General features: G+C 46.4%; 2 protein-coding genes and 1 pseudogene across 2 annotated transcripts; 2 read left to right on the forward strand and 1 right to left on the reverse strand.

Moving 5' to 3' along the window:
- The first annotated feature begins 14,231 nt into the window (after positions 1 to 14,231).
- oxtr (oxytocin receptor) lies at positions 14,232 to 68,422 on the forward strand. The gene is made up of 2 exons (XM_041191632.1): positions 14,232 to 15,141; positions 67,999 to 68,422. The coding sequence occupies exons 1-2, from the start codon at positions 14,232 to 14,234 to the stop codon at positions 68,256 to 68,258; spliced, it is 1,170 nt and encodes a 389-aa protein (XP_041047566.1). The 3' UTR covers positions 68,259 to 68,422.
- LOC121280002 lies at positions 68,367 to 70,983 on the forward strand (annotated as a pseudogene).
- Positions 70,984 to 87,948: 16,965 nt separating this feature from the next.
- Positions 87,949 to 101,678, reverse strand: cav3 (caveolin 3). The gene is made up of 2 exons (XM_041192061.1): positions 101,383 to 101,678; positions 87,949 to 88,480 (listed from the first exon to the last, which is right to left on the reverse strand). The coding sequence occupies exons 1-2, from the start codon at positions 101,494 to 101,496 to the stop codon at positions 88,139 to 88,141; spliced, it is 456 nt and encodes a 151-aa protein (XP_041047995.1). The 5' UTR covers positions 101,497 to 101,678; the 3' UTR covers positions 87,949 to 88,138.
- Between the last annotated feature and the right edge of the window lie 42,501 nt (positions 101,679 to 144,179).

The raw sequence follows: 144,179 nt of genomic DNA on the forward strand, positions 1-144,179 counted from the left end.
GTTGTAGACTGCATAGTATTTCTTTAAATACTAGCCATTGCCTGTCGACTTTCAAATCTATTAGTGTATTTTCCCAATCCACTGTAGCCAACTTGCACCTCATACCTTCATAATTTCCTTTCTTTAAGACCCTAGTTTCAGAATGAACCAAATCACATTCAAACTTAAAGCGAAATTGTATCATATAATGGTCACTATTTCCCAAAGGCTCCTTTACCACAAGGTTATTAATTAGGCCTTTCACATTACACAAAATTAAATCTAAAATAGTCTAATCCCTAGTTGGATCCTAACGTACTGCTCCAGAAACCCATCTCATACACACTCCAGGAATTCCTTCTCCACTGCATTGGTGCTGATTTGGTTAACCCAATCTACATGTGAATTGAAGTCACCCATTATTACTGTATTACCCACATTATATGCATCTCTAATTTCATGATTTCTATCATGCCCAGCATTACCACTACAGTTTGGTGGCCTATAAACAACTCCCACCAATGTCTGCTGCCTCTTGCTCTTTCTGAGCTCCACCCAAACTGATTCTACATCTTGACCTTTCAATCTAAGATCCTCTTTTACCAAAGTTCTGATCTCATCCCTTATTAAGAGGGCTACCCCACCTCATTTTCCTTTTTGTCTATCCCTCCTAAATGCCGAATATCCTTGGATATTCAATTCCCAATCTTGGTCACCCTGTAGCCATGCCACCATAATGGCAATTAAATCATACCCATTTACCTCAACTTGTACATTCAAATCATCAACCATTTTGCGAATGCTATGTGCATTCAGATAGAGTGCCTTTAACTCTGATGTTTTCACTTTATTCTCTATTCTGATCCTATTTGATGCTTGCCTATACTTTGTCTATCTTCTATTTCTGCTTTCAACGTTTCTACTTCCTTTTACCAGTTTTGCTTCCCTTGATTTTGAGCCCACTCTCAGGTTCCCATCCGCCTGTCGATCTAGTTTAAACCCTTCCCAATAGCACTAGCAAATCTCCCTGCAAGGATATTAGTCCCAGTTCTGCTAAGATGCAGCCTGTCCATCTTGTACAGGTCCCACCAACCCCAGAACCAGCCCTAGTGCCTCAGAAATCTATGCGGACCCCCCAACCCCTACACCAGTTTAATCTCTCAATTCTCCTTATTCTAAGCTCACCAACACATGGGACTGGAAGTAATCCTAAAATTACTGCTTTAAAGGTCTTGTTTTTAAATCTTCTTGCTGTCTCCCTGAAATGTGCTTTCAGGACCTCATCCCCCTTCCTACCTAAGACATTGATATTGACATGGACCACGACCTCTGGCTGTTCATCCTCCCCTAGAAGAATGTGCTGCAGGCATTCAGTGACCCTGGCACCAGGGAGGCAACACACCATCCTGGAGTCACATCTCTGATTAAACCCTCTGACATTCTAAAAACATTCTAATTAATTACTAAGATCTGCAATACGGTCAGACAAAAATACGAAGTCTTTTCGGTTTTTTTGGATGTGGACATCCGAGTCACTGAGAACTTTGTCTGTCCCCCCTGCCTTCCTTCAACACCCCCCCCAAATCCCAGATGACCTAGGGATCATCTGTGTGATAATGGTGGGCTCACCATCCTCCACCAACATATGACAGAAAGCTGCTGTGTTAGACCCAGGAGGTCTGGTACTTGCTGTGGTAGGCCCAGAAGATCAATACTTGCTGTGGTATGTCCACGAGGTCTGATATTTGCTGTGGTAGGCCCAGAGGTCAATACTTGGTGTGGTATGTCCAGGAGGTCTGATATTTGCTGTGGTAGGCCCAGCAGGGTGGCGGAGGGTGGGGGGGGTGGGGGGGGAGGGGGGAGAGAGAGAGGTGGGAGGTGTGATGCTTCCCGTGATAGGCCCATGAGGTCTGCATGAGGTCTAATACTTGTTACGGTTGGCCCAGGGGGTCTGATATTTGCTGTGGTAGGCCCAGGGGGTCTGATATTTGCTGTGGTAGGCCCAGGGGTTGGGGGGGTGGGGTCTGATTCTTATGGTGGGACCCAGGGATGTGCCACAACAGAAGAAAAAAATGCATATGCTGAGATGCTTGAAGATAACTCTTTTTAAATAGTTGTGTGTTACTTCCTGGCCTTGTGTACATCTTTATTCTGAGTGCTTACGTGGGCTCCTTCATCTTCCAAGGCCCACCTCCTGCACTGAATGCTGAACACAGAGCTGAGCAGAAGGCCCCTATGTGCAGTATTCTAATTGGGTTATGACGGGACACATTCCTGTGATCACATGGTTCCCTCATTGTCAAGAGAATACCAGAGCTGAAAATTTAGCTTGAGAGATAGCCAAATAGGGGGCAACATCAACCTGATATTCCTTAAGACACTATGGTCAATTAACTGTACCTTCCACATCTTATCTGGCTGACTCAGTACACGTTAGAGGTAAAACCTGAATATGAGTTCTGTTTTATTGCAATTCCATTTACACAGGTTGTTAAGCCAAGCGAGTTAATCTAAGTGTTCTAACCATTAAATAGCTGAGTGAAAGTTAGTCCATTAGGCAACGAGGCAGAACTTGTCAATTGCAGACAGCTGGCAAATAAATGGCCTACACATTCCACCTGGTCACAGTGGCAAAAGAGGAATAACATCCAGAAGAATTGCTGGACATAAAAGAAGACATCAGTTGAACAGGATCCACAAGGATCTTACAAGGCACCCATGTGGGCATTAAGGGTCCTTATCTCAATCCCACGATTAGAAAAGGTTTGCACTGAACTGACTGTTCAGGTACTATCTGACTGAAACAATGTCATGTACTTCAGTGGCCATGTTGCCCTTAATGTACAGAGAACTGAGGTACCTGCATTGTTTGAAGGAGGAGACACACTGGGTGGATGGTTTTCAGTTGAAGATGTATTATAGTTCTTGACCCCACTGAGGAAGCCCATAGCAGCAAAAGACCATCTGAATCTGGTTCCCTCATCATCTGTCTGCTGCCTGAGTCACATCAGCTACGACTCTAACTTCAACAAGAGTATTTTTGCTATTCAATCATGGGATGTGGGTGTCACTGGCAAGGCCAGGTTTGTAGCTTATCCATAATTGCCCTTGATAAAATGGTAGTGAGCCACCTTCTTGACAACTGGTTTACTAGGCCACTAGGGTTGCCAACTGTGATTAAATGTATCCCTGGAGATTTCATCACATGACTTGCCCCCACCCTCCAGCCATTAGTCGGCCAACACCTTCTCAAGGGCAACAAGTGATGGGCAATAAAATGCTGGCCCGGCCAGCAAAGCCCACATCCTGTGAATGAATAAAAAAGACATCCATCCTTGTGATGTACTCTCTTCCTATGCCAACTGGAAAGCAAAAAGAATCATTAACCAATCGGATGATGCTCAGCCGCCAGTCAATTGGCCTTTTTTCCCCATTTTCAATAATTTTATACCTGGTAAAGGGAAATGTTCAAAGAAAATGCCAAAAAAAAAATGTTTTAGTGTCCCAGTGATTTTTCTCCAAGGTTGCACACAGCTACGTCCTGGAGATTGATCTTCAATTCCTGGAGACTCCAGGCCAATCCTGGAGGGTTGGCAACCCTGTTAGGCCATTTAAGAGTTAACCACATTGCTGTTGGTCTGGAGTCATATACAAGCTAGACCATGCTGGTAAGGAAGGCTGATTTCCATCCTTAAAATGCTTTAATCAACCTGATGGGATTTTAAATAACCTGGTAATTACATAGTCAGCATTACTGATACTTAGTTATTTATTCCAGATTTATTTAATTAATTAAGTTTAAATTCCCCAACTGCAAAGGAGGGATTTGATCTCATGTCTCTGGATCCTTAGTCCAATTCTCTGGACCGCTTGTCCAGTAACATAATCACTATGCTGCCATTCACAGTGTATGCACCTTCGATACAAGGACAAAGTGCATGCAAAAGGGCAATAATGATGTAAAATGTTTCAAAAGCTACCCCAAGAGGGTGGAGGAGCACCCAGTTTAGTTGTACCATGTTTGCTTTTGGACACCCTCACAAGAAATGGTTCCAAATGTTAACAGTCCAGCTTAAAGGATTGCATTGGCCCAGCTGGTGACCTCTTTTCATTCAATTAGGACCTGTACTTTCACTGCAAGATGACACTCAGCCTGAATGAGGTCTACCCTCCATCGATGCACATTCAACAGCAGGGGCCTGTGATCTTCAGCATCAGGGTTCCCATGTGTCACTGCTGTAGAATTGCAAACTTTTCTGTTACCAACGCAACTTCCCCTTTCAAAGCAGGCAGCAGCCCTTGGAGAAATGCTGAGCTCCTATCTGCTCCCCAGACAAGTAAGCTATCTGAGCCAGCTTTTCCTGTGTCTACAGCCCAGTTGAAGCCGCAGGACATTTCTATAGTGCCTTTTATGACCTCAGGATGTCCCAAAGCACTTCACAGACAATGAAGTATTTTGGATTTGTTGTAATAGAGTCATAGAGTCATAGAGTTATACAGCACAGAAACAGATCCTTCAGCCTATCATGTTCATGCCAGCCATCAAGCACCTACCTATTCTAATCCCATTTTCCAGCACTTGGCCCCTAACCCTGTATGCTATAGCATTTCAAGTGCTCATCTAAATACTTCTTAAATGTTGTTAGTGTTTCTGCCTCTACCACCCCCTCACGCAGTGTGTTCCAGATTCCAACCACACTCTGGGTGAGAAAGTTTCTCCTCAAATCCCCTCTAAATGTCCTGCCCCTTACCTTAAATCTATGCCCCCTGGTTATTGACACCTCCACTAAGAGGAAAAGTTTCTTCCTATCTACCCTATCTATGCCCCGCATAATTTTGTATACCTCTATCAGGTCACCCCTCAGTCTTCTCTGCTCTAAGGAAAACAACCCTAGCCTATCCAGTCTCTCTTCAGAGTTGAAACACTCCAGCCCAGGCAACATCCTGGTGAATCTCCTCTGCACCCTCTCCACTGCAATCACATCCTTCCTATAGTGTGGGGACCAGAACTGCACACGGTACTCCAGCTGTGGCCTAACTTATATTGCATACAGCTCCAACATAACCTCCTTGCTCTTATATTCTATGCCTCGGCAAATAAAGGCAAGTATCCCATATACCTTCTTAACCATCTGATCTACCTGTGCTGCTGCCTTCAGGGATCTATGGACATGTACACCAAGGTCCCTCTGATCCTCTGTACTTCCTAGGGTCCTACCATTCATTGTGTATTCCCTCGCTGTGTTAGTCCTCCCAAAATGTATCACCTCACATTCCTCCGGGTTAAATTCCATTTGCCACTGCTCTGCCCATCTTACTAGCCCATTTACATCATCCTGTAATCGAAGGCTTTCCGCCTCACTAGTTACAACACAACCAACGTTCGTGTCATCTGCGAACTTACTGACCTTACCTCCTATATTCATGTCTGAATCATGAATATACACTACAAACAGCAAGGGTCGCAGCATTGATCCCTGCGGTATACCAATCATCACAGGCTTCCAATCGCAGAAATAACCATCACCCTCTGCCTCCTGCCACTAAGCCAATTTTGGATCCAATTTGCCAATTGCCCTGGATCCTTTGGACTGTTACCTTCTTGACCATTCTCCCATGCGAGACCTTGGCAAAAGCCTTACTGAAGTCCATGTGGACTACACCAACTGTACTACCATCATCTGCACAACCAGTCACCTCCTTGAAAAGCTCAATCAAATTTGTTAGACATGATCTCCCCTAATGTAGGAAACATATCAGCCAATTTGCAAAAGCAAGGTTCCACAGCCAGGTTCTACTAACAGCAATGTGATAATGACCAAATCATTTCTTTTCAGTGATGTTGGTTGAGGGATAAATACTGGCTAGCGCACAGAGAAAACTCTCCTGTTTGACTTTGAAACAGTGCCACAGGATCTTTTATGCTCAGTTGAACCAGTAGCGTTTCAATTTAACTTCTCACCTGAAAGTGCAGCACTCCCTCTGCACTGCACTAAAGTGCCAGGCTAGATTTTGTGCTCAAGTCTCTGGGGTAGAAATTGAATGCACAATCTACTGACTTAGAGCACTACCAACTGAGCCACAGCTGACACCTGAGCTATGGTTACAGGCTGGCCAGCACAATCCCATTTTTGGAATGCAATATCAGGGCTTAGCGTTTCGCTCTATTGTGCAATGATTACAGAAAGGCCGGTTCCAATACAAACCTCTTCACACCTCAATGTCAAAAATAATCCAACACTGTACTACAGCCAAATTGCAAATTACCAATTATAAACCTTTCCAGTTTAATCAACCGAATGATGCATAAATATTTATTTTGTGTTCAGCCCATCGCTGATGGTATAATATCAATGAAGTAGCATTACTCTTGGCGTAACTACCTGTTATCAGAAGGACAGGAAGGATCCCATTTCTGCTCAGCTTGTTTTTCTTATATTTATAAGAAAAATGCACGTTGTTTTGTGGTGATAATTTTCCTTTTGGGTGAGGGGTGTTAGTGCCGGAGAATGGAATACTTCGCGATTCAAGAGTCTGTACAATTAAGGAATCATCTTCTCTTTCCCCACATTAAGGGCCAAGTGAAGTCCCTTTTGATCAGTCCCATCAATGCACCTTAATCTAACCCCAGAAGAGTGAACACCTACTGCACTCAGCCACTCAAATGCAGCTTCAATGGTGAAGATTGCTTTGGCCAATAGGGCGATTTTAAAAAATTAATTTTTGAAACATGGGCATCACCGGTAAATTCAACATTTATTGCTTATCTACAACAACAACTTGCATTTATATAGCACCTTTATTGGAGTAAAACCTCAAGGAGTTCAAGTGGAACATAGTCAGACAAATATTTGACATTGAACCACATAAGGAGATATTAAAGCCTGTGACCAAAAGCTCAGTCAAAGTGGTAAGTTTTAAGGAGCATCTTAAAGGGAGGATGTAGAGGCTGAGATGGTAAGAGGGATTAATTCCACAGCTTAGGGCCGAGATAGCTTAAAGCTCCTTGGGGTTTTTAAAATTTTTAAACATCTTGCTACCTACCAATGGTAGGAAAAAGGAAACTGGGGATGCACAAAAGGCCAGATTTGGAGAAGTGAAGTGTTCTCTGGGAGGCAGGGGATTGGTTTGAAGGTACAGCGATAGGGAGGAATGAAGTCATGGAGGGATTTGAAAACAAATATGAGAATCTTAAATTCAAGGTATTGCTGGTCCTGGAGCCAATTTAGGTCAGCAAGCACAGAGGTGAATGAATGGCACCATCCTTCATTTCCTGTAAGGAGGTTGTGCTGGACCTTTAATTTTTTGATATAACTGAGTGCCTTGCTAGGCTACTCCAGGACACAGCTAAGAGCCAACCTTGTTGGTGTGGGACTAGCATCACATATGGGCCACACCGGCTAAGGGAGACAGGTTACTTTCCCAGTTAGATTTTGCAGCAATCCCACAGCATCACGGTCACTTTTAGTGAGACCAGATTTTGCAGAACAGACCTTTATCCTATAGGTGTGAGCTGGATTTGAAATTCAGTTCCCAGAGATATGTAGCACTATTTGTGACTTCACAGTAGTGAAGTGTAGCCTCTGTTGTAATATGGGAAACACAGCAAGATCCCAGAAACAGGCAATTATCTGTAATAATCTGTTTCAGTGATGCTGGTTGAGAGTCAGGACACCTCCCCTGCTCTTCTTTGAAATAGTGCTATGAGATCTTTTACATCAACCTGAGAGGAAAGGCAGTACCCTCATCCAATGTACAGCATGTCCAAGGGTACGGAACTCATTCAGCACTGTGCTCAAGTAACAGCCTGCCATGGGATTTGAACCCACACCTTCTGACTCAGAGGTCAGAGCTACTGCTGAGCCCCAGCTGGCACCTGGGCATCAATGCAATCCAATGTGATAAAATGCACAAGAGAATTCATGATATTTGCTTTGAAGTGGCTGAACTAATAACCTTGCTATCTGGCAATTGGCCATTGAATTTGCCTACATAACAGTGACTGCACCAAAAACAAAAATACCTGGAAAAACTCAGCAGGTCTGACAGCATCTGTGGAGGGGAATATAGCTGTCAGACCTGCTGAGTTTTTCCACGTATTTTTGTTTTTGTTCCGGATTTCCAGCATCCGCTGGTTTTTGCTTTTATCTTAGTGACTGCACCTCACTGGCTCTGCACCTGCTGCAAGTATTAGCATTGCTGAAAAATCCTGGGGCAAAGTGAGGGAAGGGAAGCCACAGGGAGGAATGTGAAGTGTGTCATCAGTCCATTCACGGTCCATTCTCCCTGATGTTTGCACAAAGGGAAGAGGTGTTTCTGGGAAGCAGATGGGTGGAGGGAAAAGGTCATGAAAATTGGGCCCCTGAATCCTGTGATTTGGAAGCTCACAGAGTCTGAATTCAGTACTTAGTTTGGAGCGATTTCTTTCTAGAATATTCTTTGTACTATAGTGCAATGCCCTTACAAAAGTCATCCTCTTTTCCAGGTTTCCATGCTTCTATATGTAAATAAATGGGCAATTATAGATCTCAGAAAAGCAATTACTCCTTTTGCCCGGGCCTAACTCTGCATTTGTCCCTAAGCCTCGCTAATATTTGTGGATTAGAATACTTGCCATAAGATATGATAAAATGTCATGTTGGCAACACCTCAAGATGTAAAAAGAGACCAAAGGAGCTCTGAATCTAGTTATCAAGTGAAGAGATGGATTGGGTTCATTCAAAAGGCTATGTTACATGAAAAGCAGGAAATGTGTTAAAAGTTAGGCAACTAGCATGAAGAAGTCTACAAATTGCCCCATTTTGTTGCAAAAGTAAAGCAACGTTCCAGAGTTTTAAAAAATTCCTTTATGGGATTTGGGCATCGCTGGCTAGGCCAGCATTTATTGTCCATCCCTAATTGCCTTTGAGAAGGTGATGGTGAACTGCCTTCTTGAATCACTGCAATCCCTGTGGTGTAGATGCTGTTAGGGAGGGAGTTGCAGGATTTTTTGACCCAGTGACAGTGAAGGAACAGCGATATATTTCCAAGTCAGGATGATGAGTGACTTGGAGGGAACTTCCAGGTGGTGGTGTTCCCATGTGTCTGCTGCCCTTGTCCTTCTAGATGGTAGAGGTCGTGTGTTTGGATGGTGCTGTCTAAGGAGCTTTGGTGAGTTTCTGCATTGCATCTTGTAGATGGTACACACTGCTGCTATTGTGCGTCAGTGGTGGAAGGAGTGAATATTTGTGGACAGGGTGCCAATCAAGCAGGCTGCTTTGTCCTGGATGGTGTCAAACTTCTTGAGTATTGTTTGAGTGTTGTTGGAGCTGACTTATGCCTTGTAGATGTTGGACAGACTTTGGGGAGTCAGGAGGTGAGTTACTTGTCGCACGATTCCTAGTCTCTGACCTGCTCTTGTAGCCATAGTATTTATATGGCTGGTCCAGTCCAGATTCTGGTCAATGGTAACCTCCAGGATGTTGATAGTGGGGAATTCAGTGATGGTAATGCCATTGAACATCAAGGGGCGATGGTTAGATTCTCTCTTGTTGGAGATGGTCATTGCCTGGCACTTGTATGGTGCAAATGGTACTTGACACTTGTCAGCCCAAGCCTGGATATTGTCCAGGTCTTGCTGCATTTAGGCTTGGACTGCTTCAGTATCTGAGGAGTTGTGAATGGTGTGGAACATTGTGCAATCATCAGCGAACATCCCCACTTATGACCTTACGATGGAGGGAAGGTTCACGGTAGATGTGTCACTAGTTGGTATGAACTTCTTCACCTGGATCAGTCCAGCTTTGCCAAAAATCCAAGCCATTTATTATTTTCAATAACTTTTTTTTTGGACTGGAAAACAGTTAGTAGTAAAAGGGAGGTTATGTACAGAGGAAACGTCTTCTGTGCCCAGGCGAAGGTATAGTACAGCTAAATACAGGATGAAGCTTCCTCTACATTTCCCCATCAAGAATGACTAGGCCAAGATGCAGAACAGCTAAGGTATAGGGTAAAGTTTCCCCATTGCATGAGATGAAATTTTGTGAAGACACAGGAAGACTACAAGAGAATGACATTTCAAATCCTGTGCTGGCTGAACTTTGAAAGCACACTTTCCTACTTTCAGCTGCACCTGTGCCAAACACCATTGAGTCATCAAGTTGTGCTTTCACCTATGAATGTTGTATGCTCCTCTCCTCTGGTCTGTTGTGATATTTGTTGAAATATAATCATTGCTTCTCTTTTGCCAGCACAAAAGCTGAGGTTAATAATGCTCTCCCTCCTGTGAAGCTATTCAGAAAACATGCCCAGTATGATACCCATAGAATAAAGCAAGGTCATTTGCAGTCCTCCTTATTTCCTACCTTGATTCACTTCCTCAAATTGAACAGTGTCTTTGCGTATCTCTCTAGATGTGGATGTCACTGCCTGGTTGCTACTCTCCACTATTGGTCCCTGTGTTTATGCATGAGTTGGCCCAGAATTGTAAATTTCTCACATTTTTATTTCATTGTTTTTGAGATTTTTTAGGCATTACTAGTAAAGCAGCATCACTCGCTATGCTTTGAGAAAGTGATGGTGGCCCTTCTACTTGAACCACTTCAACCCATGTGGCAATGGTGCTCCCTCAATAGTGTGAGATGGAAAATTCCCAGATATAGACCATGATGAAATGGCAGTGAAAGTCCAAAGCGTGGTGGTGTGTGCAACTTGGAGGGGAAGTTTGGAGGTGATGGTTCCCATGATACGATTGCTCTATCCTTCTTGATGGTAGAGGTTGCAGGTGTGGGAGGTGCTGTCATAGTAATCTTGGTGAATTGCTGCAGTACATCCTGCGATTGCACAGTTCAAACATCAAGCACCACTCCAGAGACTTGATCATAACGTCTAGGCTCGCATTTCAGTGCAGTTAATGAGGGAGTTACTGAGATAGTATTGGATTGTTGGAAGTGCCTTCTTTCAGATGAGACCCCATCTACCCCCTCAGGTGGGATATAAAAGATCCCATAACACAATTTGCCGAAGAGCAGGGGAGTTTTCCCTAGTGTCCTGGCCAATATCTAACCTAATCAGCCAACACCACTAAAACAGATTATCTGGTGTTATGTCTCACTGCTGTTTGTGGGACCTTGCTGTGTGCTAATTGGCTGCTGTGTTTCCTACATTACAAGGAGTGATTATATTTGAAAATTACATCATGCCTGTGAAACATGTCGGGACTTCCCAAGATCAAGAGAATTGTCAACTTGCTACCACAGGTAATGGTTGAAGTGAATAGTATGGATGCATTTAATGGGAAACTAGACAAGCATATGAGGGAGAAGGGAATAGAGGGTTAGAATTAGATGAGAATGAGAGGAGCCTCAAGTGCAGCATAAACACTGACATGGACTGCTTGGACCAAATGGCCTGTTTCTGTGTCAAATATCCTATGTAATCCTAAGGAATGAAAGGCATTATAGGAATGCAGGTTTCATCTTTTCTTACAGTAACCTGCAGGGCCTTGTCTCTGACTCGGGCTTGCTGTGATTTTCTACTTTTATCCAATGAATGCACAAATGTGCACCCTCTAAAGGCAAACTGGCTCACTGCACCCAATTTATACTGGCCAAGGAATGGCTAACAACAACAACTTCCATTTAGACAGCACCTTGCATAAATGTCCCAAGGTATTCAAGGAATTAATTATCAAACAAAATTCAAGCCAAAGAAGGTGATATTAAGACAGGTGACCAAAAACTAAGAAGAGTCTTAAAGGAGAAGAGAGAGATAGAGAGGTTTCGGGCCCAAATTGCTGAAAGCACAATCACTGAGGCTGCGATGAAGGAAGTGGGGAATACACAAGGGGTTCATACATGTGCACAAAAAATAACCCCTTTGGGTGAGTAATAGCCGTGGAACCAACCTGATCTGGGAAAGGGAAAGAAAAATGTTTTGAAAACCAAATTAAGAATTTTTTAAAAACTTTTACCACAAATTCCAGCAAACACAGGAGTGACAGAAGGAGTATTTTTTATTCCCTTTTTAGAAGGTGTTCAGTTTTGCTCAGTTCTAAAGACACCGGTTTTCTGTTAATGCTGCAAAGAGCAGAGACAGGAAATCAGCACAAACACACATACCTTGTCATTATACAGAATGAACAGACAAACTGTCAGTCCATAAGTGCTTCTGGAGAGGGAGAAATATTAAAGGCTGGTCACTTGGATGCAGAATGAGAGATTAGATGTTGGAATTTGACCGATTGTTTTGGGGAACAAGTGGGAATTAGTTAATTGGTTCATTGCTTCTTCCTCCCTTTGTTTCATTTAGTTCCAAACTTCTTTCTACCCTCCATCACCTCTAGTTTCTCATTCATTCTCCTTCTTCTTCTCTCTCATGTCCTTGTTTTCCTCTTGGATTCCCCATCACATTCCTTAAGGTTTTCCCTATACATCTCCTTCACTCCCTCTATCCCATCTGCTTCTTCATCTCTCCCTGCTGTCCCTCTTTCTTTTAACCTTTTCCCTCCATACTATTTCCTCTCCTTCTCTCCTGCCCTCCTTCCATCATCTCACTCACCCCCCCCCCCCCCCCACCCATCTCTCTCATCCCTTGGTCCCTCCTGTCTCTTGCTCTCTCAGCCCCGTCTCTCTCTTCTGTCTTTCTCTCTTGTGCCCTCTCTCTCTCCTGTTCCTCTCTCCTTTCCCTTTCTCTCCTGTCCCTCTCTCTCCTGTCCATCACTCTCTCTTGTACCTCTCTCTCCTGCCCATCTCTCTCTTTTCCCTCTCTCTCATTTCCCTCCCTTTTGTCCCCTTCTCTCCTGTCCCTCTCTCTTGTCCCTCTCTCTCCTGTCAATCTCTCTCTTGTCAATCTTTCTCATGTCCCTCTATCTCTTGTCCCTCTCTCTCTTCTGTCCCTTTCTCTTGTCCCTCTCTCTCTCCTGTCCATCTCTCTCTCTCTTGTCCCTCTCTTTCCTGTCCCTCTCTCCCTTTGCTCCTCACTCCCTCCTATTTCCCCTCTTGTCCCTTACTCCCCCCTCTTCCTCGCTCCTGTTCTCTGGTGGAAAAAGTGAAGCGATGAAACGTCAACATGCAGGGCGAGACTCCCTGTAGCTAGTAGCTCCCCCTATGGTGGAGAGGCCGCCCAGCCTTGTCCCCTCCCCAAAAGCTGCTATAAGTATTCAGGAAGCAGGAGCTCATCAGGTCAGCCCGTTGAAGCTGTTGCTTTTGATGCAGTTATCAACAAGCGAGAACAACCCCATAACAAAAACAAACCCCGTCCACGAAAAGAAAAATAAACTGACATACATCTGCTGTAAAGATGAGGGCAATTCCTGATGGCAGACTTTCTGCAAATCGCAAACTCCCAAATTATTGAGTGTGAGGAGACAGTTTCAAGACTTTGCGTTGTTCAAACGCCAAGGTCACTGCAAACAGGTAACTCTTAAAAACGTGTCCAGTTTTTTTTTAAGAAATCTATAATTATCTCCGGGATATGATAAGTGATTAGTTATTATTGTAAAATCTAAAGTTCCTGACTACCCGCAAGAATGTTTTCTAGACAATAATTGTAGTGAGCACAGTTCTTGTCTGAAATCTACACCACTACCGTTAGATTGTGTTAAACTTAAATTTCAAATCCATAACATGACATTAAATTAATACAGACAGAACGATTCGCTCCGCGTCCCTTGTATTTAGGGGTATGAGTTAAGTTTCGAAATTTGCTATGAATGGTACAGGGCTGAGTTATTGATTGTGTCCTTGTTTTATTTATAGGATGTTGGAAGTAATTCCATAGTAAGTCACAAATGGAATTTAAAAGAGCGGCGAGGTGCAGGGGGTTTTGGGAGCAGAGAGCCAGGGTGAATGAGGTTAATTCTTGCAAATTAGATGGGTCTTTGTGCGCTGTCTGATTCTAGGATTGACCTGGTGTGTTGTTGTGTCTTCCTTTTCAGCCTCTCAGGACACGTGTTGGCTGAAATTGACCAGCCCTTCGATGAAATCGACACATCCCGAAGTGTACAGACTGAGAGTCTCCGCAAAACCTGGCGTGTCCTTGTGACGAGATGACAGGAGGGACCGGTGAATGAGGACAGTTCACCCATTTGGAGAACGTTAATGCCCAGCCGCACAAAACTGGGCAGGCACCGAGAGAGAGAGAGAGGAGAATTAAGGGGAGAAAAATAAAACGAACCGAACCGTGCGGGTAGGAAAAGAGTAAATTATGAAATAAAGTTAATGCAGATATTGAAGGGGTGGAGGTGGAGATAAAGTCAAGAGTGAGAGGCACAAATGGGGCTGGGTCGGCACTGTGAACCCTGGTTGCAAAATCTCTCATCCAACGGCTCGGACGTTGGGTTGGACAATGCTAGCTTGTTGTGCAATGGGTCAGCCCAGCCTCTGATGAGGAACGAGCTTGTGGCTAAGTTGGAGGTGGCCGTGCTGACCATCATCCTGATCCTGGCGCTGACCGGCAACATCGGGGTCCTGCTGGCCATCCACTCCAACCGGCACAAGTCCTCCAGGATGTACTACTTCGTCAAGCACCTGAGCATCGCCGACCTGGTCGTGGCTGTCTTCCAGGTCCTCCCGCAGCTCATCTGGGAAATCACCTTCAGGTTCTACGCGCCGGATTTCCTCTGCAGGGCGGTCAAGTACCTGCAGGTGGTCGGCATGTTTGCCTCCACCTACCTGCTCATCGTCATGTCCATCGACCGCTGCATGACTATCTGCCAGCCCCTCAAGTCCCTCCACCAGCGTTCCAACCGAGCCTATGTATTCTTCTCCTGGATGATCAGCCTCCTGTTCAGCATGCCCCAGGTCTTCATCTTCTCCCTCAAGCAAGTGGGCCCCGGGGCTTACGACTGCTGGGGGGACTTTGTCCGGCCTTGGGGGGCGAGGGCATATGTCACCTGGATCACCCTGTCGGTCTACGTGGTCCCGGTCGTCATCCTGATCGTCTGCTACTCGCTGATCAGCTTCAAGATCTGGCAGAACGTGAAACTCAAGACCCAGAGGGAGGCGGCCCCCTCCAGGCTGGCGGTCATGCTGGCCAGGGTCAGCAGCGTCAAGATCATCTCCCGGGCCAAAATCAGGACCGTCAAAATGACCTTTGTGATCGTCCTGGCTTACATCGTGTGCTGGACGCCGTTTTTCATCGTGCAGATGTGGAAGGTATGGGATGACCAGGCTCCCGAGGAAAGTAAGTTCCCCTTTTAATCAAAGGCTTCGTTTGACATTTACACCTCAGCGCTTAATGCCCTAACAATTCTGCCAACTAGGTGAGGCAGAGGCAAACCAGGGCAGTTACTCCATTTCAACTCTTTGCTACATTCATTAAATACGCCAATCACATTTATAAGTCTGACATGCTCTCAAAAGAACATCCGCCAATAACTTGAGAATAACTTACATTTATATAGCGCCTCAGGACTTAATGAGAAGTCCCAAAGAGCTTCACAGCAGCATTTAGAAAACAAAATGTGACACCAATCTATGTAGAGGGATATTTGGTCAGATGACCACCAAAAGCTTGGTCAAAGAGAGTGTCCTTAAAGAAGAAAGTGAGGTGGGGAGACAGAGGGTGTAGGGCGGGAATCCCAGAGCTTGGAGTTTGGGGAACCTATGGTGGAGCAATTATGATCGGGACGACAGCAGGTATCTTGGAGGGTTGTGAGGCTGGAGGAAATTACAGAGAGAGGCAGGGACGAGGCCGTGGAGGGATTTGAAAATAAGGATGAGAATTTTAAAATCAAGACTTTGCTTGACCAGGAGCCAATGTAGGTCAGCGGGCGCAGGGGTGATAGGGGAACACGACTTGATGTGAGTTAAGGCCCGGGCAGCAGAGTTTTGGATGACCTCAAGGTTATGCGGAACAAAAACAGAATTACCTGGAAAAACTCAGCAGGTCTGGCAGCATCGGCGGAGAAGAAAAGAGTTGACGTTTCGAGTCCTCATGACCCTTCGACAGAACTTGAGTTCGAGTCCAGGAAAGAGCTGAAATATAAGCTGGTTTAAGGTGTGTGTGTGGGGGGCGGAGAGATAGAGAGACAGAGAGGTGGAGGGGGTTGGTGTGGTTGTAGCGACAAACAAGCAGTGATAGAAGCAGAATATCAAAAGATGTCAACAACAATAGTACAATAGAACACATAGGTGTTAAAGATAAAGTTGGTGATATTATCTAAACGAATGTGCTAATTAAGAATGGATGGTAGGGCACTCAAGGTATAGCTCTAGTGGGTTTTTTTTTTTTTATTTTATATAATGGAAATAGGTGGGAAAAGGAAAATCTTTATAATTTATTGGGAAAAAAAAAAAAGAGAAGGGGGAAACAGAAAGGGGGTGAGGATGGGGGAGGGGACTCACGACCTAAAGTTGTTGAATTCAATATTCAGTCCGGAAGGCTGTAAAGTCCCTAGTCGGAAGATGAGGTGTTGTTCCTCCAGTTTGCGTTGGGCTTCACTGGAACAATGCAGCAAGCCAAGGACAGACATGTGGGCAAGAGAGCAGGGTGGAGTGTTAAAATGGCAAGCGACAGGGAGGTTTGGGTCATTCTTGCGGACAGACCGCAGGTGTTCTGCAAAGCGGTCGCCCAGTTTACGTTTGGTCTCTCCAATGTAGAGGAGACCACATTGGGAGCAACGAATGCAGTAGACTAAGTTGGGGGAAATGCAAGTGAAATGCTGCTTCACTTGAAAGGAGTGTTTGGGTCCTTGGACGGTGAGGAGAGAGGAAGTGAAGGGGCAGGTGTTGCATCTTTTGCGTGGGCAAGGGGTTGTGCCATAGGAGGGGGGTTGAGGAGTAGGGGGTGATGGAGGAGTGGACCAGGGTGTCCCGGAGGGAGCGATCCCTACGGAATGCCGATAAGGGGGGTGAAGGGAAGATGTGTTTGGTAGTGGCATCATGCTGGAGTTGGCGGAAATGGCGGAGGATGATCCTTTGAATGCGGAGGCTGGTGGGGTGATAAGTGAGGACAAGGGGGGACCCTATCATGTTTCTGGGAGGGAGGAGAAGGAGTGAGGGCGGATGCGCGGGAGATGGGCCGGACACGGTTGAGGGCCCTGTCAACGACTGTGGGTGGAAAACCTCGGTTAAGGAAGAAGGAGGACATGTCAGAGGAACTGTTTTTGAATGTAGCATCATCGGAACAGATGCGACGGAGGCGAAGGAACTGAGAGAATGGGATGGAGTCCTTACAGGAAGTGGGGTGTGAGGAGCTGTAGTCGAGATAGCTGTGGGTGTCGGTGGGTTTGTAATGGATATTGGTGGACAGTCTATCACCAGAGATTGAGACAGAGAGGTCAAGGAAGGGAAGGGAAGTGTCAGAGATGGACCACGTGAAAATGATGGAGGGGTGGAGATTGGAAGCAAAATTAATAAATTTTTCCAAGTCCTGACGAGAGCATGAAGCAGCACCGAAATAATCATCGATGTACCGGAGAAAGAGTTGTGGAAGGGGGCCGGAGTAGGACTGCAACAAGGAATGTTCCACATACCCCATAAAGAGACAGGCATAGCTGGGGCCCATGCGGGTACCCATAGCCACACCTTTTATTTGGAGGAAGTGAGAGGAGTTGAAGGAGAAATTGTTCAGCGTGAGAACAAGTTCAGCCAGACGGAGGAGAGTAGTGGTGGATGGGGATTGTTCGGGCCTCTGTTCGAGGAAGAAGCTAAGGGCCCTCAGACCATCCTGGTGGGGGATGGAGGTGTAGAGGGATTGGACGTCCATGGTGAAGAGGAAGCGGTAGGGGCCAGGGAACTGGAAATTGTTGATGTGACGTAAGGTGTCAGAGGAATCACGGATGTAGGTGGGAAGGGACTGGACAAGGGGAGAGAGAAGGGAGTCAAGATAACGAGAAATGAGTTCTGTGGGGCAGGAGCAAGCTGAGACGATCGGTCTACCGGGGCAGTTCTGTTTGTGGATTTTGGGTAGGAGATAGAAGCGGGCCGTCCGAGGTTGGGCAACTATCAGGTTGGAAGCTGTGGGAGGGAGATCCCCAGAGGAGATGAGGTCAGTGACAGTCCTGGAAACAATGGCTTGATGTTCAGTGGTGGGGTCATGGTCCAGGGAGAGGTAGGAGGAAGTGTCTGCGAGTTGACGCTCAGCCTCCGCGTGGTAGAGGTCAGTGCGCCAGACAACAACAGCACCACCCTTGTCAGCGGGTTTGATGACAATGTCAGGGTTGGACCTGAGAGAATGGAGTGCAGTAAGTTCAGAGAGAGACAGGTTAGAATGGGTGAGAGGAGCAGAGAAATTGAGACGACTAATGTCGCGCCGACAGTTCTCAATGAAAAGATCGAGAGAAGGTAAGAATCCAGAGGGAGGGGTCCAGGTGGAGGGAGAATATTGAAGATGGGTAAAAGGATCCGTTGAACTGGGAGAGGACTCCTGCCCAAAGAAGTGAGCCCGGAGACGAAGACGGCGGAAGAAGAGTTCAGTATCATGCCGAGCCCGAAATTCATTGAGGTGAGGGCGTAAGGGTATGAAACTAAGTCCTTTGCTGAGCACTGAACGTTCAGCATCGGAGAGGGGAAGGTCAGGGGGTATAGTGAATACACGGCTGGGGTTGGGATTGGAAGATGGGGTGGGGACGGAGGGACAGGCAGGGGTGGAGGGTCCTAGATGGGTGTTGGTGTCGATGAGTTGTTGGAGCTTGCGTTCCTTAGCACTTGAGAGAAAGAGAAAAAGTTTCTTGTTGAGGCGTCGGATGAGCCGAAGGATAAAATGAAACTGGGGGCACGCGCAGCTTTGAAAAAGGGTACGGCGGTGCTGCTGGAGGGAGAGGTCGAGTGTGTTCATATGGCGGCGCATGGCACTGAGAGTGGATTTCAGAATGTGACGGGAACAGCAGTCCGAGAAACGTTTTATGTCCCGGAGATACCTGTAATCCTGGGTGGGTTCGAAACATGAGGGGTGGAATTTCAGTTGAAATCCATGTGGGGTAAGTCGGAGACGGAGACAGTCACTGAGAAAGGAGATATGGCTGTGAAAGCGGGTTTTAGTAAACACCTTGTCAAACACTAGGAGAGAAATGGAAAGCAATGAAGGTGAACAAGGCAACAGAGAAATCCGGAAATCTTGTCGCAGAGAGGAACAGAACTTCTTCAAGGAGGTAGGCATTTCTTGAAGAGCAGTGGCAGTCAATTAAACACAGAGATAAAAACAAAAAAACTGCGGATGCTGGAAATCCAAAACAAAAACAGAATTACCTGGAAAAACTCAGCAGGTCTGGCAGCATCGGCGGAGAAGAAAAGAGTTGACGTTTCGAGTCCTCATGACCCTTCGACAGAACTTGAGTTCGAGTCCAGGAAAGAGCTGAAATATAAGCTGGTTTAAGGTGTGTGTGTGGGGGGCGGAGAGATAGAGAGACAGAGAGGTGGAGGGGGTTGGTGTGGTTGTAGCGACAAACAAGCAGTGATAGAAGCAGAATATCAAAAGATGTCAACAACAATAGTACAATAGAACACATAGGTGTTAAAGATAAAGTTGGTGATATTATCTAAACGAATGTGCTAATTAAGAATGGATGGTAGGGCACTCAAGGTATAGCTCTAGTGGGTTTTTTTTTTTTTTTATTTTATATAATGGAAATAGGTGGGAAAAGGAAAATCTTTATAATTTATTGGGAAAAAAAAAAAAAAGAGAAGGGGGAAACAGAAAGGGGGTGAGGATGGGGGAGGGGACTCACGACCTAAAGTTGTTGAATTCAATATTCAGTCCGGAAGGCTGTAAAGTCCCTAGTCGGAAGATGAGGTGTTGTTCCTCCAGTTTGCGTTGGGCTTCACTGGAACAATGCAGCAAGCCAAGGACAGACATGTGGGCAAGAGAGCAGGGTGGAGTGTTAAAATGGCAAGCGACAGGGAGGTTTGGGTCATTCTTGCGGACAGACCGCAGGTGTTCTGCAAAGCGGTCGCCCAGTTTACGTTTGGTCTCTCCAATGTAGAGGAGACCACATTGGGAGCAACGAATGCAGTAGACTAAGTTGGGGGAAATGCAAGTGAAATGCTGCTTCACTTGAAAGGAGTGTTTGGGTCCTTGGACGGTGAGGAGAGAGGAAGTGAAGGGGCAGGTGTTGCATCTTTTGCGTGGGCAAGGGGTTGTGCCATAGGAGGGGGTTGAGGAGTAGGGGGTGATGGAGGAGTGGACCAGGGTGTCCCGGAGGGAGCGATCCCTACGGAATGCCGATAAGGGGGGTGAAGGGAAGATGTGTTTGGTAGTGGCATCATGCTGGAGTTGGCGGAAATGGCGGAGGATGATCCTTTGAATGCGGAGGCTGGTGGGGTGATAAGTGAGGACAAGGGGGACCCTATCATGTTTCTGGGAGGGAGGAGAAGGAGTGAGGGCGGATGCGCGGGAGATGGGCCGGACACGGTTGAGGGCCCTGTCAACGACTGTGGGTGGAAAACCTCGGTTAAGGAAGAAGGAGGACATGTCAGAGGAACTGTTTTTGAATGTAGCATCATCGGAACAGATGCGACGGAGGCGAAGGAACTGAGAGAATGGGATGGAGTCCTTACAGGAAGTGGGGTGTGAGGAGCTGTAGTCGAGATAGCTGTGGGTGTCGGTGGGTTTGTAATGGATATTGGTGGACAGTCTATCACCAGAGATTGAGACAGAGAGGTCAAGGAAGGGAAGGGAAGTGTCAGAGATGGACCACGTGAAAATGATGGAGGGGTGGAGATTGGAAGCAAAATTAATAAATTTTTCCAAGTCCTGACGAGAGCATGAAGCAGCACCGAAATAATCATCGATGTACCGGAGAAAGAGTTGTGGAAGGGGGCCGGAGTAGGACTGCAACAAGGAATGTTCCACATACCCCATAAAGAGACAGGCATAGCTGGGGCCCATGCGGGTACCCATAGCCACACCTTTTATTTGGAGGAAGTGAGAGGAGTTGAAGGAGAAATTGTTCAGCGTGAGAACAAGTTCAGCCAGACGGAGGAGAGTAGTGGTGGATGGGGATTGTTCGGGCCTCTGTTCGAGGAAGAAGCTAAGGGCCCTCAGACCATCCTGGTGGGGGATGGAGGTGTAGAGGGATTGGACGTCCATGGTGAAGAGGAAGCGGTAGGGGCCAGGGAACTGGAAATTGTTGATGTGACGTAAGGTGTCAGAGGAATCACGGATGTAGGTGGGAAGGGACTGGACAAGGGGAGAGAGAAGGGAGTCAAGATAACGAGAAATGAGTTCTGTGGGGCAGGAGCAAGCTGAGACGATCGGTCTACCGGGGCAGTTCTGTTTGTGGATTTTGGGTAGGAGATAGAAGCGGGCCGTCCGAGGTTGGGCAACTATCAGGTTGGAAGCTGTGGGAGGGAGATCCCCAGAGGAGATGAGGTCAGTGACAGTCCTGGAAACAATGGCTTGATGTTCAGTGGTGGGGTCATGGTCCAGGGAGAGGTAGGAGGAAGTGTCTGCGAGTTGTCGGCGCGACATTAGTCGTCTCAATTTCTCTGCTCCTCTCACCCATTCTAACCTGTCTCTCTCTGAACTTACTGCACTCCATTCTCTCAGGTCCAACCCTGACATTGTCATCAAACCCGCTGACAAGGGTGGTGCTGTTGTTGTCTGGCGCACTGACCTCTACCACGCGGAGGCTGAGCGTCAACTCGCAGACACTTCCTCCTACCTCTCCCTGGACCATGACCCCACCACTGAACATCAAGCCATTGTTTCCAGGACTGTCACTGACCTCATCTCCTCTGGGGATCTCCCTCCCACAGCTTCCAACCTGATAGTTGCCCAACCTCGGACGGCCCGCTTCTATCTCCTACCCAAAATCCACAAACAGAACTGCCCCGGTAGACCGATCGTCTCAGCTTGCTCCTGCCCCACAGAACTCATTTCTCGTTATCTTGACTCCCTTCTCTCTCCCCTTGTCCAGTCCCTTCCCACCTACATCCGTGATTCCTCTGACACCTTACGTCACATCAACAATTTCCAGTTCCCTGGCCCCTACCGCTTCCTCTTCACCATGGACGTCCAATCCCTCTACACCTCCATCCCCCACCAGGATGGTCTGAGGGCCCTTAGCTTCTTCCTCGAACAGAGGCCCGAACAATCCCCATCCACCACTACTCTCCTCCGTCTGGCTGAACTTGTTCTCACGCTGAACAATTTCTCCTTCAACTCCTCTCACTTCCTCCAAATAAAAGGTGTGGCTATGGGTACCCGCATGGGCCCCAGCTATGCCTGTCTCTTTATGGGGTATGTGGAACATTCCTTGTTGCAGTCCTACTCCGGCCCCCTTCCACAACTCTTTCTCCGGTACATCGATGATTATTTCGGTGCTGCTTCATGCTCTCGTCAGGACTTGGAAAAATTTATTAATTTTGCTTCCAATCTCCACCCCTCCATCATTTTCACGTGGTCCATCTCTGACACTTCCCTTCCCTTCCTTGACCTCTCTGTCTCAATCTCTGGTGATAGACTGTCCACCAATATCCATTACAAACCCACCGACACCCACAGCTATCTCGACTACAGCTCCTCACACCCCACTTCCTGTAAGGACTCCATCCCATTCTCTCAGTTCCTTCGCCTCCGTCGCATCTGTTCCGATGATGCTACATTCAAAAACAGTTCCTCTGACATGTCCTCCTTCTTCCTTAACCGAGGTTTTCCACCCACAGTCGTTGACAGGGCCCTCAACCGTGTCCGGCCCATCTCCCGCGCATCCGCCCTCACTCCTTCTCCTCCCTCCCAGAAACATGATAGGGTCCCCCTTGTCCTCACTTATCACCCCACCAGCCTCCGCATTCAAAGGATCATCCTCCGCCATTTCCGCCAACTCCAGCATGATGCCACTACCAAACACATCTTCCCTTCACCCCCCTTATCGGCATTCCGTAGGGATCGCTCCCTCCGGGACACCCTGGTCCACTCCTCCATCACCCCCTACTCCTCAACCCCCTCCTATGGCACAACCCCTTGCCCACGCAAAAGATGCAACACCTGCCCCTTCACTTCCTCTCTCCTCACCGTCCAAGGACCCAAACACTCCTTTCAAGTGAAGCAGCATTTCACTTGCATTTCCCCCAACTTAGTCTACTGCATTCGTTGCTCCCAATGTGGTCTCCTCTACATTGGAGAGACCAAACGTAAACTGGGCGACCGCTTTGCAGAACACCTGCGGTCTGTCCGCAAGAATGACCCAAACCTCCCTGTCGCTTGCCATTTTAACACTCCACCCTGCTCTCTTGCCCACATGTCTGTCCTTGGCTTGCTGCATTGTTCCAGTGAAGCCCAACGCAAACTGGAGGAACAACACCTCATCTTCCGACTAGGGACTTTACAGCCTTCCGGACTGAATATTGAATTCAACAACTTTAGGTCGTGAGTCCCCTCCCCCATCCTCACCCCCTTTCTGTTTCCCCCTTCTCTTTTTTTTTTTCCCAATAAATTATAAAGATTTTCCTTTTCCCACCTATTTCCATTATATAAAATAAAAAAAAAAAAACCCACTAGAGCTATACCTTGAGTGCCCTACCATCCATTCTTAATTAGCACATTCGTTTAGATAATATCACCAACTTTATCTTTAACACCTATGTGTTCTATTGTACTATTGTTGTTGACATCTTTTGATATTCTGCTTCTATCACTGCTTGTTTGTCGCTACAACCACACCAACCCCCTCCACCTCTCTGTCTCTCTATCTCTCCGCCCCCCACACACACACCTTAAACCAGCTTATATTTCAGCTCTTTCCTGGACTCGAACTCAAGTTCTGTCGAAGGGTCATGAGGACTCGAAACGTCAACTCTTTTCTTCTCCGCCGATGCTGCCAGACCTGCTGAGTTTTTCCAGGTAATTCTGTTTTTGTTTTGGATTTCCAGCATCCGCAGTTTTTTTGTTTTTATCAAGGTTATGCGGGGTGGAATGTGAGAGCAGCCAGGCAGTCAACATTTATAGGCAATAAAGGCATGACTGACGGTTTCAGCAGGTGAGCTGAGACAGAGGCAAAGTTGAGGTGGATTCAGGCGGCCTTATTATGGAGCAAATGTGGGGCTGAAAGGTCATCTCGAGGTCAGATGCATCACCAAGATGGCGAACGGACTAGTTTAATCTCAGACTGTGGCCAGGTAGAGGGCTGGCATCGGTAACTAGGGTTTGGAGCAAAAACAATGGCTTCAGCCTTCCGAATATTTAACTGGAGGAATTTTCTGCTCATCCATCACTGGATGTCAGATAAGCAGTCTGAGAATTTAACACGGTGGAGGAATGGAGAGAGGTGTGGTGAGGTAGTGGTGAGGTAGATGGTGTCATCAGCATACACTTGAAAACTAATGCTGTGCTTTCAGTGATGTTGCTGAAGGGCATGTAGATGAGGAATAGGAGGAAGATAAGGATAGATTCTTGAGGGACACCAGAGGAATCAGTGCTTGAGCAAGAAGATAAGGCATTGCAAGTGTTACTCTGGCTATGTGAACACTTAAAGGGATGTACCAATAGTTATATGAGTTATAGTAAATTAATGATTTTATATTTGTTATAATAGTCTTATGTTGGAGATATCACCTATTAAAACTGTAGTTTTATTAGATTGACAGGTTTATATCAATTGTATTGCTAGCCTTATATTAGTTATTCTAGCACGTGTGTATTAGCTCTAATGATAGTTATCATAGATTCCACCAATAGCCTGATTGTAATTAAATCGGACTGGATTTAATGACGGTGATGGGGGTCTCAGCCTTCGGCTGAAGAATGGGCAGGATACTCGGCTCGCCTCTTTTCAGGAAAGCTCATTGAGTTAAGTGTCACTCAGGCATTTGACAGGACAGTGGCAGGGCTTTCCCTGGGGATCTAGGACCCCAGGGCAGAGTTCCTGCCCACTGAGAGCTGCCGGCCAATCAAAGGCCAGCAGCCCTTACGTACTCAGTAACACCACCAGGGAGGAGGTGGCTACTGCTGGTACTACACCCACCTGCGGCCTCAGATTGAGGAGGAATCTAGGCACAGCTGAGTGATGGCAGCAGTGGTGTCACAGGATGGGGGGGCGTCATTGGGCAGGAGGGGCTATGGAGGTCAGCAGGAAGGGCAGGGACGGGGCTTTCAGCAGCCCCCCCACCCCACATTCTTGATGCCAGATCCCTTGATCAGGCACTGTGCGCCTTTGAATGAAGGACCCCCACTCTCCTGGGAGCCTGCAAGCAAACATGCCAGGGTTTGTTTGTTGTTTGTTGGCTCCCCACCCGCACTAGGTCAATTCCAGAGGTGCTGAGGTGAGGCCCTTAAGTGAGCATTAATTACCTCAAGGTCCTCAATTGACAGTGGGGTGAGAAGAATGTTCATGGGCCATCCCACTCCATACTTATCAGGGTGGAGGCGGGAATGTAGTGGGGTCCCCAGTTGCCATCCTCCCACCTGATTAACTGCCCCCACCAACAAAACTTGCCTTGGTGGGAGGGCAAGAAAGAAATCAATAGGTTTCTGGAAATGAATGACATCAAGGCATATTGGGATAGTGGGGAAAAATGGCAAAGAGGTAGATGATCAGTCATGATCTGTTTGAATGGCAGAGCAGGCTCGATGGGCTGAGTGGCTTACTCCTGCTCCTATGTTCCTGTGCTTCTATTACTGGAGCGGTGGTAGGATGGGGCAGGGGCAGATGCTCAGGTAGAAAAGATAGTATTGTTCCAAAGCAATCAGAAATTGTGCTTAAGGCAGTACAGGTAAAGGAAAAAACAAAAAGATGTAAAATTATTAAACCAGGAGGGAGAAATAAAAAATATGAATAAAATATTAGAAATGGTCATGTGGTAGAACAGATCTTGACTATAAAAGAGTTATGTTGAAGCTTTTTGTCTTGTTTCTAGCGAGCGTAAATGAGCCACATTGTGATTTTAAATTGACTGTTCATGTAATTTTAGCACACTCAGCATTATTCAGAGAGTGCTGTCCAATCATTTATTCATACACAGGGACCTGTCCTTTGCAGGCAAAAAGAATATGTCTGGGCATCGCGTCTTTTTTGAATTAAACAAAAGCTCGGGGGACAATAGTTCCCTGGTGTATTCTCCACAGTAATGCCTCTATCAATCAGAGTTAACTTGCCAACCAATCAGCACTCTTTTCTCACGCAGTATAAATTGTTGCTCCCTTTGAAATTTGACTGCACTGATGAGTGCAAGATGAAAACTTCTGACATCTCTCTTTTTTCAGCAAAATATTAGAACAGAAGGACAGGTTAGGGTGTATTTCCAAATGTGAATTCTTTACAAAAACACACAGGGTATAAGGAACAAAAATGAAAGAATTAAAGTGGCAAATTCAATTTAGAGGATATGACAAAGTAGCCATTACTGAGACTTGGCTGCAGGACAGTCAGGACAGGGAACTAAATAGATCAGGTCTAGAGCAAAAATACATAAAATGGTAAAGGGAGAGCAGTAGTTTTAGTGATTAAGGACAAAATCACTTCAGTGATAAGTGAGGATATAATGAGAAGTAAGCAAGCAGTGGAGACTTTTTGGTTGGAATTAAGAAGTAAAAAAAAAATTAAGACTGCAGTGCGATTTGTGTATAGACCCCATGGTGACAGCTGTGAAGTGATAGACTGTATAGATACAAGAATTAGACAGGCATGTAGCAAAGGCATAATAATATTAATGCATGATTTTTATCTTTCATATAGATTGGGAAAAGCAGACTAGCACTTTTCAGAAAGGTAATGAATTTCTTGAGTGTGTCTGGGATAAGTTCTGCAGCAAAATGCCCTAGAGCCAACAAGGAGGCATGCTATGTTTGATTTAGTAAAGAGTAATTACTAATGAGCCATAATTTGGTTAACATCCTAACCATGTATGAACATTTATCCAATAGCAATCACAATATGATCAAGTTCAATGTAGTGTTCTGAAAGAGAGAATCGCAAACAACTACAAAGATTCTAGATTTCAATGGGATTCAACTGAGCAAATCTCTTAATGGGTAAAATACAGAAGACCAATGGGAGGTGTTCAAAAAGAATTAAAGGTGATATATTGTGGGGAGATGGTGGCATAATGGTAATGTCACTGGACTAGTAATCTAGAAACTGAGGCTAATGCTCTGGGGACATGCATTCAAATCCCACCGGGTAAACATGCCAGGGTTTATTTGAAGTGCTCCCCACATGGTGAGCCCCCTGTCCACCACTGAGTTAATTCCAGAGGTGCTGAAGTGAGGCCCTTAAGTGGGCATTAATTACCTCAAGGGTCTCAGTTGACAGGGGGGGTGAGAAGACTACCAAGGGCCATCCCACTCCAGACTTAATCAGGGTGGAGGTGGGAATGTGGTGGGGTCCCCAGCTGCCACCCTCCCACCCTGATTAACTGTCCCTATCTGGTGGGATTTGAACTCAATTAATAAATCTGAAAGCCTCAGTATTGGTGACCATGAAACTATCATTTGTTGTTAAAAACCTATCTGGTTCACTCATGACCCCTTAGGGGAGGAAATCTGCCATCCTTACCCAGTCTGGCCTACATGTACAGCAATTGCCCTTGGCAATGGCCACAAATCTGGCCTTCCAGCAATCCTCACATCCCATTAAAGAATAAATAACAAAAAACAGCTCTAAGAGTGATGAGCTTTACGTGTCAGATAACCAGCCATGGACAACTAAAAAGGCAACATAAAACTTAAAGCAAAAAGGATAAAAAGATCCTGGTGAATGAGAAGAATACAAAGAACAGCAAATGGTGACAAAACAAATAGGGAGAGCCACAAAAAGGGAGTATGAAAAGAAACATGCACAGAGTATCAGAATCAGTTCAATTTTTTTTTGCAGTTTCTTGAGTAAAGAGGTTGTCCAGGAGCAATGTGGGCCCTTAGATACCGATAATGATTGCAATAGTGGACATGTTGAATGATTGCTTTGGATCAGTATTTACAGTAGAGGAAGAGGTCAGCATGCTGGACAACCCAAGGAAACTAATACTGAATCAGGGACAGGGGCTCAGCAAGATTACGATAAGCAAAATGACAGTAATGAAGAAAATAATGGAACTAAAGAGTGCCAAATCCCAAAAAGCAAAGGTGACTAAAGTAGTGGATGATATAATGCCAATGGACTTCCAGAACGCAATTGGTTAAAGCCCCTCAAAAAGATAGTGTTGGCTAGAGCAGAAACTCATGGATTTGAAAACAAATTATTGACCTAGTTAGGAAATTAGCTGAGCAACAGAAAATAATCAAAATAGCTAATGAAATGCCCATGGTTCTAGTTAGGGGACTGGAATAAAAGGGTAAAAGTGATACTTCAGCTGTTCTCAGCCCTGGTAGACCACACCAGGAGAGGTCAGCAGAGAGAAGGAATAATAGACACGTTCTCTAATTGGCAGAATATGACTAGTACTGTCCCGGAAGGACTAGTATTGGGAACTCAACTATTCATCAACATTATCAATAACTTAGATGATAGGATGGTAAGCCACACATCCAAATTAGCTGATGGCACAAAGATAGGTAGCAATGTAAGCAGTGTAAGTAGAAGCATAAAATTATTAATAAATTATTAATAGCTTAAGTGACAAAACTGTGACAACTGGATTTCGATGTAGGCAAATGTGAGGTCATCAGCTTTGAACCTAAAAGGATGGAACAGGGTACATTATAAATGGGGAAAATCTAGATATTGTGAGCTAGAGATATCCCTGGTTAGACCACACCAGGAACAACTTTGGACACCACAATTTAGGAAGGAATAATATTGAAGTGAGTGCAACACAGATTTAGCAGAATGATATCTTGGCTCCAAGGGTTAAGTTATGAGGAGAGTTTACACAAAGTAGGGTTGTGTTCCCTGGAATTAGAAGGTGAAGGAATGAACCCTTAAAAGAATGCATTATAAACTGGTGCTAGTTATCGCAATGGTCTTATATCACTTATATTACAATAATGGGGCAGGATTTTGTCCTTGGTGGGGGTGCTCGGTAGGGGTGGGCAGGGGCAGTCAGGAAGCCACCCACTGCCCGCAATCAGCTCCACCCCACGATTTCACACAACCAGGCCAATTAAGTCCAGGCCTGCGTGGATTGCGAACAGCAGCGCTGAGTGCTGCCTGTGCGGGTGGTGGGGTGGGGGCGGGGGGGGGGGGGGGGGGGGGGGGGGGGGTGGGGGGGGAGTGTGGAGGGAGAGCCGGACCTTGCGCGCAGTTCATGCATGCATGAGAAAGAACGCTTCAGTCTCCCTGAGGCATGGAGCTGCCTCAAGAGCGATTGAAGCGCTCTGAAAAAACAATAATGAAAAGTATAAAAATTTAATAAAACATGACCCCTCATGTGACTCTTGTCATATGAGCTGGGATATGTTTTTAATTCAAACATAAAGTTTTTATTTAATATTTATTTGCTTTAGGAAACCTCATCCCGCTCGTGGATTAGTTTTCCTAAAAAATGTAAAGGCCGCTTGGCCTTTTTGCTTGCTCGCCAACTTTAAGGTTGGACGGGCAGCGTAAATTTAAATTTAATTAGATTATAAATGGCCTTGAATACAATGATTTAAAGTCTGCACTGAAGGATTATCTGAAGAGGTTTGCAGATGAAGGAAAGGTGGTTACAAGTGAAGATATACAGCACTTTTTTGAAGAGCTTCAGTCAAAGAAGCGGCGGCGCATGCCTGACGTCATCATGTGCCATTTTGCACTCGGGCGTGTCGGGCGCATGCCCGAGTGTAAAATTCTGCCCATGGTGTCATATTTGTCGTACTAAATATTTCTGTTGTTTATAGGAAGATTAGACAATGTGACAATATAGTAACAATTGTACTAACAATGCCATATTGAAACTCTTCTATTAGTAATTCTGACAGATATATATTGGCTTCACTGAGAGTTGCACTAGATATATTACACCAATAGCCTAGTCTTAGTTAAATTATTGCAAATTGGCATAGGGACAAACAGATTAGGGAGGTGAAAATGTGGCTGAAGGAATGGTGTGGGAGAAAGGGTTCCATTTGGCACCAATTTTGGGATGAGGGGAAATGTGCCATTGGGGTGGGTTTAGCCTGAGCCAGGCTGGGACCAGGGTCCTGTTGGAAAGGGTAAATAGGGTAATCACAAGGACTTCAAACTAGTTAATGGGAGGTGGGGGGTGGGAGCTCAGATGGAAAAATGATACAAATAATAGTTTCAAAGCAATTGAAAGGGAAGAGAGTAGAGGAAGAGTCAGAAATGGTGCTTAAGGCATGACTGGTAAAGGGGAAACTAAAAGATGTAAAATAATTAATCCAGGAGAGAGAAATAATTTTTAAGAAATAATAAATGGATTATTTAACAGATAAGAGATAGCATAAAAAGGAAAAAAAAACCCTTGGACCTAAAAGGATAGGACAGGGTACTTTCTAAATGGTGAAAAGCTATCAACAGTGGAGGTCCAAAGAGACTTGGGGGCCCCAGTACAAAGATCATTAAAATGTCATGAGCAGGTACAGAAGATAATTATGATGGCTTATATTTAGACAGGCTTATCCAACCCATGGCCGGTGGGCTGCATTGTGGCCCCAAAGCCTCTGGACTTGAACTAACTTGCTGGACTTATATTTGAAAAATGCTGTAAAGCTGCTCAGCCAATCACAGGCTGGTTCCTCCCGGCATTTGCTGCTGTTAGGTTCACTAGTGATGGTGGGGGGGGGTGGGGGAGAGAGAGAGAGAGAGAGGTGTGAGGGGGGAGAGAGTGTGTGTGAGGGGGAAGAGAGAGAGTGTGAGGGGGAGAGTGAGGGAGAGGGAGAGTGAGGGATAGAGTGTGTGTGGTCGGGGAGAGTGTGTGTGAGGGGGAAGAGAGAGAGTGTGAGGGGGAGAGTGAGGGAGAGGGAGAGTGAGGGAGAGAGTGTGTGTGGGGGGAGAGTGTGTGTGGGGGGAAAGTGTGTGGGGAGGGGAGAGTGTATGGTGGGGGAGAGTGTGTGGTGGGGTGGAGTGTGTGGTGGGGGGGAGTGTGTGGTGGGGGGGAGTGTGTGTGGGGGGAGAGTGTGTGGGAGGGGAGAGTGTGGGAGGGGAGAGTGTGTGAAGGGGGAGAGTGTGTTGTGGGGGAGTGTGCGTGGCGGGGGAGTGTGTGTATGTAAGTCTGCCTCACTCCCAGACTCAGGGTTCTCATTTACCCTCACCCTCACACACCAACATGCACTCTCACCCACTCTCACATTAAGCACACACTCTCACCCTGTCACACACTTATACTCATCTTTATTTATTACTCATTGATTTTTTGCTCAGCTAGTTGTCCCTTTTCATACCTCAAAGTTTTTTTTTGAAATTCATGTTTAATGTTGCACCAAATTTTATCTTCCTGAAATTTGCTCATCAGCCCCTTGAGTGAGAAAAATTTTGAAATGTGGCCCCACATGAAAAAGCTGGACAAACCTGATCTAGAGGATTGGACAACAAGGGGGTAAAAGTCATGCTTCAGATTGGCTAGACCACATCTGGAGTACTGTAAGGTAACTCTAGGCATCACAACTTATGAAGGATACATTGACCTTGGAGGGAGTGCAGTGTAGATTTAGCAGAATGATATCTGGACTTCAATGGTTAGATTATGAGGAGAGTTGCACAAAGTGGTATTGTATGCCCTGGTACTTGGAAGGCTAAGGAGGGATTTGGTTGAAATTTTCCAGATATTAAGGGGAATAGATAGGACAGATAGAGAGGAACTACTTCCTCTGGTTGGGAAATCTAGGACTAGGGGCCATGGTCTAAAAATTAGAACCAGACATTTCAGGAGCGAAATTAGGAAATACTTCTACACAGAAAGTGTGGTAGAACTTTGGAACTCTCTTCCACAAATGGAAGTTGATGTAAAAGCATTGTCGGGTTTAAATCTGAAATTGGTAGATTTTTGTTTACCAAAGGTATTAAGGAACACGGGGCATAGGTTGGGTATATGGAGTTAGGTCACAGACCAGCCATGATCTCACTGAATGGTGAAACATGTTAATGGGGCTAAATGTTCTATTCTGATTCCTATGTCGCTATATTACTATGTTCTAGTTCATCACCGGTTTCCCTTTGATATGAAAGATGGCCATTTCTTGTGTACATAGTTATCTGTTGTGCGTTTTAACATGGCTGTGGAACCCAATTGCAGACCTGCATGGCTTCCCATGCTATGGGAAAGGATGAATTGTCTGATTTTGTTAGAATGCCCGGTCTTTCCAGCTTGTGTTTTGTCCTTAGGTGCCTCTATTCCTTGCTGTTCAAAGGAAGCAATGCCACTACTTGAGATCTTTCCCTAAATAGTCCATTCTTGTACATTCTTCTCCCAATCCATGGACATGCCAGATTTCCTGAGGTTTGTCTTCAAAGAATCCTTGAACTTTAATATCTGTCTGCACCACAGGCAGTGTCCAAGTTGTAGCTTGTGCATATATAAACATCTTAGGGATTTGGCTGTCGGTCATACGTACTACATGGGTGGAATTTAATCCACCCTATAACAGCGGGAAACGTGATGGCCAAGCCTGTTTAATCAATGGAGAGGCCGTGCCTCAGTCTCCCAATGGAGGGATAACCTTCTGCGATTAACTTGGAGGCACAGAGGGGCTGATGCAATAAACTCACCTGCTCGCAGTGGGATGCCAGTTAGGCTCATTAATGAGCCAGTTGACACCAATTATCCCTGAACCCACCAGAATCTGGAGGTGGCTCAGGGATTAAATGGGAGTTGCATGGCTTTTCCAGCGGCATACTGGGTGGTGGAATGGGGGGAGTCTCTTATTGTTAGACTCAGTGCCCAATCGAGGGACCTGGCATCAGGACCATCCCTCTGCCCTTGCCACTGAGCCCCCCATGCCCCTGTCACCCATGGTACCATCCCTGCGACCCGCATTCTATCCTCACTCACCTGAGTGCACAGATCCAATGATGATCCCTAATGAATTTCCCAGAGCATTACAGGCGGCAGCCATCACTCCCAATGGCACTGCCAGCAATGGAGACCTGCTGACCTCTGATTCACCAACAGTTCTCAGTGGATGGGATTTCTACCACCAGATTCTTGATAGGGACTTAATTTGGTCAGGCCTTCTGCACATAAATGACCTGGGTTTGCCTGTTCTTAATCAGTGGGTGGGACCCACATCCAGAATACTAAATCCAGCCCTGTGTCCTCTCCATCTGAGCTGAGCTCTGGCAATGAGCACTTCAATTCCAGACATTTCTGCTCTTTGAAGAACCTCAGTGTTGGGCACTTTTTCCTCCCATTTGATGCCCATGATGTTCTGAAAGTATCTCACGTGGAACCTGTCCAACTGGTTAATATATCTGGAGTAGGTAGTCCATGTCTCGCAGGCGCATATGATTTGTACACAGCAGGTTTTGTTGTAAGTTTGGCACCTCGTTTCCTCCACAGTCTCTTACATAGACGGGCAAACGCTGAGCTTGCTCCGGCAATTGTATGTGCCAACTCGCTGTCAATGCAGACATTTCTGGAGATTGTGTTTCCAAGGTATGTAACTTTAAAAAGATTACACTTGATTGAATGCGGGAAAAACTAAAACAAATAAACTATGAAAAGTGTGATAGAATTCTCTGCAATTGCCTGGATGAGTGCAGCTCCAATAACACTCAAGGAGCTCAACACATTTCAGGATAAAACAATCCACTTGATTGACACCCCATCCACCACCTTAAATATTCACTCCCACCACCACCGATGCAGCAGTCTGCAAGTTGCACTGCAGCATCTCACCAAGGCTCCTTTGGCAGCACCTTCCGAACATTCAGCCTCTAACACCTAGATGAACAAGGGCAGCAGGCACATGGGAACAACATCACCTGCACCTTCCCCTCCAATTCACACATCACCTTGACTTGGAAATATATTGCCGTTCCTTCACTGTCGCTGAGTCACAGTCCTGGAACTCCCTTCCTAACAGCACTATGATGTACCTACGGCACATCTCAGGAATGCATAAGACAAGACATTTCAGTAGAAAGCAAGTAGAACGCCAATAAAGATATAATGCAGAAAATGCAGGATAAATACATACTAAAAAAAAGCTTAGATAAATCAAATGTGACACAAAATGGGTTAACAAACAAATTAAGAGTGAGATAAAGAGTACAAAGAGGGCTATAGAAATCCTGCTGGTAGGAAGGTGAAGGGACTCATTGGGATGAATATAAGAAAATGCAATGAAAAGTCAAAAGGAATATTAGGGGTAAAGAAAAATTTAGAAGAAGGTATAGTAGTTGAGGCTAAATGCAAAAATTGTTTCAGTACCATAACCGTGAGAGGTAATTTGGAGAAATGTTAAAAACCATATGCAAAACATTTGTGCCAGGGTAGGCTTCTGATCATGCTGACTGACTCTGGAAACAAATTTCTAATATCTCCAAAGCAAGACTATTTTGAATGAAGCTAATAAGGTAACAATTGTTCCTGGCTTTGTAAGCAAGAGTAAGGCACCACTAATGTAACATTATCACAGATGGTACACTCCAGATAAAAGATACTCAAAGATAAAACAAACTGAAAAATAATTTTGTTAAAAACAATAAACATTGCAAATGACTATGAATTAGTCAATATTCTATGTGACTAGGCCATCAGCTCTTCATAAGGGAAGATATGAGCAACATGCTCTCTCCAAACAAAGATAGTCCAAGTGCAATCAATAACTTTACCATAAATGAGATGGAGGTCTAGACAGACTAATTGGACTTTAAGCAAATAAATCTCTAATCTCCAGTGGTAGATGATATTTATCCCAGAATGTTACGAGAGTCAAAGGAGTATATTGGAGAGGTGTTGGTAATCATTGTGAGGGAGCCGTTGGACATTGGTTGATGCCATTTGATCAGGAACAGGCCACTGTGGCGCACATTTTCTAAAAGGGTGAAACAGGCTTTATGTATTGTTTGTAGAAGTTAAATCCGAGCCAAGAGAAGTGCTAAGTGGAGTACCTCAGCACTATTGCAGTTTCTAATTTACGTGCAGATGTGGGCTCAGAATCTCAATGCAAAGTGATCACTTTTGCAGCTGATACTAAACTAGAGGGTCAGTGGAATCCAAAGAGGCAGCTCAGAATGTATGTAAGTGGGCAGATTGATGGCAGATGAGATTTAAAACAGACAAGTGCAAAGCATTCCACAAAGAAAGGGAAAAACAATGAAATGTAGTCTCCATGAATGGTATTGAAAAAAAAAACTAAAGGTGAAATCCGAGAGACCTTGTAATCTTAGTTGACCTGATGCTAAATATATTCAATTAATGCTGAGCAGTAATTAATAAAGCCAATAGAATATTGAGCTACAAAGACAAAACTGTAAAGTGTACAGTGATTGTGTTCAGAGCGCACTATGAATATTGAGTTTAGTTCTGGTTGCCAAGTAACATTGATGTACTGTGTAGATGAAGCATAGTGAAGAATCGCAAGGTTGTTCCCAGTATCAGGGTTATGAGGAAAAACTGGAGAAACTTGGACTTTTCTAACTGGAGATTACCTACAAGATGTTTGTAAGATTGTTAAAGGTATAGAAAAAGTTAAGCTGAATTACTAGGTTAGATTGTACTGTGGGGGTGAAACAAGGGGTGAACGCGTGAAACAGGTTGAAATTATAGGAAGGCACTTTTAGAACTGACACTAAGGTGATCTGAGCAACAGGGGAAATCAGGAGATTTCCTCAGTCAATAGTTCCATAGTGTTTGATTGTTGCGAAATCTTCAAACTGCTTCCCTGCTCCTTTATTTTCTGTGTTTGTATTAGAAAATCAAAAAAACTACTCAAAGCAAAATTCGATAGCAGCTAAAGACAGGCCCAGAGAGCAGAATGCATGGTTATGTCACATCCAATGCAGGCAGTGCACTAATGTCATGCTGCTTGCTGATTTACATCATGGCTGCGTGTATTGTTGAGTGGCTTTACCCATCAGCAAGAGGCTCAAGCTTGTGTGAGGCTAGACCACTTAAAACTAGTCTGCATGTCTTAAAGCTTGGATTACTTAAAGAGGAGGTGAATTCCAGCATGTCCCCAGAGCATTAGCCTATACCTCTGAATTATTAGTCCAGTGGCAGTACCACTGTGCCACTATCTCCCCATAACTGCACCAGTACCCTTACACAAGGCTTCATTCACTACTCTGCTTCACTCTCCTGCAAACAATCTTTATCAACCATGACTCATACCTCACATTCCTTGCTTCACCTCGCCTTATGGTCTTAGCACTGCTGCAAGCCTTACACTCACATCTTGCACACACAGCCAGCTATTCAACCATGACAGCCATTTTGCCTAAACATATGGTGTTGCCACACTGCCCTGCCCCTTGACAAGGTACCACACGACAAGAGGCAGCAGCAGCTAACTAGCAGGGGAGAGGCACTGCTACATGTCCTTAGCCTCCTTGGGGGGGAGCAGTATACGTCGCCACAGGAGCAGCCAGGACTGAGGCTATGGCCAGTGGCAGGACAGAAAACGGATGATGACATAACTAACCCTCCTTCTCACATTCCACTTCTCCGTCATCCCACACCCTCTTCTGATTTACAAGCTGCAGATGGTGTGCACATGCCCCTCTTGTTTTCTGCCCCCCGCCCCACACTTCACCACAACTCAGCCCCTTTGCCTTTCTCCTTTCTTATACCTAAGAACTGCCACCTGGCCAGGCATTGGTGGAAGATCAGGAAGACAGTGATGAAGAAGAATCGCTGTCACCCACTCTCATGCTAAAGCCACCAACTCAGATGCTGGCACTTGGTAACTTAGAGATGGGATCTGTAGGCAGTGAGGCAAGAGGGGTCTGTAACCAAGGACAGGAGAACAAGGGTAGTGAAAGTGCCAGTTCTTCAGAGGACGAGATTGCACATGAGTTCTGCTGCAGAGGGGGACTTAGATGAGGATTTTGATGGGCCAGCCTGCAGAAAACAATTGAAATCATGCATTCCCAGCTTGCTGCCACATAAGTTCAGATTGCTGCCATCAGAGCTGTGGCTATCAGTGTATAACAGGACTTGCTGTTATCCTCTCTCAGGAATACAGCATTCCCTATCCCGCCACTGCCGCTCTCTTTGTGTCTTGGCCTTTCAGCCAGGCATCCTAGATTGACATCACCCATGCTAAGATGGTGCAGTCCAAAGTTGGCCTTCTAGTGCCAGAATAACTCAAGGTCACCCATGAAAACCACCTGCAGTCTCTCTCAGCGATATTCAGCATCATTCAACCACCATGCTGCAGCTACTGGGGTAGCACTGCAAAGGAGCAGTAGGACGGACAAAGGCACATGGAAGATAGGCACAGGGGGACACATACTGGTTGATATTTGTGTGGAATTTTGGATGATTAGATTTATAAAGTTGTATTGGAATGGTTGTTTCCTGGTGCTTTCTGTTTTTGCATTGTCATGGTCAGTAACACTCGCAGGTAGGAGAGAGATGGGGGAGAGGAAGTGAAGGGTGAGAGAAGCAGAGGGAGAGGCAGATGGGAAGGAAAGAGAGAAGAGAAGGAGAGGGAGCCAGTGAGAAAGGGGGAATGAAATTAAATAAATAGAGGGGGGTTTGAGAGAGCGGGTTAGGAGGGGAAGGAGAGCAAGAGAGAGAGACAGAGAGGGGAAAGGGAGAGCGTGGGAGGGAGAAGGAATGAGTGGTTGAGAGAGAGGGAGTGAGAATGAAATGAAACATTAAAGAATGGAGGACAGTGAAACAAACACTGCCAGCCAAAATAGGCAATAGAAATATTCAACATTCAATTGCAAATCTTTCTACAATAAAAGGACCAGAAAGAAATACATTTTAGAAACTTGTAAAGGAAAATGCAACAAAGCAGTTAACAGTACTTAAAATATGTGTTTGAACACAATAAAAGGTATAGGTACTTCTATATAAATATGAAAAAGTAAAAATCTGAAATTAAGTTGGTATACCTGCGGATAAAATTTATTAGGTAAGTAGGTAACTAGCTGTAATCCACAAAGGACTAGAGGCATCTCTCTCCCTTAGAGAGTGAGAGGGAGAGAGAGAGAGACACAAGTGGTTGTATAGCTTGAGAGACACCACTCCGCATCATGAATGGGGCAAGGTGAGGAGGGAGGCTTTATGAACTACCACAGCCGGTGCAGAGATTGAACCCATGTTGTTGGCAAGACACACTAACCATCCAGCCAACTGAGCTAACCGACCTCCAAAATTAATGAAGAAAATAGTTTATCAAAATAATTGTTGCTGTTGTAGAGATAAAGAAATGAAATGAAGTCCAATTAATGTTAGCTTGAAGTGGTAATTAATTTTGTGGTATGCTCCCTTTTCAGTAGTGTGTTCTAGTGACTGTCTTCAGGGAAATTGTTTACAAGAACAATTTCAGTAAAGCTGATGGGGAATATCTGGAATATGCAGTTTTCGAAAACTCTGTCACATCAGTTTTGTTACATTAGGGTGGGACTCATGTTGCACTGAGAGGCTTTGTCCACTGCAGGGTAGACCCTGTAACTTCGATAAAAAAACAGCAAAGAATGACTAAAACATTAATATTAAAGAAAGCTAGCCAGAAATATAAAAACAGATAGTAAGAGTTTCTATAGATATTTTAAAAAGATAAGAGTTAACAAAGTGAGCATTTGTCCTATAGAAAGTGAGTCTGGGTGATTAAGAATAGAAAATAAGGAGATAGCAGCTGAATCGAACAGGTATTTTGCATCGGTCTTCACTATAGAGGGTACAAGTAACATCCCAGAAGTAGCTGTAACTCAGGAAATGGAAGGGAGGGAGAAACTCAAGAAAATTACGATCACCAGGAAAGTGGTACTGAGCAAATTGTTGGAGCTGCGGGCTGACAAGTCCCTGGGTCTTGATGGACTTCATCCTAGGGTCTTAAAAGAAGTGACTAGTGATATAGTCAGTGCATTGGTTTTTATTTCCCAAAATTCCCTAGTGCATGAATCAAAAAAGTTAGTACAGCAAATAATTAGGAAAGCTAATAGAATGATATTATTTATTGCAAGGGAAACTGAATACAAAAGCAGGGAGGTTATGCATCAGTTACATAAGGCAGTACTCCACATCTGGAGTACTGTGTACTGAATTGCTCTCCTTATTTAAGGATGTAAATGCATTGGGAAAATAGGAAGGCAAAGACAGAGAATGAGAAAATATTGGTAAATAAAATCAAGGAAAACAGCAAGATTTTTTATAAACACATAAAGAGCAAGAAGATAACTGAAGAAAGAGTAGGACTTATTAAAGACCATAAGTGTAACCAGCGTCTGAATGTGCAGGACATTAGTTTGGGTCTTATTGAATACTTTTGCACCTATTTTCATAAAAGAAAGAGAAAATACAAAGATCGCAATCAGGGAGGAGGGGTGTGAAATATTAATGAGATGAACAGAGAAGGAGCATTAAGGGGTTTAACATCTTTGAAAATGCCCCAGGCTATCATGCTTTTATAATGATATAGAGGCACTCATAAAGGATTGGGTAAACGCATTGTGAGTTCATTTATTTAGACTAAGCACACGAGAACATATACACGAATAGAAAGCTTGAAGGTATCAGCAGCAGAGCTGTGTGTGCTGTGTCCTGGTCACAGGCCAAAGCGAAACTAAGACTGGATCACATGACACATGTCCCTTCTAGTGATGTCATGCTACTATCCCTTAAAGGCATATTACAAAATCGACCTTTATTTTAAAGATACTTTCCCCCTTCCAAAGAAGCACAACTACTTACGATATATGTTCATATTTAGTTACCATTACATAAGTGTATAGGACTGGTGATCTATGAGCCTCTAAAGCATTGAGGTAATCTGCTGGCATGCCCAGATATTATTATGGTAACCTTGTCTGGAGGTGTCTTTAATTGCTCACATTGATCTGTGGGATTGATATCCTTGGATATTCCTAGTTGCATTTGGTATCTTGTCCTTGATGCAAGAGGACTGTATGATGGTGAGGAGCAGGAATGGATCTGATTTGCCCTCAGTTATGCCTCGCCTTTGCACCTTTGCTTGTAATTACTTCATTGGACCTTGGCCAGGATTTTACAGTCGGTGTACGGGGGCAGGCCCAACACACCGGCGCGTAAAACACAATGATGCCGGTCGTGCATCCCGACATCACCGCGCACCATCGCGCTATTTCGGAAGCCGGGCGCTATGAGTACGGAGGTGCGCCCGCCATTAATTAACGGGCCAACTGGGGCCCTTAAAGCTGCAATTGATTTCCAAATTGTGCAGCCCGTGTGGTTTTCAAGGCAGGCGGTAAGCCACATTTTCAAAAACCTCATCCACGGGCAGGGATAAGAGGGGTGAGTGGGCTCGCTAATGCGTGATACTAGAGCATTAGATTATTACTTACTGCTACTCGCTTGTGTGAACAGGACAACTTCATTTCGCTTCAGAGCTGCTTTAACAGAAATAACAGGCTTCAGTTCAGGACTCCGGAAGACTCATAACACCTGAGGCCTTCCAGGTGTCAGACAGCCTTCCCTTACCCTGGAAATGGGGATTGTGGTCTCCGCTGGAGGCACCTCCTCCTCTGAGGAAGAGAGGGCCAGAAGGGGGAGGAGGCCAGGTGTCCCTATTCAGCCTCCAGGGGATCCACCCGTGGGAGGACAGGTGCAGGCACAAGGGGTGCAGGGCCAACAGGGAGTTCAAGACAGAAAGGGCTGCAGAAGATGCCAGGGTTTACTGCCAGGCAGTGATGCAGCTACCTCAATATGTCTGAGGTGCAGTGCCGAAGGAGGCTCCATCTCTCAAGGGAGACAGTGACCTCCATTTGTCAGACGATCGGCCCTGAGTGGGTGGACATCCCATGCCAGTGGTGCTGAAGGTCATGGTGGCCCTCAACTTCCATGCGTCCAGCTCTTTCCAGGGGTCGATGGGTGATCTTTGTGGAGTCTCCCAGTCAGCTGTCCACAGTTGTGTTAAGCTGGTGACAGAAGCTCTGTTCGTGTGTGTATTGACTTCCATTCACTACCGCACAGACGAGGCCAGCCAGGCGGAGTGAACCAGAGGCTTTGCAGCGATTACTGGGTACCCCCACATCCAGGGTGCAATCGACTGCACACATGTGGCCATCAAGGCACCAGTGGCTGAGCTGGGAGCCTTCGTCAACAGGAAGGGCTTCCACTCCATGAACGTGCAGATAGTGTTTGTTCACAGGATGCAGATTCTGCAAGTCTGTGCAAGGTACCCAGGCAGCTCCCATGATGCTTACATCCTGAGACACTCCCAGGTACCGAGGCTCTTCAGTGCTCCAGCCCAGCTGGGTGGATGGCTGCTGGGCAACAAGGGCTATCCCCTCAAATGGTGGCTCATGACGCCTCTCTGCCATCCAAGAATAGAGGCCAAGCAGCGGTACAATAGGAGCCACGCCTCCACAAGGACTGTGGTAGAGAACCATCGGTTTTCTCAAGATGCGCTTCTGATGCCTGGGCCATTCAGGGGGCACACTCCTGTACCCCCCAGATCGTGTGGCGCTGATTGTGTTTGCATGCTGCGCTCTCCACAATCTGGCACTGGAAAGGGGGGAACGCAGTGGAGGAAGAAGATATAGATGCAGTTGCTCTGGCAGCAGATGATGAGTCCACTAGTGAGTCCGAGGATGAGCACAGTCAGGAGAACACTGAGAGGATAGACGCTGACCCGGGCAACCTCCAGGGAGGCAGGGACACCCGGAAAGCTTTGATCCAAAGCTCCTTCAGCTAGCCCACCAAAGATGAAGCACTACCACATGCCAGGGCTGCAGGCTCCATACTCGATACCTGACAGGAACATTTGCCTGGTGAACAACATGCGCTATGTGCCATTTCAATAAAGTTCAATGAAAAATGAGTCACTCATAACATCATGGGTTACCCTGCACCTACAGGACTAATGAAGCATCCAGAGGCTTGTTCAACACAAACACATTTCCTGTGTGGTGCCTGGCATACATAAAACCAATTAAATGGAAAGGTGTTCTCCATCACACTGACTTAAAAAGAACTTAAAAGTGGGGCCAAAAAGAACACCAGTGATAAGCCCGTGTTGTGCCTAAGGTGATTTATGTTTGTGTTTACGGGTGCTTCGTCTAGGTGCTCCCCCCTCGCTGGCACAGACATTGGAGACAGCCTGCTCATTCTGCTGACTTGTTAGCCTTGATGACCTTGGCTGGCATTCTCTGGCCCATGGAGCCTGTGCTGGCCCCACCTGGGAGGGAGCAGCCAGTGCCATGGCTGGCATCTCCCCAGTTGCAGCAGCCTCATCAGATGCCACGGTCATTGGCAAAGTGGCGGAGGAACTACTGCCCTCATCTGGAGTGCCCTGAGGGGAGCCCGCAGAGACAACAGGCAGCTCGTGCACTAATGTCAGGTCGCTTTGGACCTCCCTGCTCACCATTGATGGACGGGCACCTAGCTGGGATACTAGGTGCCCAATCCGTCTCCCACACTGACAGTGACCACCTGAGGTCAATGCCGCTGTGAGGGCTTGCAGGTCCGAGCGCATCCCCAAGAATCCCTGCTTGTTCTCCTGGAGGAGCCTCTCCTTGAGAGTCGCCACTCTTTCCATGGAGGGGGCAATGCGCTCAGCCATGAGGATCATTGCATTGTTCATGCTCCACATGGACTCTTCCACAATGGAGACCATGCATTCCCTCATGTATCTCCGCCAGACCCTCCCGCACACCCTGCTGGACTTCCAGCATCTGCTGCCTCAGGGACAACTCCAGAGGCACATTATCAGCCACCAACTGAGCATGTTCCTGGGCCCCAGCATTCCTCAAACTGCCAGCACCCTGGGCACTCTCTGTCTGTGCCTGCACCTCAAGTGAGTGTGAAGTGTCCTCGCCGCTGTGCACCAAGATACTAGCTGACGATCTAATTCCCACCGAGGAGCTGATATCTGTGCTGGTGCCTGCCTGGCTGAGAGGGTGTGACACTGGTGCATTTAGATCTTCCATGCACTCAGGAGTGAGCGGCGTTCCTGCAGGCTCCTGACACCGAGGGTGTTCTGGTGAGCCTGAAAGGAAGTACAAGGACATGTCATTAGTTGAAGTCATTACACTGTTACTGTGCACGGCTGGCACCCGGATCAGGGTGCCCTCGTCTTTCCATTATCAATGGGGATTCCATGTTGGAGGCTCACATCAGTATACAGACTACAGTGGAATGGTTGCTATGACAGACATTGTGACCTCTGTGTACTGCACTCTTACCTCCCTGTGGCACCCCAACCTCACCGCGGCCGGTTGACCTAGGTGCATGACGCCTCTCCAGCTCCATTGCCTCCTGTTCGTATCTGGACAGGATTAGAAGGTGGGCTGGTCCACCACCCATCTGCAGCCTCTGCATTGTTATGGGATGTCTTCTCCTGAAAGGAGAGAGAAGCATTGATTAGTCCACCCTGTACCTGCATTTTCATTGCAGTCTGGCCAACCCCACCTGAGGAATACCTTGCAGGGCTCAGCTGATTTGTGACTCTGGGGTCGCAAAACACTCATTCCAAACAGCCAGGGCTCACCCCCTTGCCCAGATGCTGCCTCATTGACATTTGCCACTCATACTCGGTAAGAACCCTGAGGTCCAGGGAAGGGCGGGGCGAATTCCTAACTGCTGTGCTAAGTAACCCATGCCAACAGTACTCACCCTTCCCGATCACAGGAGATCATTAAACTGTTTTCAGCACTGCACCCAAGTGCGCCTCACCACATCATGGGAGCTCACCTGTGATGCTACCTCCTCCCAGGCATGTTTGGTGAAGTGGAGGGGGGGGGCCTCCTCCTCCTGTCCCTTGGGACAAGGATATCCCAGCGTGTTGCTGTCTCCTCCGGGAGGGCAGCAAGCCAGTTGTCTGGAAACCTGGGGCTTGACTCCCGCCTGCCATGTTCTCCAATGACGTTCTGCATCCGTGCTGCTCTGCAAAGTCAATGGCTGCCTTAGCACGGCTGCCTGCGCCGTTTTTGAATAGGCCGCTGGGTCGCTATAGGACCTGGCGGAGATTGAGCTCCTGCCCCCGCCCGCCCCTTCCCATTGATCTCGGAGATGCGCATTACGCTGGGTGGGCCTTAATTGGCCTGCCCACATAAAATGGCGGTGTGCACCCGATCGCGGGCGGTGGTCGGTTCCCGATCGCCTGGTCCTGCCGAGCCCACCCTATGTGGAAAAAACTCAGGCTCTTGGTTCCAAACAAATCCTTGTCACCTTGGCAGGATCCCACTTCTGTGGGATCCTGGATGTGAACTTGTCCTAACTGTAAATTTGGCAATTCTGTACCCGCATTTTTATTCTGCATGTTGGCCATCTTCACTTGCAGTTTTAAAAGTCGCTCTCTAGTTTCCGAGAGAGCAAAATGGGTAAGTGTAGGTAAATTGGTACGGATTGGTCTGCCAAACATGAGCTCTGTGGTGATGGAACAGCTGCCCTTAAAGGTGTTGTAACATTGTGATGTGTAGATCTTGCTTGGTCTGTCTTCATTTGATAATTAGGGAGTTCACCGTGCAAATCATTTGTTCAGCGGTCACGGCATGTTGGCAGACCTACAGCCGCTGGGCCTTTAGTCTCCATGATGTAGAACATCCACAACACCCAGGAGGATGAATTGTACTTTCACTCCAGGACTGTAGATCTTGCACATGGAATAAGTGAACCGTTGTACGCTGAAAGTTTCACAACAGGAGGTTTAGCCATGGCCTCCCATGTCTGTGGACAGATGTCTTTTAGAAACTACAGAGGTAGTATGTTGGCACTTGCCCCTGTGTGAATCTTGGCCAATTATAAGTAGTTGCCAACTTTCTAAGGGCAGATAATACAAATCTTGGTAAACGCTTTGGATGATGTGATGGCACTAAGTTTTCCACGAGGTTGACAGTCTGAAACGTGTTCACCATTCTTCACTTCATTGTGCACATCATGGTCAGGTTTTAGTTTGTCATTCACCTCATGTATATGTTTCTGACAGGATACTTAATGGTTGTTCTTATTGCTTGAAGGTACCCATTGTGCACGGTCTGTTTGGATCAGTGCAGGGCTCTTTCTAGCTGCATCGGCCTTTGCCGTAGTGCACTGCCAGTGCCAATGGTCCTTTCTGCCACATGCTTTGTGGAGTTGATGGAAAGCTGGGCATTTCCTTAGTACATGCAGAAGGCCACATCTTTCACATGTCTCACTAGGTGAGGGTGTTCTAGTTAGTGCATCAACAATTGGGGTTGTACTAAGGACCTGTAAGCTTTGTAAATCTGCAGGGATTTGTTTCTATTTACATCCATCCTTGAAAAGTTCTTCAATGCTATACATTTTGGGCTTCGCTGACAGACCTTTCTGGAACCCATGGGAAATGCTGAAAAAAGAGACTTGACTAAACTTTTCTTGGTATTTTTGTGAGTGTCCTGATGAATGCAGGGTGAAAAGTTTAGACATGTCTCTTTTTTCAGTAATATTCAAGTTCTGTGCTGCCTTGGGAGTGGATGTGATCACCAACTCAACAATTCTGACTGCTAGCTCTGCATCTGAAACCACAGTACACACCCTTTTCTCTGCATCTGCTGACAAAGTGGACTATGGATTCTGTAGGCTGGTGTTGAAATGACACGAACTCTAGTCGATGAGTACGAAAGTTTAACCTAACTCTACATATGTCTTTCAATGGAGCGCATGTCTTTTGGGAGTCCGTTTGCTCTTCTGCTTGTGTAGGCCTTCATTTCCAATTGCTAGGCAAATTTTTATGGCTTGCTAGTCTGGTTCAGACACCCCTGAATCAAGAAGCCAAAGCTCCGTACGCTATTTTAAGATTTTGAATTCGGATAGTAGGTCGGATGCACCCCCACTCGAACTTGAGAATTTTGTGGACATTTTGACAATATCTCTTCGACCGTTCTCCTTGTTTTATTCAATTTATTGTTCAGCAACTCCTGAAGCCAACTGTTATATCCGCAGCCTTCTCTGCCCTGATTTTTATGATGGCTTTGTTTTTTCCATTTGACTCTCCCTCGCTCGTTATCGATTCAGCCCACACCTTGGTCACTCACCTTTCCAGACTGAGCTAAGCCAGTGCTGGTCCTCTCGACTCGCTATCCCACTCACAGAACTGACAGGCTACGCTCTGCAATCTCACCACAAAGGTCTGTCTGCTTAGCAGCTTTTAACTTGAGCACTGTGTCTTCAATGCTTTTTTGTGCAGCCAGCACACTGTGATTTCAAAACGTTGCAGACTCGTTGGGGTCTGACCGCAACACTGAGAGTTGTCTCATGCCATGTAGTGTGATCTAAGGTTGCTCACCATGTTCACAGGTAGTGTTTAATCTTGCTGCCACATTTTTTCACCACCACTGAACACATTGTTGTGCTTTTACAATGATATAAAGGCACCAATCACTCGTAAGGGATTGTGTAAACATGTTGTGGGTTCAATTATTTAGACTAAGGACATAAGAACACATATATATGAATAGAAAGCTTTAAGTGTGCACTGTGATCTGCTCACAGACCAAAGTGAAACTGAGACTGGATCACATGACACAATTCCCTTCTAGTCATGGTGTGCTGATATCCCTTAAAGGCATATTACAACACAGGCCTGAGCGAAATGTACCCTATGTTGTTAAGTGAAGCAAGAGAAGAAACAACAGGGGTTCTGACCATTATTTTCCAATTGTTTCTAGCTACAGATGTGGTGCCGGAGGACAGCTAACGTTGAACCATTGTTTAAAAAGGAAGGAAGGGATAACCTGAGTAATAACAGACCAGACAGCCTAAGGGTATGAAAATTATTGGAAAGAATTCTGAGGTACTGGATAAATCTGAATTTAGAAAGACATGTATTAACCAAAGGGAGCACAGATTTGTTAAGGGAAGATCGTGTCTGACTATCATGATTGAATTTTTTGAGGAGGTAACAAGGCAGGCAAATTAGGTTGGTGCATTTGATACAGTCTTAGCAAGGTCCCATTATGCAGACTGGCCACAAAAGTAGAAGCTCATGGGACACTATGCAAAGTGGCAATTTGGATCCAAAATTGACTTAGAGGCAGGAAGCAAAGGGTAAAGGTCGATGGGTGTTTCTGTGACTCAATGGCTGTTTTGGGGTTCCACAAGGTTCAGTATCTGGTCCCTTTTTGTACTATATATCAATGATTTGGACATGAATGTAAGAAGAATGATTAAGACTTTAGTAGATGATACACAAATTGGCTGTGTGGTTGAATGGTAAGGAAGAAAGCTATAGACTTCAGGTAGATTTGGGCCATATAAATGCGGTGGTAGAGAGGGCTTTAAACTAAATAGTGGGGTCAAGGGACCAAATATGGGAAGATGTGATCAATTAAAGAGAGAAGACAAGGCAAGAGGGCAAGGTAGCAATAAGAAAAGTGATAATCAAAGTGTGGCAGGAAGGGACGGAGCATATAAACTTAAGAGTGCATCAGTAGATAAGGCCAGAGATTGCAAAAATGGTAAAAAGATCGAGTTACGGGCTCTGTCTTTGAATGCACGTAGCATTCATAATAAAACAGATAAATTGATAACTCAAATGGAAATAAGTATGTATGATCTGATAGTTGTTACAGAGACATGGCTGCCGGATGACAAAAGTTGAATGATCAAGAGTACATGACAGGAAGCTGGGAAAAGGAGCTGGTGTAACTCTGTTAATTACAGATGATATTAGTACAGTAGAGAGAGATGATCTTAGTTTTGAATATCAAGATGTCAAGTCAATTTGGGTAGAGATAAAAAATAGTAAAGATAAGAAGTCACTTTTAGGAGTAGTTTATAGGCCTCCTAACAGTAACCACATGGTAGGACAGAGTATAAGGGAAGAAATGATGGGGGCTTGTGAGAAAGATATGATAGTAATCATGGGTGATTATAATCTACACATAAATTAGGTGAATCAGATTGGCAAAGGTTGCCTGGGAGATGAGTTCATGGAGTGTTTTCAGGACAATTTCTTAGAGCAGTATGAGCTAGAGCTAACCAGAGAGCAGGCTATTCTAAATCTGATAATGTGCAAATGAGATAAGATTAATTAATTACCTCATAGTAAAGGTGCCCCTAGGTAGCATTGATCATAACATGATTGAAATTTGCATTCAGTTCGAGGGAGAGAAGAGTAGGCCTAAGACTAATGTTTTGAACTTAGAGAAGGGCAATTATGAGGGTATGAAGACAGAGCTGTCTGAAGTGAACTGGGAAACTAGGTTAAGGGTTAAGTAAGTAGAGATGCATTGGCAGACATTGAAGGAGATATTACACAACACTTAGTAAAGATACATTCCAGTGAGAAAGAAAGACTCCAAGGGAAGAACATACCATCCGTGGCCAACAAAGGAAGTTAAAGGTAGTATCAAATTAAAAGAAAGAGCGCACAATTCCGGAAAGATTAGTGGCAGGTTAGAAGATTGGACAGAATATAAAACACAGCACAGAAAGGCTAAAAAAAAGCTAGAAAAAGAGTACAAGGGAAAGCTAGCTAGAAATATAAAAGCAGATAGTAAGATTTTCTACAGGAATGTGAAAAGGGAATAAGTAAGTAAAGTGAGCGTTAGTCCTCTACCGATTGAGCCTGGGGAATTAATGGGAAATAAGGAAATGTCTGATGAATTGAACAGATACTTTGTATCTGTCTTCACTGTAGAGGATACCAATAACATCCCAGAAATAAGTGTGCATCAAGAGGCAAAAGGGAGAGACGAAGTTAAAACAATTACAATCACCAGGGAAAGAGTACTGAGAAAATTATTAGAACCAAAAGCTGACAAGTCCCCAGGTCCTGATGGACTTCATCCTAGAGTCTTAAAAGAAGTGGCTGCTGAGATAGTAGATACATTGGTTTTAATTTTCCAAAATTCCCTCGATTCTGGAAAGGTCCCATCAGTTTGGAAAATAGTGAATGTAACTCTTCTATTCAAGCTAGGAAGGAGACAGAAAATAGGAAACTACTGGCCAGTTTGCTTAACATCTGTCCTAGGGAAAATGCCGGAATTTATTATTTGAGGAGGTTATAGCTGGGCACTTAGAAAATCCCAGTTCAATCAGACAGAGTCAACGTGGTTTTTTGAAAGGGGAATCATTTTAACTAATTTATTAGAATTCTTTGAGGAAGTAACAAGCAAAGTGGATAACGGGGAGCCTGTGGGTGTTGTGCACTTAGATTTCCAGATGGCATTTGACAAGGTGCCACATCAAAGGTTACTACACAAAAGAAGAGCTCATGGTGTAGGGGATGACATATTAGCATGAATAAAGGATTGGTTAGCTAACAGGAAACAGGGAGTAGGCATAAATGGGTCATTTTTGGGTTGGCAGGATGTGACAAGTGGAGTGCCACAGGGATCAGTGCTGGGGCCTCAACTTTTTACAATTTATATCAATGACTTGGATGGCAGGACCAGACGTATGTTTGCTAAATTTGCTGAAGACACAAAGATAGATAGGAAAGTAAGTTGTGAAGAGGACATAAAAGTCTGCAAAGGGATATAAATAAGTGAGTGGGCAAAAATTTGGCAGATGGAGAAATGTGGGAAAGAATGAACTTGTCCACTTTGGCAGGATGAATAAAAAAGCAGCATATTACTTAATGGAGTGAGATTACAGAACTCTGAGGTACAGAAGGGTCTAGTTGTCCTGGTATATAAATCACAAAAAGTTAGGATCAGATACAGCAAGTGATTAGGAAGTGATTTATTGCAAGGGGAATGGAATATAAAAGTAGGGATGTTTCACTACAGTTGTATAGGGCATTAGTGAGATCACATCTAGGCTACTTCAGTTCAGAAGGAGAGTCATATTGGACCCAAAATGTTAATTCTTTCTCACTCCACAAATGCTGCCAGATCTGCTGAGTATTTCCAGCATTTCTTGTTATTCTCGGGTACTGTGTACAGTTTTGGTCTCCTTATTTAAGAAAGGACATAATTGCATTAGAAGCAGTTTTGAGGAGGTTCACTTAACTGATTCCTGGGATGAGGTTGTTATCCTATGAGGAAAGGTATAGCTTGGGCCTATACCCATTGGAGTTTAGAAGAATGAGAGGTGATCTTATTGAAACATATAAGATCCTGAGGGGACTTGACAAGGCGGATGCTGAAAAAATGTTTCCGCTTGAGGGAGAAATTAGAACTAGGGGGCACAGTTTAAAAATAAAAGATTTCCCGTTTAAGAAGAAGAGAGGAAGAAATTTTTTCTCTGAGTTTTCGTGAGCTGTTGGAACTATCTTCCCCTCCCCAGAGCATGATGGAGGCTGGGTCATTGAATATTTTTAAGGCTGAATCAGATAGATTCTTGATTGACAGGGGAGTCAAAGGATATAGAGGGGTAGGAAGGAAAGTGGAGTTGAGGCCATAATCAGATCAGTCATTATCTTATTGAATGGTGGAGCAGGCTCGAGGGGCTGAATGGCCAACTCCTGCTCCTAATTCATATGTTCGTATATCAATGGATTGGTCAGGTGGGTGGAACAGTGATAAATAGAATTCAATCTGGAGAAATGTGAGGTAAAAAATTTGAGGAAGGCAAACATGACAAGGGAATAACAATCAATAGTAGGATTCTGAAAAGCATAGAGGAACAGAGGGACCTTGGAGCAAACGTATGTTCACAGATCCCTGAAGGTGGCTGGACAGGCAGGTATAAAGTGGTCAAGAAGGTACTTGCCTTTAATGGCTGAGGCATAGAATATAAGAGCTGGGAGGTTATGTTAGAACTGTATAAAACACCAGTCGGGCCATAGCTAGGGCATGCATACAGTTCTGGAAACATCACTATAGGAAAATTGTGATTGCATGAGAGAGGGTACAGAGGAGATTTGTGAGGATGTTGCCTGAATTAGAGAACTTTAGCTATGAGGAAAGATTGGATGGGCTGGGGTTGTTTTCGTTGTAACAGAGGAGGTTGAGGGAAGACCGAATTGAAATGTATAAAATTATGAGGAGTTTAGATAGAGTGGACAGGAAGGTCCTATTCTGCTTGATTGAATGGTCCATAGCGAGGGGGCATAGGTTTAGGGCAAGGGGCAGGAAGTTTAGATGGTATTTATGGGAAAATGGTTTTACCCAGAGGGTGGCGAGACTCTGAAATTCTCTGCCTGAAAGAATGGAAAAGGCTGAAACATTTTTAAAAAGTACTTGGATAGGTACTGGAAGTGCTTACAAGGCTATGGACTGAGGTCTGGAAAGTGGGATTAGGCTGGATGGCTGCTTGTCAGCCAGCACGGACATAACAGGCTACATCCCCTTCTTCCGTGCTGTAAATTCCTGATTTTATGATCCTCAGTTTTAGTTCTAGATTAATTCAATGGGTGAGATAATGACATCAGCACATCCGTAATACGGAACTGTTCAGCTTCATATTTTACTGTCCTGAAAAGCTGCTTCAACATAGCTGGGTAGATGCCAGTGGTGTAGCTGTACTGGAACAGCTTGGCTAAGGGCACAGCAAGTACTGGAGCACAAATCTTCAGTACTATTGCTAGAATATTGTCAGGGCCCATAGCCTTTGCAGTATCCAGTGCTTTCAACCATTTCTTGATATCACATGGAGTGAATCGAATTGGCTGAAGACTGGCTGGGGACCTCCGGAGGAGGCCGAGATGGATCATCCACTTAGCACATCTGGCTGAAGATTGTGGCAAATACTTCAGCCTTGTCTTTTGCACTGATGTGCTGGGCTCCTTCGTCATTGAGGATGGGGATATTTGTGTAGCCTCCTCCTTCAGTGAGTTGTTTAATTGTCCACCACCAATCACAACTGGATGTGGCAGGACTGCAGAGCTTAGATCTGATCCATTGATTGTGGGATCGCTTAGCTCTGTCTATCACTTGCCTATGCTCTTTGACACGTAATTAGTCCTGTGTTAAAGTTGACACCTCATTTTTAGGTATGCCTGGTGCTGCTCCTGGCATGCCCTCCTGCACTCATCATTGAACCAGGGCTGATCCCCTGGCATGATGGTAATGGTAGAGTGGGGGATATGCTGGGCCATGAGGTTACAGATTGTGTTCAGGTACAACTCTGCTGCTGCTGATGGCCCACAGTGCCTCATCAATGCGCAGTCTTAAATTGCTAGATGTGTTCGAAATCTATCCTATTTAGCACAGTAGTAGTGCCACACAACATGATGGAGGCAGGACTTCGTCTCCATAAAGACTGTGTGGTGGTCACTCCTACTGATACTGTCATGGACAGATGCGTCTGCGGCATGCAGGCTGGTGAGGATGAGGACAAGTATGTTTTTCCCTCTTGTTTGGTCCCTCACCACCTGGCGCAGACCCAGCCTAGCAGCTATATCATTTAGGACTCAGCCAGCTCCGTCAGTAATGGTGCTACCGAGCCAGTCTTGGTGATGGACATTGAAGTCCCCACCCAGAGTACACTCTGCACCTTTGCCAACCTCAGTGCTTCCTCTAAGTGTTGTTTAACATGGAGGAGCACTGATTCATCAGCTGAGGGAGGGCAGTACACGGTAATCAGCAGGTTTCCTTGCCCATGTTTGACCTGATGCCATGAGACTTCATCGTGTCCAGACTCGATGTTGAGGACTCCCAGAGCAACTCCCTCCCGACTGTATACCACTGTGCTGCCAGCTCTGCCAGTGGGACAGGACATACCCAGGGATGGTGATGGTGGTGTCTGGGACATTATCTGTAAGGTATGATTCCATGGGGATGACAATGCCAGGGTGTTGCTTGACTAGTCTGTGAGACAGCTGTCCTAATTTCTAGCCCCCAGGTGTTGGTAAGGAGGGATTTGCAGGCCTGAGTTTGCCATTATAGTTTCCAGTGCCTAGGTCGATGCCAGGTGGTCCGTCTGGTTTCATTCCTTTTTTATGACTTTGTGGCGGTTTGTTACAACTAAGTGGCTTGCTAGACCATTTAAGAGTCAACCACATTGCTGTCAGTCTGGAATCACATGTAGGCTAGACCAGGTAAGGATGGCAGATTTCCTTCCCTTCCCTAGGGGACATTAGTGAACCAGATGGGTTTTTTACAACAATCGACAATGGTCATCATTAGATTTTTAACTCCAGATTTTTATTGAATTCAAATTCCACCATCTACCATGATGGGATTCCAACCCCAATTCCCGTGTATTACCCTGGATCTCTGGATTATTAGTCCAGGGACAACACCACAACCCCACAACAGCATCTTCCAAACCCATGACCAATACCATCTAGAAGGACAAGGGCAGCAGATAGATGGGAACACCACTTCCTGGAAGTTCACCTCCAAGGCACTCACCGTCCTGACTTGGAAACATATCACTGTTCCTTCCTGTTGCTGGGTCAAAATCCTAGAACTCCCTCCCTACCAGCACTGTGGGTGTACCTACACCACATGGACTGCAGTGGTTCAAGAAGGCAGCTCACCATCAACTTTCAAGGGCAACTAGGGATGGGTAATAAATGCTGGCCCAGCCAGCGAAGCCCACATCCCATGAATGAATGAAATAAAGAGTACAGAGGAGATTCACAAGAATGATTCCAAGGATAAAGAACTGTAGCTATGAGGATAGATTGGAGAGATTCAAGATCCTGAGGGGTATGGACAGGGTAAATAGTGAGAAGCTGTTCCAAATCAAGAGAGCATCATGAACTAGAGAGCACAGATTCAAAATTAATAGCAAAAGGAGTAAATGTGATGTGAGGAAAAGTTTTTTCACCCAGAAGGCGATTGGAGTCTGGAATGAACTTCCTGAGAGGGTGGTGGAGGCAGGTTTGATCGAGGTATTTAAAAGGGAATTGGATGGCTATCTGAAAAGAAAGAATGTGCAAGGGTATGGGGATAAGGCAAGGGACTAGGCAGAATGGTCTTTCAGAGTGCCAGCACAGACTCGATGGGCTGAATAGCCTCCTGCACTATAAAGATACTGTAAATTGCTTCTTTTCTTAATAACATTTTTTTTAAATTCAGTTTACTGTTATGCTAAATATTATCCTTCCAAAACTTGCTCATCAGCCCCTTGAAAAAAATGCAAGTGTGGCCCACCCACCCTGAGTGAAAAGGTCGGAGAAACCTGATTTATGATTTAAAACGAATGATGGGGAGACAGTATGGGTGACAGGGATTTCCACAAGTTGATACCAGCTGACCACTCAGGGAATGGTATTGTTTCACTGTTTAGATGCAGGAAATTGTACCATCAGCTGTAGTGCCAATAATACGGGCATTATGCAGCCAAATTTGCAGCCACTGAGTTTAAATACTGTTATGGATAGGGTGGGAGGCAAAGCAAATAGGCTGTAGCATTTTCCCCAAACCCTCTGTTTGTGAGATCAGTTTTTAAAGTGACTCACAGCAACTCTTTTTAGGGTTAAAATAGAAGTATAGTTTATTCACACATTCAAACCTGGGGAATGGTCACAAATTCATGCACCCACACAAGCACACAATAAGAAGATAGGAAAGACGAGTTTTTACAACAAAGGGTAACTGAAAAGAAAAACAGATATGGATATCAGTTCACATGATTGCCAGAGTCCAGAAAGTCCAGTGAGGGCTCCTTCACTGAGGAGCTACAGTTCAGGTGGGTTCAGCTGGCTGAAGCAGGATTTGCAGAATTCCTTTAAAGTTGATGGTGACGCAGCAAGATGAGGTTGGTATACAGAGACTTGGTCTGATCGGCAGGCAATGACAGGAACCTTCCAGAGAAACATGATCCAAGGATGCTCAGACTTGATGCAGGTTGTTGGTCAGCCTGGAGTCCTGCTTTGATGTTTGCAGGCTGGAGTTTAAACAGCAGACTGAGTTCCAAGTCTAGAAACGTGATATTTAAACTTTCCAAAGGACAAAAGCTTAGGTCCTGTGATGTTGCCCATTAATGAGCCAGTTGTAGGCTAACAAGTAGTTTTTGTGCCTCTGGTCAAAATCCATTGTTCACCTTAGGAACTAGATGGTGGCTTTCAGTGCCTCTGCAGATATAACAAGTTTCGATGGCTCTCCCTTTATTATAAAATGAAGGTGGGAAGACTGGTTGTCTGCTGGACCCTGGTTTTATTACTTATAATGTGACCTCGCAATGAGAGGTGTGAGATTGCAGAAGGATGATGGATGAGCTTTTGTCCTGTAACTGCTGTTGGAAATTTCCAGAAACTGTAGCCAAGTTGGGAATCATGTGACCTGTAGCAACCACCTTTTGTTCAGCAAGGTCCACTTTTTAAATAAGCAAGAAGGTAAGGTTTGACTGAAACAGTTTATGATGTCTTTCTTGTCTTAAAGCATGACAATGCGCAAATGAATAAAAGTTGCAGCCTTGAAAAAGCACAACCTCTGTTTAATGTTAAAGATTGAGTTTCACAGACTTCAGGGAATTCACTGTCAGCTGGGGGTGAGAGACAACATGGCACATGAACTGCATTGCAGTCACTGCTTGAAGGGTAATGCTCAAACCAGTATTTTTACAATCAGCGTACTCTGACCCACCTCTCTGCTAATCTGTTTAGTGCTCATCATTGTAGGTCTGTCATCGTGGGTTTACTTCGGGATTCATTAGCTTCTTACTCCAGAAGGAAGCAATGGTCTTTTGTTCAAAACATTTATTTACGTGTTAACTATTTACAAAGATTAAATAAGACCAACACATAGGATTCTTTCTGAAACGATTTACGCTCAACTCCTCTTAATGACATTGCTGTGACATAGCTCCTTACGCACATGCTCAGTAGCTATTATTACTATTAACCCTTTACACAATAGTAAGGAATTGTTATTTTGAGGGTTAGAGCCCACTTTCATGCTAAGCATCCAGTGACCCCAACAATTAGATGCATGGTAAAGTCTCCCTCCTGTACTACCCCCAACAAGCAATCGCAGGGCAAGTGCATTGTGAATTAGATGCAGAATACAGCTCACTCTATGCTGACCCAGCAAATGCTTGGGAGAGAAAGAGAATGAAACGTAATGAAAGGAAAGGCGAGGGGGTGAGAAAGAGGAGAAGGAGAGGAGGGAAAGAGAGGGAGAGAGTGTGAATGAGAGAGAGCAAGTGAAAATCAAATTAAGTAAAGGGATATGGGAGGGAGAGAGAAGGGGAGGGAGGGGAGCTTGAGGAAGAGAGAGATTGGCCAGAATTTTCCAGCCCCTAGCACCAGCGGGATCTTCTGGCCCTGCCGATGTGAACAGAGATTTCAATCGCTCACTGGCCCCGTTGTCGTGGTGTGGGGAGGGTAGAGGCTGGAAAATTACAGCCATCTCCTTGCAAAGAGAGAGCATGAGAAGTGAAGGGGAGAAAGTGGGAGGGAAAAGGAATGAGGAATTGAAGGAAAAGGAGCGACAATGATATGAAATGAAAAATAACCCGAGGACACCGATTTAAGGTGATTGGCAAAAGAACCAGAGGTGACATGTGGAAGAACTTCTTTTACACAATAAGTGGTTAGGATAGGGAATGCACTGCCTCAGAGTATGGTGGAAGCAGATTCGCCCGTGGCTTTGAAAAGGGAATTAGCTAATAATCTGAAGAGAAAGATTTGCAGGGCTATAGGGAAAAGGCAGGGGACTGGGACTAGCTGAGTTGATCTCGCAAAGAGCTAGCATTGCCTTGATGGGCCAAATGACCTCCTTCCATGCAACAACCATTCCATGATTCTATGATATGGGACAGAGGATAATGAAACAAACACTGCCAACCAAAATAGGCAATAAAAATATTCGATGTGTTCAGCAAATCTTTCTACAATAAAAGGACCAAAAGGAAATAGGCTTAAAAACATATAAAAGAAAATGCCACAAAACAGTTAACACTTATAATACGTGTTTGAACACAATAATAGGCAAGTGCATTTGTATGTAAATATAAAAAAGTAGAAAATCTGAAATTAAAGTTGTATGTTTGTGGATAAAAATAAATTACAAAAAGAAAATTGTGTATCAAAATAATTGCTTATCTTCCAAAGATAAAGAAAATGAAGTCCCATTCATGTTTATGTGAAGCAGTAATTAATTCTGTGGTATGGTCTCCCTTCAGTAGAGTGTGTCTTCAGGGAAATGGTTTGCAAGAACAATTTCAGTAAAGCTGATGGGGAATATCTGGAATATCCAGAACATACAGCTTTCGAAAACCCTTCCAAACCAGTTTTGGTTACATCAGGATGGGGCTCAGGAGAGGCTTTCTCCACCGCAGGGTTGACTCCTGTGACACCAAGTCTCACAGCATCGGGCTCACCCTCAGCTTTATATCCAGGTTGATTCAATGGGTGGTGCAATGGCATCGTCACATCCGTCATACTGTAACATATTGCAACCGTGCGACCTTCTGTTTACTGTCCTGAAAAACTGCTTCAACATTCACCAGAAGCCATCGCCTGTCTAATTATTTGAGCTGCTTTATGATTTGTAGGAAATCAAATTTTAGGTACTAAATTCCATTTCTTTTAAATATTAATTTTCTCAATTTAGCCATTTGGTAGCTTTAAGATTTAAAACATGTAATAAGTATACATGGGGATACTGTACAATATTGGCCTAGTGCCCAGTGTGGGTGACAGAGATTTCCACAGGCTGCCAGCAGTTGGCTGCTCAGGGACTGACATCATTCCGCTGGGTAGATACATATGAATATAAAAATTAGGAGGAGGAATGTACCATTTGCCCCTTAAGTCTGCTTCGCCATTTGATAAGATCACGGCTGATCTGACTGTGGCCTCTACTTTCCTGTCTACCCCTATACCCTTTGATTCCCCTTTCAATCAAGAATCTATCTAACTCAGTCTTGAAAATAGTCAATGTCCCTGCCTCCACTGGGAAAGAAAATTAATTTATAATTTATTCTGTGTACTGTTCATATGGATAGGAACCTTTAATACATTGGTATCACCTTGAAATTCTACTGAGTTAATGACTGAGGGAATGCTGCACTGTCAGAGGTGCCATTTTTCCGAAGTAGACATTAAACCAAGACTCGGACTGAAATCTCAGGTGAATGTGAAAGATCCCATCCAGCTGTTTCAAAAAAAAAGCAGGGGACCTCTGCCTCATGTCCAATATTTATCTGACAACTAACCTTATTAAAGCTGATTATCTAGTCATTGCCCCTTTGTGGGAACTTGTGTGTAAATCGGCTGTTGTGTTTCCTACATTACAACTGTAGCAACACTTCAAAAGTATTTCATTGGCTGTAAGTAGCATCGGGACATCTTGAGGTCATAAAACGTGCTATTGAAATGCAGATGTTTATTCCCCTTGTAGAAATGCTTATATGCCCCTGACCTTGCAGCCACATTTTTAAACATTGCACCATGCCCTGCTGACGCACCCACTCATCCAACAGGAACAACCAGCAGTGAGCTGCTCTCCAATTCTCTGTGCAAATTGGAAGATGAGCAGAGTCCCATAATCCAAGCTCTGCTCTCCTGCTCCATGGCACCGACAAGCTGGAGATGCAGTGCCGACTACTAGCAAACCTATTCATATAAGATTGGGCGAGGTAATGGTAGTGCAGTGGTTGAGTTGCTGGGCTGATAATCCAGAGGGTATGAGTTCAATGCTCACTATGCCTGTATGTAATCTTGGTTTCAGTTTTTAAATAAAAAAGATGCTACCAGTACAAAAGTGACCACAAAACTGTTAAGATGGTCATAGAAACCCAACTGGTTCACAAATGCCCTTTAGGGAAGATTACAAGTCCATACAAACAGAGGTGACTCTTAAATAAAAGCAAAATACTGCGGATGCTGGAAATCTGAAACAAAAACAAAAATTGCTAGAAAAACTCAGCAGGTCTGACAGCATCTGTGGAAAGGAAAACAGAATTAACTGATCGAGTCCGCATAACTCTTCATCAGAACGGGTGACTCTTAACTGCCTTCTGAATTGACGTGACCAGGCCACTCAAACCAGCCTGCACCACCTACTCAGGGCTGAGCAATAAATGTTCACCTTACCAGTGAGGACCGCATCCCGAGAATGAACAATAAAAGGTAATGTGTTAGCGGCTTGCCTCACCCCCGTGTGGAAGGGGCTCATATTTTCTTTAAGACTCATATAGAATTAGAAATGTGAAAATAGTGCCTGTTCAATGTGCTTTTGCTTGAAAAAGTTTTGTGTGAGATTGGCAATGAATGAGTTAACACCTTCACGTGAAGCTCCTTGTCTGCTCTTTAAGGAAAGCATTCATACATTTCCAAAAAGAGGTGACGATGGGAATCCTTTTTGCTAGTACTGCGCAATATGTGATTTCAAGTATGATTTTAATTGTTAACACAAGTACACAATTAACAGCAGGACTTATGGACTAATTGCTGTTAACTTTACAAATTGTGAATTCAGTGCTAAAGAGTCAGTCTGGGTGTTACGATCAGGTGCCTGAGGTGAGGCTACAATCCATGACTTATCGAATCCAGCGCTTCTCACTAAGTCAAACTGGCACATTAAATCCCAGCAGCCGAGTGGCGTAGTGGTATTGTCACTGGTCTGGTAAGACCCTGTCCAGAGATCCAGGGTAATGCTCTGGGTGGAATTTGAATTCAATAAAAATCTGGAATTAAAAGTCTAATGATAGCCATAATTGTCATAAAAAAGAAACCCATCTGATTCACTAATGTCATTTAAGGAAGGAAATCTGCTGTCCTCACTTGGCCTACGTGTGACTCCTGACCCCACAGCCATGTGGTTGACTCTTAAAAATGCCCTCTGAACAAGGGCAATTAGAGATGGGCAATAAATGTTGGCTTAGCCAGTTATGCCCACATCCCACTAATGTATGTATAAAAAAAAATTCCTGATCAGAAGGACTTGCTCAATTTGAAGTAGCTGCCGGTTGAAGCTTTTATGGCTTTGCAGGTTCCCTGTGCTTTGCTGCCTTCTGCTGGCAGTCCGCCATGGCAACGATCAGCACAAACTCTGATTTGAATGGCCAGCTGAGATCCAACCTGTTACATACTAGGTTGCCAGTTCTATCCCAGCAATGTCAAACTTGCCAGCAAATTTCACCCTCTGCTGTGCTGTGAAGTTGGATTGTTAGTAGGGCCCACAAATCACTCTGGGCCATCATTCTAGAGCATGTGTCTGGCAGTATTTCCATGATGTAATTGCAAGGAAATCTACATTCCGTAAGCTCCTCTGACCCGTGCAGTTATAAATGGGTGACTGGCTTCTCAGCCAAACTCTCCTAGAGGTTCACTGATTTTATGCAAATTGCTTTCATGGTAAACTGGAAAGAGGTTAGAGCGTTACGTGTGAAAGTCACGAGTGTGAAAATCAGGTGATGATATACTTTGCCATCCTGTGTTGTTGCTCAATGTGCTCATTAATAGAAACAAAAATAGTGGCCCAGGGTCACGGGTTAGAGAGTGACCCAGGATCTGGGGATAGAGGGTGACCTAGGATCTGGGGCTAGAGAGTTACCCAGGGCCTGGGGTTAGAGAGTGACCCAGGGTCTGGGGTAGAGAGTGACTCAGGATCTGGGGTTAGAGAGTGACCCAGGATCTGGGGTTAGAGAGTGACCCAGGATCTGGGGTTAGAGAGTGACCCAGGATCTGGGGTTAGAGAGTGACCCAGGATTTGGGGTTAGAGAGTGAACCAGGATTAGGGGTTAGAGACTGACCCAGTGTCTGGGGTTAGAGAGTGACCCAGGATTTGAGGTTAGAGAGTGAACCAGGATTAGGGGTTAGAGAGTGACCCGGTGTCTGGGGTTAGAGAGTGACCCGGTGTCTGGGGTTAGAGAGTGACCCAGGGTCTGGGGTTAGAGAGTGGCCCAGGATCTGGGGTTAGAGAGTGACCCAGGATCAGGGGTTAGACAGTGACCCAGGGTCTGGGGATAGAGAGTGACCCAGGGTTTAGAGTTAGCGAATGACCCAGGATCCGGGGATTGAGAGTAAAACAGGAAGTGGGGTTGGAGAATAAGAAAGGACCCAAAAATTCATCCTCTAGTGTACAGATGTCCTGATAATGTAACTCTTTTAGACCTGCTATCATTCTGGCGAACCTGCACTCCCTCCAAGACAATATATCCTCAAAACTGGACACAGAATTCCTGGTATGGTCTGGTCAAGATGGACAGGAGAATGTGAATGAAGTAATTGAGGAAGTTTCAGAACCATTATCAGATAGCTTTCCCTTCCCTTACTTGGCCAGACTGACACTAGGGTTAATGTAGATCTGAAAATCATATGACATGACGTAAATAGCAAAAAGATCTTTAAATTCAACCATTTAGTCACAGTCTCGACATCACGTGGCCACCAGAGGGCATCTGATGGCTTCTTTGGAGGCAGAATGGTTTTGCACACGAGTATAAGCTGTGTAGTATCATAGAGTCATACAGCACAGAATATAGGAGAAAATGTAGGCCATTCAGCCCCTCGAACATATTCTGCCATTCAGTTAGATCACGGCTGATCTTACCTCCCATCTTAACTCCAACATTTCTTGGTTCCAAAGATCCTTATATCAGGGCTGGTGCAAAAGTATGAGGCACTGTAAGTGAACCATCAGCCTTGCGCCCCACACCCCCAACAATTAACTTATGAAAATGAATATTGTGCATTAGTATGAATAAAAATTCTGCATTTATAACTACAGATTTATTTTACAAAGAAGAGAATATTATGCTACCGAGGTACATTCACAGGATATGTGCTAGAAGAAATGTACATTTTAATGTGTAATATGGCTCACATGATGTAATACTATGTGTCCTGCAATAGTAACTAGATCACATTATATGCAATTTACATGATCAATAGTCATTATGATTGAGTGGGCTGGATTAAATTATGTTCTTTGATATTATTTGCTTGTTCACAGTTTTGGAATAGTCACATAGACGTACAAATTGGAAAAACGGTTACATAAAAACAGAATGAGGAATATAATATGAAATTTTGTGAAGGACCTTGTAAATGCATGGAAGCCCATATGTATGTCACTATATGTGGATGTGTATCAGTGGATCTCGACCTTTCATTCTCACTCCTGAAGCCTGTCCATTTATTTATGTAGTTTCCTCAATAGTCCATTCTGTTTTTGCATCCTTCCCCAACCTCCAAATTTTGCCACTCTAGGTGACCATCTAGTTTGCCTAGTGGTTGCACTGGCCTTTGTTCTTGTCCTAACAAAAATCTACTGAGATTTTCAACAGATCCCCAGCCTCGGCAGCTTTTTGGAAGAGAGAGTACCAGATCTCCACCATCCTTTGTGTGAAGAAGTGCTTCCTGACATCACCCCTGAACAGCCTAACTCTGAGCGGGCAGATAGGACCTCAGTTTAACACCTCATCGAAAGACAGCATCTCTGATAGTGCAGCACTCCCTCAGTACTGCACTGGAGTGCTAGCCTTGATTTTGTGTACTCAAGCCCTGGGGCAGAATTTTTCAGTTGGCATGTGGGGGCGGGCCCGACACGTTGACGTGTAAAATGACACACAATGACGTCGCCATTGAGATATTTTGGAAGGCGGGTGCGCTATGAGTTCGGATGTGCACCCGCCTTTAATTAATGGGGTAGTTAAGGCCCTAGAGGCAGTAATTGAAGATGTTTTTTTGCAGCCCGTGCGATTTTCAGGATGTCACATGGGCGCAACGGGCAGGCAGGTAGGAAACATTTTCAAAAACCCCATCCACTGGCGGATGAGTGGGCTCACTAATGTGACTTGTTAGTTCTTTAGATTATAACTTACTGCTGCTTGCTTGTGTGAACAGGACAACTTCATTTCGCTTCAGAGCTGCTTTGGCAGAAATAACAGGCTTCAGTTCAGGACTCCGGAGGACTCATACCACTTGGGTCCTTCCTGGTGTCAGACAGCCTTCCCTTACCCTGGAAATGGGGATTGTGGTCTCTGCTGGAGGCACCTCCTCTGAGGAGGAAGAGAGGGCCAGAAGGTGGGGGAGGCCAGGTGTCCTTATTCAGCCTCCAGGGGAGCCACCTGTGGGAGGACAGGCACAAGGGGTGCAGGGCCAACAGGAAGTCCAAGGTGGAAGGAGCCGCAGAAGACACCACTATCCTGCTGCCAAGATTTACAGGCAGCAAGGCAGCTACATCAATATGTCGGTGCCGAAGGAGACTACACCTCTCAAGGGAGACAGTGACCTCCGTTTGTCAAAATGTCGGCCCTGAGATCAGCTCGGACTGTGTGGGTGGACACCCCATGCCAGTGGCTCTGAAGGTCACAGTGGTCCTCAACCTCTATGCCTCCGGCTCTTCCCAGGGGCCGGTAGTGATCTGTGTGGAGTCTCTCAATCAGCTGTCCACAGTTGTGTCAAGCTGGTGACAGAAGCTCTGTTCAGGCGGTTATTGACTTTCATTCACTACCACACGGACGAGGCCAGCCAGACACAGCGAGCCAGAGGCTTCGCAGCCATTGCTGGCTTCCCCCGTGTCCAGGGTGCTATAGACTGTACACATGTGGCCATCAAGGCGCCAGCAGGTGAGTCCGGTGCCTTCGTCAACAGGAGGGGATTCCACTCCATAAACGTGCAGATAGTGTGTGATCACAGGATACAGATTCTGCAAGTCTGTGCAAGGTACCCAGGCAGCTCCCACGGCGCCTACATCCCAGGTGCCAGGGCTCTTCAGTGCTCCAGCCCGGCTGGATAGATGGCTGTTGGTCAACAAGGGCTATCCCCTTAAAAGGTGCCTCATGACATCTCTCCACCATCCAAGAGCAGAGGCTGAGCAGGAGTACAATAGGAGCTGCGCCTCCAGAAGCGGCCGAGGTAGAGAGAGTGATAGGTCTTCTCAAGATGTGCTTCCAATGCCTGGACCATTCAGGGGACAGACTGCAATGCCCCCCAGATCGTGTGTCGCTGATAGTGGTTGCATGCTGCGCTCTCCACAATCTGGCGCTGGAAAGGGGGGACGCAGTGGAGGAAGAAGATATTGACACAGCTGCTCTGGCAGCAGACGATGAGTTCAGTAGTGAGTCTGAGGACAAGCACGGTCAGGAGAACACTGAAGGGATAGACGCTGACCCGGGCAACCTCCAGGGAGGCAGGGACATCTGGGAGGCTTTGATCCAAAGCTCCTTCAGCTAGCCCACCAAAGATGAACCACCACATGCCAGGGCTGCAGGCTCCATACTCGATACCTGACAGGAACATTTGCCTGGTGAACAACATGCGCTATGTGCCATTTCAATAAAGCTCAATGAAAATCGAGTCACTCATAACATCATGGGTTACCCTGCACCTGCAGAACTAATGAATCACCCAGAGGCTTGTTGAACACAAACACATTTAATGATTTGCAGCTTGGCATACAGAAATCAAAGTACATTAAAAGTGGTTGAACATCACACCAACTTAATAACTTAAAAGTGGAGCAAAGGAAAACCACTAGTGATAAGCCCATGTTTTGCCTAAGATGCTTTAAGTTTTTGTTTGTGGGTGCTATGTCTAGATGCTCCCCCCTCGCTGGCAGCAACATTGGAGACAGGCTGCTTACTCTGCTGTCTTACTGGCCTTGATGACCTTGGTGGGTGTCCTCTGGTCTGTAGAGCCTGTGCTGGCCCCATCTGGGAGGGAGCGGCCAGTGGCACTGCTGGCATCTCCCCAGTCGCTACAGCCTCATCGGATGCCATGGTCACTGAAGAGGAGTGGAGGGGCTGCTGCCTCACCCGGACGCCCTCTGAGAGGAGCCCACAGAGGTGACAAACAGCTCATGCACCAACGTCAGGTTACTTCGGACCATCCTGCTCATCATTGATGGACGGGCACTGAGCTGGAAAACTGGGTGCCCAATTCATCACCCACACTGACAGTGACCACCTGAGGGCATTGCCGGTGCGAGGGCTTGCAGGTCCAAGCACATCCCCAGGAATCCCTGATTGTTCTCCTGGAGGAGCCTCTCCTTGAGACTCACCACTATCTCCATGGAGGAGGCAGTGCGCTCGGCCATGAGAGTCATTGCACTCCTCATGTTCCACATGGACTCTTCCACATTGGAAACCATGGCACACATTCCCTCATGTATCTCTGCCAGACCCTCCCGCACACCCTGCTGGACTTCCAGCATCTGCTGCCTCAGAGACAACTCCACAGGCACATTATCAGCCATCAACTGAGCATGTTCCTGGTCCCCAGCAGTCCTCCAACAGCTGGCACCCTGGGCACTCTCTGTCTCCACCTGCACCTCAAGCAAGTGTGAAGCACCCTCACCGCTGTGCACTGAGATACTAGTCGATGATCATATCCCCACCGAGGTGCTGCTATCTGCACTGGTGCCTGCCTGGCAGAGGAGGTGTGACACTGGTGTATGTATATCTCCTGGGCCCTCAGGGGTCAGTGGCAGTCCCTCTGCCTCCTGAGTGTGGGCGTTGTCCAGAGAGGCTGAAAGGAAGAACAAGGGTATGTGATTAGTTGAAGTATTACACTGCTAATGTGCATTCCTGGCACCCGGATCAGAATGTGCTCCTCCTTCCATTATCAATGGGCAACCCATGTTGGAGGCTGAAATCAATATACAGTCAACAGTGGGACTGACAGACGTTGTGACCTCAGTGCACGGCACTCTTACCTCCTACTGGCACCCCAACCTCACCGCAGCTAGTTGACCTGGGTGCATGGCGCCTCTCCAGCTTGAGAGCCTCCTGCTCATATCTGGTGATGATGAGAAGGTGGGGTGATCCTCCGCCAGTCTGCAGCCACTCGGCATTGTTATGGGATAGAGGGGCATTGATTAGTCCACCCTGTACCTGCATTGTCATTGCAGCCTGGCCAACCCCACCTGAGGAACACCTCGCAGGGCTCAGCCGATTCGTGACTCTGGATCCGCACGACACTCATTCCAAGCAGCCAGGGCTCACCTACTTGCCCAGATGCTGCCTCATTGACATTTGTCACTTACACTCCAAGAACTTCCAAACCCACGACCATACCACCGAGAAGGACTAGGACAGCAGAGAGATGGGAACACCACCACCTGGAAGTTCCCCTCCAAGTCACTCACCAACCTGACTTGGAAATATATCACCTTTCCTTCACTGTCGCCGGGTCAAAATCCTGGAGCTCACCCCCTAACAGCATAGTGGGTGTACCTACACCACATACAGCGGATCCAGAAGGCAGCTCAGCACCACCCTCTCATGGGCAACTAAGTATGGGCAATAAATGGTGGCCCACCCAGCAAAGCCCACATCCCGGGTTTGAATGAATAAAAAAACAAAATTCTGATGTGGTGGTGGGGGTTTGGGGGGCGGGTGGGGGGTGAGGGGCCACACTAGCTGCTGTGCTAAGTGACCCATGTCAACACGTTGCTCACCCTTCCCGATCACAGGAGATCATTAAACCACTGGCGGCACTGCACCCAGGTGCATCTCACCACATGGTGCGAGCTGACCAGTGATGCCATCTCCTCCCAGGCACGTTTTGTTAGGTGGGGGGGCCTCCTCCTCCTCCCATCCCTTAGGACCAGGATCTCACGGTGTGCTACCACCTCCTCGAGGAGGGCCGCGAGTCACTCATCGGAGAACCTTGGGGCTGGCTGCCCCGCTGACCTGCCCTCCTGCCTGGCCTCCTCTCCGAAGGCGTTCTCTACCATGTAGCTCTTGACCAAAATCAGTGGCAGCCTTTGCACGGCTGCCTGTGCCGTTTTTGAATCGGCCGCCGGGTCACTATTGGACCCGGTGGAGATTGCCCTCCTGCCACCGCCCACCCTTTCCGCTGAACTCAGGAGCCACCATTCATGCTGGGTGGCCTTAACTGGCCCGCCCACATAAAATGACGGCGCGGAGCTGATCAGCTCCATGTCTGCCCCCGCCCACTCCCGCTGAGCCCACCTGCCATATGGAAAATTCTGCCCTTGGAATCGGAGTGGAACCTTGTGATTCAGAGGCGTGGGTGCTACCAACTGAGCCACAGCTGACACTTCACACTAGAGGAGGGACCTCTCACAATGTATTGCTTTATACATAATATGAAGGTTCTTGATTTAATTTATTTTGAAATTTTGGTCATGCATATTAACTTCAATTTTTACTTAAAGAAGGAGAAGGGAATCTGTAAATTGTGTTTAATTGTATGCAAGTGGTAGGCATTAACTAGGGATTCACTGGGCCCTCACTCTCTCTCTTTAAATGAGAGTTAATATATCAGCCAGAATTTCAAAACAAATTAAATGAAAAATTTCCATACTGGGAGGTAGTAGCATAGTGGTATTGTCACTGGACTGGTAATCTAGAGACCCAGGGTAAAGATCTGGGGACCTGGGTCCAAATCCCACCACAGTAGATTTTCAAAAAACCCATCTGTTTCATTAATGCTGACCTTACCTGGTCTGGCCTACAATGTGGTTGTGGTTGACTCTTAAATGGATTAGCCAGTGACACCCAGATCCCACAATGTTTCCATTTATTTTACACTACATAGCGAGGCACTCCTCCTCTAAACAGACAGAGACAAAAATGGTGATTGTTAGATTTAGAGGCGTATGCTTATAATGTTACTCCGTTAATAAATACAGAGGTTCGTGAAGATTAGCTCCAGTTCACCAACTGGCTTCGTGGAGTAAAAGATAGGGCAAAATTTTATGACAGTGGGATTTTATGTTCCCGTTGAAGTCATTGAGGTTTAGAATGTCTCGCTGCAGTTTATGGCCCCGTCCCCGCCGAAACGGGGCTGTAAAATTCTGCCCATTTAACAGTGATGTATATCCCTAAGGGACATACTTGTATTGGAGGCAGTTTAGAGAAGGTTCACTAGGTTGATTGTTGGGACGAAGGGGTTGCCCTATGAGGAAAAGTTGAGCAGGTTGGGCTCCTACTCATTGTAGATTAGAAGAATGAGAGGTGACCTTATTGAAACATATAAGGTTCCAAGCGGCTCAAAAGTGTTGCTGCTGAGAGGATGTTTCACCACCTGGGGGAATCCAGAACTAGGGGGACACAGTTTCAAAATAAGAGGTCTCCCATTTACGATGGCAACGGGGAGGAATTTCTTCTCTCAGAGGATTGTTAATCTTTGGAATTCTCTACCCCAGGGAGTAGTGGAGACTAGGTCATTGAATATATTCAAGGCTGAGATAGATAGATTTTTGATCTACAAGTGAGTCAAGGGCTACGGGAAAAAGGAAAGTGGAGTTAAGGCCACAATCAGATCAGCAGCGATCTTATTGAATGGTGAAGCAAGCGTGAGGGGCCGAATAGTCAACTCCTGCTCCTATTTCTTATGTTCTTATAAGTCTGTACACAAAGGTTTACGGTCATTATTAAAGGAATCAACAGAACTTTTCTTTTAACTTTCCCACAGATTGGCCTTTTGTCATCGCCATGCTGCTGGCGAGCCTCAACAGCTGCTGCAACCCATGGATCTACATGTTCTTTACTGGCCGGCTGTTCCACGACCTGGTGCAGCGTTTCCTCTGCTGCTCCCCAAGGCGTGCCAAAACCGAGCAGCCCATCAGCGAGCTGACCTGCAGCAGGAAGAGCAACTCCTCCACCCTCGCCATCAGCCTCAAGAGCTTGGGCAGTCAGAAGAGCCTTTCGCTTCATCAGCAGCAAGAGGAATAAAGCAAGCCACAGCCGACTCCGTGTTGTGAGGACCATTCAGCTGAGATCCTTCCGCATGTTTCTTTTTGCCCTTATCCATTATGTAAAATGCTGTGCCGATTGTAAGTGATGAATTATTATTCCTCTCAAGTGACCTTCAGTGCACTGATGAAGCTTGACCTTATCCTAGCTGGATCCTGTTGTACGATACCACTAGCAATAGACAGCTAACAATGGAGATTAAATAAAGAGGGAATACGATGAGGACATGGTTCCTGTTCCTAACTGGTATCCACTGACCCCTAGTGACTATGGGGTGTGACTAGAATAAGTTTGCAAAGTTAGCCGGTTGACAGACCATGTTTGATTTTACTAGGCCCAGCTCGGGACAGTGGATGCTCAGGCTATCAGGGGCAGGTGGGTGGGCGGTGCTGGGAGCTGTATATTGCGACCAGGAAAAATACCAGCATTTTTTTGAGATCCTGCTGATCGCCAACATTGACCTGACTAAGGCTCGAAATATTATTTAAGCCAGTCCCTCTCTCTGCATCTTTGTGCCTTCTCACCAGCAGTTTGAGACAAGCATTGGCCTGTAAGAGTAGGCTTTTTCAAGGTCACTTTAACAACAACTATAAAACAACAATTATAGACAGTTTGTTTTTGTGCTGTTTATTGTGTTGCTTATTCTATATTTATTTTAATGCATTCACTGTTTTATTGTCATTGAGGCCTGATTTTTGTGTGTGTGTGCGTGCGTGTGTTATGAGATGTTCTGCAAGCACCTTGCTTCTGTATGCTTGTGTGCGTGGGAATTCCTCATGGATTTCAATAGCACTGCTAGATTTAGGGTGGGAAGAACACTTCTTGAGGGACAGAATTTTCCCCACTTTGGGGAGAAAGTTCAGAAATGGGCGTGTGGAGGCGCACCTCCGATCAGCGCCAGCAATTGGGGGCCACGCCGCCATTTTACGTGGGCGGGCCAATTAAGGCCTGCCCAGCATGACTTCCACACGGAAGCGCTATGTGCTCCCTGTGTAGGCTGGGGGGGCGGAGATTCCCTAAGCTGAGAGTGCGCTCTTTCGTGCGCACTCATCTCCCTAAGGCTGCCTCAGGGAAATCGGCTCCACAATAAAAAATGTTAAAAACAGAAAAAAAAAAATTCCCTGACATGTCCCTTCATGTGACACCGTCACATGAGTTGGGACATGTCCATCACTTTTAGTTACACTTTTATTAAATTTTAAAAACCTACATGAAACCTCGTCCCGTCCATGGATGAGGATTCATGCTTTTTTCAATGCCCGCCAGGGCACCCGGCCTGCTCGCCAACCTTAAGGTTGGATGTGAGGTCCACTAATTACATTAATTACTTTGTCAATGGCCTCATTTTACATGTCGGCAAGCAGGCCCCGCCACCCGCTTGCTGACCGGGAAATCCTGGTCAAGGTGATCTTGATGGAACTCCATTTCAGGGTGTTACAGATCTCAGTGCCTCGGGTTAAACTTCCCACAGCCAGTTGGTGAAGGCGGAGACCAGAAGTCAATATTTACACAGTATAGCTCCCAACTCCACCATCCACACACCATCCTGGAAATATATCGCCATTCCTTCACTGTCACTGGGTCAAAATCCTGGAACTCCCTCCCTAACAGCACAGTGGATGTACCCACACCACATGGAATGCAACGGTTCAAGAAGGCAGCTCACCACCAAGGGCAAATAGGGATGGGCAATAAAAGCTGGCCCAGCCAGCGAAGCCCACGTCCTGTGAATGAATAAAAAAAACTCTACAACCCCCTACCAGTGTCAACAATTGTCTCTTTATACTCTTTTGAGTACACCAATAAATAAGCCAATTAACAAATAAACTAAGTCTAGCCGCCACAGGTCATCAGCAGCTTTACTGGTCCCACCCCAGGAAATTTGGTCAGGGCTCCTGCTCATGCCGGGTCTGTGCAGACTGACATGGTCTGATCCGGAAATATGGCCTCAGCATGTGCCGCCAGTGCTTCAGACAATACGCTAAAGATGTCAGCTTCTTCAAGCTGGATTAAGTTACAACAGGAGCAAGGATGCGTTTCAATGCTGTTTGAAATGGAAATGCAGCATGTGTTGAACAACTCTCTATTATCTTCACCTGGAAGAAGCAAACCTGTGATACTCCATTTTTGTAAATAAAATTAAATTGTCCTTTGTGAAAAAAGAACAAGTTAACAGCTCTTTAAAGGGGCACTACAACAATAAGACAAAACTTTAAAGGAAACTTAGCAAATTAAATTTAACAGTGTTTCCAGGGCTGATGATGTACACTCCAGCCCCTGTAGTGCCCACCAGTCACGGAAGGCTAATTGTGTCTTTTTATGTGAACATGCAATTATCCAATGAATGCACCTCTCACCACCCCGTCCCACCACCTGTAGACACTTAAACTTAACTTATACAGTTAATGCTTTGTATGGTTTCTTGCTCAGTTGATCCATCTAGCCACCTGGGGTGATGGGTAAAGAGTGCTTAACCATCAGAATAAGCCATTTGAAACTGAAGGCAGCCTTTAAACTAGACTTGCCAGGAAATTTACATGCCACTAATCAGAGCAAATACCTGGTCCGTCCCAAGGGTGGGCACCTGGGTATCGTGAAGAATATGTAATAGATTTACCCATAAGGTTGAGCAATGTATTGGTTATCAGTGTCGTGAGGTACATGTCAGGTTTCACAATGAGCTCCAACAGAAACAATGTTTGCTCTAAAGCCGACAGATCCAATGGAGCACATGGGGGGAAGTGGGCTGAACTTTACTGGACATCTTCCCTGATTCTTGAGCAGTAACTATGGTTCAGTGATATTTGTTGAATTCTTTCCCAAAAAGATGAAGATATTCTGACTTAGTTGTGCGATAGTGATAAGAAAGTCTTTTTTCTGTGCTGCCTGATTGGGGTGCACTGTTTACAAATGCAGGCCCTGAAGAAAGAATAGGGAAATTGAACCAAACTGAGATAGTGAACCAAACATTTCAGAGTACAATATGGGCCTGTGGTGGCTAGAAGCATACTGAAAAACTCAAGCATGTGCCCATTTTCGGAGCTGCACCTCATATCAGTGTAGCTCATGCACCAGCATTTATCCTCATTGGAAGGAATTTGGTTACCTCGTTTGACCTGAAGGACTGTTGGCTCCTGCATTGCAAGTCTTAAAATGTTTTTGGAAGATACACATCATCTAGTAAAGGACTGCTTAGCCGTAGTACATGCCACCAAAAAGAAATATGACAAAAATATTTGGTGACTTAATGAAACTAAGAAGCCATCCTAGGTAGCTGGAGAGAAAGGCACTGTGGTCAAACTAGCTCCTAGCCACAAAGACCAATATAGGGAAATCATTAGACCTTTATTATAGACTCCCAAGGGACCAGAAGACACGGTGTTTGGTGCCTCCATGATGTTTCCACATTGGATATAGGCAAGATTTCATGAAGGAGCAGTCAAAGAAACATCAGCAAAACACTTATTGTTTGTCCTCATCAAAATAGTTATCATGGTCTTGTTTGCTGCTTTGTGATAGTGGGTTAACAGAGGTAATGCCATTGGATGTGGACAAGATGGAATCTTGAATAGATGAATGTGGAGCAGCACATTGGGGTATAATATCTACATTGAGCCCATAGTGTGACTTACTTGCAGTCAAGTTTCTCCAAATGTTTGTTTACTTTGGATCAGAGGTTATTGATAAGGCAATGCAGTGTGAGCGGAACATGAGTGATTGGGATACTTTGTCCTCAAATACCACTCTCCCCGAAAAATAGAAGATTGTACCTTTTATCTCTATAGCTTGATTAACAATTGTGACCTCAAGTGACATCAATGCTTGTTCAAAGGAAGAGAACTTTGTAGGTGAGAGATACATTCCACTCAAAAAGGTTGACGATCCCAGGGCACCTCATGCAATTGCCAAAACATTTGTCCGAATTGTCACTCTCTATGTATATTTTGGTATATGCTTTGTCAATATTCAACTTTGAGGTATCATATATGCTGTTAGAGACTATTGCCAGGAACTTCCTCAAGCCTTCTCCCACAATCAATTTTGGGAGAAACATCAGACAAACATGTAAAGGAGGTTTCTGGGGATCTTCTGCCAAAATGAGGGTGATCAATTTGGAGAACCCAGGGAGCAAATTCTTGGTGTGGGGTGGGGAGTGGGGTGGGCTGCAACAATCATGAGAGTCTGGGTGGTGGAGTTGTGGCTCTTCCCTTCTTGGATAGGGGAATTTGGGTGTATAAGGTTTGACCCAAAAGTGGATAGAAGGAGAAGTGAGTGAGATGATGAAATGCCATTGTGTTCTGATTTGTACCACCAATCCTATTTATTATTAAACACACCCTGTTACACATAATTGTGTTTGGAGGATTTTTTTTCGAAGATTTGAAGAGCCTCTTATCCAAAACTATATTTGGGGTCTCACAGCATGTATCATTTTATTTGTTTTATTACAAATATTGGCGCCATTTCTCCATGACCCTTTCAGCGTGTTCACATTGTAACTCTGGGGGGATTACACCAGAAGTGCCACAGGGACATGGTTGTGCTGATACTCATCCTTACAACAGGGCTGTCTGAATGGCCTGCCAAAGGCGAAATCTCTGTCTGCATGGGGCAAAGACTCCCAATGACTAGAGTTTCTAAATTCTCGGTCCTCCAAGGGTCTCGGTGTAGCATTGGCGTCAATACGCCTGGTGATATCAGCCATACTGACCAGCTCGAGGGGACCACGCTTTCAGTTGGCTAAACGTGCCTTTCGTTCTCATATTCAAGTCCTTCTCTTAGGTTCAACCTGCGGACCAGAGACACAGGAATGAGCTTGTCAGCTGCTCAAAAGGTTCTACAAAAGGTCCTTGGGACTGAGGTGGCTCACCTCACATGCCAGCTGGCACTCCTGGTAGGGATCCATTGCTGACTGCATCTCTGAAGCTAAAATAAACTCAACCAGCCAGCGTGCTAGCTTCCTGGCTCTATTCAACCCCCAGAGTATTTTTTGTGGAGGTGGGATGGTGGGGTGACAGGGCTAGCTGCCTGCATGCGGCAGGTAGCCAACAAGACTCATTAAAGCTCACTTAAGGCCAATTAAAGGAGGCTGTCTGGGATTTTCCAGTAGGGCTCAAGGCATGAAAAAACATTGACAGGTAAAAGAAAGGAAAATCCAAAGTTATTTTACAAGTACATTAAGAGTAAGAGGATAACTAGGGAAAGAGTAAGGCCCATTAAGGACCACAGTGGTAATTTGAGTGTGGAACCAGAGGTAAGGTTCTAAATGAATACTTTGTGTCAGTATTCACAAGTGAGAGGAACGGCGTGGGTATGGAAATCAGGCAGAAGGACTGTGATATAATTTTTAAAATGAAATTAACATAGAAAGGGAGGAGGTTCTCAGTGGTTTGGCAGGCTTAAAAGTAGATAAATCTCCAGGCCCGGTTAAATGTATCCCAGGCTGTTGAGTGAGGCAAGGGAGGAGAAAGCAGTAACGCTAATTTTCAATACCTCTCTGGCCACAGGAGAAGTGCCAGAGGACTAGAGGACAGCCAATGTGGTATTTTATTTAAGAAGGGAGGAAAGGATAAACCAGGGAACTACAGGCCAGTCAGTCTAACCTCAGAGGTGGGGAAACTATTGGAAGCAATTCTGAGGGGCAGAATTAATCTACACTTGGAGAGGCAGGGATTATTCAAGGACAGTCAGCACTGTTTTGTTAAGGGGAGGTCATGTCTGACCAATCTGGTTGAATTTTTCGAAGAGGTGACCAGGTGTGTAGATGAGGGCAATGCATTTGACGTAGTTTACTTGGACTTCAGCAAGGCTTTTGATAAGGTCCCGCATGGGAGACTGATAACGAAGGTAAAAGCCCATGGGATCCAAGGCAATTTGGCAAATTGGATCCAGAATTGGCTGAGTGGCAGGACGCAGAGGGTGATGGTTGAGGGGTGTTTTTGTGACTGGATGCCTGTGTCCAGTGGGGTTCCACAGGGATCAGTGTTGGGTCCCTTGCTGTTTGTGGTCTATACAAAATGATTTAGACTTGAATGTAGGAGGTTGATCAGTAAGTTCACGGATGACATAAAAATTTGTGGGTTTGTAAATAGTGAGGAGGATAGCCTTAGATTACAGGAGGATATAGATGGGTTGGTCAGATGGGCTGATCAGTGGCAAATGGAATTTAATCTGGATAAATGTGAGGTGATGCACTTGGGCAGGACAAACAAGGCACGGGAATACACATGAATGGTAGGACCCTGGGAAGTACCAAGGAGCAGGGGGACCTTGGTGTACATGTCCACTGGTCCCTTAAGGTAGTGGGACAGGTAGATAAGGTGGTTAAGAAGGTATATGGGATACTTGCTTTATTAGCTGAGACATAGAATATAAGAGCAGGGAGGTTATGCTAGAACTGTATAATTTGCTGGTTAGGCCACACCTGGAGTATTATGTGTAGTTCTGGAATCCACATTATAGTAAGGATGTGATTGCGCTAGAGAGAGTGCAGAGGATATTTACCAGGATGGTGCCTGGGCTGAAGAGTTTTAGTTATGAGGAGAGATTGGATAGACTGGGGTTATTTTCCCTGGAGCAGAGGAGATTGAGGGGGGCACATGATTGAGGTGTTTAAAATTATGAGGGGCATAGATAGGGTAGACAGGAAGGAACTTTTCCCCTTGGTGGAGGGATCAATAACCAGGGGGCATAGATTTAATGTAAGGGGCAGGAGGTTTAGAGGGAATGTGAGGAAGAATTTCTTCACCCAGAGAGTGGTGGGAATCTGGAACTCTGCCTGAAAGGGTGGTAGAGGCAAAAACCCTCATAACATTTAAGAAGTATTTGAATGTGCACTTGCGATGCCATGGCATACAAGGCTATGGGCCTAGTGCTGGAAAATGGGATTAGAATAGTTAGGTACTTGTTTGACTGGTGCAGACTCGATGGGCCAAAGGGCCTTTTTCTGTGCTGTAGACCTCTATGACTCTATGACTCTTCCTGGAGGTGGTTGGGGACAGCTTAGCTGCCTGGAGGCGGCCTCTTGGCAGCAGATCAGGGGGACCATGCTCCAGGCTTTCCCTGTCTGCCTAGGTGCTGTGTCAGACACAGGCCACCCTGTGGAGGGACTGCCACCACCACCACCTCCCCCAACATCTCCGTCCCCTACTGTGGTGTCCTGACTGCAAAGGCCATTTTTTAATTTAAACTTTATTAAGTTGGAGAGGTCACCCTTTCCCTCACATCCCTTCCACTGCAGCCCGCTGCTGTTTTCAAGCTGGGAGGCCTCTGATTGGCCCTTCATCCAACTTCGAGAGCCTGCCTTCATCCTTAATTGGACAATGATCCCGCCCTCTGGTCGTTAATTGACCACCCCGGGAAAAATCACAACGTCTCCCACATGGTGCGGGGTTCTGACCCATGTGACAATGGGATTCAGAAGCAGGAGGGGCAATCTTGCCCTGCCACCAAAGCCGCTGCCTGTGCTTTTCCAAAGGTGGAGGCACTTTAGGTCCCTGATTGCTTTTTATTTGGTAGGGTCTGCTGCAGATTCTAATGGCGTTGCCATGAACTCGAATGGTGTCCACAATGAAGGAAAACCTCCCTTTACCTTCCTGCAAATGAGGACCACAGAGCCAAGTGTCACTCCAGTCAGTTGCCATTCACCCTTGGAGACAAGCCTCAGGCCTTGCATGAGCACACTACAGGTAATGGCCAATGTAAAATGACAGCTGAGATTCTGGTGGAATTGTGCAGTGTGGTGATTCCAGGGATCCTTCAAATGTCCTCAGAAAGTGGTGGCCTGTGGAGCGGCAGTTGTTGAGGAGAATGCTCTGCTGCTTCCACTGCTGTTTATGCTGCTTCTGCTCCTCTTATGCATATCTGAGGTATAAGGTAGAGCTGTATCAGCAGCTGCCTTGCTGCTGTGAAGACTGACAGCTGGGAAGTTTAGATCAAAGGCAACAAAACTCCAAGGTTGCAGAAGTGATCTCCAAAATCTTGGAAATCATCTCAAAAGTGCTTTCAGAACAAGTCCAGTGAGTAAACTCCTTTCATTTAGCACATCTTACAGCCACATAAAAAGTGTCAATCAACCACAAAAAATATCTGACCATCTGTTCAAACAGCTTCTGTTGATACAGTTACCAGATGGTCTCATTATGAATGCTTGACTGAGCTCCAAGAATGGCTAATGGAATTGGTGCATCAAGGGTTGTAATAAGTTATTCTTTCTTTGATGTACTTTTTCAATGCATGTTTGTTTATTTGGATAAGATTGAGAGGTGTTAAGTGGATTAAAGCTTTTTTCATTGAATGACTGTAGTTGAGTTAAACCTTAATGAGCTTGTAAGATGAGCAGTTTGTTTTCAAATGAGACTTTCAAAGCCTTTTTGCTTACTGTGTCAGTTTCAGGATAATTTCAAAGCCTTGCCAGACTTGCCATTGGCTCAATTGTTCTGTACATAGTGGATACTGGAAGACTGGATATGGAGGTCATATGGGGGGGTTGGAAGGGGTATGGGGGTGTAATGGAAGGGATATGGTAACGGTTGCAGGTATGGAGAGGATATTAAGGGGAATGGAGGGGACAGAAAGGGTATGAGGAAGAATTGGCAAGACCTGTTAAATTTGCCAGTCAAAAGGTTCCCAACTCCCCAGCATGCTTCCCTGAAGATTACAAATTGACTGATCTAGTGCGGTTCCCACAGGCTTCCATATCCTTCCCTTTGCAGCAGAAAATAGCATGGGGGATGAAGAACAAATTCCCCCTCTGCCTCTATAATGGCAACCTCGACATCACAGGACGTGCATGTGGACTCGTAACCCAAACCTTTATCACCTAAGGGAAGGTGGTATGCAGTGGAAATGGAGCGGGATTTTTAAAATTCTGGCTCCACGAGCCTTATTTTACCGGTTCTCGGCACAGTTCCTGCCTTTTAAGGGAGACAAAAATCCAGCAGATTGAGCGCAACATTAGGGAAGTTATGCAGAACTCTGTTATAAAGCTCTGGTTAGGCTCCAACTTGAGTGTTGCATCCACTTTTGGTCACCACACTTTCAGAAGTGTGTGAGGGTCCTTAAGAGGGTGCAAGAACGATTTACCAAGAAGGTTCCAGGAATGAGGCATTTCAGTTAAAAGGTAGGTTGGAAAAGCTGGGGTTGTTCCCTTTGGAGCAAAGGAGATTGAGGGGAGGTTTGACAGAGGTGTACAAGATTATGACAAGATAAGGCAGATGAGGAAAAATTGTTCCTATTAGCTGAAAGCACAAGGACTAGGGAGACACAGATTTCAGGTTTTGGGTAAGAGATTTAGGGTGAATGTGATGAGGAACTTTTTTATGCTGTGAGTGATAATGACCTGGAACTCGCTGCCCTGAATTGCTTCACAGAGAGCTGGCATGGACTCAATGGGCAGAATGGCCTCCTTCTGTGACCCAATACATTACTATTTCCTACTTTAGTACCAACCATTGCTCCTAATTCTCTATGCATCTTGGTGTTCCTCTCTAATATTACCTCCTGGTTTTCATTCCCCCTTTCACATTAGTTTAAACCCTCCCCAGTAGTACTCAGAAATTGCCCTGCAAGGACATTGTTGCCGCACTATTCAGCCACAACCCATCTGACCTTTTCAGGCCCCGCCTCCCCCATGACTGGTGTCAATATTCCAGGAATCTAAAATGCACAGATTCTAATCCTGCACTAGGATTTACATGTGGGTGTGAGTTGATGAGGTAGCACTATAACTCATCTCTATTCTTGTGGGATTTGAAGACCAGTTGCTCAATGATTCATCTGAGTCTTTCATACCATCTCCGTCAGCACTGCTCCTTGACATCTCAAGTGCTGTACGTCTAGCAGATTGCTACACATTCTTGGCTGGAACTCTGCTTTGCGCTCTGCTACATACTGCCGCACAACTGTAGAAATGAGTCAGTTTGGCCCATCATAAGTGTGCCAGCCCTCTTTCAAGCATTTTCTACTTTCCCAGTAAAAGATCAACAGTATCCACTTCAGCCTTGCCCCGTGGCAATAACTTGATGCTGCAATAATCATTCGTATCAGTCTCTGGTTAAATGTCCTTTAATATGTTGCCCAAGCTACTCATTTACCCATAAAATGTGATTGCAATTTCTTTCAGTCTTTGCGTCATCTTTTGGAAAACACCAGCATCGAGCCTGCCCCATTCGATCAAGTGGTAACCAAACATGATGATCCTCAATATCCCCCAGCAATCAGCACTTGTGTACTCTCCTGGAAGAGACAGCATATAAACCTCAGTCAATCTCAGAGAAAAATAAATCCCGAAAAATTCCTCGTCGACCTACTGAAGACACTCAAAACTACTTAATTGGTTAAAAAGTGCAATGGGATGTCTTGTGTTTGTGAAAGGCGCTATATAAATGAAAGTATTTATTTTTATTTACAGTCAGACTGTTTCATGTATATGAATAGTGGATGTTTAAATGCGCCATTGGTTTGGAGTGTATTGTTCCATTAACACTGATCAGTGTAATAGACACAATTTTAAATTATAGATTGAATGAATCAAGAGTCTTATAGCTAAAATTGCAGAGTAGAAATCATTGTTGGAGAATCATATAATCATAGGAAGGATACAGAACAGGAGACCATTCAGCCCATCATGTCTGTGCCGGCTCTCTGCAACAGCATCTCAGTCCACTCCCCGGCCTTTTCCCTGCAGCCCTGCAATCTCTCATCTTCAGGCAATTATCCAGTTTCCTTTTGAAAGCCACAACTGAATCTGCCTGCACCACACTTTCAGGTAGTGTATTCCAGATCCTAACCACTTGCTGTGTGAAAAAGATCTTCCTCATGTTGCCTCAGGTTCTTTTGTAAAGCACTTTATATCGGTTCTTGATCCTTTTTCTGATGGAAACAGTTTCTCCTTATCCACTCTGTTCATAGCCCTTATGATTTTGAACACTTTATCAAATCTCCTCTTAACATTGAGTTTCAGCCATGGCACAGTTGGTAACACTCTCACCTCTGAGTCACAATGTTCTGTGGGCAAGTCCCCAATCCAGGGCTAAAATTTTAAGTACCCCCACAGGCAGGTTTTTGGGTGGGGGTACCCTGAAATTGAAGGGATGGGATTCTCTCTGGATTCCCGCCTGCCCTGAGCACATATGATTTTACCCAAATTATTAGCCACTTAAGGGCCGTTTCCTGCCCAGCCCCAAATTTTAGGCTGGTGGGAGGATTGAGATGCCTTGAGGGAAGGTTGAAAATCATTTAAGACAGAGATGAGGAGGCATTTCTTCCCTCAGAGGGTAGTGAATCTGTAATTCTTTACCTCAGATGGTTGTAGAGGCTGGGTTATTAAGTATATTCAAGGCTGAGATAGACAGATTTTTAAGGGAATCAAGTGCTAAGGGGAAAAGGCAGGAAAGGGGAGTTGAGGATTATCAGCTCAGCCATGATCTCATTGATTGAGCAGGCTCGATGGGCCGAATGGCCTACTTCTGCTCCTACGTTTTATGGTCTTATCTGTTACATCTCGGGTGGGAAGGTGGGGTGGCGGGCGGTGGGAGGGGTGCCTCCATCAAAAGCCCCCTTCTGAATTTGGGTGCCTCCCCCAACTCTTAAAGTGGCCTCCAGACATCCCTCAATCCCAACCCCTCCCCCGACATCCCAATTGTCCCCTTCGCGGCCCCCTTAGGTCTCCCCTACCCTTGCTGCCCTGGGATCTCTTGAACTTACCTGGGCTTTCAGACCCCAGACTTAGGCTTCTCTTCACCCTGTAGTTCCTCTTCTGTCCACTGTGGTGTTGTCACCGCGCGGAAGGGAGAGCTGCCAACCAATCAAATTGGCCGGCTGCTCTCGAAAGCGGGACTTCCTCCCGAGTGAGAGGTGGAAGTCCTGCCTGCAGCCATTGATGCTCATTCTAACATGAGATGACTAGTGAGAAATGAGACCCCGTCATCCCAAAAATCCAGGCCCAGGACTTGAGTACAAAAGCCAAGGCTGGCACTCCAGTGCAGCACTGAGGGAGTGCTTCACTATTGGAGGCATTGTCTTTGTAAATGTCAACAATTTCCTCTGACAAGATCAACTGGGGAAAATATAGGGTAGGCAGTGGCATAGTGGTATTGTCATTGGACTACTATTCCAGAGAACTGGGTTTGAATCCCACCAAAGCAGATGGTGAAATTTGAATTCAATAAAAATCTGGAATTAAAAGTCTAATGAAACCATTGTTGATCGTTGTACGAATGCCCCTTTAGGGAGGGAACTCTGCCATCCTTACCTGGTCTGGCCTACATATCTCCAGGCCACAGCAATATGGTTGACTCTTAAAAATGCCTTCTGGACAAATAAATACTGGCGTAGCCAGTAATGCCCACATCCCATGAATGAATAAAAAAAATGTTCAGGACTCCTGGTCAATCAATGCCAGATGGACTTTGTGCTGGAGGAGCTCAAGCCTTTCTCTACTTTGAGTCTCTTACTTAGGCAAGGCATTGGTGAGCCTTCGCACCCAGATGGTTCCATCTTCAGGCCCTGCCTGTCTTTGCTATGATTGCCTCCTGCCAGAGCTCTCCCCCATCAGGAGTAGCAACTATTTTCAAAGAGCCACTGGTCAGGAATCCTCACCCCAGCAGTCATGAGGCTGGCAGCAGAGAGGATTCAGGCTGCTGCGGTGAGCAGAGTTGGAGATTGTATGGCTGAGGAATGGGCTGGATGTGCACTGGTGGACTTCGAGCTTCAGGCCAAAGCTATCCAGAGCCTTAAGTCCGTGGTAGTCGACTCCAAGTGTCGAGACAGTTCAAGCTTGTGCACCACTCCTGCCTGACCTGACACTAGTTTGGATGGAATTTCTCATAGGCCCTGGATCCTAAAACCTTCCTCATAAACCTCAGCCCCAGAACTTGAGCTGTCTTGCAGAAATCCCCTTTGTGCTGTTCCACTCTGCGTGGAGGGGCCCCCTGTATGGGCTGCTGCACACACCCCACTTCCTCCCCCTCATCGACAGTCTGGACGTGTCGTGGCGTTCTGCCCCAAAGCCCTCAGGAGACAGGGGCCATCAGTGGGGAGGCTCTCTATATGAGAGTCCTCCCTTTTTCTATTGGGGATTGAGTGTGGAAGGTGTTGCACACAGCAGTCCTATGCAATCATAGACTGAGCCAGTTCGCAGACTCACAGACCTCCTGTAATTTCTTTGGCTTTGAGTTAGTGTTCCATGTATATGTAGGTTGTGCAAGGCTGCACCCCCTGTTTCACTATCTCAGGGGGCTGCGCTTCAAGCTTTGCTGGCACTTCAACTCCACGTTCCCGGTCTTTGGCCACCTGCTGCAGAGGGAGTGGCTGGTAGATCAGAGGACCTCCTTATTGGTCTGCACCTGAGTCTGGCCAAAGTGGCCAAAAACAGATCCAGGCAGCAGGTGGTTCAGGTGGTCATTCGGCTCAACTGCCTGCCTCTCTTCCGTGACTACGTCTGCACCCAGGTGGCCCTGGACAGGGGACATGCGGTGTCCACTGGTACACTTGAGGCCTTTGGCAAGTGGTCGACGCCACAGAGGCTGAAGAGCATTATCATCCCCGGGAACATTATTTTAATTTAATAAGTTTCTTTAAAGTTTTGTTCTTGTTATAGTGCCCCTTTAAGGGGTTGTTAATTAATTTGTTAATTTGATTATAGTTTGCTCAAAGGAGTATAACCCCAGGTCTTTCTGCTCTAGTACCCTCTTTTAAGATTGTATACTTCATTTTTTTATTGCCTTTTCTCACATTATTGTGTGAATCTTTAAAGCAGTGGTAGCAAATTCCCCTCTCCAGTATTTTCAGAGGTCTGAAACCATTTATGTTAAATGGGTTAACAATACCATTACAGTAGGAAGGTTTTTACAGTGCCATGGCACAGAGAGCAGGCATGGACTCGATGGGATGAATGCCTCCTTCTGTGCCATAATAACTCAATGGCTCAGCACTTCTGAGTCAGAAAGTCTTGAATTCAAGTTCCAGTTCAAAGATTTGAGTGCATAATCTAGGCTGACACGCCAGTGCAGTGCTGAGGGAGTGCGGCAGTGTGACAGGCACTGCCTTTGGTAAGACAATGTCAGGATGCTATTTGAAGACGAGTAGGGGCATTGTCCCTGGTGTCCTGGCTAACTGTTATTGCTCAATACTCCACTGAAACAGGCAATCTGGTCATTTTCTCATTGCTGTTTGTGGGGCCTTGCTATCGGCCAACTGCCTGCTGTGTTTTTTAAATTATAGGAGTGACTTCACGTCAGGTGTACTCAATTTTCTGTAAAGTACTTTTATGTTCTGAGTTCATAGAGTCATAGAGTTCCTGGCACAGAAGGAGGCCATTCGCCCATCGAGTCCAATACCAGCTTTCTGTTAAAGAATCCAATCAGACCCATTCCCCTGCTCCATTCCCATAGCCCTGTAAGCTTATTTCCTTGAAGTCCCCATCCAATTTTCTTTTGAAGTCATTCATCGACTCCATTTCCTCATAGGCAGTGAGTTCCAGGCCATGAGCACCCACCGCATTAAAAAGTTCCTCCTCACATTCCCCCGTCTCTTGCCCAAAACCTAAATCTGTGTCCTCCTAATCTTTGTACCATCAGCTAATGGGAACAGCCTATCTTTGTTACTACAATGTTATGGACTATGCTACATAAAGCCAAGTTCTTGTTCAGAGATAGGAATTTAGTCCAACACATTAACTATCAAAAAAGGATTTGCATTTTGATGATGCCTTTCACAACCACCAGATGTTTCACATCCCTCTACAATGAACTACTTTTGAAGTTTACATGTTGCAATGTAGGAAACACAGCAGTCAGATTGCACACAAGCTCCCATAAATATCACTATGACAGTAACCAGATCATCTGTTTTGCAATGTTGATTGAGGGATAAATGCTAGCCAGGACATCGGGGGATAACTCCCCTTCTTTTCTACGTAAAAATGACATGGGATCTTTTACATCTCCCTGAGAGAGCAGACAGGGCCTCGTTTTAAAGTGCCATCCAAAAAACAGCACCTCCGACAATGCAGCACTCGCTCAGTACTACACTGGAGTGCCATAGTATAATAACACATTTTCTACCTTTATGTGTGTACATGAGGTATGTGTTTGCTAGGGAGGGGGAAAGACACTGATGTTGTTGAGTTTTATGTTCCCATGTGCTGGGATAATAAACCTTTACTGAGATGGCCATTCTTGGTACACTTATTTTGTTAAAATCAGCAGGGAAGTCATTCAATCTCTCACTAATCATTTCTTGGTTCACATTCTACTGGGTGAAGAATGTCATAGTTTTTCTCTCTTGAAGATGGAGGCAAAGGGCATGTGAATTCCAAAGTCGTTGATCTTTTAGTCACTAAACAGCTAACTGTTCAGTCCATTGATGGGGGAGCTCTGCACATGAGTGCAAAAGACAAGGCTGAAGTGTCTGAAATCATCTTCAGCCAAAAATGCCAAATGGATGATCCATCTTAGCCTCTTCCTGACTCCACAGATGTTAGTCTTCAGTCAATTTGATTCACTCCACATGATATCAAGAAATGGCTCAGCAGACAGAACACAGCAAAGTTTATCTCAACAGCATTATGAAAACTTGTGCTCCAGAATCAGCCAAGCCTCTAGCCAAGGTCTCCCAGTGCAGCTACAATACTGACATCTGCCATACAATGTGGAAAACTGCCCAGGTATGCCCCCTCACAAAAGGCAGGACAAATTCAATTCCACCAACTTCCACCTCATCAGTCTACTCTCAATCATCACCAATATGTTGGAAGGTCTCATCCACAGTGCTGTCAAGCAGCACTTACTCACCAATAAGCTGTGCATCATTGCTCAGTTTGGGTTCCACCCAGACCACGCTCCAGACCTCAGTACAGCCTTGGTCCAAACATGAACAAAAGAATTGAATTCCACAGGTGAGGTGAGAGTACCTGCCCTTCCCATCAAGACAGCATTGGTCCAAGTGTGGCATCAAGGAGTCCTAGCAAAATGAAAGTCCATGAGAATCAGGAGGAAAACTTTCCACGAGTTGGACCTAGCACGAAGATGGTTGTGGTTGTTGGAAGTTAATCATCTCAGCCCCAAGACATTGCTGCAGGAGTTTCTCAGGGTAGTGCCCTCAACTCAACCACCTTCAGCTACTTTAACAATGGCCTTATCTGATCCTAAGGTCAGAAATGGGGATGTTCGCTGATGACTGCACAATGTTCAGTACCATTCACATCTCCTCAGATGCTGAAGCAATCCTTATCCACATGCAGCAAGACCTGAATAATATTCAGACAATGCTGCACAATGACCATCTCCAACAAGAGGGATTCCAGCCATCTCCCCTCGATATTCATCAGCCTTACTAAATCCTCCACCATCAATACCTTGAGAGTCCCCATTGATCAGAAACTTAACTGGGCAATCCATATAAATATTGCAGCTAAAAGAGCAATTCAGAGGCTTGGTGATCTGCAGTGAGTGATTCATTCCTGACTCCACAAAGCCTATTCACAGATAAATCAGGAATGTGATGAAATACTCTTCAGTTGCCTGGATGAGTGCAACTCCAACGGCATTGAAGGAGCTCGACACCATCCAAGGCAAAGCAGCCCACATTGATGTGGTGTATATGGACTTCCAAAATTCGATACAGTGCCAGACAACAGACTTGTGAGGAAAGTTATAGCTCATGGAATAAAAGGGACAGTAACAATATGGATACAAAATTGACTGAGGGATAGAAAACAAAGAGAAATGGTTAATGGATATTTTTTGGGCTGGAAGGAAGTTTGTAGTGGAGTTCCCCAGGGGTCAGTATTGGGACTTGATATATGTAAATGATCTAGATCTTGGTGTGCAGGGGACAATTTCAAAGTTTGCGGATGACACAAAACTTTGGAGAATTGTAAACTGTGAGGAGGATAGTGTAGAACTTCAAAAGGACATTGACACATTGGTGGAGTGGGCAGATAAGTGGCAGATGAAGTTCAATGCGGAGAAGTGTGAAGTGATACACTTTGGTACAAAGAACATGGAGAGACAGTATAAAGTAAAGAATACTATTCTGAAGGATGTGCAGGATCAGAGAGACCTGAGTGAATCTGTACATAAGTCATTAAAGATGGCAGGACAGGTAGAGAGAGCTGTTTCTAAAGCATACATTATTCTAGGCTTCATTAATAGGGGCATAGAGTGAAAGAGCAGGGAGCTTATGATGAACTTATACAAGACACTGGTTAGACCTCAGCTGGAGTATTGTGTACAGTTCTGGGCGCCACACTATAGGAAGGTTGTGAACGCATTGGAGAGAGAATGGTTCCAGGGATGAGATACTTCAAATATGACGAAAGATTGGAGAAGTTGGGACTGTTTTCCTTGGAGAGGAGAAGGCTAAGAAGAGACTTGATAGAAGTTTTCAAAATCATGAGGGGTCTGGACAGACTAGATAGGAAGAAACTGTTCCTGCTCATACGGATAGCAAGAACCAAAGGGCAGAGTTTTAAAGTGTTTTGCAAAATAAGCAAATGCGAGGTGAGAAAAAAACTTTTTCACATAGTGAGTAGTTAGAGTTTGGAATGCACTGCCTGGAAGCGTGGTGGAGGCAGGTTTAACTGGGGCATTCAAGAGGGCATTGGATGATTAGTTAAATAGAAACAATGTGCAGGGTTACAGGGAAAAATTCAGAAGATTGGCACTAAAATAAAATGCTCAGAGAGCCGGTGCAGACATGATGGGCCTAATGGCCTCCTTCCACACTAACAATTCTGTGAATGGCACCCCACCAACAAAAATTCACTCGCTCCACTACCGCCGCACAGTAGCAGCAGTGTGTACCATCTACAAGATGCACTGCAGCAACTCACCAAGGCTCTTTCAATAGCACCTTCCAAACTCATAACCTTGACCACCTGGAAGGGCAAGGGCAGCAGATGCATGGGAGCACCACCGCCTTCACATTCCCCTCCACGGTCGCTGATGGCTCTCACTGGTCAGGTGCACATGTGAAGAAATGGGTGAAGTATTAACAAACTCCTGTGGCCTCCGAAACCCCCACACTTGCCTCCGCCCAAAACATAAACACTGTCACCACAGCCCAGGGCAGCTAATCTCCCACAGAGCAGGAATGTAGGAACAGGAGTAGCCATTCAGCCCCTTGAGCCTGTTCTGCTGTCATAGATCATGGCTGAACTGTACCTTAACTCTACCTCCCCACCTGGGTTCTGTAAACCTTAATACTCTTACCTACAAAGGTCCATCAGTCTCAGTTTTTAACTTTTCAATTGACCCCCAAACTCAAGTTTTTTGGGGGAGTTCCAAGGTCCCACTATTCTCTGTATGAATAAATGTTTCCTGACATCACCTGAATGGCTTAGCTATAACTTAAGCTAAGTCCCCTGTATTCTGGACTCTTCCCTCACGAGAGGAAATAGTTTATCTCTCTACACTGTCAAGTAGGAGGCAGCGACCCTGCCACTGAGTTAGAAGCTCTAGGTTCGAGTCCCACCTCAGGACTTGATGGCCAAGGAAGCTGTGTTTGTAACCTGTCCAAACAGGTTGAGCATCAACCTGCAACCCCCCCCAACACACATGCCAATGGCAGATGGTAAGAGTGGGAACAATTGCTGGCCAGCCATGTGATAGAAAGAAAGTTGGAGCCTCAACTGTCACTATCCATAGTTCCATATAAAAGTGCATGTTGCCACAGCAACTTGGGCTCCCTGAGTGAACTGTAACACACCACAACCACACTATCAAATTCTTTAATCATTTCAAGTGCCTCGATCAGGTCAGTCCTTCATCTTCTACACTCAAGAGAATACAAACCTAATGTACACAGCCTGCCCTCATAGTTTAACCCTGTTAGATCTGGTATACTTCAGAATACACTGGGACTGGTTGGTCTCTATAGCACACTAATACAGTGAGCACAGGCCAGTAATTAGGTGGGATGTGTCCCTCCCTATAGGAAGTTTGCATTGTGTATTATGCAGAATGTCAACTGATGTGGATTTTTCTGGGTTTGAAGACTCTTCAATATGTTGATGTGTTTCCATAAATGTCAAGATACCTGGTTGAGCAAAACAAATTCCAATTAATAACAAATTACATTTATATAATTCTCCTAATGTCCCAATTGAGACACTTCATAGAGACACTGTTAGACAATAGCATCTATTGTCTAGCAGATGCTGAGACAAAAAAGGTGATCTTGGGAGGGGTAGCCAAAAGCTCAAAGAGGTCTATTTTTAAGTAGCCAAGAGGGAGTGAGAGTCAGAGAGGTTTAAAGAAGGAATTCCAGAGCATGGAGCCTAGGTAGCTGAAGGGACAGCTCCTAATAAGGGTGTGAATAGAGCTGGAAGTGCAGAAGAGGTCAGAGTCAGGTGAATGGGATAGTGGAGTCTGAAGGTGATAGATGCACCCAGATGATGGTTTCAGCAGCAGATGTGCCAAGCAGGGGAGAGAGGCGACATTACTGAAGTTGGCATTCAGTGTGATGGGCAGAAGCTCACTCAGAGTTGAGTCTGGTTCAACCTCTGAGACTGGGCTGGGAAGGGGATGGAAATACACTTGCAGGGCACTGGTAATGAACTCGGAGTATAGATACGTAAACACCATTACAATAGTGATGGGCTAATCTTTGTGGCAAATAAACACACCAGACAAGAACGACTCAGACAGCTCTGGTACAACAGTAATGTTTGTCTATGAATTCTTAGACATTTTTAGAACTTCACAATGATCAAAAATGGTGAGATAAAGTTACGACCATATCAACAGTAAAAGCGAATTACAATTTTAAGAGAAAAAGTTCTGAATGTAATATGGCAATTTAGCAGACAAGCCTTCTGTAAGGGTACATATGTTGATAGAAGACATAATGAGAAACTAAACTTCCTTATGTAAAGTGACACGAATGCTGCTGAATAATTTGCCCAGGGCTTCATAAAAGGGGTCACAGAAGGTGTGAATGCAGAGGGAGTAGATCCTACTGAAGCAATGCATTTCGATCAAGCAGCTCTTGATGCAGGGCAGAATGGTCCAGATGTGACAGAAGGTGAGGCAGGCAAAGTAGAGACCCCAGAACACAGACAGGGGGACGCCGAAGATAGCAGACAGTATTCGGTAGCACCAGTACTTAGACACAGTGAAGGTTGTGAAGCTGATTTTCCACACTTTGTCCAGGCTGTAGCTCCCCTCGGGTTCCGCGAACACATCATCAAATTCTATCTGTGGGCACAACCAAAATCACACTTTCAGACTCCACATATGTCAAACACTGAGCACCAACCCGCCCCCCACCCGCCCCCACCCCTCGCCCCCCACCCCCCCCCATCCCGCCTTCAACCTCTTAGCTCCAAAATTGATTTAAAATTTGAGACACCTTTTTGGACAGAGAATATTACATTGTTAAGGTTTGTTAAGATCAATTGCATTATTATGGTTAAGAGAAATGGGTGATGGCTATTACTTGTCTTTGAGCACATATAAATAGGGGACAACTGGGACACAGGGTTGAGTGGGAGGAGAACTGTGAGACTGAACAAGTCAATAAACTCTCTTGATAAAGAAAAGCTCTGTGTGTTAGTTTCGGCTTCATCAATTGACTTGGATCCTATTAGAGAACCCACAAGTTGCTTTGTTTATTTTTTTAAGTTCTTTGATGAGTTTTGGCGACAATTAGGATCTAGAATGTTAGTTGAGTAAATTTGGAAAACTTGCCCTATTTTTGTTACTAGTTATATGTGAAAATTTCCCTAGGAAATAGGAGACTGCCTGGTATTAATGCCCTGCCAATTAAGTTATGTTTCAAATTTTAAAGCATTTAAAGTGCTATAAGGTATAGATAGGGTAGATGAAGAGAAACTATTTCCCCCAATGGGAAAGCCCAGAAAAAGGGGACATCATCTTCAAGATAGCATTAGGCTGTTTAGGAGTGAAATCAGGAAGAACTCCTTCCTACAAAGAATAGTGGAAATCTGGAACAGTCTCTCTAAAAGGTTATGGATGCTGGGTTGTCTTGAAACTTTCAAGGCTGAGATAGATTTTTGTTATGCAAGGATATTCAGGACTACTGAACCAAGATGAGTGAATATAACTGACGTGTAAATAACTAAATGGAGAGCGATACAGTTCCAAGTCAGGATGGTGTGTGACTTGGAAGGGAACTTCCAGGTGGTGGTGTTCCCATGCATCTGCTGCCCTTGCCCTACTAGGTGGTAGAGGTCACGGGTTTAGAAGGTGCTGTCAAAGGAGCCTTGGCAAGTTGCTGCAGTGCACTTTGTAGATGGTACAGACTGCTGCCGCTGTGGGCCAATAGTGGAGGAAATGAATGTTCAAAGTTTTGATGGGGTGCCAATCAAGAGGGCTGTTTTCTCCTGGATAGAGTTGAGCTTCTTGAGTGTTGTTGGAGCTGCACTCATCCAGGCAAGTGGAGAGTTTTCCATTGCATTCCTGACTTGTGCCTTGTAACTGGTGGACAGGCTTTGGGGAGTCAGGAGCGGAGTTACTCACCGCCGAATTTGAATTCAATGGATTAGCAGGTGAGATAGCCACAAATACCTTCTCCACAAGTGAGAATGGGAAGAATTGAGAATATATTTTTCTATCTAATGGAGACTGACACAAGCATAGATTGCATAACTTCCAGTTTGTCATACAAATTCACCCCTTCCAGAACATCTCAGGTGAATGCAAAAGATCCCATGCTACTTTGCAAAGAAAAGCAAGGAATTATCACCATTGTCCTGGTCAATATTTATCCCTGAACCAACACCACCAAAAGCAGAATATCTGGCATTTAATTCATTCCTGTTTGTGGAAGCTTGTTGTGCGCAAATTGGCTACCATGTTTCTTACATTGCAACAATAGCTACATTTCAAAATCACTTCATTGGCTGGGCGATACTTTGGGACATCTGTTGTCACTAAAGATGTTATACAGGTTGACATTCATTCTTCCTTGCATGACCTTGCACCCAGGCAAAGCATTCAGAATGCATCAAATTGCCATCGGATCTTCAACACACACAAATTCAATTCCATGCAGATCATGCAAATGTGTGGAAGATGACCGAATGCAGCCAGTATGGAAAAAGAGTGGCAACTCCAGGATGCCATTGCACTTTGAAATCGAATATAGCGTTGTGTGCAGGAACATCAGCTGGGATTACTTAACACTTATGCTGCAGTTGTAGGAATTCGTTTTACATTTTACACAAGCATCTTAAAGTTGTTATAACTCAGTATTGTGGAATAAGATTGCGGATTTTGGATGGATCATTCACAATGAGATATGAGGTAAAAACCTTTTTGTTAAAGAGCAGAATTATGTTTCCCATGTCACTCCACTACTGACATATCCACCACTGACATATTCCTAGTCCCTATTCTGGAATGGCTCAGGCTGAGCTGCTGAATGAACTTTAATGTATTGGGTTTATTAATTGGCTATTTTTTTAATCTGCAAAAAAGTGATTTTTAGAAAATTGGCTTTCAATCAAACTCATGCTCTAACTCGCAACATGTCCTACTCACCCATCACCCCTGTGCTTGCTGACCTTTGCTGGGTCTGGCAATTCCTCGAATTTAATAATCAATATTTTTAAATTCCTCCATGGCTCACTCTTCCTTATCTGTGACCAGCCCAACAACCATCCAAAGTCTCTGCCCTCTTCAAATTCTGGACTCTTGCAAGTCGCCAATTTTCATTGTTTCACCATTGGTGAAACCATGGCTTAAGGTTCCCAATTGCAACCTCTGGAATTCCCTCCCTAAACCATCCCCCCCCTCTCTCTTTTTGGCATCTGTCCTAATAACACCTTGTGACTCGACATCAAATTTTGTTTGATGATGTTCCTGTGAATCGCCTGGGACATTTTGCTAGTTAAAGGTGCAACATAAATGCAAAATGTTGTTGTTCTCAGGCAACAAATGTTATTGACAGTTTGATGAAACAGAGATGGTGACTATTTCAAGCTGAGTTCCTCACTCCACCTGTACTTAAACTGCTGCCTTCTCCACATTGACTGAAGTGTAGGCTGTTAAATACATGTTGTAAATATGAGCTGTAAATTCAGACTACTAATACTGCAGCTTGGCTCAATTACGTTTAGGTACCAGGGAGATGCTTCACGAAGCTGCATCTTGCTTCAGTAATTGTGACAGGGGCCACTCACTCTGACAATTGAATGGTTGCACTAAAATTGGTGATGGGGTAAACTGTAGATCAGCTGATAGGTGTCTTGGACTTTTCTCATTCCATACTGCATGTTCTGTCTGTTACATCAGACATCTCTCCATTTTATTTGCTGATGCATGACAAAATCTGTGGCCTACTTTAAAAAAAAAGACTTGCATTTCTATAACACCATTCATGAACGCAGCACATCCCATATCTCAAAGTGCAATTAAATACTTCTTGAAATATAACCACTGTTGTAATGTCAGGAAACACAGCAAGGTGTCACAAACAGCAATGTGATAAATGACCAATTAAGTGGTTTAAGTGATGTTTCTGTGGGATGAATGTTGGCCACGACATCAGGGGAATTCCTTTGCTCTTCCTCAAATGGCACCATGAATCTTTAACATCCATCTGAGAGACCAGACGGGGCCTTGGGGTTTAACATCTTATCCAAAGGACGGCACCTTTGACAGTACAGCACTCCTTCAGTGCTGCACTGGGGTGTCAGTGTAGGTTACGTGCTCAGGTTTGTTGGAGTTGGGTTTGAACCCACATCATTCTCACTTGGGATATGAAAGTGCAACCACTGAGCCACAGCCATCAGCTTGAAGTATCACGTAGTCGCTTCTAAAGATACATTTAGTTTGAAGTTCCAGCAGTTCCTAGTTTTCTAAGATCAGCTTCATATTAATCACATTGTGTCTCTCTGGGATTCTTAAAATTGCTCAAGTCCCTTGCCAACATCTCTTTCAGTGATGCCCTCTTGATGTCTCAATGACTTAAGTCCTGATAATAACCTCGCTGGCTTCTCTCAGGACCCTTTTGAGCTTTATCTAATGTTTTGTATGTCATGTCCCACATTGGACACAATGGCCAGAATTTTCCATCCCAGTTGGTGTCAGGCATCATGGCAGGAGTGAGCGAGCAATATGGCAGGAAGGCCAAAAATCTGTTTCACGACATCATGAAACCAGTTTGCAATCGCCAGTTCTGCCTGTCAATGGCAGGCGGCGTTTCCCTGTCCTCGGACGTCGGGAACAGCATTTTTAATACATCTGCATATAATTATAATTCCTGCCCGCTGGAATCATCCCCCACACTGAATCATCCAAGCACATCACACCGACGTGTTTCACAACTGTACATAAGCGACGTGCACCAGGCGAGCTGGACTTCACTCAGGGCTTTGAGGTTTGTTTGCCTCCCTTGCTTCGGGCAGCACTCACAGTCATCAGCTTCACAGGCAGCGCCACATCACTTTTAGGAGGGATCACAGACAGGTCTCTGCCTAGCAGACCAACTGTAAGGCAGGGGTGGCTGTAGGGCTAGGACTTGCTTGGGGAAGGCAAGGGAAGAGGCTGTAAGACGAGGACTGTACTGGGGAAGGGGGGTATCCCAGGGTGTGTGGGTGGGGGCACATGTTGATCTGTGCAAGTGGCTTCAAGGTGGTGAGGGCTGAGGAGGCAGTCTCCAGAGGAGATGAGGCTAGATGGAGATGTGAGGGTGTGTGTGAGAGAGTGAGTGGTGATGTCCCTTGAGCTGACAGTGAGTGAGATTCCAGTGAATGTGTGATGGGTTTGTGAGTGTGCGAGTTTAGAGACTTGAGATGGTTGACTTACCCTGACGACACGGATGAGCTCATTCATCCGATTTCTGCACTGGATGGTCAACCCCTCCTGTGCAGTGTTGACACTGACCACCATTGCCATCACCTCCCAACCGGAGTAGTGAGATTGCTGGACCTCCTGCAGTGGAGCGGGGGTGGAGGACATCATGGTGGGCCTCCAAAATGCATTCCAGTGACAGGTCACTGAACTCTTCTTGGCTTTCAGGGACATGTCTTCACTGGAGCAGTCCCGGGCTGCAAACAATGAGATCTGTGCACAGCTGCAGTTTAGATATAGTACCCGGAGTGAGAAAATGGTGAGATAACGGTGTAGCGGGTGATTCAGAGGCCGCCCTCCAGTGAGATGGCATGTTTCTTGTGGCTGAATAATTAATGAGGCTGGAAGCAGATGATATTGTGCAAAAACTCGCCATTACAGCCAGCAGGTAAAACATCCTTTTTCCCGCGCACTAGCACATTGAGTGCGAATCTGAGATGATTCAGTCCATTGTTTCACACTTCTCCCATATTCTTCCCCTGCAACATTCCAATTCATGGACATTTTTCTATTACTGAATTGACAAGAATGGTTTTAAAAGGGATAAATTAAATATAATGTTGGTGCAGTGGAGCTGGAACCCTGACAGAATGGTATAATGCAAACTCACATTTTTGATTCCCCTCCCACCCTCACTCCCCACATCCACCCCACACCCCCACACCAATGCAGGGAGGTGGCTGGTGGAGAAAGTGGAGGTGAGGGAGGCGGAAAGGGGGTTTCACTAGCTTGTTCTAAAAACACGCCACATTATTCGCTTCTCACAGTTCAAACCAAAATTCTGCATACCACCTCTCAAAGGTTTGACCCAGGAAAAAGTGGGAGAAAACAAGGGGAAAAGAAAGATAATTGCCCTCAAAATTAACCAGATGGCCATCTGAACATTCAGGGTATTCTATGACTTATTATTTGCAGTTGTATCTTCCTTATGACCTCAAGTATTAGGGTTAAGCTGAAAGTGCCCAAATAATCAATATAACTGGTTAATCTCTCATTAGCAAGATCGCATCCTTCATGCTAAGTTTTATGCATGAATTCTGGACATATGGACATCACTAGCAAGGCCAGCATTTATTGCCTATCCCTGATCACCCTTGAGAAGGTGGTAGCGAGCTGCATTCTTAAACTTCACAGTTTGTGTGATGAAGATACTCCCACAGTGCAGCTGAGATGGGACTTCCTGGATCTTGAGCCAGCGGCAGTGAAGGGACGGTGATTTCACGTCAGGATGGTGTGCGACTTGGGAGGGAACTTGCTGGTGGTGTCCCCATGCACCAGCTCTTCTCATTCTTCTAAGTGGGGGAATGTTGTGTGTTTGGGAGATGCACTCAAAGAAGCCTTGGCACGTTAGACTGCACTTCTGGCATTGCTGGTGCTCAACCCGTCATGCCACCCTTAGTGCAGCTCTACATTATTGATCTGAGAAGTCAACATCTTGGCATCGGCAGTGAGATCCCAAGACTCACGTCCGTGGGCAGGTTAGTGGTACCTGTCAGTTGTGGTATAACTGCAGATGGTCCTGAATTAAATTATATTTAAAACATACAAGCAAAGTTTCAACCTAAAGCTGTGTCCAATCCTTTTGAAGATTATACCAAAGAGCTGACAGAGCAAAGATTCCAGGAGAAGATGACTATTGACCGCTACCAATCTCAGAATGCTCTCAATATTGCACTGTTTGGTGTGGTACAATTTGGGCATTAGCTCCCTATTACATGAATTAAGGACGGCAGGTTTCCTTCCATACAGGCATGAAGGATTCAGCTGTTTTCATGGCAATCCGACAGCTTCACAGTCACTTTGACTGATAATAATTCTTTTACTTCCAGAATATAAAATGAGTACAACTACATCGTAAGCATGTAGCTTATAGTGTTGCTTGTTGCTAGGCTACCCAAACATCAGCGAAAGTGCTGAGCCTCAGCTTCAGAGACAGAAGGTTTACAGCGGTCAAGTTGCAGCTCAGTGGCTCAGTCGATCCCTTACAGCTGGGTTGGCATGTCCCCTCAGCACTCTGCTATGTCATTGGGCACTGCAGCGTGTGAGTGAAGCATTCCATCTGAGCAAGAGAAAAACCCAATCACTTAGCTGACGCTGAACTCTACCACCTGCCAGGCACTCACACTGTGGCACGGATTTGCCTCACCTACACCCACATCCTACCAACCAAATAAATGTGCCCCACTCAACAGGAATGATCAGCTGCCAATGGGTTACAGACTGTGGCTTTGGTGTATTTTTATCCTTCCTGACTTCAGAAGTCATTCGGTTATGGCATAGTCGTTATGTTACAGGATCAGTAACTGATGAGCACTTAAAGCCGTTAATCTAGTAAAACGTGAGTTCAAATCCACCCCTTCCCCCCACCACCTGTTGAAAAGTCCTGCAGCTTAAACAACTTTCACCATACTGAACTTCTGTCCCACCCCTGCTCTCCCCTCTTCTCCACCTCCTCAGGAGCTAAGCCCTGTCTGACCCTTGCCACTGCCCCCCCCCCCCCAACCCGGCCCCACTCCGCCACGCTCCCACCCCAGTCTCCCAGGGTCACATGTACCTTTGCACAGGCTTTTTTTGCAACAGCAATCAGACCTCAAAAGTCTGCCCATTAGGCTGTACCCACAAATGGAAAAACCACAAAATTTAAAGGGGCCTCACAGCTGTAAGCATTCAGTCCAAGCTCCATGGCAGATATGACTGCCTCTGAGCTCGCGACCCCAAAATCTCTTCTCACGACCCCCACAGTTTGGGAAACCCTAAAGTAAGACACTCAGCTGCATTATCAGCTTCTCAGGTTTAGCCAGGGTGGACCTTGCCAGCAACACCCGCATGCAGAGAAGGATTTTTTTTTTAAAGTCAGATTTCAGTAGCAGCTCGCTCCTACCTTTTCCAAATGATAAATGGAATAATAGAATCATACAGCACAGAAGAGGCCTTTTGGCTTATTGTGTGTGACTGCTGGTCCTTTAAAAGAGCTATCATTTAGTACTATTCTCCCTGCTCTTCCCCCCACCCCCAGCCCTGCAAATCTTTCCTTTTCAGGTATATATTCAATTCCCAGATTGAATCTATGTCGACCACCCTTTCAGGCAGTGCGTTCCAGATCATAACAGCATCAGCTTGATGTGTGAGACTGGATAGTGAGCACACCAGGCTAAATAAAAGGTGGATCCTAGTGTCATCTGCTTCCAATAATGCTGGACAGGGATGGGTTGTGGAAACCCCAGCCAGTGCTTATTTTTCTCCTGCCTAGTGCAGAGACAACAGACTGTAGTATAAGAGTTTGGCACATAAAGGGCTGATTGACTGAGACTGCCCACAGTGATGTAAGAGAGCACCTGATCTGCACCTAGGAGTCAGTGTAGTGTTGGACAGAGCCATGGGTAGAAGCGAGCATGAAGACAGTTCCTAGCTTAGACCTTTACTGTACTGTATATGTGGTTTCTAGTCATTAATAAATACTTACTGTTGAACTACCTAAGACTACAAATGCCTTAAGACCTAGCAAACCATGCCCAACACCTTACAACATGGTAGCAGTGATTGGAGATGGGGTAGTACAAATGATGTAATACATGGGGTAAACTGGGATAACTTGTAAATATGTTGGGTACAGACGTGGGGGAAGGTGTAGTATAAGGGTCTGGCACATAAAGGGTCAACGTGGGACTGAGTACAGTAACGTCCAAACAGTGATGTAAGAGAACACATGACCCACACCAAGGAGTCAGTTTAATGTTGGACAGAGCCGTCTGTAGAAGCAAGCATGGAGACAGCTCCGAGCTTAGGCTTTTACTGTATCTATGTATATAGTTTCCAGCAGTTAATGCATACTTACTGTTGAACTATCTAAGACTACGAATACCTTAAGATCAATCAAACCACATCCAACACCTTACAACAGAGACCCTTACATGAATCAGTACCAAACTATGTGGTATCTTTATCCAATGAATTTACTACTTGAGTTACAAATGTGATTATTGAGGCTGCCCAGCTATTCCATTTCAGCCCAGAGTTGCAGCAGCATTCGGGCAAAGAGAGGGTGCAAGCCCTGAGGTTCTCATTCTGCGGATGTAATTAAAGGGGTTAATTTTAACTCCCGGGGGTTTTAGGTGGGCAGGACAGGATGGAATGGGGGTGAGGGGGTGGGCAAGTGGGTGGGGAGGTGGGTTGAGCACAAAATGCACTCACTAATTTAGGTTGGAGGTCCAAAGTATTTTAACTCCGAGGCTTCACCTGTGCACCGTCATTCTGATGCCTGCTTGATATGGGTGGAAAGTAGCAGCTGGCCAGCAGGCAAGAGTGAAGGTTTAGGTGGTAAGAAACCACTGGTGGGCAGCAGAAGGAAGCTTGCACAGTATGTCATTAGAAGGGGGTTTCAGGAGGGCCCTGGGGTGGATGGGGGGAGTATGGGACACAGCTTTCCTTGTGGGATACAGACAATGGAATTCTGCTTATCCTAACTCCACCAAGGAGGGTTTTTCCACTTACCTTTCAGGGCCTCTTCTGCCCACAGGTCAGCTGCAGACCAGCTTCAGCTTCTAGAGGAACTTAGAAACAGGAGTAGGTCATTCGGCCCAGCAGGCCTGTTCTGCCATTCAATTAGAATGTGAATGATCTGTATCGTAGCTTCATTTACCAGCTTTGGTTGCGTAACAAAATTCTGTCAGGAAAGTCGAGGTAGATTCCCCACTTAGGCCTTAGTTGAAATGCAGTGAGGCTCCCATTGGTGAAATAGGACACCGATTTGCATAATTTCATGAGACCACCACCTCCTTTATGTTGGACCCTTACTCGCCTGAAGAAGCTGGCTGGTCAAAATGGGAAACATCAGGAAGGGAATGAGTTATTAGCAGGTGAAATAACTCCCTCCTTTGTCTGTGCTCCCAGTATCCACCTGGGCAGCTAGAGTTCTTAAAGTGTTCACAAGCGGATAAAGATTTAACAACACAGCGACACAAGTCATAAGGTCGTGAAGCGAAGGCTATAACAAATCGAACCCCATACCATGGGGTACTTAACACCGTCCAAGTCACGGTGAAGGACAGTGAAGGAGGACCATCCATGGATCGGGCCTTCTTCATCAAAAGGATCCTGTTGAAGGCGTGTGGTTTCGAAGCAGAGGAGATCTACTCCCTGCAAGACTTGCCCAGCACTGGATATTTTGACGTGACGTTCAAGCGAATGGCAGCTTGCATCAAGTTCCTGAAGATGTTCGAGGAGAAGAGAGACCTGCCGGAGATCAAGATCCTGATGGTGGAGCCACTCTTTGCTCTCCCATTGCAACAGGACCGGGTGGTGACTGTGCATCTCTACAACCCCTGCGTGCCTGTTGCTGACGTGCTCACCTTCCTCGCCAGGTACGTCGACAAAGTTGGGAGCTGTACTGAGGTTAGAGACGCCTTTGGGATCTGGACATGCAAACGCCAGGTTAAGGTCATGCTCAAGACCGACGGTAAGGGAGCCATCTTCCACCCTCCTTCCAGCTTCGCTATCGGGGAAAGCTGTGGCTACCTTGTCTACGCTAGGCAGCCCAAACTTTGTCGCTCATGCGGCAAGTCTGATCATGTGGCGGCCAACTGCAGTGCTGCCCTCTGCAAGAACTGCAAACAGGAAGGGCACCAGACAAAAGACTGTAAACAGACTAAGTCCTGCAACCTGTGTGGAGAGGCAGGTCACCTCTACAGGACCTGCCCCAAACGCTGCCTCACTTATGCACAGGCAGCCAAAGCCAACGAGGGGGAAGCAGAGGAAACGCTTTGTGTCATTACAACCAAGGACATTTGCAACACTCCAACCACCAAGGCCCCCTGTGAGAACAACAGGACAAAGGAAGACATGGAGAGAGACAAGGTGGAGGAAAAGATTGAGACAGCAGACAGCCAATCAACAGCACTGCCCCCTGAACCTCCCACTCCTCAGGAGAGCAAATCAATGGAGGAGGAGGCAGCAGTGGAAAATCAGCAGGGGGAGTGGCAGCTGGTGAAGAGAGCCAAAAGGAAGAAGGGGCTAAGAAGGGACCAAGCCACTTCCCAGACAAGTGGCAAGAGGCGTCTCCCATCCGACATGGATGACAAGGGCAGCTGCTCTTCGGATGAAGAAGTGTTGGGGCGGCATCTACAGAAGAAGCGGCAAAACTCTAGGGAGTTGGAGGACAAGACACCCAAGTTCCAGAACATTGGAGACAATGAGGAGACCAGTGCATCCCAACTTTGCCCACAACCCAAAGAGGTCAGCGCACCCCAGCCCCAGGAATCTGGGAGCAGCAACGCCCCAGAGGGGGAGAGGATTGGAGAAGCTTCTCCAACAAAGGACATTTCAAATCCCGCTCTCTGCACGAACCCCCAGATGCCACCTGAGCGGAACATCTCCATTGGGGTGGTTCAGGACAGTTCCCTCAGCCCATCCAAAGTGAGGCACACTGTGGGTATGAAGGAGCAGACCAAGGTTCTGGGACTCTCAGAGACAACAGTTTTGGTAAGAGAATAAATACTTCAAAATGGAGGGTTCTCCCAGGACCGAGGGACTGGGAATTGTTTAGAGCCCCCGGGCTATACAGCTCAAAATGAATGTCTGCAGATGATTGTAATGTTCATTGATTGTATGATGTACCTCGTTTTACATGTTGTAAAAGTTGAACCTGATTGTACTTTTGTGATGGTGATTTTGAAATGGTTTGGAATGTTCTTGAAGATATTTTATGAATAAAGTATATTTTTGCAAAAACAAATTGTCAAAATGGCAAAAGGCAAATGTGCCTTTTTGAAAACAACAAAGCAAAACTGGCTGGCAATACTCAGCAGATCAGGCAGCGTTTGCAGAGGAATCAGGTAATTGTTAGTTGACCTTTCAGGCCTGGCGATCCTTCCTCAGGACTCATGTTTCTGTTTTGCCAAACAAGGAAAGGTGTTGAGGAGTATTTCACCTGTCTGAGCCTCCTTCTTGATTATTCAATGTTAGGTTATTGTGCTCAGACCTTGTTACACTCAGTTACACTAACGATCATTTCTAAACAGTGGATGAAACCAGTTAATGAAGCATGGATCGAAGTAATTGAGTTCTCAACCATCTGTTGAGTAACCAGTTGTTCAACAACACTGGCTAGACAACATTCTATCCTGTATCCTCCAATTCATCCCTACAATGCTCAATTCCTTGAATCAGGAATTCAATTGACACTTTGGCCCAATTGTCAACTCCCCTCCAATTCGTCATCATTGTTGAGTTGCTTGAAATCTCAAATCCTTTTCTTGTGTGCTTATGTACAGTAATCTGTGTACTGACGCATATCAATGGGACTGGGGCACTGCAGGTAGGCAGAGCCAGAAGGTAGGAGGTTCAAACCCCATTCTGGATACTTCCATACTAAAATTAGTCTGACATATCAGCATAGTACTAGAGGGAGCTTTGCACTATCAAATGGAGCTTTTGTTTGAATGAGATGTTAAACCAAGGCCCCATCTGCTCTTGCAGGGGAATAAAAAAATTCTGCAGCTCTATTGCAAAGAAGTTAAGGGTAACGCTCCTTGGTGTCTTGGGCAACATTTATCCCTCAACCAACATTACTGAGACAGTCATTATCACATTTCTGTTTGTGGGGGCTTGGCGTGCACGAACTGGCTGAGATGTAGCCACATTACAACAGTGACTACATCTCAAAAAAAAGTATTCCATTGGCTGTGAAAGGCCAGTGATATGTGCAGGCCTTTTCTAAACCTGTGTTTTTGTTCTTAAGGCGTTTTTTTCCTGAAATATCTCTTCAGGTGTTTCAGAGAGGAAAAAAGTGTTTCATTCAATCTATAGATTGAGGCAACTTACAGGATATTCAATAAACTGTGGCCAATATCAAATCCTGTACAGTGCTACAGTCAAGTCCAATTCAACCCAGGATCTGTACACTCATAAGAGAGCACACAGCTGGTTAAATATAGAGCGGTTGTCAACACCTCAAACTCGGGATATTTAAACCAGGGACACACTTAAAGCGGTAACACTTTCAAAAAATTGATGAGAGAGGGAGAAAAACAGAACAATTCACCCAATTATGCAGTGTATAACACTGTGGAGTTTTCATTCGTATTTTTAAAGAATTTAAACTCAGCTTAAAGACACGCGTGCGCTTTTTTTAAGTGTTTAGTGCAGCAAGGGTAAATGTCAAACATGTGTACAAGGGATATTATTGGACCTTGTGCATTTTAATGATAGGTCTGCACAGAGCTTTATTGTTAATAAAGGAGCCCACCACATGCACGTTACTGAAAAAGAGAAGGGAGAAATTCTACCTTTACCACATCCTCGTTGATGTGCTTGGGATCCCGGTTGACTAAATCGATTTCTTTGTTGATTCCGTTTGTGAACTTGTTCTGGACGGTGCTGGGGGAATCAGTTTCAGTCATGACCTGCAAACAAAATAGTTTACCACAACTCAAATGGTTTGAGCGTTCCGCCGCTCTCTGTTAAAGTGACGGGAAATCGAATGTATTTGTGGGAGGAGGTGGGAAAGTAGATGGTGTGGGAGAAGTGTCCAGGCTTTCTCAACTCCCCAAATGTAGCCCCACCCTGGATATCAGTCTGACATGGCAGGGGCTCCTGGCAAACGATTGCGAGCTGTGGGAGAGACAAGATCTGCAGCCTGCTGCTACACCAGCCCGTGGCATTCCTTAGAGCCAGAGAAGCGTCCACTCCCTCACACCAATATAGCACATTCCCTCCCTCTGCTTTATTAATAACACTGGGGTCCAAAGCCAGACTGCAGTCAGGAATTATTTTGATACCTGTCCAGAATGGAAAGAGGAGTGAGAAAACAAGGGGCAAATTACCTCAGTGAATTTAACCCAGATTAGGGTATGTTCTGAGATTGATTCCTCATGGTGTTAGGTATTGGGTAGAGGGTATTGCTTACAGCGTGTTGGATACTGGTTATAGGGTTTTGAATATAGAATATAGGCTACTAGGTATAGGATATAAATTAATGGGTATTGAATATATGGTGTTGGATATTGTATATCAGGTGCTGCGTATTGGGTATAGGGTGTTGGATATTGGGTATAGGGTGTTGGATATTGGATGTAGGGTGTTGGTTATTATACATAGTGTGTTGGGTATTCAATATGGGGTTTTGGGTATTGGATATATAGTATTGGATACAGGGTGTTAGGCATTGGGTACAGGGTGTTGGGCATTGAGTACAGGGTGTTGGGCATTGGATACAGGGTGTTGGACATTGGGTACAGGGTGTTGGGCATTGGATACAGAGTGTTGGGTATAGGATGTAGGGTGTTGGGCATTGAATGTAGGGTGTTGGGTATAGAATGTAGGGTGTTGGGTACAGGCCTTTAGGTACAGGGTATTGGGTAAAAGATATAGAGTGTTGGGTATGAGATATAGGGTGTTGGGTATGAGATATAGGGCGTTGGATATAGGATGTAGGGGAGAAGCAAAATAATGTGGATGCTGGAAATCTGAAATAAAAACAGAAAATGCTGGAAAAACTCAGCAGGTCTGACAGCATCTGTAGAGAGAGAAACGGAGTTAACGCTTCGAATCCCTATGTATTATATCCAATACCCAACACCCTGTATCCAATACCCAACATCCTGTATCCAATACCATACACCCTATATCCAATACCCAACACCCTGTATCCAATTCCATACAGCCTGTATCCAATACCCAATACCCAACACCCTGTATCCAATACCATACACCCTAATCCAATACCCAGCACCCTATATCCTGTCCCCAACACCCTATATTCAATGCTCAATGTTCTGAAGAGTCATACAGACTCAAAACATTAACTCTGTTTATCTCTCCACAGATACTGTCAGACCTGCTGAGTTTTTCTAGCATTTTCTGTTTTTATATTGGATATAGGGTCCACAAGCATGACCCAGACCTCCCTGTCGCTTGCCATTTCAACACTCCACCCTGCTCTCATGCCCACATGTCCATCCTTGGCCTGCTGCATTGTTCCAGTGAAGCTCAACGCAAACTGGAGGAACAGCACCTCATCTTCCAACTAGGCACTTTACAGCCTTCTGGACTGAATATTGAGTTCAACAATTTTAGATCATGAACTTTCTCCTCCATCCCCCTTTTTTCCAATAATTTATATAGATTTTTCTTTTCCCACCTATTTCCATTATTTTTAAATGTATTTCCATCCATTGTTTTATCTCTGCTTTTTAGCCTTTTTCAATCCCTTCCTCCCGCCCCACCCCCAATAGGACTATTTGTACCTTTATTATCACATTCCTTAGATAATATCACCAGCTTCAACACCTCCTTGTCCTTTTGTCTATGACATCTTTTGGTTATCTCCACCTATCACTGGCCCTCTATCCAGCTCTACCTGTTCCCCACCAAACCCCCCCCCACCCCTTAAATCAGCTTATATTTCACCTCTTTTCTATTTTTCCTTAATTCTGTTGTAGAGTCATATGGACTCGAAATGTTAACTGTGTTCCTCTCCACAGATGCTGTCAGACCTGCTGAGTTTTTCCAGGTATTTTTGTTTTTGTTTTAGATATAGGGTGTTGGGATTTGGATATAGGGTGTTGGGTATTGGGTTTAGGGTGTTGGGTATTGGGAATGGGTGTTGCATGTTGGATTTAAGGTGTTTGGTATTAGATATAGGTATGTTGGGTAAAGGATATTCGATATAGGGTGTTGGGTATAGGATACAAAAACAGAATTACCTGGAAAAACTCAGCAGGTCTGGCAGCATCGGCGGAGAAGAAAAGAGTTGACGTTTCAAGTCCTCATAACCCTTCAACAGAACTGAGTGAATATTAGGAGAGGGGTGAAATATAAGCTGGTTTAAGGTGGGGGGCGGTTGTGGTTGTAGGGACAAGCAAGCAAACTCTGCCAATGCTGCCAGACTTGCTGAGTTTTTCCAGGTAATTCTGCTTTTGTTTTGAATTTCCAGCATCTGCAGTTTTTTGTTTTTATTGTTGGTTATAGGATATTGGATACATGGTTGTTGGGTATTGGATATAGGGATATACTGAACATCAAGCCATTGTTTCCAGGACTGTCACTGACCTCATCTCCTCTGGAGATCTTCCTTCCACAACTTCCAACCTCATAGTCTCCCAACCTCAGACAGCCCGCTTCTACCTCCTACCCAAAATCCACAAACAGGACTGTCCCAGCAGACCAATTGTGTCAGCCTGTTCCTGCCCCATGGAACTCATTTCTTGCTATCTTGACTCCATTCTCTCTGCCCTTGTCCAGTCTCTTCCCACCTACATCCGCGATTCCTCTGACGCCCTACATCATATCAACAATTTCCAGTACCCTGGCCCCAACTGCCTCCTCTTCACCATGGACATCCAATCCCTCTACATCTCCATCCCCCACTGGGATGGTCTGAGGGCTCTCCACTTCTTCCTTGAACAGAAGCCTGAACAATCCCCATCCACTACCACTGTCCTCCGTCTGGCTTAACTTGTTCTCTCACTGAACAATTTCTCCTTAAACTCATCTCACTTCCTCCAAATAAAAGGTGCGGCAATGGGTAACTGCATGGGCCCCAGTTATACCTGTCTCGTTATGGGGTATGTGGAACATTCCTTGTTCCAGTCCTACTCAGGCCCCCTCCCATAACTCCTTCTCTGGTACATTGATGACTGCTTCGGTGCCGCTTTGTGCTCTCGTCTGGACCTGGAAAAATTTATTAATTTTGCTTTCAATTTCCACGCCTCCATCATTTTCACATGGTCCATCACTGACACTTCCATTTCTTTCCTTGACCTCTCTGTCTCAATTTCAGGTGATACCCAGTCCACCAATATTCATTACAAGCCCACCAACTCCCACAGCTACCTCGACTACAGCTCCTCACATCCTGCTTCCTGTAGGAACTCCATCCCATTCTCTCAGTTCCTTCGCCTCAGTTGCATCTGTTCTGATGATGCCACATTCCAAAACAGTTCTTCTGACATGTCTTCCTTCTTCCTTAACCGAGGTTTTCCACCCATGGTGGTTGACAGGGCCCTCAACCATGTCCGGCCCATCTCCCACGCATCCGCCCTCACACCTTCCTCTCCCTTCCAGAACCATGATAGGGTCCCCCTTGTCCTCACTTATCCCCTCACCAGCCTCCGCATTCAAAGGATCATCCTCCACTATTTCTGCCAACTCCAGCATGATGCCACCACCAAACACATCTTTCCTTCACCCCTCCCCTGTTGGCATTCCGTAGGGACTGTTCCCTCCAGGACACCCTGGTCCACTCCTCCATCACCCCCTACACCTCAACCCCCTCCCATGGCACCTTCCCATGCAACCGCACAAGATGCAACACCTGCCCCTTTACTCCCCCCCTCCTCACCGTCCAAGGGCCCAAACACTCCATTCAAGTGAAGCAGCACTTCACTTGCACTTCCCTTAATTTAGTCCACTGCATTCGCTGCTCCCAATGCAGTTTCTTCTACATCGGGGAGACCAAATGCAGACCAGGTGACCGCTTTGCGGAACACCTTCAGTCTGTCCGCAAGCATGACCCAGACCTCCCTGTCGCTTGCCATTTCAATACTCCACCCTGCTCTCATGCCCACATGTCTGTCCTTGGCCTGCTGCAATGTTCCAATGAAGCTCAATGCAAACTAGATGAACAGCAACTCATCTTTCAATTAGGCACGTTACAGTCTTCCAGACTTAACATTGAGTTCAACAACTTCAGATCATGAACTCTCTCCTCCATCCTCACCCCCCTTTTCGATCCCCTTTTTTCTGATAATTATTAATTTTTTTCTTTTCCCACCTATTTCCATTATTATTTTTAAATTTACTTCCATCTATTGTTTTATCTCCAACTTTTAGCCTATTTCGATCCTTTCCCCCCACCCTGCCCCCACTAAGGCCATTTGTCACTTGCTCATCCTGCTTTCTACCCTTAATGTCACCATTAGCACATCCTTTAGCTAATATCACCACCGTCAACACCCCTTTGACCTTTTGACTATGACATCTTTGGCAATCTTTCCCTTGCCTCCACCTATCATTGGTCCTCTATCCAGCTCCACCTGTCCCATCCCCCTTAAACAGCTTATATTTCACCTCATTTCTATTTCTCTTTAGTTCTGATGAAGAGTCATACGGACGCAAGATGTTACCTCTTTCTTCCTCTCCACAGATGCTGTCAGACCTGCTGAGTTTTTCCAGCTATTTTTGTTCTTGTTTCAGATTTCCAGCATCTGCAGTATTTTGCTTTTATATTATATTATATTTTATTAGATATAGGGTGTTGGGTATTGGATATACCGAGTTGAGTATTGGATATAAGGTGTTGGGTGTTGGATATAGGGTGTTGGATGTTGGATTTAAGGTGTTTGCTATTGGATTTATTGTGCTGGGTATTGGATATAGGGTATTGCATATAGGGTGTTGATTATTGGCTATAGGGTGTTAGCTATTGGATATAGGTATGTTGGGTATAGGATATTGGATATAGGGTGTTGGGTATTGGATATAGGCTGTGGGTTTTGGGTGCTGGGTATTGGAAATAGGGTGTGGGTATTGGCTGCTGGTACTGGATATAGGGTGTGCATATTGGGTGCTGGGTATTGGATATAAGGTGTTGGGGATTGGGTATCGGGTGTGGATATTGGGTCCTAGGTATTAGATATTGTGTGTGGATTTTGGGTGCTGGGTATTGGATATAGGGTGTGGGTATTGGATATAAGGTCTTGGGTATTGGGTGCTGGGTATTTGGTGCTGGGTATTGGGTATAGGGTGTGGGTATTGGGTGCTGGGTATTGGATATAGGGTGTGGGTGTTCGGTGCTAGGTATTGGATACACGGTGTGGGTATTGGGTGCAGAGTTATAGAGTGCTGGATATTGGATATAGGGTGTTGGATATTGGGACACACTTCCTGCTCTGTCAACTCTATTTCCAATAAGCTACTGACCATGCAGCTTTCCCCCCAACCTCCCCCCACCCCATCTCCCATTTAGCTGATGTTGCTGGGGTAGAAGAGAGCGATCCATTGCAGATGCCGAGGCTGGACCAGCCAGGTGCACAGAGGCAGAGCAATCATCTTGGTGGTGGCATATGGTGACAGGAGGCATGGGGTAAAATGTGAAGGGCTCATACGGTAATGATTCTTGATGTGTTTCTGTTTGTTCTCCACTGCAGGTCATATCTATGAAAGGTCAAGGCGCCACAACATCACCAAGCCAGAAGGCTCCAACTCTGGGGACGATGAAGCTAATGCCCCAGAATATGCATCGCCACCTGCCTCATTAACCTCCTCCAGCACAGTTACTCCCACACGGTCCGTGGAGGGCTCACGTTTAGATTCAGGAGCATAATCTGGTGAGAACAGCACAGGCATGTTCCAGCAGCTGAGGGGGGACATGGCAGCCAGGTGCCCAGACAATTGGAGGACTGTTGGGAACCAGGCCCCTGCTGAGCTCCGAGCTAAAGACAGGCCTTTGAAGCCTGCTGGGAGTGCAGCAGAAATTAAGGGAAAATATGGCGGTGATGCTGTGGATTATGTGCAGCTTTGCACGGGATATGAATGAGTCCACACAAGCCATGAGTCCTGCCATGTACCAGGCATTTGAGCACATGGCTTCCTCAAATGGAAAGGGAAACGGCCACAGAGAGCCAGGTCAAGCATTCGTCCCATATGCACACTGAACTGTATTTCATCACCCTAGACATGGGCTCCATACAGCAGTGGCTAGGCGAGTAGAAGACAGAGTGCCCGGACCTCTCTTCAGGAACTCCTTCTCCTCAGGGAGACAGGGAGGTGCCATTGTGCACCAAAATGGAGGAGGACTGCATGCCAGCTGTCCCAGGCGCCTTGGTTTCAGGTTAGCAGCTCCACCATTAACCCTAACAGCTCCAGCAGGCGAGCTGAGGGGACACCCCTCCACCAGTGCAGTTGATCCTCAGTAGGCAGGAGCCCTTGAGAGCTTGGAGCTCGCCACAGTCATCCAAGACAACAGTGAGCAGACTGCCGCTACCTGGCAAGCTTGGGGTCACACATAGATGTAGCTGCAGAAAACGTAAGCTTAAAACCTTATGAACACAAAGGTAGCTTTGGTGATAATTTAAAATATATTTCACTTGTAATTACATTCATAATGTACTGTTTTTGCTATATTCATGAATACATAATCATAATTTTTGGGGACTTCTGCAGTATGAGAGCTAAGTTTAATTGCACGCATCATGGTTGGCACACTTTGATAGTTCCAAAGGAGATAGGTACATTGCTTTTAACGTTGAAGGTATTTTGTGTTTCCGTGCAATATTTATCGAATGCTTTTTGAATGAGTGAGTCTCCAGTTTTGTACTCATTAGTCTGTGACATATGGCTTAAGATTAAGCTCAGCTGCACCACCACCCTCAGCACCCCTTCCCTATGCAATCTAAAGGAGATTGGCCCTGATTCCTCTCACCGGGCGTAACTGAAATAGGTGTAGGTGCACACAAAAGCATTTTAAAGATGGAGCGGAATCAGATTAATTGGTTATAGTAGGCTGACACGTGTACATCCAAGTGCAGAAATGATGTCCATGGTACCAATATTCACTAGCCATTGTGTGTGAGACAAAGCTCTGCTTCCATTCTATTCTAGGTGGCAGAGGATGCAGGTTTACAGGTTACTCCACAAGGCAAGATGGCAGGGGTAGGTCTACATTCCAGAAAGGCAATGAAATTCTATCATCGGACCTTGCTCCTGAAGATGCCCCACTGTTGGACGAACTGTGTTTGCATCAGGTTGTCTCTGGTATCCTGGGCACATCTCTCCATGGCCCTGGCATCCAGTAAAGGGTAATTCATATTCATGGTCTCCTACATACAAAATAGGAGCAGGAGTGGACCACTTGGCCCCTCGAGCCTGCTCAGCCACTCAATAAGATCATGGCTGATCTGTTTGTGTTCTGAATTCCACATTCCCATCTAACCCCTATAACCCTTGATTCCCTTATCTAACAGGAGACCCCTTATTTTGAAACTGTGCCCCTTGGTTCGAGAATCCTCCACCTGGAAAAATATCACAGAACATCACAGATCATCACAGAATCACAGTGTAGAAGAGGTCCTTCGGCCCATCAAGTCTGCACCGACACGTGAGAAACACCTGACCTATCTACCTAATTGCATTTACCAGCACTTGGCCCATAGCCTTGAATGTTATGATGTACCAAGTGCTCATCCAGGTACTTTTTAAAGGACGTGAGGCTACCCGCCTCCACCACCCGCCCAGGCAGTGCATTCCAGACCGTCACCACCCTCTGGGTAAAAAAGTTTTTCCTCACATCCCCCCTAAACCTCCTACCCCTCACCTTGAACTTATGCCCCCTCATGACTGACCCTTTAACTAAGGGGAAGAGTTGCTTCCTATCCACCCTATCCATGCCCTTCATAATCTTGTACACCTTGATCAGGTCGCCCCTCAATCTTCTCTGCTCCAACGAAAACAACCCAAGTCTATCCAACCTCTCTTCAGAACTTAAATGTTTCATCCCAGGCAACATCCTGGTGAATCTCCTCTGCACCCCCTCCAGTGCAATCACATCCTTCCTATAATGTGGTGACCAGAACTGCACACAGTACTCCAGCTGTGGCCTTGCCAAGGTTCTATACAACTCCAACATGACCTCCCTACTTCTGTAATCTATGCCTCGATTGATAAAGGCAAGATAAATGCCTTTTTCACCACCCCACTAACATGCCCCTCTGCCTTCAGAGATCTATGGACACACATGCCAAGGTCCCTTTGTTCCTCAGAACTTCCTAGTGTCATGCCATTCATTGAATACTTCCTTGTCAAATTACTCTTTCCAAAGTGTATCACCTCACACTTTTCAGGGTTAAATTCCATCTGCCACTTACTTGACCATTTGACCATCCCGTTTATATCTTCCTGTAGCCCAAGACACTCAACCCCACTGTTAACCACCTGGCCAATCTTTGTGTCATCCGCAAACTTACTAATCCTACCCCCTACATAGTCATCTATGTCATTTATATAAATGGCAAATAATAGGGGACCGAGCACAGATCCCTGTGGTACGCCACTGGACACTGGCTTCGAGTCACTGAAGCATCTTTCTGTCATCACTCTCTGCCTCCTACAACTAAGTCAATTTTGAATCCACCTTATCAAATGATCCTATATCCCATGTGCATTTGCCTTCTTTATAAGGCTCCCATGTGGGACCACGTCAAAGACTTTGCTGAAATCCATATAAACTACATCAACTGCACTACCCTCATCTACACACCTGGTCATGTCCTCGAAAAATTCAATCAAATTTGTTAAGCATGACCTCCCTCTGACAAAGCTATGCTAACTATCCCTGATCAAACCTTGCCTCTCCAATTAGAGATAGATACTCTCCTTCAGAACTTTCTCCAATAGTTTCCCTACCACTGACGTGAGACTCACTGGCCTGTAGTTCCCTGGCTTATCTCTACAACCCTTCTTAAATAGCGGAACCACATTAGCTGTACTCCAGTCCTCTGGCACCTCCCCCGTGGCCAGAGAGAAATTAAAAATTCGGGTCAGAGCCCCTGCGATCTCCTCCCTTGCCTCCGTGGCACCCTCTGGGGTGCAGAGCCCTTCCAGACCAGTCAAGGCAGTGGAAGCGCATTTTCAGCAAGACAGTTGTGTGTTTCTGGTGCTGCCTACGTTGCGGCCTCTGTTATTGGCCAACAAGAGCCCTCCTTTGTTGCATCCTCTCCAGGAGGTTGCAGGAATGATGCCCATGGGTATTCCAGCACAAGCAATGAAGAGGCCAGGCATTGAAATGAGAGCATGCTTGTCCATGGTTCTCATTCATGAAACTAGAAAACAGTGAGCACCTTAATTCCTTATATTGTCTACACGCAAAACTTCACCCACCCAACACTGGTCTCCTCCCAATTCAATCTGCAATCCTTGCATCCCAACGGGTGTCTGCAGTGAATCAGACAATGGTGCATGTTTCCTTCGAAACTCGATCCTGTACCTCCCACCCTACTCCTGTCACTATCACACTTGTCCCCAATGCCCTTGACCCATTCAACATAACCCTAACGCTTCCTTCTGTAATCTTTCAACCTCCACCCCACCCGTACTCTATCACTGGACATGCCATTCTCTTCCCCACGCTTACACCTGCATGCCGCACTCTGACTCTAAACCCTTCCATCTTCAGCCTCATTATTTTCATCTGCTCCAAGCCCTGCCCTACGAGACCTTTGAATACCCAATCACGATAGTGAGCCTGTCCCCTGCACACCCCCCCCCCCCCCCCCACCACACCACCCAATCAAACCTGACTCCCGTTTGTGACTGTACTGTTCCCTCCACCACCCAGCACCCTCAATTCAACCCACAGGACTTCAATGTTGAGAGTGCTAACCACTTCCTTTAGGTCCCTCATTCAACTCACCATTGTTGTCTGTAACCTACCTACACCCTGCCTCCACTGTACCACCACACCCAGGACGTTGGACCCTTCACTCCTCCACACCTCCATGGACCTGAACAGCAACCTTTTGACTCCCATTCCCGACTCCTGAATTGCCCTTTCCTCTAACCAATTCAGAAGACCAAAGTATTTACTTTGGTCCCCACCAGACTCCACTCCCTAGCCACCAACTCCATGCCCCTCCATGGCAACTGCCTGAGGCTGTTTGCAACGTTGGTGTCATATTGGATCCAAAGATGAATTTCCAACCACATATCCAAGTCACCAGTAAGACCAGAGATTTCCACCTCTGTAACATCAGCCGACTCAGTCCCTGCCTCAGCTTATCTGCTGCTGAAACCCACATTCATGCCTTTGTTACTCCAGTCTTGACTGCTCCAATGCAATCGTAGATGGCCTCCCACATTCTACCCTCTGTAAATTTGAAGTCATCCAAATTTCTGCTGACTGTCTCATAACTCACACAAACTCTTGTTCACCCTGTGCTTGCTGACCTACATTGGCTCCTGGTTAAGAAAAGCCTTGAAATTAAAATTCTCATCCTTGTTTTCAAATTCCTCCATGGCCTTGCTTCCATCTCTATATCTCCTCTAGCCCATGAACCCTATGAGATGGCTATATTCCCCTAATTCTGGCCTCTTGTGCACCCACCCTCCCCCTCCAGTTTTGACCATTCCACCATTGGTGGCCATGCCATCTGCTGGCTAGGCCCTAGGCTCTAGGCTCTAGAAATCCTTCCCTGTACCATTCAGCCTTTTCTTCGTCCTTTAGGGCATTCCTTAGATCTACACTTTCACCAAGCTTTTTGTCATCTGCCCTAATATCCCCTTATGTGGCCTGGTGCCAAATATAACACTCCAGCAAACCACGTTGTAATGTTTTATTAGGTTAAAGGTGATATATAATTACAAATTATTGTTGTTGTTAGGTATTGGGTGCCAGGTATTATGGGTAGTCAATATTTATCCCTCACAAAACAAATTATCTGGTCATTATCACCTTGCTGTTTGTGGGAGCTTGCTGTGTGCAAACTGGCTGCCATGTTCCTAAATTGCAATAGTGACTACAACACTCTTTATGGGGTATGTGGAACATTCCTTGTCCAGTCCTACTTAGGCACCCTCCCCACAACTCTTTCTGGTACATCGATGACTGTTTGGTGCCACTTCATGCTCTCGTCTGGACCTGGAAAAATTTATCAATTTTGCTTCCATTTTCCACACCTCTATCACCTTCACACGGTCCATCCCCAACACTTCCCTTTCCTTCCTTGACCTCTCTGTCTCCATTTCTGGTGGTAGAGTGTCCACCAATATCCACCACAAGCCCACTGACTCCCAAAGCTACTGACTACAGCTCCTCGCACCCTGCTTTCTGTAAGGACTCCATCTCATTCTCTCAGTTCCTTTGCCTCCATCGCATCTGTTCCAATGCTGCCAATTTCCAAAACGGCACTTCTGGCATGTCTTCCTTCTTCCTTAACCAAGGTTTCCCACCCACTATAGTTGACAGGGCCCTCAGCCATGTCCGACCCTTCTTCTGCGCCTCTGCCCTCACACCTTCCCCTCCCCCCCAGAACCGTAGAACCATGAGAGCGTCCCTCTTGTCCTCACTTTTCACCCCACCAGCCTCCGCATTCAAGGGATCATCCTCTGCCATTTCTGCCAACTCTAGCATGATGGCACTGCCAAACACATCTTCCCCAACCCCCCAATGTCAGCATTCCATAGGGACCGTTCCCTCCGGGGCACCTTGGTCCACTCCTCCATCACCCCCAACTCCTCATCCCCTTACCAAGGAACCTTCCCATGCAATCGCGGAAGGTGCAACACCTGCCCCATTACGTCACCTCTCCTCACCATCTAAGGGCCCAAATACCCCTTTCCGGTGAAGCAGGCCTTCACTTGCACCTCCTTCAATTTGATCTACTGCAGTCGCTGCTCCCAATGTGGTCTCCTCTACATTGCAGAGACCAAATGCAGACTGTGTGACCGCCTTGCAGAACACCTTCAGTCTATCCGCAAGCATGAACCAGACCTTCCTGTCGCTTGCCATTTCAACACTCCACCCTGCTGTCATGCCCACATGTCCATCCTTGGCCTGCTGCAATGTTCCAATGAAACTCAACACAAACTAGAGGAATAGCACCTCACCTTCCGATTAGGCACCTTACAGTCTTCTGGACTTAACATCGAGTTCAACAACTTCAGACCATGAACCCTCTCCTTCATCCTAACCCCTTTTTAATAAAAACTGTTTATTATTTTTTATTTACTTATTTTTATTTATTTATTGTTTTATCCCCTTTTCCCACCCCTTTTCTCTAACCACCGTCCCTTCCCCCCTAAAAGGGCTATCTGTTACTTGTTCCATGTTGTTCTTTCACAGAGTGCTGGCCTTTGTTTTGCTATTAACACATCCTGCTTTCTGTCCTTTATGCCACTATCAGCACCTTTTTTTAGCCCTTACCACTACCATTAACACTCTCTTTGTCTTGTGTTCATGACATCTTTGTCAATCTCTCCTTAGCTCCCACCTATCATTGACCTTCTATCCAGCTTCACCTGCTCCACCCCCTTAAACAGTATAAATTTAATCACATTTCTACTCCTCTTTAGCTCTGAAGGGTCATACAAACTCGAAACGTTAACTTGGTTTCTCTTTCCACAGGTGCTGACAGACCTGCTGAGGTTTTCCAACATTTTCTGTTTTTATTTCACAATTCTAAAGCATTTCATTGTCTGTAACGTGCTTCGAGATATCTGGTGGTTGTGAACGGGTGCTACATAAATGCAAGTCCTTCCGTTTGTGGTGGGAATTTGGGTGCTGGATGCTGGTTTCTGATGCTGGATATTGGGTACTGCATTGTGCAGCCGGGGATTAAGTGCTGTCTGTACTGCAGGTTAGGTAATTGGCTGGCACCTTCTCAACTGGAGCAGTTTCAGGGTTTTGATCTGTGCAAAGGAGGCGCTAAGGAGACTAAGTTGGATAGTCCCTGAAATCAGGCACAGGGGCCATGGCACACAATTGCCCCGCACCCATTCAAAATAATGCAGGCAGCAAGAAACCTTGGTGCTCCCTGTTCGCTTCCATGTATGTAGCATGTAGCCAAGCACTGGATGCACTGCTATTTGGCTGCACCCCTCAGTGGGGGGGGGCCCATTTCCCACGAGGTACACACCACTTAAGACCAGCCTGTACCTCTTAAAGATGAGGTGCATTCTAGCTGCAGCAGGAGCTGAAACTGTGTGGACAAGACCTGAAGACCAAGAGGAAGGAGCAGAAATGGCCCCAATAGGTCAGAGGCATGACCCCACATTTTCAGATGTCATGCAGAGTTGCTGGTACCAGAGGCAGACAAGAGAAGAGACTTTCTCATCTTTCAGAGGGCCAGGAGCCAGGAGGCCCTCCAGGCAAGTTCTCAGAAAGCAGTGGGAGCAGCTGGCTAACAGTCTGGTGCCAAAGTTGTGGATGCTGTGCCACGAGAAGTTTAATGATTTCACACAACTGGCCAAGGTTAGCGTATACTTCCTTACATGTCAAATCCTACCAACTGCACCGCTAGTCTCACATACTTCTCTGCTCACCATACCCCCTTCACTCACCTACTAATAATCTCTTGTTACATGGAATTCAAGGACATGGACTGTACAAAGGTAGAAAAAACAAGGGTCCTTTATTCCACTGGCATCAAAGCTGTATAAACAGTCAAGGGAAAGCTTAACAGCAATAAACAAGCTATTTACAGAGAATATTCACCACTGATGCTCCAGATCTCTACCCTATTCGGCTCCTCATTACAGTGACTCACTACACATGATCTGCTGCTCCAAGTGCTGGCTACAGTCTTACTCTCTCTGTCTCTCTCCTCTAGGCTTCTGTTCCTCCAGCCCGCACTCATGGCTTAGGCCCCGCCTCCTGGTATCTTCAGCCTATGCTCCAGGCTCCAGGCTCCAGGCTCAGGCTCCGACCCCAATTTCTCCAAGGCCCTCTCTGCTCCTGCTCCAAGGGGAGCCCGCAGCTCTAACTGAATCCGCTCCCAGGCTGACGACCTCTGCTGGCGGGGACCCAGTACCCCACAGGGACTATCCCACAGCAGGCGGGACCCGGCTCTCGGCCCCCTCCGAAGCTGGCTGCCGGAATTCCGGACGCTGAGGGCCCACTTACCTCTGCTGCTACATTATCAACAACAACTCAAACCTCACGTTCATATGCGTCACGTCACACACATTTAGCACTGCTGGAAGCTATACACTCAGATCACAGAGCTTGCGTACACACTGCCAGCTGTTCAAATGTGGCAGGAACATCACCCAAACACATTGCAACGCTCCACACTTGCGTCTTTTGCAGGGCAAGGTGGCCCACAATATGCAGCAGCAGCTAACCGGCATAGCTGCACGTGCTGACCTTAATGGAGGAAAAACAGTGCTAGCCAATATTGAAGGGACCGTTCCTGAGGCCGTGGGCAGCAGATTCCCTGAAGCCATCACAGACCGAACAGGCTGAGGAAGAAACATCACCCCACTGAGGTGCAGCACCCGCAAGGCCACGTGCCTGCAGTCGATGGCACCCTGTAGCATGGGGAATCCCTGGACACACTTTAGAAACTCTTTCCCCCCTCTGTCCTTTACACTATTACTATCCCAAACTATATTAGGATAATTAAAGTCCCCCATTTTAACTACAATTTTTGCACCTCTCTGTAATTTACTTTAAAATTTGTTTCTCTATATTTGTCCCACTAGTTGAAGCCCTGTAGAATGCATCTTGTAGTGCAATGAATCCTCAATTTTTTTTTAGCTCTAACCAAATAGATTCTGTCCTTGTGCTCTCTCCAGCGCTGCCATGTGCCCACTCTGCTTCCAAGAGCTGGCACTGTTCTGAAACAACGTCCTAGTGAATCGCAACTGCCAAACACATTGCTTCTGGGTTAGGTGAATATTCCTGGTTCAGGAAAGATAGAGAAGGAAAGAAAGGAGGAGGGGTGGCAGTATTGATGAAGGAGCATATTAGAGTGCTGGAGAGAGCACAAGGACAGTATCTATTTGGTTAGAGCTAAAAAAAATTGAGGATTCATTACACTACAGGGTGCATTCTATAGGGCTTCAACTAGTGGGACAAATATAGAGAAACAAATTTTAAAGTAAATTACAGAGAGATGCAAAAATTGTAGTTAAAATGGGAGACTTTAATTATCCTAATATAGTTTGGGATAGTAATGTGTAAAGGACAGAGAGGGGAAAGAGTTTCTAAAGTGTGTCCAGGTGTGCACGCCCGACCTGACCGAGTGTAAAATGACATGCTATGACATCAGGCGAGCGTCCCAACATCATCGCACACTCAAGCGATATTTCAGTTGGCGGGGCACACGCCAGAATTGGTAGTGACCCATCGACAATTAAAGGGCCTATTAAGGTCATTAAAGTTATAACTGAAAGAAATTTTTCACTGCCCATCCAACCTTACGGTTGGCAGGCAGGTGAAAAGGCCAAGCAGCCTTTACATTTTTTAGGAAACCTCATCCACTGGTGGGATGAGGTTTTCAACAGCAAATAAAAATAAAATAAAAATTTTAATATTTAATTTATAACATGTCCCTTCTTATGTTGCAGAGTCACATACGGGGATATGTTTTATAACATTTTTAAAATCTTTATTTTTAATGTTTTAAACTGTTCTACACCCTGAGGCAGCTCTGTGCCTCAGGCAGATTTTCAAGTGCACACTCGTGCGCATGTTCAAAGTTCCCCGCTTGCCACCCCCCCACCCCTCCCATACAGGCAGTGCTGAGCGCTGCCACTCGCGTTTCACGTTGAGCGTGTAATTGACCCACCAACGTGAAATTGCAGTCTGGTCCCCATCCTGAGCAGCAGTCGGCTTTCTGACCGAGCCCGTCCGACGAGGGAAAAATCCTCCCCCAGGAAATTTTATCTTGATCAAAATGTTTCCAGTCCAGTTTACAAGGATGTTACCAGGCCTGGAAAATTGCAGCTATGAGGAGAGATTGGATAGGCTGGGGTTGTTTCCCTTAGAACAAAGGAGGCTGAGAGGTGACCAAATGGAGGTGTACAAAATTATGAGGGGCCTAGATAGAGTAGACAGGAAAGACCTGTTTCCCCTCGCTGAGGGGTCAATTACCATGGGGCATAGATTTAAGGTGATTGGTAGAAGGATTAGAGGGGACATGAGGGAAAACTTATTCACCCAGCGGGTAGTGGGCATCTGCAATTCACTGCCCAAGTTGTTGGTTGAGGCTGAAACGCTCAACTCATTTAAAAGGCACCTGGATCTGCATCTGAAGTGTTGTAACTTGCAAGGCTACGTACCAGGTTCAGGAAAGTGGGATTAAAAATGAGCGACTAGTTTATTTTTTCTCATTTTTTTGGCTGGCACAGACAAGATGGGCTGAATAGTCTCTTTCTGCACTGTAACTTTTCTATGGTTCTAACAATGAAGGAGGCATTGCTGGGTCTGGTTCAGGGGAATGAGGTGGGACAAGTGGATCAAGTGTCAGCTGAGGAACAATCAGGGAACATTTATCACAGCATCATAATATTTGGGTTAGCTATGAAAAAGGACAGGAGCAATCCATTAATTGAATTATTAATGGGGGAGGGCCAATTTCAATGGGATTTTAAATTGGAATCAAAGACTGGCAGGGAAAACTATAGTTGAACAATGGGCTGCTTTTAAAGAAGAAATAGTTTGGGCATAGTCGGATACGTTCCCATGAAAGGGAAAGGTAGGACAAACAAAGCCAGAACTCCCTGGTTACAAAAGAGATAAAGAGTAAGATGAAACAGTAAAAGGGTGTGTATGACAAATGTCAGGTTGATAATACAAGTGAGAACCAGACTAAATATAGGAAGTTCAGTAGGGAAGTGAAATAAGAAATAGGAGCAGCAAAGAGACAATATGAGAAGAGACTGGCAGTGAACATAAAAGTGGATCCAAATGTCTTCTATAGCCATACAAATAGTAAAATGGTGGTAAGAAGAAGTATAGGGCGATTAGGAACCAAAAAGGGAATTTACTTATCAAGGCAAGGAAATGGCTGAGGTATTAAATGAATACTTTGCATCTGTCTTGACCAAGATGCTGTCAAAATCGTAGTAAAAGCGGAAGTAGTTGAGACACTGGATGGGCTAAAATTTGATAACGAAGAGGTATTAGTAAGACTGCAATGCTTAAAATTGATTTTTTTTTAAAATATACTTTATTCATAAAATATCTGGCAGAACATTCCAAACCATTTCAAAATCACCATCACATAGGTACAATCGGATTCAACTTTTACACATGTATCACAAGGTGCATCAATACAATCAATGAATATTACAATCATTTCAATATGGTCAATGCAGACAATCAGACAATGGTATTGGAGTTATCAACATACATCATGTTGCACTCTGAGGCGCTTCAATACAATTATAATACAATTAGTATTCACTGCATACATTCATTTTGAGCTGTACAGCCCGAGGGGCTCTCAACAGTTCCCAGCCCCTCGGTGCCCTATAGCAGAAAGGTCTTAGACAGCGACCTTTCCCCATTGCGCCTTTGCGGCGGCTGCCCCAAGCTTTAGTGCGTCCCTCAGCATGTAGTCCTGGACTTTTTGGAATATGCCAGTCTGCAACACTAGGTCGGGGACAACTCTTTGCGCTGGAAAACCAACAAGTTTTGGGCAGACCAAAGAGTGTCCTTCACTGAGTTGATGATCCTCCAGCTGCAGTTGATGTTTGTCTCGGTGTGTGTCCCTGGGAACAGCCCGTAGAGCACAGAGTCCTGTGTCACAGAACTGCTCGGGATGAACCTCGACAGAAACCACTGCATCTCTCTCCAGATCTTCTTTGCAAAGGCACAATCCACAAGGAGGTGAACAACGGTCTCGTCCCCACCACAGCCACCTCGAGGGCAACGTGCAGATGGGGTGAGACTCCTGGCATGTAGGAAGGATCTGACAGGGAGGGCCTTTCTCACCACCAGACAAGTCTTGGTGCTTGTTGGAAAGTTCTAGCGATGAGGCATTCTGCCAAATAACTTTGACAGTCTGCTCAGAGACCATCCCACAGGATCCACCCTCTCCTTTTCCCGCAGGGCCTCTAAGACGTTACGTGCCGACCACTGTCTGATGTACTTGTGGTCAAAGGTGTTTCTCTGCATAAATTTTTCCACGAGGGACAGGTGGTATGGCACGGTCCAACTACTTGGAGCGTTCCGCGGCAGCATGGCCAGACCCATCCTTCGCATCACCGGGTCAGGTAGAACATCAGCAAGTAGTGACACTTGGTGTTTGCGTACCCAGGGTCCCGCACAGCTTGATGCAGCCGCACACAAAGGTGGCCATCAGTATGAGGGCGATGTTGGGCACGTTTTCTCCCCCCTTATCTAGAGGCTTGTACATTGCGTCCCTGCGGACACGATCCATTTTCGACCTCCAGGTAAAGCAAAAGATGGCTCGGGTGATCGCCATCGCGCAGGAGTCTGGAATGGGCCAGACCTGCGCCACGGACAGTAACAGCGAGAATGCCTCACAGCTGATGACCCGCAATGGAGAGGGAGCGTCGGTCCCACATGCCCAGTTTCCTTTTCACCATAGACACTCGCTCCTTCCAGTTTCTAACACATGCCCCGGTCCCTGTGAACCATATCCCCAGCACCTTCAGGCCGTCAGCCCTGACGGTGAAGGGGACAAAGGATCGGTCAGCCCAGTTCCCAAAGAACATGGCCTCGCTCTTCCCACGATTTACCTTGGCTCCCAAGGCCAGTTCGAACTGGTCGCAGATGTGGATCAGTCTGCGCACCGACAGCGGATCCGAGCAGAAGAAGGTGACATCATCCATGTACAGGAAGACTTTGACCTGAGTGCCTCCACTGCCTGGGATTGTCACTCCTCTTATGCCCGGATCCTTCCTGATGGACTGAGCAAAGGGTTCTATGCAACACACAAACAGGACAGGGGAGAGAGGGCAGCCCTGCCTGACTCCAGATTTAATCGGAAAGCTATCTGATTCCCACCCATTTATTGAGACTGCGCTACTGATGTTAGTGCAGAGCAGTTGGATCCATTTGCGAATTCCCTCCCCAAAATCCATTTTGGAGAGCACATCCACCATGTAGGTGTGCGATATTCTGTCAAAGGCCTTCTCCTGATCCAGGCTGATAAGGCAGGTATCCACACCCCTGTCCTGCAAATAGGCAATCGTATCCCTGAGCAGCGCAAGGCTGTCAGAGATCTTCCTGCCCGGCACAGTGCAGGTCTGGTCAGGGTGGATCACCAATTCCAGAGCAGACTTGACCCAATTGGCGATGACCTTGGACAGAATCTTATAGTCCACATTCAACAGTGAAATGTATCACCAATTTCTAATTTCCACCCTTCCCCCCTTGTGCTTGTAGATGAGGGTGATGATGCCTTTCCTCATGAATTCTGACATGCTGCCGGCCAGGAGCATACTCTCGTACACTTCTAGCAGGTCTGGGCCGATCCAGTCCCACAGAGCCAAATACAACTCTGCCAGCAAGCCGTCACTTCCGGGAGTTTTACTCTTCTCGAAGGACTCAAGGGCCTTAGTCAGTTTGTCAGGAGGTAGCTGTTTGTCCAGGCTCTCCCTTGTACTGTCATCTAAGACCTCAGTGATAGAGGACAGGAAGGACTGGGAGGCCGTGCTGTCTGTGGGCTTCATGTCATACAATCCGGCATAAAAGGATTTGCTGATCCTCAAAATGTCGGACTCTGATGACTTTACTGAGCCGTCTTCTTCCTTCAGGCTGCTGATCACAGAGCTCTCTCTGTGTACCTTTTGGAAGAAGAAACATGAGCGGAGTCTATACCGGAAGATGATCTTGGAGGCCTCCGAGGCAAAGAGCGAGGCTTGCTGGCTCTTCACCTCTTGGAGTTCCTCCTTGATATCGACCCCCATCGACTGCAGCCGGAGCAGATTCTGCATGTTTTTCTGGAGTTGGGACATTTCCCTCTGTTCCTTTTTAGCTTTCTGGACGCCTTTGAGAATGAAAAACCTCTTGATGTTTCCCTTGATCGCTTCCCACCAGTGTGTAAGGGACTCAAAGAGGGGTTTCACAGTTCTCCAACCTTTGTAATCCCTCTTGAGCTCCTCAACATTCTCTGGGGTCAGCAGTTGCACATTTAGCTTCCATGCCCCCCTACCCACCCTCTGGTCTTCCTCTGAGTGACAGTCAGCCAGTAGGAGGCAGTGGTCAGAGAAGAACACCGGCTTGACATCGATGGATCTGACTGCGAACACACAGGAAGTCTATCCTGGAACAGATGGACCCATCAGGCTGCGACCAGGTGTATCTATGCTGCGGTCCGTCTGCAGGGCTGCTGAAGACGTCGTGCAGCTTGGCATCCTTAACTGTTTCCATCAGGGATCTGGACGTAGCGTCCAATCTGCTGTCGGCCCTGCCGGATCGTCCAGCCGCATCGATGATGCAGTTGAAGTCACCGCCCAGAATGACCGGCCTGGAGGTTGCCAGCAGCAGTGGGAGATGCTGAAAAACCTCCAGCCGCTCGGCCCCTTGTGACAGGGCATACACGTTAATTAACCGGAATGGAGCGTTCTTGTACATTACGTCTGCTTCAAGGAGGCACCCACCCATCACCTCCTTAACCTGGGAGACGGTGAAGCTGCCTCCCCGCAGCAGAATACCCAGGCCGGAGGAAAGAGAGTCATTTCCTCCCGACCAGATCGATGGCCCATGGGACCACCATCGTGACCATTGCCTGTAGGAGCTGAGGTGCGGTATCGCACACTCCTGCAGAAACAATAAGTCAGCTTTGACCTTGGCAAGGTAGTCCAAGGTCGCAACACATCACGTAGTAGATTTAATGCTACGCACATTTATGGATACAATCTTTACGTCCATTTTAAAGCATTTATTCTCTTACCAACCTGTTGTCTCTGAGAGTCCCAGACCTTTGGTCTGCTCCTGCATACCCATAGTGTTCACAAATAGCCTCACTTTGGATGGGCTGAGGAAACTGTCCAGAACCACCCCACTGGAGATGTTCTGCTCAGGTGGCATCCAGGGATTTGTGCAGAGAACGGGATTTGAAATGTCCTCTGTTGGAGAATCTTCTCCAATCCTCCCCACTCTGGGACGTTGCTGCTCCCGGCTTCCTGGAGCTGGGGTGCGCTGGCCTCTTCGGGTTGTGGGCAAAGTTGGGGTGCGCTGGTCTCCTCATTGTCTCCAATGTTCTGGAGCTCGAGTGTCTCGTCCTCCAACTCCCTAGAGCTTTGCCGTTTCTTCTGTAGATGCCGCCCATTCCCTTCTTCGTCCAAAGAGCAGCTGCCCTTGTCATACGTGTTGGATGGGAGATGCCTCTTGCCACTTGTCTGGGAAATGGCTTGGTCCATTCTTAGCCTCTTCTTCCTTTTGGCTCTCTTCACCAGCTGCCACTCCCCCTGCTGATTTTCCACTGCTGCCTCCTCCATTGATTTGCTCTCCTGAGGAGTGGGAGGTTCAGGGGGCAGTGCTGTTGATTGGCTGTCTGCTGCCTCAATCTTTTCCTCCATCTTGTCTCTCTCTGTGCCCTCCTTTGTCCTGTTGTTCTCCCTAGGGGCCTTGGTGGTTGGAGTGTTGCAAGTGTCCTTGGTAGTAGTGACACAAAGCATTTCCTCTGCTTCCCCCTCGTTGGCTTTGGCTGCCTGTGCATAAGTGAGGCAGCGTTTGGGGCACGTCCTGTAGAGGTGACCTGCCTCGCCACACAGGTTGCAGCACTTAGTCTGTTTGCAGTCTTTTGTCTGGTGCCCTTCCTGTTTGCTGTTCTTGCAGAGGGCAGCGCTGCAGTTGGCCACCACATGACCAGACTTGCCACATGAGCGACAAAGTTTGGGCTGCCCAGCATAGACAAGGTAGCCACAGCTTTCCCCGATAGCAAAGCTGGAAGGAGGGTAGAGGATGGCTCCCTTACCATCGGTCTTGAGCGTGACCTTTACCTGGCGTTTGCATGTCCAGATCCCAAAGGCGTCTCTAACCTCAGTACAGCTCCCAACCTTATCGACGTACCTGGCGAGGAAGGTGAACACGTCAACGATAGGCACGTAGGTGTAGTAGAGATGCACAGTCACCACACGGTTCCGTTGCAACAGCAGAGCAAAGAGCGGCTCCACCGTCAGGATCTTCATCTCCAGCTGGTCTCTCTTCTCCTCAAACACCTTCAGGAACTTGACGCAAGCTGCCACCCGCTTGAAAGTCACGTTGAAATATCCAGTGCTGGGGAAGTCTTGCAGGGAGTAGATCTCCTCCGCTTCAAATCCACACGCCTTCAACAGGATCCGCTTGCTGAAGAAGACCCGATCCATGGGTGCTCCTCCTTCGCTGTCCTTCACCGTCAGCCGAACGGTGTTATGTACCCCATGGTACGGGGCTCGACTGGTTATAGCCATTGCTTCACGACCACACTTGATCTTAGCCAAAAGGCCAAGAAACGATCAAATTGATTTTTTTTTGAAAAATATACTTTATTCATAAAATATCTGGAAGAACATTCCAAACCATTTCAAAATCATCATCACAAAAGTACAATCAGGTTCAACTTTTACAACATGTATCATGAGGTGGATCAATACAATAAATGAATATTACGATTATTTGCAGACATTCATTTTGACCTGTACAGCCCGAGGGGCGCTAAACAGTTCCCAGTCCCTCGGTGTACTCTGGCAGAGAATTGCAAATGTTACGCCCTTGTTCAAAAAAAGGATGCAAGGATAAATCCAGCAACCACAGACCAATCAGTTTAACCTCGGTGGTGGGGAAACTTTTAGAAACGATAATGCGGGACAGAATGAATAAATTAGCAGTCATTTGAATAAATGTGGATTAATTATGGAAAACCAGCATGGATTTGTTAAGGGAAAATCATGTTTAATTAATTTGATGAAATTTCTTGGTGACAGAGAGGGTTGATGATGGTAATATGGTTTATGTGGTGCACATGGACTTCCAAAAGATGTTTGATAAAATGTCACATAACGGGCTTGTCAGCAAGGTTGAAACCTATGGAATAAAAGGGACAGTGGCAGCATGGATATGAAATTAGCTGAGTGACAGGAAATGGCGAGTAGCAGTGAATGCTCGTTTCTCGGACTGGAGGAAGCTTTATAGCAGGACTCCGTAGGGATCGGTATCAGGACTTCTGCTTTTCCTGATATATGCTAATGACTTAGATTTGGGTTACAGGGTACAATTTCAGCATTTGCAGCTGACACGAAACTTGGAAGTATAATGAGCTGCGAAGAGGTTAGTGATAGACTTCGAACAGGCACAGACAGTTTGGTGGAACTGACTTCCCAAAGCCTGTCCACCATCTACAAGGCACAAGTCAGGAGTGTGATGCAATACCTCCCACTTGCCTGGGTGAGTGCAACTCCCACAACACTGAAGAAGCTGGACACCATCCAGGACAAAGCAGCCCGCTTGATTGGCAGCCAATCCACAATGGCAGATGAAATTTAATGCGGAGAAGCATGAAGTGATACACTTTCATAGGAAGAATGAGGAAAGGCAATATAAAATAAAGGGTACAATTCTAAAGAGCAGAAGGACCTGGGGTCATATGTGCAAAAATCATTGAAGATGGCAGGGCAGGTTGAGAAAGCAGTTAATAAGGGATACGAGATCCCGGGCTTTATAATTAGAAGCATAGAGTACAAAAGCAAGGAAGTTATGGCAAACTTTTACAAAACACCGGTTTGGCCTCAACAGGAGCAGTACGTCCAGTTCTGGACACCACTCTTAGGGATGGATGTGAAAGCATTAGAGAGGATACAGAAAAGATTCGTGAGAATAGTTCAGTTACGTGGATAGATTGCAGAAGCTGAGGCTGCTCTCTTTAGAGGAGAGAAAGTTGAGAGGAAATTTAATAGTGGTGTACAAAATCACAAGGGATCTGGACAGAGTAAATGGGGAGAAACTGTTCATATTGTTGATCTGTATTAATTGGTATAACATGATATCTCCAACAAGAGAGAATCCAACCACTGCCCCTTGATGTTCAATGGCATTACCATCATTGAATCCCCTACTATCAACATCCTGGTGGCTGCCATTGACCAGAAACTGAACCGGACTAGCCATATAAATACTGTGGCTACAAAAGCGGGTCAGAGGCTAGGAATCCTGCAACGAGTAACTCACCTCCTGACTCCCCAAGGCCTGTCCACTATTTAACAGGCACAAGTCAGGAGTGTGATGGAATACTCTCCACTTGCCTGGATGAATGCAGCTCCCACAACACTCAAGAAGCTGGATACTATCCAGGACAAAGCTGACTGCTTGATTTGCACCACATCCACAAACATTCACTCCCTCCACCACCCACGCACAGTAGGAGCAGTGTGTACCATCTACAAGATGCACTGCAGGAACCAAGGCTCCTTAGGCAGTACCTTTCAAACTCACGACCACGACCATCTAGAAGGACAAGTGCAGCAGATGCATGGGAACACCACCACCTGGAGGTCCCCCTCCAAGTTACTCACCAACCTGGCTTGGAAATATATAGCCGTTCCTTCACTGTCGCTGGGTCAAAATCCTGGAACTCCCTTCCTAACAGCACTGTGGGTGTACCTACACCACATGGGCTGCAGTGGTTCAAGAAGGCAGCTCACCACCACCTTCTCAAGGGCAACTAGGGATGGGCAATAAACACTGGCCCAGCCAGCAAGCCCCACATCCCATGAATGAATAAAAAAACGGAACGACGACATGAGGGGAAATATTTTTATGCAGCGAGTGGCTAGGATCTGGAATGCACTGCCTGAGAGTGTGGGTAAGGCAGATTCAATCTTGGCTTTTAAAAGAGGATTGGATAGTTGTCTGGAGAAATAAATTGCAGGGCGAACGAGAAAAGGTGGGGGTGTAGGATGTGCTGATTTGCTCTTACATAAAGCCAGCACAGACATACCAGGCTGAATGGTCTCCTCGTGTGCTGCAACCATCCTAGGTGCAGGTAGGAGAAATGTTCTCTGAAGAGTCTATGTTGGCAAGGCCTGTTGCTGAAAGTCCTCCTCCTCTGTCTCCTCCTCCCTCTGCGAGCGGCTTGTCCTTTCTGCTGCCTCTGCTCCATCTCCTTCTAATGCTGCAGCCCAAGGTGGAACTCCAACTATAATCCCCATGACTGAGTGCACTCAGAGGCTGTTCAGTAACAAACAATACCTTCTCAACATCCAGTGTCATTTCTGCCAAGCTTTATCAACATTTTACAACTTCTCCAATAACCCAGGCCTCCTACAAACTCTGCAAGAGCCAGTAGAAAATAAAATATAACTAAACTGCAAGTTAGACAGATCAATTGGGGGGAGGTGTGTTTCCTCGTACAGGTGAAGATGTGTTCAACTGTGTGTGTTTAAGAAAGGCCGTAAACTAGAGCAGCAAGCTCAATTATGGCAATGGTCATGTGCCAATTCAGCATTAGATGCTGACGAACATCACAATATCCTCTCATAAGGGAATCTAGAAATAGGGGGCACAGTTTAAAAATAAGGGGTCTCCCATAGTAGATGGTGGTGAGGAGGAATTTCCTCCCTCAGAGGGCCATTATTCTTCAGAATTCTCTTCCCCAGGGAGGAGTGGAAGCTGGGTCACTGTATTTATCCAAGGTGAGGTTAAACAGATTTTTGATAGACAAGGGAGTCTAAAGGCATGGGGAGCAGACAGGAAAGTGGAGTTCAGGCCACAATCAGATCGACCATGATCTTATTGAAAGGCGGAGTGGCTGAATGGCCTACACCGGCTCCTATTTCTTATGATTTTATGAATCTGCTCACTCTGTATACTCGCAATGCACACATGCAAAGCCTGTGGTAATGCACTGAACAACATGCTGATCAGCACAAACTGCACTGGATGTGTTCAAGAGCGGGGTCACCATTTCTCATCTAAACCAGCACTCATACTGCCAAAACTACTAGTGCCACAGAGCTGGATTTTGTGGCCTAGACTACTGGTATGATTAATTCATTGGATAAAACATCACATATCCCAATAGTTTCCCTCAACAACTTACACTGAACACTTACCAGGATAGTCTGCTCTATTTTGTTTGTACTAAAAATTCCAGGGTTAAAAGTTTATCTACCCCAATTTCTGGGCACGAGGAGGGGAGGCTAGTTCACAGTGTGCTTGTTCCGGTCGCAGTGGGTAAAACAGAAAATTGGCCGAGGCATGACATTGGAATGATTTTAGCATAGGGACCTGGGCCTCGAGCACAGGCCTCCTTCTGTCTAAGCTGCCAGTCTGCCTGTACACAGTAGTTCAGGCCAGCAACACTGTTTCCCAATAACATGGTGCGGGCAGCCTGCTATTTCTTAAAGGTAACAAGCCTCTTAAAGGGAAGCTGGGAAAAAGTTTACCAAAATGCAAAACACTGAGAAATGAACAGACGGGCATGCAGAAGCAGCTAATGAAAGATGTGCATTTATATAGGTCAGAATTTTGCACAGGTCAGGTAGGCTGGGCGATGGGCAGGTGGGAGCAGTCGGGAAGCTGACCGCCACTCACGATCGAGGCCTAAGTGAGATTTCATGCCAGCAGGCCAATTAAGGCCCACCCAGCGTGAATGCGACTGCCGAACATCCGAGAAGGGGCGGGCGTGGGCGGGGGCCTGTCAGCTGCCGGGTCCAATGGCAACCCAGCAGCAGGTTCAGAAATGGCGCAGGCAGCTCCAAGGAGGCTGCCCGCGGCGCCATTGCAGCAGCAACATGGCAGAAAATGAAGATGTAGAGACCAGGCAGGAGGTGAGGTTGGCTGGGCATTCATTTTTCCAATGAGTGCCTGGCCGTCCTCCTGGAGGAGGTGGCTGCCAGGAGGGACACCCATGATCCCAGAGATGGGAGGAGGAGGCCACTGTCCCTCACAGTGAGGGCATGGGAAGAGGTGGCAGCCCGGGTGAGCAGCACAATATGGTGCGCCACTCCTGGGTGCAGTGCCGGAAGCACTTCAATGACGTGCTGCATACAAGAAGGGTGAGTACCAGGTTGGCATGGGTCAGTGTGTTACAGTGTTTTGGGCTAGCCATCTCCCCATGGAACTCAGGGGTGTTAGAGTCTGAGTGCTAATTGGCATTGATGCCAGAGCTGGCCAAGCGGGTGAATCCTGGCTGCTTTGATTGAGCGTCTTGCGCCTCGAGGGTCACAGCTTGGATGTGCCCTGCAAGGTGTTCCTCAGGTGGGGTTGGCCAGGCTACAATGGCACTGGCAGGTAGACAGTGGACTAATCAATGCTCCTCTGTCCTTTGAGGAGAAGACATCCCATAAAAATACTGAGAGGTCGCGGATTGGTGGAGGAAACCCACACATCCTCTCCTGGTAGAAGCAGGAGGCCTTGGAGCTCGAGAGGTGCCATGCACCTCGGTCAACCGGCCACAGAGATGCTGGGGTGTCAGGCAAAGATAAGAGCGCAGTGCACTGAGGTGAGAGTTTTAGATACTGCAAACAATCTTGTCTAGTCTCATCATTGATTGGAGCCTCCAGACTGAAGTCCTCATTGATCATTGGAAGACGAGGGCACCATAATGCAGATCTCCATGGTCTCGCCAGTATTCCTGGCATTCACAGTGACAGTGTCATGGCTAAAACTAATGACAGGTCTTTCTTCTCCCTTAGATCTGCCACCAAGCAGCGAAACCCAGGACCTCCAGGAGCTACCCTTGGCACCAGAGGACCACCATGCTCCCCAAGCACCTGTGTCACACCCGGTCTCTGAACCAGGCACCAGGGCAGATACCAGCGCCTCAGTGGGCATTAGTTCAATGACCTCATATTGGGGCACGAGTTGCCTGTCGTCTCTGTGGGCTCCTCTCAGGGCACTCTGGATTACGGCAGCAGCTCCTCTGCCAGTGAACGTGGCCTCTGATGAGGCTACGGCAACTGGGGAGATGCCAGCCTTGGCACTCCCTCCCAGCCAGGGCCAGCACAGGCTCCATTGGCCAGAGACCAACCGCCAAGGTTATCAGGACAAACAGGACAGCGGAGTGAGCAGGCTGTCTCCAATGCCGGTCCCAGTGATAGGGGAGCACCAAGACGTAGCACCCATAAATGTAAGTTTAAAGCACCTTAAGCACAAGAGGGACTGGTCCCAGGTGATCTTTTGTTCTCCCATTTTGTTTTTCTTTTTTTTAATGGTGTGACCATCAACACCAGATATTGTTCTCTTCAATACTATGAGTTCCAACATTAAATTACATTTGCTTTTGTGTTATTGGCCTGAGTATGCTTCATTTGGTTTGTAGGTGCAGGGTAGACCAGTATGTAATGCTGGACGTAGGTGGCTCAAAACTTTATTGCACAGGCACTGAGTGGATCTTGGGGGCCAAGGAAAGTGTCATTTCTACGACCCAGGATAGAGACAGCAGCCCTGGCATGAGGTGGTAGTTCTTATTTGCCGGCCTAGCTGAAGGAGCATTGGATCAAGGAGTTTCTGGTCTCCCTGCCTCCCTGGAGGTTACTGAGGTCTGGATCCATGCCCACAGCATTCTCCTCACCATGCTCCTCTTCTGACTCACTACTGGACCCATCATCTGTGCTCTGTGCAGCTGCCTCAAGATCTTCTTCCTCCAGTGGGTCCCCCCTTGCCAGTGCCAGATTGTGGAGAACACAGCATGCAACCACTATCAGTGACACCCACTCTGGGGGCATATTGCAGTGCACCCCCTGAACGGTCCAGGCATCGGAAGCGAATCTTCAGAAGGCCTATGGCCCTCTCTATCACCGCCCTTGTGGAGACATGGCGGAAATTGTACTGCTGCTCAGCCTCTGTTCTTGGGTGGTGGAGAGGTGTCATGAGCCACCTTTTCAACGGATAGCCCTTGTCACCCAGCAGCCATCCATCCAGTCGGGCTGGAGCACTGAAGAGCCTCGGCACCTGAGAGTGTCTGAGGATGTAAGCATCATAGGAGCTGCCAGGGTACCTTGCACAGATTTGCAGAATCTGCATCCTGTGGACACAAACCATCTGCGCACCATGTCTCCACAAGGAGTGGAATCCCTTCCTGTTGACGAAGCTCCCGGCTGACCCGCTGGCACCTTGATGGCCACATGTGTGCAGTCGATGGCACCCTGGGTGCAGGGGAACCCAGCAATCACTGCAAAGCGCCTGGCTAGCCTCATCCATATGGAAATGAAGGAAAGTCAATACCCACCTGAACAGACCTTCTGTCACCAGCTTCACACAACTGTGACCAGCCGATTGGGAGACTCCACACAGATCCCCCACTGAGCCCTGGAAAGAGCCAGAGACATAGAAGTTGAGGGCCACTGTGACCTTCAGCACTGTTGGCATGGGGTGTCCACCCACACAGTCAGAGGTGATCTCAGGCCTGATCATCTGACACAAGTTAAAGAGTGGCTGATAAATCAGAGTGGCGGACAACCTCTGTGCTACAAATAACTGAGTCAACTCTCCAGTCATAGGAAGGGTATTCTAAATCCTGGAATGGGGTTTCTATGACTAGGGAGTTGACAAATATTTTCTTCTCTCAGCCGCCAGTGGCTGTGAAGGTGACCGTGCTCAGGAGCTTCCTCCGGTCAGGATCCTCCCAGGCTGGGGCAGGTGTTCAAAAAGGGAGGGAGACAAAAAAACAGGTAACTATAGCTTAACATCTGTCATTGGGAAAATGTTGGAGTCTATTATAAAAGAGAATTTAGAAATATGTAATATAATCAAGCAGAGTCAACATGGCTTCATGAAGGGGAAATCATGCCTAACAAGTTTATTAGAATTCTTTGAGGAAGTAACAAGCAGGATAGATGAAGGGGAACCAGTAGATGTAATATATTTGGATTTCCAAAAGGCATTCGATAAGGTACTGCACAAAAGGCTACTTAATAAGATAAGAGCCCATGGTGTTGGGGGTAGTATATTAGCATGGATAGAGAATTGGCTAACTAATAGAAGACAGAGAGTTGGGATAAGGGGGACATTTTCAGGATGGAAACCTGTAACTAGTGGAGTGCTATAGGGATCGGTGCTGGGCCCTCAATTATTTACAATATATTAATGACTTAATTGAGGGAAGCGAATGTACTATCGCCAAGTTTGTGGATGACACAAAAATATGTGGGAAGGCAAGTGGTGAGGATGACACAAGGTGCTTACAGAGGGATATAGACAGGTTAAGTGAGTGGGCAAAAATTTGGCAGATGGAATATAATGTGGGAAAATGTGAGGCTTCCTGCACTTTGGCAAGAAGAATAGAGGAACTGAATATTATTTAAATGGAGAAAGACTGCAGAAGACTGTAGCACAGAGGGATTTGGAAGTCTTGTGCATGAATCCCAAAAAGCTAACATACAAGTTCAACATATAATAGGGAAGGCAAATGGAATGTTGCCTTTATTTCAAAGGGAATGGAGTATAAAAATAGGGAAGTCTTGTTAAAACTATACAAGGCACTGGTTAGACCACACCTAGAATACTATGTACAATTTTGGTCCCCTTATCTAAGGAAAGATATACTGGCATTAGAGGCAATTCAGAGAAGGTTCACTAGGTTGATCCCGAGTATGGAGGGATTTTCTTATGAGGAGAGGTTGAGTAGGTTGGGCCTGTACTCAGTGCGGTATAGAAGAATGAGAGGCAACGTTTTGAAATATATAAGCTTCTCAGGGGGCTTGACAGGGTACATGCTGAGAAGTTGTTTCCCATTGTGGGAGAGTCTAAGACCAGAGGGCATAATCATAAGGGACGCCCATTTAAAACAGAGATGAGGAGGAATTTCTTCTTTCAGAGGGTAGTCAATCTGTGGAATTCTTTACCACAGAGGGCTCTAGAGGCTGGGTCATTAAGTATGTTCAAGGCTAAGATGGACAGATTTTTAATCAGTAAGGGAATCAAGGAACTAAAGGCAGGAAAGTAGAGTTGGATCAGATCAGCCATGATCTCATTGAATGACAGAGCAGACTCGATGGGCAGAATGGCCTACTTCTGGTCCTATGTCTTATGGTCTTATGGTCCAAATGGAGGTCAAGGTCTCCCTGGAGAGATGGAGCCTCCTTCAACATTGCACCTCGGACATATTGAGGTAGCTGCATAGCTGCCTGTAAACCCTGGTAGCAGGGTAATGACGTCTTCTGCGGCCCCTTCCACATTGGACTACCTGCTGGCTCTACGGCCCTAGTGCCTGTACCTCTCCTCCCACAGGTCCCTCCCCTGGAAGCTGCATTGGGACACCTGGCCTCCTCTCCCTCCTGCCCCTCTCTTCCTCAGAGGAGGTGCCTCCAGCAGAGACCACAATCCCCATTACCAGGGTAAAGGGAGGCTGTCTGATACCAGGAAGGGTCCACACGGTCCGAATCCTCATGGGGCCTGGAAGACACCAATGAGTCTGGAAATGAAGCCTGGAAGTGCTAAGAAAGAAGCCCCAATCAGAGATAAAGCTGACAAGCACCAATAAGCAACCAGCTGCAAACTTTCTCCAAAACTCCTCATCACTCACATTGACAATGCTGTTGACCCTTTTTATCCTGCCCATGGATGAGGTTTTGCAAATTGTGGGCTGCCCACCTGCCCGTTTTGCCTGTGTGATGAGTGAAAAATAACACGTGTAACATTAAATCACCATCAGTTGGGTTGTCAAGGGCCTTAACTCGCCTTGTTAATTAATGGTGGGCGTGGCTCTGGCCATCGACTGAAATATCGCAGGAGTGCGCGATGACATCAGGACGCTCGCCCGACGTCATTTCACTTTTGTTCTGGTGGGGCACGCACCCGCCCGATGAGTGGAAAATTCTGCCTATAGTGTTTTCATGACCTGCGGACAGATCAAGTGTTTCACAGCCAATGAAATACTTTTGAAGTGTCTTCACTGTTGTAATATAGGAAACGCAACAGCCAATTTGAGCACAGGAAGCTCCCACAAACAGCGATGCAATAATGAGAAGACAATCTTTTTTTTATGCTCCTCATTGACTGATAAACACTGGCCAGTACACCGGAGTTAACTCCATCACCCTTTTATCAAAATAACACCATGGGATCTGTTATATCTGCCCAAGCAAGGGAACAGGGCCTCAGCTTAACCTCCGGCAGTGCAGCACTCCCTCTGTACTGCACTGGAGTGTCAGCCTTGATTTTAATGCTCAAGCTCTGGAGTGGGACTTGAACCTATGACACAGAGGAAAGAGTGCCATGAACTACAGCTGACTAACCAACAGAAGCGGCACTGGAGGCATTAGTGGTCCAGGTGGGCCGGAGGAGAGATGCCATGGTTTCGGGGCAGGGTATGGTGGGTAGGTCCGGTGGAAATGGGAGACCCTCAAGGATCACCCTGAGAAGGGAGTACAGAGGGAGCATTGCACTGCCGGAGGGTGATGACGTTGGGTGAGCACCAGGAGGAGAGAGGGCAGCAGCACAGCACTGAAGAAGAGGCCCTATCACTTGACCTGACACTCGAAGCCCCCAGCTCAGACACTGGGACCTTGCGTTACCTTGGAGTCTAGTACAGAGTTTGGGATCACAATTGGTGAGGCATGAGGGGGAGCAGCCAGGCCAGGGCTAAGGGAAGGTTCACTTGCCAGCTCACTGGAGGGCATTGTCACAGATGAGTTGTGCTGCAGCAGAATGAGATAAGGGCCTTGATGAAGCGGTTTACAGGACAATAATGACGGACGTGCACATCGAGATGCTGGGTGCACTGGGTATCAGGCTGCTCCTGTTACTATCTAGGAGGGGTCCAGCTCCAAGCTGAGAGAGGGAATAGTGCAGAGCTTGCCCCCTCCATAACCTCTGCTTCACTTCCCTGTGCTCTACAGGTCCCGATTGAGGTACTGCAACTGCTAAACCCAGAACTCTTTTTTTTAATTAATTTTAATTCATGGGTGTTACTGGCTGGGCCAACATTTATTGCCCATTCCTAGTCGCCCTTGAGAAGGTGGTAGTGAGATGCCTTCTGAAGCGCTGCAGTCTATGTGGTGTAGTACATAGTGCTGTTAGGAAGGAAGTTCCAGGATTTTGACCCAGTGACAGTGAAGGAACGGCTATATATTTCCAAACCAGGTTGGTGAGTGGCTTGGAGGGGAACTTCCAGGTGGTGGTGTTCCCATGCATATGCTGCCTTTGTCCTTCGAAGTGATAGTGGTCGTGGGTTTGGAAGGAGCCTTGGTCAGTTTCTGCAGTGCATCTTGTAGATGATACACACTGCTGCAACTGTTCGTGGTAGAGGTGGTGGAGGGAGTGAATGTTTGTGGATGGGGTGCCAATCAAGTGGGCTACTTTGTCCTGGATGGTGTTGAGCTTCTTGAGTGTTGTTGGAGTTGCACTCATCCAGACAAGTGGAGAGTATTCCATCTCACTCCTGACTTGTGCCCTGTAGATGGTGGACAGGCTTTGGGGAGTCAGGAGGTGAGTTACTTGCCACAGGATTCCTAGCCTCTGACCTGCCCTTGTAGTCACAGTAATTATTTGGCTAGTCCAGTTCAGTTTCTGGTCAATGGTAATCTCCAGGATGTTGATAGTGGGGGATTCAGTGATGATAATGCCATTGAACATCAAGGGGTGATGGTTAGATTCTCTCTTGTTGGAGATGGTCATTGCCTGACACTTGTCAGCCCAAGTCTGGGTATTGTCCAGGTTTTGCTGCATTTGGTTATGGACTGCTTCAGTGTCTGAGGAGTCACAAATGGTGCTGAACATTGTGCAATCATCAGCGAACATCTCCACTTCTGACCTTATTATGGAAGGAAGGTCATTGATGAAGCAGCTGAGGATGGTTGGGCCTTGGACACTACCCTGAGGAACTCCTGCTGTGATGTTCTAGAACTGAGATGACTGACCTCCAACAACGACAACCATCTTCCTTTGTGCTAGGTATGACTCCAATCAGTGGAGAGTTTTCCAACTGATTACAATTGATTCCAGTTTTGCTATGGCTCCTTGGTGCCACGTTCAGTCAAATGCTGCCTTGGTGTCAAGTGCAACCACTCTCACCTCTGGAGTTCAGCTCTTTTGTCCATGTTTGAACCAAGGCTGCAATAAGTCCAGAAGCTGAGTGACTCTGGCAGAACCCAAACTGAGCATCAGTGAGCAGGTTATTGCTAAGCAAGTGCCCTTTGATAGCACCATTAATGACTCCTATCATTTTACTGATGATGGAGAGTAGACTGATGGGGCGGTAATTGGCCAGGTTGGATTTGTCCTGCTTTTTGTGCACAGGACATACCTGGACAATCTTCCACATAGTCAGGTAGATGCCAGTGTTGTAGCTGTACTAGAACAGCTTGGCTAGGGGCACGGCCAGTTCTGGAGCACATCTTCAGTACTATTGCCGGATCCCATAGCCTTTGCAGTATCCAGTGCCTTCAGCTGTTTCTTGATATCATGTTCAGTGAATTGAATTGGCTGAAGACTGGCATTTGTGATGCTGGTAACTTCTGGAGGAGGCCGAAATGGATCGTCCACTTAGCACTTCTGGTTGAAGATTGCTGCAAATGCTTCAGCCTTATCTTTTGCACTAATGTGCTGGGTTCGTCCATCTTTGAGGATATGGATATTTGTGGATCATCCTCCGCCAGTGAGTTGTTTAATTGTCCGTCACCATTCATGACTGGATATGGCAGGACTGCAGAGCTTAGATCTGAACTGTTGGTTGTGGGATCACTTAGCTCTATCTATCACTTGCTGCTTATGCTGTTTGGCACGGAAGTAGTCCTGTGTTGTTGCTTCATCAGATTGACACCTTATTTTTAGGTGTATGCCTGGTGCTGCTCCTGGCATGCCCTCCTGCATTCTTTATTGAACCAGCATTGATCCCCTGGCTTGATGGTAATGGTAGAGTGGGGGATATGCCAGGCCATGAGGTTACAGATTGTGTGCTGATACTGAAGTGCCTCTTGTTGCTAGATCTGTTTGAAATCTATCCCATTTAGCATGGTGGCAGTGCCACACAACATGATGGAGGCTACCCTCAACGTGAAGGTGGGACTTTGTCTCCACAAGGACACTGCTGTGGTCACTCCTACCGACACTGTCATGGACAGATGCTTCTGCGGCAGGCAGGTTGGTGAGAGTGAGGTCAAGTATCCCCCTTGTTGGCTCCCTCACCACCGGCCACAGACCCAGTATAGTAGCTATGCCCTTTAGGGCTCAGCAGTAGTGATGCTATCGAGTTCACTCTTAGTGATGGAAATTGAAGTCCTCCATCCAGAGTACATTCTGCACCCTTGCCACACTCAGTGCTTCCTCCAAGTGTTGTTCAACATGGAGCACTAATTCATCAGCTGGAGGTTTCCTTTTCCATGTTTGGCCTGATCTGAGACTTCATGGGGTCCAGAGTCAATGTTGAGGGCTCCCAGGGCAATTTTGGCACAAGACCCCAGATGTTAGTAAGGAGGGCTTTGCAAGATTGACATTTCCAGTGCCGGGTCAATGCTGGGTGGTCCTTTTTATTGACTGAGTGATTTGCTAGGCTATTTGAGAGTCAACCACATTGCTGTAGGTCAGAAGTCACATGTAGGTACGTAAGGACGACAGATTTCCCTCCCTAAAGGGCATTAGTGAACCAGATGGGTTTCATGGTCATCATTAGAGTTTTAATTCCAGAATTTTATTGGATTCAAACTCCACCATTTCCCATCATGGGATTTGAACCCATGTCCCAGAGTATTACCCTGAGTCTCTGGATTGCCAGTCCAGTGGCAATACCACTACACCATTAAGTGGACTGATCAGCTACACCTCTGCCATACCTGCCATTCACCAAAACACTTCCAAAAACACTTTCAGGCACTTTGCAGTGGAAGACATTTTACTTACTTGCAATCAGGGTGCCTGCTCCTTTAAATAACTCGACTACAGAGCCCACCTTTTTGCTTCATGACCCTTTATTTAAAAAGTGAACAACTCAGGCATTGCCAGGACATGTTTTGTCCAATTTTAGTATCCTGGGTCTGAATTTTATGGGACACAGTATTCCCCACCAGTCTGGGATTTTGGATGGGGCTGGCTGGCAGGCCCCAGAGAGGGGTAGGTGGGGCCGGGTTAGACAGGATAATGGCAGATGGTTAAGGGGGGGGGGGTTGATCTGGAAGGGGGCCATACCTCTGATGGGCGCAGGAAGTCCGCCTGCCCTCCACCTGCTTGCTGCCCACATGGTGTCTCGTCTTCCCCTGCCTCACATAAGTCAGCAGCGGAAGCAGAATGGGGCCCTTCAGTGGCCATTCATTGGGGTGGGCAGGGGGGCCGCCTGCTTTATTTTACGAGCCCCACCCCCTCCCCCACATTCAAATACACTGGCGGCTGGTGGGGGGGTGCAGCAGGTGGGATGTGTAAATTCCAGCCCCTGGTGTCACATCAGCTGGTTGGACCATGTGATATAAGCTGGCTGTGCTGTATGATGTTAGGATAGTGCTGGCTTTCACATGGTTGGGCGTATGCAAGAGACGCAGTTACATGTCTCCATATCAACGACAGGCATGTGGGCCACGCAGGTAACAGCCCATGGCACAACCTGTCCCTAAAGAATGGAGGTAAGTCGGCTCGAGGGGTGGGCAACAACATGTCCCAACTCCCCCCCCCCCAATATTTTAAATGCATTCTCAAATTTGTTAAAGCTAACCCACAGAGCAATACACCTGGGAGCCTATTAGCCTAAAACCTTCAAATTAACTAGTGTTTAAAACAGAGATAAAGTGCAATTAATTTTGAAGAAGCCAGTGGATAATATATGGAAATGAAATGTGCTAAGCTTGCTCTATTAACTGGAGGACGAGTGTGGAAAATGCTCAGTATGTCTTATTCATTCAACTGAAATAGACTAGGGCGTGGGAGACCAGCATAGTTGAAGTGTTTATATTATCTAGGCATGAAGTGCAGCCCCATCTCCACCAGCACTGCCCGCCCCCCCTGCACCCCCGCCCCCCCCCCCAACGACCTCATCCCGATATGAGCTTCTAATTAAAACCAGTGCGTGAGAGTTGAGAATGTCCCAAGGTGCTTTCTGGATAGGACAAAAAATATAAATATAACTGGTCAAGGATCACTAAGGCATTGAGAGAGTTAGGGAAGGACACTTCTGTTTAATTTAATGTAATTTTCTGAAATAACTTCTTCCGTGCCAGTGTAGGTCCGTATAATATAACCTCTTATTAACTGTCTCTTCTCCAGGTTGAAAAGTTCAAGGCTCATCTGTTTTTTCTCAGACCCTTTACTCTACAGGTCAGCCTTGTGATTCTTCACTGCAGTGCCCACAGGACGTGAATGTTGTCTTCATTTCATGGAAACCTGTACTGAACACAGCACTCAAAGTGTGGAATTAATCAGAGCACTGTTCAGTTTGGCCCATGACCTCAAGAGGCAGTATGGTGTGCCAGGGAGGGTAGAGCAGCACAGGAACTTGCAACTGAAAGCAGGAGGCTGGGAAAAGATGTCAACACTGCGGGGTCATGTCACCAGAATCCCATCTGGACAGTGGCACTTGAACACAAGGAATGGGGTGTGGGAAAAAGGTGGGTGGCATTTGGATAACAGGCCTTGGAAACTGAGAGAGGCCATCGGCCATGGGGCTCATTCACCCGGGCTTTGGAGCCGCCGTTGACAAGGAAAAGCGGTAGAGAGGAAGGGAGGTCCAGGCATCGACACTGGAAGATCAGCAATCTCAGGGTCAATGGGAGACCCTGCCTCAGGGTGGGGATGCAGGAGAACAGCAGAGAGGGGCACAGGACCAGCCTTCTGAGCACAGAAGAGGCTACCTTCAAGAGCGGGTCTACCGTTCGAGAGTTCACTACCTGCAAAAATCTGGCATTGTCTCCAAGGACTGTACCTTTCCAAGAAGGCCCTCACTGAACCGTGGGCTATGATGGAGGGCGAGCTGGGCTCCATGGTGCTGGTCACCCAATGCCAGTGGCTCTGAAGCTCACCATAGCACTGAATCTCTATAATCTCCAAGGAACGTCAGGCTTCATAGTTTGACACTCGTGAATCCCAAGTGTTCCTGTGTTGGTTCTCCCAGTGTTATTGGAGCTGAGGTGGAATCAGGCTGTTGAACCTGCTGCTTTGTGGCTTGGGATGACCATCATGGCCACCCTGTAGTTGTCTGAGCTCTGGAGGCCCCAACAAACTGAGGTGCTCCTGCACCGGTGTAGGGACCTCCTCTGTCATCACGTCTATAGAAATGTTGGGGTCACTGGCAGAGGGGCTGAGGAGCTACTGCCCACACCAGTAGCACCATGACAGGAGCCCCCAGATGCAGATGGCGGCCACTCCTTCCCCTCACAAGGTACACCTGTACCTCCCTGCTGACCCGAGAAGGATGAGGACTTGGTGGGGATTCCAGGCACCTCACCCCTCCCCTCTCTCACCTTGCTATTGATACATTGAACTCATGGACAAGGTGATGGTATGCAGATCTGTGTATATCTCTGGAATCCACTGAGTCATCTGCTGGATCCATGAGGGTTGCCAATCTCTGGATGGAGGAAGCCAAGTGCCGACTCATCAGAGACGTGGCAGCACTCATGGCCAGGATGGACTCCTGCATCATCCATTCATGGTAGCATAGCTTTTGGCAGCTCCCCCACATGTTCCCTTCACTCACACTGCAGCAGGCACCTTATTGCCACTGACTCCAAAGGCACATCATCAGCCTGGGGCTCAGCATGGGCCTGGCCTCCCACACACCTCAGAATGTCAGGGACCTTGGCTCTCACTGCCTCTGTCAGCTGCTCGGGGCGTGTGTGGTGCTCTCACTAGGTTGTGTGCCCGAACCTAAGTGTGAGCACATACCCACAAACGGGAGAGTATCTGTTCTTGTGAATGATGTGGGGGAGATGATGTGAGGCTGCACCCTCTGAGGATCCGTCCTCCTCCACATAGTGGTGGCTGCCCCTTGATCTCCCCAGCTCTCTGTTCTTTGGCCTGACCTGCAAGAGAGGACAGATATAGTAAAAGGTCATGGGCTTCCCACTGCATCCTTCCAACTACCCCTCATGTGGAGCTCCATGTGTCCAGTGGAATGTCAGAGGCTCCATTGGTCCTCTGCACTTGGCTCTCTTGGGCCTACACTCCTGTGTCGCCATCTGCCATACAGTGGCTGCCATGTTCTCCTACCAGCTCCAGTGCTTTGTCTCAATCGATAGGGATAGGGATGGCTATTCTTGGCCCATTCCTTGAGGTTATGGCTGTCTTCTCCTGCAAGTATGAAGATGAATACTAAGTCACCCCACAAAGACAAACAAAAATGCTGTGCTGGTGGGGGCCCAGTGATCCATGATGAGGGCACATGAATGTCCACTCATGAGAGACCTTGCTGGAGTTAGCAATGACAGACGAACACCTGTAACTGAAATGCAGCCATGCCTCTGGCTGGATATGCTGCTGCCTGACCCCATTGCCACAGACTGGGTGGTCATTCCTTCTACACCAAACAGGTAGACCCCAAAGAGGAAAGAGATATGCAGCACTTTCCTTGGAAGACCGAATAAGGCCTTTGATGTGCTTGTGGCACTGTATCCAGGTTCTCTGGGTGACTCCACGGTTGCTGACCTCCTCTGCAATCTTCACCCAGGCTTGTTTGGTCGGGTGGGCTGGTCTCTTCTTGGGGAAGAGGATCCCCCACCTTGCCCTTGCAGCCTGGAGGGGATCTTGCAGGGAAGCTGTGAGTCTTCCTGCTGCCTTTCTCTCTGCCACCCTTCTTCCTCTCTTCAGCTTTCCATGCAGTCCCCATCATATTCAGAGTTGGCGGCCCTTTAATATGGCATGGCACCTACCCTGGCGTGACTTGATGCTATCTCCGCTGCCCTGAACCCCATAGTGGTCAGGCCCCACCCTGTTAATTGGCCGGTCACCAGAATATCCACGCCTGAGCAGAAGCAAATCCAACTTTTGGGCCTAAGGTCAGGATCTGCAGCTTAGTCCAGAGTTAACGTTTCAAGTCTGTGACCTTTAGGTCATTGACCTGAAACATTAACTCTCTTTCTCTTTCCACAGGAACTGCCAGACCTGCTGAATATTTCCAGCATTTTCTGCTTTTATGGGCCGTGACTTCCTTTGATCTCTACTGTTCTGTCAATGTATTTCTAAACTCTATTGGCTTTGTTGATCACTGTTATCACTGCACATATTGAGCATGAGGTCATCGAGCACTCTAGGGCCCTATCGATCTCATCTTTAGCCAACTCAACATCATTAATAGAGCACTTAGGTCACCCATTTTCATTCCTACCTGCCATAATTTATTGGCAGAATTTTCCGCTCGTTGGGCAGGCGTGCACTCAACCCAAACTAGCATAAAATGATACATGATGCTGTCGGACAAGCGTCCCAACGTTATTGCGCACTCCCACAATATTTCGGTCAGCGGACGTGCACAGGAGTTGGAGCCATGCCCGCCATTAATTTAGAGTCCAGTTAAGGCCCTTGACAACCTAATTGACACAATTTAACATTGGACAATTTGAAATTGGAGCGATTTTTCGCTCACTGCACAGGCAAAATGGGCAGGCGGGCAGCCCACAATTTGCAAAACCTCATCTACAGACAGGATAAAAAATGTCAGCAGCATTGCCAGCGTGAGTAATGAGGAGCTTTGGAGATAGTTTACTGCTGGTTGTTTATTGTTATTTGGCAGCTTCATCTCTGCTTGGGATTTCATTCTTAGTACTTCCAGGCTTCATTTCTGGAATTACTGGTGTCTTCCAGGCCCCATGAGGACTCGGACCGTGTGGACCCTTCCTGGTATCAGACAGCCTTCCCTTACCCTGGTAATGGGGATTGTGGTCTCTGCTGGAGGCACCACCTCTGAGGAGGAAGAGAGGGGCAGAAGGGAGAGGAGGCCAGGAGTCCCAATGCAGCTTCCAGGGGAGGGACCTGTGGAAGGAGAGGTGCAGGCACAAGGGGTGCAGGGCCAGCACATGGTCCAAGGCGGAAGGGGCTGCAGAAGATGCCACTTTCCTGCTGCCAGGGTTTACAGGCAGTGATGCAGCTACCTCAATATGTCCAAGGTGCAATGCCGAAGCAGGCTCCACCTCTCCAGGGAGACAGTGACTTCCATTTGTCAGGTGATCAGGCTTGAGATCAGCTCTGACTGTGTGGGTGGACACCTCATGCCAGAGGCGTTGAAAGTCACAGTGGCTAGTGACAGAAGCTCTGTTCAGGTGGGTATTCACTTTCCTTCATTTCCATACAGATGAGGCCAGCCAGACAGAGCGAGCCAGAGGTTTCGCGGCCATTGCTGGCTTCCCCTGCATCCAGGGTGCAATAGACTGTACACATGTGGCCATTAAGGTGCCAGGAGGTGAGCCCAGTACATTCATCAACAGGAAGGGCTTCCACTCCATAAACATCCAGATAGTGTGTGATCATAAGCTCCGAATTAAGGAAGACCTTGGCAGGTCCCATGATGCATATATCCTGAGACACTCCCAGGTGCCAAGGCTCTTCAGTGCTTCAGCCCAACTGGATGGATGGCTGCTAGATGGCTATCCCTTGAAAAGGTGGCTCATGACACCTCTCTGCCATCCAAGAACAGAGGCAGAGCAGCGCTACAATAGGAGGCACGCATCCACAAGGGCTATGGTGGAGAGAACCATCGGTCTTCTGAAGATGTGCTTCCGATGCCTGGATACGTCAGGGAGTGCACTGCAACACTCCCCGCCCCCTCCCCCCCGCTGAGTGGGTGTCTCTGACAGTAGTCACATTCTCACATTCTGCTCTCTGCACAATCTGGAACTGGCAAGGGGGGACCCATGGGAAGAAGAAGATGTTAATGCAGCTCCACAGGCCACAGAGGATGAATCCAGTAGTGAGTCAGAAGAGGAGCATGGTGAGGAGAAAGTTGAAGGCGTGGAGCCAGATCTCTGTATCTGTCAGGGAGGCAGGGACACCAGAGACTCCTTGATCCAACGTTCCTTCAGCTAGGCTGCCAGATAAGCGCTTCCACCTCATGCCAGGGCTGCCATCACCATCCTGGATCTCAGAAATGACCCTTTCCTTGGCTCCCAAGATCCACTCAGTGCCTGTGCAATAAAGTTTCGAGCCACCTACGTCCAGCATTACATACTGGTGTACCCTGCACCTACAAAACAAATGAAGCATACTCAGGCCAATAACACAAAAACAAATGTAATATAATGTTGGCACTCACAGATTATGAACAGAACAATAGCAGGTATTGATGGTCACACGCTTAAAAAAAGGAAAACAAAAATGGGAGAACAAAAGATCACCTGTGACCAGTCCTTCTTGTGCTTAAGGTGTTTTAAACTTACATTTACAGGTGCTACGTCTAGGTGCTCCCCCTTTGCTGGCACCAGCATTGGAGACAGCCTGCTCACTCTGCTGTCCTGTTGGCCTTAATGACCTCTGGTCATCCTTAATAATGGTCATCCAGTGGCCAGTGGAGCCTGTGGTTGCCCCCTCTGTGGGGAGTGACCAGTGCCACAGCTGGCATCTCCCCAGTTGCTGCAGCCTCATCAGATGCCACAGTCACTGGCAGTGGGTGGAGGTGCTGCTGCCATCATCTGGAGCGCCCTGAGAGGAGCCCACAGAGATGACAGGCAGCTCATGTGCCAATGTGAGGTCCTCCCTGCTCACCATTGATTGTCAGACACCTAGCTGGGATACTGGGTGCCTCATCTACCTCTCACACAGACACTGACCACCTGAGGTTTTTGCCTA

This window comes from Carcharodon carcharias, chromosome 7, assembly GCF_017639515.1.
Source record: "Carcharodon carcharias isolate sCarCar2 chromosome 7, sCarCar2.pri, whole genome shotgun sequence".
Taxonomy (NCBI): domain Eukaryota; kingdom Metazoa; phylum Chordata; class Chondrichthyes; order Lamniformes; family Lamnidae; genus Carcharodon; species Carcharodon carcharias.

Excerpts from the sequence above, each read along its gene's own strand:
- oxtr (XM_041191632.1), top strand. The coding sequence starts at position 14,232 with ATGGGGCTGGGTCGGCACTGTGAACCCTGGTTGCAAAATCTCTCATCC. Across the intron at positions 15,142-67,998 it reads TGACCAGGCTCCCGAGGAAA|ATTGGCCTTTTGTCATCGCC; the intron begins GTAAGTTCCCCT and ends ACTTTCCCACAG.
- cav3 (XM_041192061.1), bottom strand. The coding sequence starts at position 101,496 with ATGACTGAAACTGATTCCCCCAGCACCGTCCAGAACAAGTTCACAAAC. Across the intron at positions 88,481-101,382 it reads TCAACGAGGATGTGGTAAAG|ATAGAATTTGATGATGTGTT; the intron begins GTAGAATTTCTC and ends TTGTGCCCACAG.